The sequence below is a fragment of the Antechinus flavipes genome, chromosome 3 (assembly GCF_016432865.1).
Source record: "Antechinus flavipes isolate AdamAnt ecotype Samford, QLD, Australia chromosome 3, AdamAnt_v2, whole genome shotgun sequence".
Taxonomy (NCBI): Eukaryota; Metazoa; Chordata; class Mammalia; order Dasyuromorphia; family Dasyuridae; genus Antechinus; species Antechinus flavipes.
In genome coordinates this window covers 84,346,774-84,476,866 of record NC_067400.1, presented here as the reverse complement: position 1 = coordinate 84,476,866, position 130,093 = coordinate 84,346,774, and the positions used below count along the sequence as shown (strand labels likewise).

Here is a 130,093-nt window from a genome sequence, read left to right as displayed (position 1 = left end):
TGAAACTGCCTTTTCATATCCTTTGATAATTTATTATTTGGGGAATAACATAAATTTGATTCAGCTCTTTCTATTCCTTGTGTTATGCCACAGTTCTCTTTTATTGTCCTGAATCAATTTCCCTAATTATCCTGACCCAGTCCTGACTCAGTTTCTCTGCTTCAGACTTATCAGAATGCCTCTCCCCATCTCTGGGGAAGCTCACCCCACCCCGTCAGAATCCCATTCCCGCTCTTAGCACCTTGACTCCACCACTGCCTCAGTCTACCCCGAGTCTGAGTCATGTGTGTATAGCTCATTGAGAACTCTCATTGTTTGCTAGATTCTTGGAGACTATAGTCTCATTCAGCCCTGGAACCAAACCATGGATCCATTTGGTCCCAGTAATTCTCTGCATTAAATAAATTATTAAATACTCTCTAATCTCTATCTTGTTTTAGTTTCTCTGGCATTACCTTTTGGAGGCTTCCTACCAAGATGTTAGAAAATGAGCAGGATTAAAAATGAGACCTTAGGGTCTTCCCTTGGGCCTCAGGGCAGCTGGGGATCTGGGTTCTCTGCTTGGAGAGGCTGGCCCTCTGGATTTTTTCCCAGAGCCTCTGAGAAAGAGCAGTTTCCAGCCACAACTGTGCCTGATGGTGGACACCTCCATTTGGCCATGGGAGAATCTGGTCTGAAACCCCTTCAGGGTAAGTTTTCTGTCTGGTTTGATTGCTAGCAAATCTGGTCCCCAGAAAAAGTTGGGCTGGCGAGCCACACAACTCTGGCAAATGCCAGTAGGACACTATGTGGTATTATCTAGTTCTGAGTACCCTTTGGGTACTATCTGGTTTTAATCTGAGCCTTCTCTGTGAAGGCAGAGAAATGCACCAAAATGGGAGGGAAGACTCTGGAGCTGATAACTTCCCTTAGGGCTATCCTTTCCAGATAGCCCCTGGTCTGTGTTAAATGTTTTGTTTTATGATAACTGCTCAGTCAATATCTGTGTGTGACTTGTTTGTCCTGCTCTCAGAGCTCTGCTAAATTAAGAAATTTGGGAATTGGTTATTTCAATGTTGCAATTGTACTTAGTATGAACTTTGCTTGTGATCTTAAACTTTTAAAAACTGGCAACATCTGATTAGAAATTATAGGATGATTTTTAAATTGTGGGAAATAATTTTACTGTTGCCTATGCAGGCTAGATTTAGTTATCTTTGAATGTAAGATCTTAAGAACTTGTTGGAGTGAAGTTCTGTTAACTTACCTGAAAGGGGTCACATTTCTCTAATTAGGTAAAGACAGATCAGACTTTTCTACAGGCTTCAACACTGGTTTAGGAAAAGTCCATTGCGAAGGGTGGCCAGGTGAAATCCTCTCCACCCCCTCCCAAACGCCACCCCACTACTTTCTGCTACTTTAAATGTTGGGTAGAGTAGGAATCTGTTTGTCTTCAAAGATGAAGATTAAACTCACCCCTACAGCAATCTGCTACTTCAGCTATGGATCACCTAGTTAGCCTAGGGTGAAGGTTAGCTCACCTTCCTTCCCCCCTGCCTCTTTGGAGGTGGAGTGGGGGGGGGGGGAGGGCAACCACATGGAATTTCCCCCCCTCTGCAGAAAGAGGCTTGAGCACACTTAGTGTGGGGGGAAATTCTACTTGGCTGTCCTTCCTCTCACTCTAAGTGTGCTCAAGCCTCTTTCTGTAGAGGCTTGGCTTTGGCAGAAGATTTCAAGACACGGGCCTGATTTTAAGTTAATGTATAATTTGATAGGGCTATTTCTAAAAGTTTAAAAGATATTTTAAAGAATCTTTCAGATTCTTTTCTGTAGAATTGGGTTATGCCCATCATTTAAAGGGCTTCTGAAAATAATATTTTTTTGTCTTTTTGAAAATATTTCTGTTATGGACAATATGTAATTTGGAATATTTGTCTATGTATTGGGTATTTTTAAAAGCAAACTGATTTGTATGTATAATGTTCACTTATGGAAACATCTACTTAGATATGAAAGAAGTGAACATACTGAGACAAATTCTTACTGTTATAAATATAAGGTTATGGTAAATATCTGTTTAGAATTTATCTGAAACTTCAGCTAATGGAATTTGTTATTAGAAGTAAAATTCTTTGGGCTTATAATTTAATGCTATTTGGGAGTTTTAAAGCTCCACCCTCTGACAGTTAGTGGGACAATTAACTGTAGTAAAAAATGAATTAAAGCTATTTTATCCTCTTTTGCTGAAAGTTAAGTTTTAACTGCTTATGTTATGGTTGTAACCCTGCATTTTTTCCTCCCACGACTGATTTCTATGATCAGAGCAATGGTCAATAAGAAACTATTAATGCAATTCAATTATGTAATACCTTGCTATTTCCAATCTGGCTATATGTTATATCTTGCTGTTTCCAACCTAGTTATATGTAATCATTATATCCTAAATACTTGGCAAATGAGTATTTACCCTGGTCCTCTATCTGTTACTGAATATTTGTGCCTGTAGATATTCAGGTTTTTAAAGGTTTCTAAGTAATGAGAAAGCAAAAGCCTAATTGCCATTTCATCTATTGGGCCGTTTTATCTATGCTGGCCAATTCATACTGGCCTCTTCATATTTTGTATCAATCTGTTCTAAACTTTGTTAGATTTGTGGTTTTTGTTCTAGATTTTGGCCAAAATTACAGGTATTGACTTGCTTCGGAGACATGGATCAGCCCATCTGAAGTTTTGGTAGCAGGCAGCACAGCCCCGCCCATTCCCTCCATGGACAGAGCATCTCCTCAGTTGGAAGCAGGGGAAGTGGGAAAGTGGTTGAATTATTGTTAAAATTTTAACTGTATCACTGTGTTTAAGATTTGTTAAAACTGCTTAACTATTGCTGTATGTTTGAGGGATTTTTAGGAAAATTACTGTACTAGTCTGGTATGTATAGGAATTTTGATTCACTCTAGGGATTTATATATGGAATGGTCATTTGATAATTCTATTCCATGAGAGAGAAAAAAGGAGGAAGGAAACCAGTTGAAACTGGTCAGGAAATAGGGTAAAACTGATGTATTTTTCTTAGGCACTTCTGCCCTGCCCCCTATTTCATTAGTTCAGATTGGATTGGAAATTATTTAAACAGTCCTTTTCGTTTTTACTCCTTGCTCAAAATTTACTGGACTATAATTTGCTGGTTATGTTTTAACTTTGAAATCCCTTATTCTGCTGGAATTGCCCTGACAAACTCAGTTTTTGGGATTATTTTTTAGAAACAATCAGAAATCAGACACTTGTCCTGGGACTGGCAGTCTCTCTAATCTGTTTCTCCACTCCTGTTAACCCAGTTCCTTAATTAAGCATACTTAAAAGGAATTTAAAGTATTGATATCAGGACTCTAATAGTTCCGGCTTGCCTGCCTTAGTCTAACTGCATAATTTGCTCAGAAATCTGGATCCCAGTAGCAGCTCCTGTTCTATCGAGAGGGGACAAGTGGAGCTACTCCAGGCCCCACTTTTCCCCCTCTTTGGAGTCCCTGACAGAATTGGGATGCCTCTCTTAGGATGGGCAGCAGGACTGTCTTGAGCACTGCTACTCAGCAGAGGCTAAGTTTAATGCACAAATGACCACAGACCTAACTTACAATGAACTGTCCATCCATCTCTCTCTCTCTTTCTCTCTCTCTCTCTCTCTCTCTCTCTCTCTCTCTCTCTCTCTCTTTCTCTCTCTCTCTCTCTTTCTCAGAACTTTTTATTGATAGAACCCATGCCAGGGTAATTTTTTACAGCATTATCTCTTGCACTCACTTCTGTTCCGATTTTTTCCCTCCCTCCCTCCACCCCCTCCCCAGATGGCAAGCACTCCTTTACATGTTCAATAGGTTACAGTATATCCTAGATACAATATATGTGTGCAGAACCGAATGGTTTTCTTGTTTCACAGGGAGAATTGGATTCAGAAGGTATAAATAATCCGGGAAGAAAAACAAAAATGCAAGCAGTTTATATTCATTTTCCAGTGTTCTTTCTTTGGGTGTAGCTGTTTCTATCCATCATTGATCAATTGAAACTGAATTAGCTCTCTTTATCGAAGAGATCCACTTCCATCAGAATACATCTTCAAACAGTATCGTTGTTGAAGTATATAATGATCTCCTGGTTCTGCTTATTTCACTTAGCATGAACTGTCCATCTCAAACTGGATTCTCTGGCTGAGAAGACCCAACTGCAGAGGACCTGCTATATCTGCAACAGGGGGGGCCTGTGTGTCTCTATGAATGAGGAATGTTGTTTGATGCTAATAATTCTGGGGTTATCAGGGAGAAACTGGTCCTTGCCATAAGTGCTTGCATTTTTCTAGTTTTAGTTTGGTTTATTTGGTTTACATGGGGTGATCCAAATTATTGGTGCTAAGACCTTCTAGAGGAAGGTAATTCAATGATTTGAATATTCAGAAGAGAGAGTATGGAATGTTATGCCACAGTTCTGTTTCCATAATTATCCTGATTCAGTTTCCCTGCTTCTCAGTCCTACAAAAGCTGCCCTTCTTCTTTATCAGAATATTTGATAAGGATAAAAGATTTTATATTTTAGAATATCAGAATGCCTCTCTCCATCCCAAGCTGTCAGAATGTCAGACATCGTCTTATCAAAATGCCTCTTCCCATTTTCGGGGAGGCTCACCCCACCCTGTCAGAATCCTGTTCCCATTCTCAGCACCCTCACGCCACCCCTGCCTCAGTCTACCCCAAGTCTGAGCAATATGTATATAGGTTATTGAGAACTTATATTGTTTGCTAGATTCTTGGAGACAGTCTCATTCAGCCCTGGGACCAAATCATGGATCCATTTGGTCTCAGTATATTTCTCCCTTTAAATAAATTATTAAATACTCTCTAATCTCTATCTTGCCTCAGTTTCTCCAGCATTACACTTGGAAATGAGGCTTTTATCAAATAAACTTACTGCAAATACCTTATTTTTTTTACCCTATTAACTATTTCCCTTCTAATCTTCTACATTGGTTTTGTGTAAAAACATTTAAATTTTTTGTATTAAAAATTGTCTATTCTGTGATATTGTGTGATACTTTCAATTTCCTGTTTGATCATCAACTATTTCACTATTCATAGATTAGAAAGTTAATTTCTTCCTTGTTTCTTTAATCTGTCTATAATATTACTGGTTTATATTGAAGTCATATATATTTTTGAAGCTTATGTTGATGTACAAAATAAGATATACAAAGTATTGGTATAAATTTAATTTATGCAAGAACATTGGGCAAGGCTACATCCTAATTTTACTTCTGCATGTTATGAATTTAATCTGTTCCATTTACTTGCCTATATTTTAAGGAGTAGCAAATCATTTTGATGATTACTACTTAAATAGCTTAAGATCTAGGGCTACTATGCCCTTTGTTTTCCCCTTTTTTCATTATATTTTTGACCTTTCTGCTGAAGAAAGGAAGAAATTTTTTTGTTTTTCTAGCTCTAGAAAGTAATCTTCTGGTTGTTATGAATCTAAAGTAAGCTAATTTTAGGATTTTCATTTTTATTATCATAACTAGGCCTAGTCATGACAAATTAATATTTCTCCAATTATTGAGGTTATCTTTATTTCTATAAAAACTGTTTTGTAATTCTATTCATATTATGTGTATATTTGTTGGTAGACTCCCGGGTATTTTGTACATTTTATAATAATTTAAAATTGAATTTCTCTTTTTATCTCTGTTGAGTATGCCTAGTAATATATAGAAATGCTGATAATTCGTGTGGTTTCAGTTTATAATCTGGTAACTTGTTAAAATTATTAATTGTTCCAATTAATTTTTAGTTGATACTATGGTTTTCTAAGTAAACCAACATATCATCTGAAAATAGTTAAAAATCTTTGTGTCTTTTAATATAAGTAGCAGGACTAAGATTTTGTCAAATAAGAGTGGTGATAATGGGCATTCTTGTTTTATGTCTAATTTTATTAGAAAAATAATGAAAATTAAGATAACTCTGAGTATCACTCCTTACCTTTCAGATTGGCTAAGATGACAGGAAAAGAGGGGATGTGGGAAAACTGGGACACGAATACATTGTTGGTAGAGTTGTGAAATGATCCAATTATTTTGGAGAACAATTTGGAACTATGCCCAAAGGTCTATAAAATTGCAAATCCTTTGATCCAAGCAAGTATCACTACTAGGTCTGTATCCCAAAGAGATCATAAAAAAGGGGCCAGGACCCCTATGTGCAAAATTGTTTGTAGCAGTTCTTTTTGTAATGGCAAGAAATTGGAAATTAAGTTTCCATCAGCTGGAAAAAGGCTAAATAATTTATGGAATACGAAGGTAATGGAATATTGTTATTCTATAACAAATGATGAGCAGGCTGATTTCAGAAAAGCCTGAAAAAACCTATGAACTGATGCTGAGTGAAATAAGCAGAACCAGGAGAACATTGTACACATAGTAACAAGAAGATTATATGATGATCAACTGTGATTAACTTGTCTCTTTTCAACAATGAGGTGATTCAAGGCAATTTCAATAGACTTGTGATGGAAAGTGCCATCAACATCCAGAGAGAACAATGGAGACTGAATATGGATCAAAGCATAGTATTTTCACTTTTATGTTGTTTGTTTGCTTGGTTTTTTCCTTTTATCATTTTCCCCCTTTTTGATCTATTTTTCTTGTGCAGCATGACAAATATGGAAATATGTTTAGAATAATTTCACATGTTTAACTTATATTTGGTTGCTTGCTGTCTAGGGGAAGGAAAAGGTGAGAGGGAGGGAGAGAAATCTGGAAAATAAATTTGGAACACAAAGTTGTGTAAAGGTGAATTTTGAAAACTATCTTTGCATGTATTTAAGAAAGTAAAAAGCTATTAAAAAAAAAAAAGTCTCTCATTTTCCCCTGATACATATAACTCTGGATCTTTTCTTGGGAAAGGTACATTTATAGTTTTAAAAATCTATTTATTCCTGTGCTTTTTAATGTTTGAATTTTTAAAAAGTTTATAAATTTAGCATTGTTTGAACCTTAATCTCATTGGATTGTTTTTCTTTTAACATGAGAAATGAGTGCCATATTTTATTGAAAGTTTTTATACATTTTGATAAAATCATGATTTTTAAACTTGTTATTAAAATAACATCTTATTTCAATACTTTTGTTGACATAGAACCAACATGAGTTAGTGAGATAAATACATGGTCAAAATATAAAATCTTTTAAATATTTTGATATAGACTCTTTGCTTATATTTTAATGAAAAGTTTTTGTATCATTCTTTAAAGATATTAGTCTTTAGTTTTCTTTCTCCATCTTGACTTTTTAAATTTTGGTGTTAAAAACAATTTTATTATAAAAGAAATTGAGTAGATCCCATCTTTTCCTATTTTTGTAAGCAATTTATGCAATATTGGAACTAATTTTTCTTGGAACTTTTATAATATTCACTTATAAATCTATTTAATTCTGAGTTTTTTTCCCTTTGGGAATTTATTTATGGCTTATTCAGTTTCTTTTTCTGAGATTGAGTTATTTAAATTCTCTATTTCTTGTGCTATTAACTTGGAAATTGATATTTTTGTCAATATTCATTTAAGTTACTGATTTTATTTGCATTTGTTGTTCAATTGTTTTCAATCATATCTGAATCTTCATGATTCCATATGGAGTTTACTTGGCAGAGATGCTGGCATGTTGTCATTTCCTTTTACAATTCATTTTACAGAGGAGAAAACTAAGAGAAATAAAGTTAAATGACTTGACGAGGTCATATAACTCATGTCTGAAGACTGAATTCAGGAAGATGTCTGTACTACTTAGCTAGCATATCATTGGGCAAAATGGTTTCTAATAACTTATTTTACTTCTACTCTTCTTTCTTGATGAATTTGTCTTTTTTCCTTTTAGATGTTAATAATTTTCCTCTTTTTAAAAAATCAAGTGGTTACTTTTTTTTTTTTTTTGCCCTCTTCCTCTTTGCAATGAAAAAGATGATAAATGGGCTGATAACAACACTAGGAGGAGGATATCCTCCTCTTCTTCTTACCCTTTTTGCCTTTCCTAGTCCTAGATTATTAGATCATTCCTTATCTCTTTTAACACCTTTTTGGTAATCATTCTTCCATAGTTGATATTTGTTTTGTTGCTTCTATTCTCTTCCAACTCTGCCTCTTTTTAAATTCTCTATACACACAGCCTTTGTCTCTTTGGGTGTTCTTTCTTACTTAGTTTATTGTATTTCTGCACTGTGTACATGTTTTTTGTCCAACTTTCTTTTGCTTTTTTAAGATGGGCATCTTTCCTCATAACACCTCTCCATGCTTGTATACCTTCTTCAATTGTGCCACAATTATGAAGAATTATTAAACTTTCCCCTCCTCTGTTTTATTATAATGCAGTTACTACCCCTATATTCTTTTTTTCTTAAGAACAAAACTGCCCCATAATTCAGACATTGCGTTTGTTTTTCTTTGCTATTTTGACCCTTGAAGCAAGTTATATTCTGAATAGTTGTCTCTTCAATTAAGCCAAACACTTAATTACTAGTCCTTTTAAATTAATTGAACAATTTTCTAGGGTTCTCTCATCTCCTGCATTTACATTTTAAAAATTGTACCTAATTGTTTTGTTACCAGGAATGCTTTGATGTCATCTATTCATTAAAGATCCATTTTTTCTCCCTGTAGGATTATATTCCTCTTTGTAAGATTTATTCTTCAGTCTAAATCTTTTTTTCTTGCCTTTTGGTATGTAGTATTTCAAGATTTCCTTTCATTTATTGTAACTGTTGCATAACCTTATGTGATCCTTGTTTTTCCTTGGTGTCTGATTCCTGGCTTCTTACAGCATTTTTTTTTTAACATGAAAATCCTGGAGCTTGACAATCAGAATTCTGAGAGTTAAATTTAAGATTTACCTCAAGCATGATTCACTGTGGATTCACTTTGTCCTGAAGTGCTAATAATTTTGGCCAGTTAAAAAATTAATGCAAAATTTTGTTGATATTCTTTCTTTTCATGCTAATTAAATTTTCTACTAGTTCCCTTTTCTTGCCTCTTCCCAAAAAGTCACCCCTTATAATAAGAATAAAAACTAGAATAAAGAAAAACAAGCCCTGATGAATGAAACAACATATCAAAAAAGTTAGATACTATTTGTAGTGTTCCACACCCAGGTTTGCTCATCTCTGCAGAAAGGAAGTACTTATTTGATCTTAGAGGCAAGCTTGTTCATTATACTTTTGGAACATTCAATTTCAATTTTGTTGTTGTTGTTACTGCTGATATTCTCTATCCATTTACATTGTATCCATATTACATTTAGTCAAATGAATGACACTTCACTCTGCTTCAGTTCATATGTCTTTCTATATTTTCTTATTTTAACCATGTTCATTCTTTTTTTGTGTACTCTTGAAATAGGATATCCAGGTTTGGGTTGTTTTTTTTTTTTTTTTTTTTCCCATTTAGTCTTAAGGGAGTCCAGTGATTCTTAAATCATCTTTCTTCATCCTACTGTCTGGGTCATTTCTTTCTTACAATAGATACCTCATTTTTTGTTTCCAACTTTCCAGTTTTTTAACTTAATTGTAATTTTTTTTATTGTATATTGATTTTCAAGTTGTTTATTCCATTTTTTCTTCCATATGAATTAGTTGAGTAAGATCCACTATCATGTCTTTTTCCAAATCTTTTTTATTTCTTTCTTATTTGAAATAATTCTTTATTTCTTCCTACCCCTCTTGGAGTCCTTGTGTCCAATCCATTAATTTTTTCTGGGGTCCTATTATTGATTAGTGCAAAATAATCTTGTTGGGATCTTATCTGTGTTTCTCTTAACTAGAATGTTTCCTTTGTTAATTTTTGTCTGTTTACTAACATATTCAAACTACAAATTAGGCTTTTGGTAAAAGTCTCCATCCCTTTCAAGAGTCTCTTGGCTCATCAGTTGAATGATCATTTATCAGTTATCTTTCTAGGGGAGCATTTCCTGATTCATACCAGAAAAATCCTTTCAGAAATTTTCTTTGATTTCTGTCTTCTTCAGTAAGTTAATAATCTGTTCTTAAATGATTTTTAAATTTATACATGTGCCATTTGTAACCTATTATATTATAAACTCCTTGGGAAAAAAATTTATTTGCTTTTCTTTTTATCATGAATATTTAGCAAAGTAGCTTTCATATAGCATATTTAATAGATATTTCTTAAAGTTTGTCTTAGCATGTCTACAGTTCTATTATTCCTTTTCTTCCCTTCCTTTCCTCTTCTTCATTTAAAAATATCTACCAATTGGAGTTAATTTAGACTAACTATTATAAAATTTATTTTAATATAATTATTGAATGCAATTTTATATTTTTATTCTTAAGAGAGCTAAGTGATCAAATAATGCAGGTAGTTTTTAAGAAATGTAAGCCATTAGTAACCACATGAAAAAAAGTACTCTAAATGCAACACTGAGATAGTGCTTAAATTCACCAAATTACAAAGAAATACATTTAAAATATTGTAGAATTGGGGCAGCTAGGTGGTGCAGTGGATAGAGCACCAGCCCTGACGTCAGGAGGGCCTGAGTTCAAATCTAATCTCACATGTGACCTGGGCAAGTCACTTAACCCCACTTGCTTCAGAAAAAAAAAAGTTGTAGAATCTGAGAAATTGGCATAGCAATATCTTGTTATTGTGGAGTAGATAGAACATTAACCCTGGAATCAGGAGGACTTGAGTTCAAGTCTAGTCTCAAACACTTATTAACTATATGACCCTGGGCAAATCTCTTAACCCTGATGGCTTAAAAAAACAAACCAAAAAACCAAAAAACAAAACAAAACAAACAAAAAAAAAACTTCCCAAAACTGTCATTGGAAATATGAATTCAAACTATTCTGGAAAATTATTTGAAATTATATTGGAAAAGTTACCAAACAATTCATATTCTTTGATCCAGTCATCCTAGGGTTGGTCTTATACTACAGTGACCACAAAGTCATTGAAAGTAATGTCCTATGTGTACTAAAATGCTCATACAACTTTTGGCACTAGCAGTCCTTACTTCTGCCTATCCTCCCCTACACCCCAAATAAACCAAAATTGGAAACAAATTTTATCTGTTAACTGGAAAATTGCTGAATAAATTGCAGCATATAAATACAGTGGAAATATTGTATTACAAGGAGTGAATATGAAAGATTTAGAGAAATATAGGAAGACTTATTTGAACTGATGCAAAGGGTGAAAGTGGGAAGCAGAACCACAAGTTATCATATGATGATAATGAAGATACACTTAAACAAACATGAAAATTCAAGTTGAATACAAACCACAATTTTAGTTCCAAAAGACTGTTATAGGAGACATGTAAAAGTGAAAGAGGAAAGTAAAGGGAAATGTCATGCATAACAACTTCAATAATGTACATTAAAACAATATTAAGGAGCTGCTAAACTCAAGATTGGCTATTAGTGATCTGAATTCTAGAAAACAAAACATTTGATAGTCTTCCTCATAGTTAAAAGGCAGAGGACTATCTGTGTGAAATATAGTAGAATGTTTAAACTAAGGCTGCTTTGTCATTTGGTTGTGTGTTTCATTCCAAATACCTTTATCCCCTTGACACCACTTCCCAAATCTCTTCCTTTATTCATGTTCCCGATGATGAAAAAGGTCCTTTTAATGAAGGACAACCCCTCTATTTTGATCCCATTCTTTCCTATCTATATTTCCATTTAAAGCTCAGTCTTCTGGATTTATAACTTTTGACATTATCCTGGAATTCTCTCTTCAATTAACTGCTAAATCTTGAAGTTTCTGTTTCTATACGATCTTGGATTCTCCACTTACAGCTGTCACTTTAGTTTGGGTTTTCATTACCTTTTGCTTAAGTTATTGCAAGACTCTTATTTGGTCTGTCTCCAGTCTTTCATCATTCTAGGCCATTTTATACAGTGCTGTCAAAGTAATTTTCTTTTAGGTGCAGTTCTTTTTTTTTTTTTTTTTTTAATATATTTTATTTTATTTTATAATAACTTTATATTGACAGAATCCATGCCAGGGTAATTTTTTTTTTACAACATTATCTCTTGCACTCGCTTCTGTTCCGATTTTCCCCCTCCCTCCCTTCCTCCACCCCCCCTCCCCAGATAGCAAGCAGTCCTATATATGTTAGATATGTTGCAGTATATCCTAGATACAATACATGTTTGCAGAACTGAACAGTTCTCTTGTTGCATAGGGAGAATTGGATTCAGAAGGTAAAAATAACCCGGGAAGAAAAACAAAAATGCAAGCAGTTTACATTCATTTCCCAGTGTTCTTTCTTTGGATGTAGCTGCTTCTGTCCATCATTTATCAATTGAAACTGAGTTAAGTCTCTTTGTCAAAGAAATCCACTTCCATCAGAATACATCCTCATACAATCTCGTTGTCGAAGTGTATAATGATCTCCTGGTTTTGCTCATTTCACTTAGCATCAGTTCATGTAAGTCTCTCCAAGCTTCTCTGCATTTATTTAGGTGCAGTTCTATGAATTTCCTACAGACTCAATTCTGGTGGCTTCTTTTAGCTGCTAGTATAAAATATTTCTTTTTTAAAGACATCACAGAGGGGCAGCTAAATGGCAAAGTGGATAAAGCACAGACCCTTAAGTCAGGAGGACCTGAATTCAAATTCACTAACACCTTTTAGTAGTGTAACTTTGGGCATGTCACTCAACCCTAATTGCCTCACAAACAAAACAAAACCAAAAAAAAAAAAAAAATTCACAAGCTGAATCTAATCCTCTTATTTTTTCAGTTTCAAGGACTACTCCTTCTTGACTCTGACATACAGCCAAATAGACCTTTTTTCTTTTCTCTTCACATTGCACAAGAAAAACTCTGCTTCCTAACTGGTCCCATCAGGGAATATTCTCAGGACCCCTCCATACCACCACACAGAAATCACGTCAGCCCTACAACCTTCCTCTACTTGAGGTTATTCCCTTTGAATGGAAAGTGGAAGGCTTCTAGAATTTCCATTTAAAGAAGATGCATGCCTACTATCTCTCCTCTGCTTTCAGTTTTCTTTTATGTACTGTCTTCCCTATTAAAATATATAAACCCCATTCAGGAAAGTGACTATCTTTCATATTTTAAGTAATTAACAGTGCTGAGAACTATCTATCTCACTGCCTAGACTCTCTCCAAGTTATTCTATCCTACATTAAGCTGTCATTTTTTTAAAATGTAGGTTTAATTATATCATTTCCTAACTAGGGGTTCTCTTATGTAGGTCCTGGAGGGCAAGAAATATTTTTTTCTTTCTATACTGGGTGCTTGGCACAGTGTCTGACACATAGCCTCTTAAAATGCTTATCAAATGTAATGTAATACACCCTCCCTAGGCCTGTTACTGTTAAGACACAGATGAGGAATATGTTTCTATTTGGGATTTCTTGATTGTCTAAACCAAGCATCCTCCTACCTCCCTGAGGAGTCAGGGATGGCATGACCACCTGTGTTCTAAAACAAAAGAAAGCAGAAGATGTAATGGGCTGAAACTCGAGTTGATGCACTGAGGTCCCAAGCATGTGAGGCTAAACAGTAATTGGACCATACTCTATTAATATATCAGCTTGGAGAAAGAATGACCCCTGCCCACTCTTTGTGCAAGTCCTGATATGTATGTATAGGAAATGATGATTTTGATGGGTGAAGGCAGAGAGGCAGAGAGAGAGGCGGAAGAGACTCCTGGCTGATTCCTGTCGCAGCTCCTCACATTGTTAATCCTCCTTCACTTCAAAAAGAATAAAAATTGAAGATTTTCTCTTAACCTGAATTCCTGACTCTGGCCAATTTTAAAATACATGGTCATCACATCCTCCCTCCAAAAATTACTTTGTATTTATACACACACACACACATATACATATATACTATATTCTTTCTTCAATATGACTCGTTTCTATTTTCAAATGTGCCAAGCCTTGATACTCTATCACACCTCAAGCTATTGCCCTATTATTTCTTTCTCAGCCAAACTCTCAGAAATCTAAGTTTACAGGCATTGATTCAACTTCTCCCTTCCCAGTCATTTCAATCTTTTACCACATGGCTTTTGACCCCATCTCTAAAACTGTTTTCTACAAAGTTTAAAAGTGATTTTCCTTAAGTGAAGGTCTGACCACTCATACTCTTCCTACTCAGCCGATAACTCCAAGAACTTCCTGTTGTCGCTAGGATTAAATATACCTATCACTTGGCTTTTAAAACTTTATAATCTGATTCCACTTTACCTTTCCATTCTTCTTAAATATTCCCCTTCTGGACTCTAGTCAAACTGGTCTTTTTGCTATTTCTCACACGTGTCTTTGCATTGCCCTGCATTTTCCCCAGTTCTGAAATGCTTTTCCCACCTTTACTTCAGAGAATGTAACTTTTTCAAGTGTTGTTACATTTAATGAGTTAAACTGAGACACTTCTCTGAGGAAGTTGTAAACCTATTAAAGGGATCTATGGTCTGGCCCTGCTTTTGTCAAAAGACTTGGAAGGAGGGAAGACAGGGCTTCTTAAACCTTAAACCTGCATCTTCTTTCTAATCAGCCTGACAGTGAATTATTTGAACCTCTCCCGGCAAGGGTAAGGCAATCTCAATCGGTGGATACTTTAATGAGATGGGTCAATAGTTCTCAGCTCTTCCCTACTACTTAATGGAAATTTCATTCCTCTCTAACACTTAACGAATGCTAGTTGCTCTATGAGATCCAGCTGCCTCTAGAAACCTTAGCTGGAAAAATCATCCCAATAATCATCTTCCTGGCTTGGTCTCCCACCAGGTCACCCCAACTTTAATGAATGAAAAGCAAGGACCAAAAACGTGGGCCCCTGGAAAGAGCCTACCTCAAGCTGGCTTCAGTTTACAGAGGAATGAGAAGCAAGGGCAAGGGCCCCACTTGAGGCCTGGCAGAAGCTGAGTAATGAATAGATGTCTTGGGGGGGTGTCTAGATGTGATCACATGTTTATTCATGTCCTTCAAAAGTGGGTCCTGACAAAATCAAGGATGTATTAAATAATACAGCATATTTTTTGCCAGTGCAAGTACTACAAAGCCCTTCCTAATTTGCCCAACAGCTAAAGTCCCACATTCCCTAAATTTACCAGTATTTATTTTCTATGTATTTGGTATATACTCATATTTGTGTGCATATGTTTCTCCAGTAAAATAGGAACTTCTTTGAGAACAAGGAGAGTTTCATTTTTCTCTTTATGTCACCCACCTGGTACAGAGCAGACATTTGTTGACACAAGTAATGAGGGTACAGTAGAGGAATTAAGAAAGTTCTAGGATATTTACATAAATAAACTAAGAATATCTTAAGAGGACACAATGAAGATTCAAATATAAGAAATCAACAACATTAATATCTGAAGGGAAGCATTGAGTCCCTTTATATTTTGGGGGAAAAAAAGTACACAGCTCTCCAGAAACACAATATTTATTTAACATTTTTAGATATTCTTTTCTGCTTGGCAGACTGATAATGAATTTTTTACATCTCTATTTACAATGACTTAAAATATTTTTTTAATCTCTGGCAGATATTTACAAGGTCAACAGTAAATATATTTCACATTTCAACAACAGTCAATAGCATTAACCAATTTCAGTAAGACAATTATTAAAATAATGGCTTACATGCACATGATCTTCAATGTGTGTGTCACCCTCAGTTCTAAAAGAATGAAGATTTTTACTGGTCCTAGGTTAAGGAACATCACACAGAAGAGATCTCATTTTTTAGATATTTATCTTGTTTAAACTTTCACCAGCAATAAATCTTAAATAGTTGGGCAGGTTAGTGCAACCATCAATTTAATGCTGGTGAAAAATAAGGTGGTTTTTTTTTTTTTATTTGTTTGTTTTTTAACATGGTCCACAACTTTTCATCTAATAAACTATTTTCAGCAAGGATTTATTTACTGCTTCCTTTTCTATTAAGACAGAGAAGACTATACAATGCCAAAGTCATAAAAGTCCTTCAGAAACCTTAGCTCAGAAGAGCCAAACTAGCATGAGAAACAAGTATGAAAATAATCTTTTAACCATTAAAGATTGTATCTCTTAGCTAGTCAAACTGAATGTAAATCCAGTATAATTTCAAGGATAAGAATCAAAAAGATTCATTGTAAAGTATATGAATTTATTACAAATGTTAAAAAGACCACATGAGGGGCATACTTCTCAGTACAGTTTTCTTAATAAAACTTAAAAAAAAAATACCCTCCTAATGTCTAGAAAACAAACCTATTTATAGCTTCAAAATGGTCTAGTTAAACTTACCAAACCATTAATCATTTTTCTAATTTCTCTGTTAAGGAAAAACATTTTGCAGAAGTGACTTGAGTAAAGCATCTTATTTTCTTGATCACATTTCTTATTTTTAATAAATGACTAGTTAAAATGGCAGATTTAAGAGTAGTAATCCAATCAGCTCACATTATACATAAGTAATTCTTAGCTCAAGATAACTATTAAGAAAAAAAAAATCCTGAGTAATTACTCATATAGATTATAGGTGAAGAAATTACCCATTTTACCAATTACATTCCCCATATGCCACAAACAAATCTAGCAGAAATGTTTGTGAGTGCTAATTTAAAGAGGTCCATTTCTGTGACTTTCCTGTGGCATGTCACATTAATAAGGTGTTTTTTGGTCCACATCTGATTTCATCAGTGTAGTGATGAGGTATGAAGACCTCCTTGAAGGTTGATGATGATAAACTATCGTCTCTAACTTAGTTATAGCAAGTTGTCTGGGGGTATTGATATGCCTAGGGTTACATTGTTCCCTAGTGCTCAAATCCATCCACTCTACCTCTCAATTTGAAAGAAGATGATGTCTAAGCTCTCTCTCTCTCTCTCTTTTTTTATCATGACTTTCAAGAAGACCAATAATTTTAAAATTATTTCTCCTGTATCTATTTTCCAGGTTAGTTATTTTTCAAATGAGATATTTCAATTTTTTGGTTTTACTTTAATGTGCCTTGATTTCTCATAGTCATTAGCTTCCATTTGTTCAATTTAATTTTTTTTCTTCCTTCCTTTTTTTTTGGGGGGGGGAGGGGAGGAACCTGAGGCAATTGGGGTTAAGTGACTTGCCCAGGGTCACACAGCTAGGAAGTGTTAATTATCTGAGGCCAGATTTGAATCAGATCCTCCTAACTTCAGGGCTGGTGCTCTATTCACTGCGCCATCTAGCTGCCCCTCAATTCTATTTTTTAAGAAATTATTTTCCTCAGTGAGCTTTTGTACCTCCTTTAACAAATGGCCAGTTTTTTATGGCATTCTTCTCATTAGCTTTTTCTTTTTCCCCCTAATTTTTCTTCTATCTCTCTTACTTGATTTTCCAAGTTCCTTCTAAGCTCATCCATGGCCTGAGGCCAATTCTTATTTTTCTTGGAGGCTCTACCTCTCAGTTTGAAGATGACTTACTGATTTTTAAATTGTTCTATTCAAAACTGGGATATTGGAGGATCTTTAATCTCCTACATAAACTGGTGCAAAGATATAGAAAAGATGTCACATTACATGTGCCATGAGAAAAGTCTTCAGTAGGCAATAACATATGAATTTATATGTATTTACCTTTTATTGAAAATGGCTTTATCTTCTATATGACTTTCTTATGAAAAATATTTCTAATTCTTACTTTGCTTCATAGACACAATCAGATCTTCTATACATTTTAAGTTAGCTTAAAATTAATAGAAATCACCATTAGAATAAGGACAAAAATCAATTTATTTCAAGTAAAGAAAAAGAATAGAAACCTCTAAGAATTCTACCCAGACTCCCAAGTGTAGTATATCTACAGATAATCTACATTTCAAAGAATCTATTCTGTTTACTTGTTTTCCAAATTAAAAAAAAAAAAAGGGGGGGGGGGGAAATTGTACAAATCCAAGATAATTTAAAAATCATATTTGGTCTGTAAATTTCTTTGGTAAAATAATGAAATCAGGGAAGACAAAAAGGCAACATAGAACTAAAAATCTACAAACAATGCAACCCAGAATGAAATCAGTCTTTTATAGAGCATGAAGTAGTCAATTAAGTTTTTTTTGGGAAAAATGATTTATGACAGTTTCCTACATTGAAACGATTAAAAAAAATTAGGCAATCTCACTGCTATTGTCCAAGTTACACTTATTTCTATATACCATTCTTTTTATAAGTCATATTTCAACATCATAGTAGTGTACCTTCAAGAATTCATTTATATAAAAACTGTAAATGAACCAATATATTTTTTCAAATTAAGAAGCAAAAAAACTTTACTCACATTTCCAGCTCTATACTACTTATTATTTCATACAAATCAGCTTTTCAAACTGTGACAATGCTAGTTTTACAGTTTTTTCCAAGCTAATTTAACTGCTAAACAGTACTGTGGAAGTAGTATCTCTCTAAAATAAAAACACTGTCTAGTTCAAAATAAATTCTCCCAAATAGAGGGGCCAGGGGAAAGGTGGACTCTTTTAATTCTAGTGACTCAGCATGATCATTCATCTGTTAATCATTTTCTTGAACATGCAAATCTATCATCAAAATGATAATTTTGGCAAAGGCTAATTATACCAATTTTGATGACTACTTAAGATTTCATTAGCATCATTAACCCAATTTTACTATTCTGTAATCTGACAAATTCTATGGAGAGTTTGAGTACTTTGTTTTATGAAATAATTTTTTAAGGAACATGTATCTTTAAGGCAAACCATAAATTAATCATTACAAATGCTTGTCAAATGATTTTTTAATACTCTGAAACAATCAATTATCTTGAAAGATGAAAAATAACTTGTATATAGACTGTATAACATGGCCTTAAAATAAAAAAGGCTCTAAAGCTTATATGGAATTTCCTGATTCACTCATTAGCTCTGACTTAGAAAATATACTTTTTCCCTCCAACAAAATGCAGAAATAAAATACTGATCTTCAAATATGCAAAACACACATATTGACATTTTGGGGCAGAATTGGGACAATTCTACTTGCCACTATTCCGCAGAAGGCTACTATCCTGTGATCCTAAAAATTTTTTTTCTATTTACAAATGAAGATGGGAGAGAATTCACTGAAGGAACTGGATTGTTAAACATACTCAAAGTACACATACAAACTTCAAGTGGTGAGGAAAAGAAAATACTATTTCATTCTAATATTCATAAAATAGTGCAAATTAAACAAATTAGAAAATTTTTCATTCTTGTTTTCCTAATGTCATTAATCAGATAATTAATTTTAAAGTTAACAAGTAGAATTTGAGAATTCAGATTAGAAATGTTAAACGTAAGCATCTGAAACTACTGCAACTATAAGACACTTAATAAGGTATTTACTTACTATGATTACTATTACAATAAAGAAGCAGAAGATTTACAATAAATATAACTTTCCATTCATGCCAGGAAATTTAACCTGTATTAATAATGTAATATTAAGTATAATTTCTAAACATTATTTTAAAAAAAAGGACTGGAGCAGAAACTTCAGTTCTTTAATTCTAATTTGAAATATTCAATTAAAATTGTAATTACTATGTTGATATTTCAGTAAAATTTGAATAACAAAAATATTAAGTCATTGCAGTGGGAGTTACTTTGCTTTAAATAAAGCCTCAGAAAAATTATCAAATACGGAAGCATATTAATAAAATGTGGTAGAAATTATGACATAATATATTAATACTACCTTATGTGTACAAAGAAACCTACATTTCCAGCACTTGTATATATGTAGTATCCAACCACTGGAAAAAATGGTTTAACCTACATTTTGCTTGCATATATCTTTTCCTTTAAATGCTGTACCATATAACAGAATAAAGGACTGAAGGGATCAGGGTGCTTAATGCTATATACTATATGTACTGGAAAAGAATGGGAAGTGCCTAGTATAGGCACTATAGAGACAAGAATCCTACATTTAGTCCTAGTTTCCACCAGCTGTGTAGCATTGGAGAAACTACTTTATGTCTCTGAGCTTCAGCTTCCCCATCTATAAAGGGAGAGAGGGGGTTGGACTAAATAATCTTCAAAGTCCTTCTAGCTCCAAAATCCCATGATTCTACAACACACATGTAGAATAGAGTAAGCTAAGAAAAAACAACAGCTTCAAATTAAAATCTCCCTACTACCAACAAAGAGCAGCTTACTTAAATTTTTTTTTTTTATAATTTATCCCCCAAAGGCAACTTTTCATTTTATGCTTTATTTTGCTTCTCATCGAGTTCCTTTTTAGTGAAAGAGCTGTTTTAATCTGGGCTTAAAATAAACTGCTCTAACCCTATAAATATTTCCTATCCCTTCAGGCACTTTGCCAAATCATGATCTAATATGGACAACCATCAATGAAAACCTACTTTATTATAGACAACTGGCATTTCATTCCTTAATAGCTTTACTATAGATTGGCTCAATTCTGATTTGGGTGATACATTTAAGGTTAGGTTTGTTATAATGATCTGTAAGACACTTTATGGAAATTATGAATAGCCTGTCTAAAATGAATTAATTTATATGATAAAAATGCATGAATAAAGATTTCCAAATGCTATATCCCAATTATGGTGTATACAAAAAGGCACTACTTCAAGAAAAAAGTGCCAACAAATAAAACAAACAATCATCCAAAAACCTATACCGGAAGCCATAAGGCATTTTCCTAAACTGACAACTCAATGATAATGCCATTTTATTATTTTTTTAAATTGCTATTAATAACTTGGATATCTATTTTTAACTCAATAAATAATCTAATTGTAGTAAATAAAAGGACATAATGAAAACACAACTGTTTATCAAAATTATGATGTTCTGATGGGTATAATAAGTATGCATGTGTACACTGAGTATAGATATATCTCCAAAGTATAAATAATATTTTTCAAAATCAAGTTTATATATACATCTTGTACTTTGAGCAAGAAAAAAGGGGGACTTTGAAGTTTTGTACTATTTATTATTTCAGACTCCTGTTTATACTTGTAATTTTGTGCTTGAAGACACTTAACAAATGTTTGCAGAATTACTGAATTTTACAAAAGACAAATCTTTTGCTCTTTTAAAATAAATGTCTTCTGCAAAACAGTTATTCATTACTTCCAGTAATTTACAAGTGATCCTCTCCTTTTATACATAAAATTTTAATATGGTCAAAAGTTTGCCTTCTCATTTATTTAAGATTTTTTTTTTTCATTTCTATGGTATTTTTATGGCTCAATTAAAAAAAATATTGTGCCTGTCTGAAATGTGAGATATTTATACACATACATCTATGCATGTACATATGCAAATGTGTATATATAAAATCTCTACCTTACTTCTGGGCTTTGCCAGTGGTATAGGTATCTTTGATTCACTGATCTACATATGAACTGAAAACATGACAGAATATCATCTTGAAATAAGAATCTAATTGTTCTAGTAATTGTTTGAAAGAAAATCTTTCCCATCAAAATTAAAGGATCCTTTTTATTTAAAAAAAGGAAGAATTAAGGGCCTTTTCTGGCATTCATGTTTATCCAATTTCAATATAATTTCAATTTCTAAAATTATTCTTACAACTTTTTTGAATTTTAAGAGAAAAATCTATTTTCTAACAATTCCCCAAAACATTTTTTCCACAATAACAATGAAAAATGCCTAAAAAAAACTGCATAACATTAGCACTGATCTGTGTTATAGGAAGATAACTTATGTAATTCCAAGACAGTAGAGTGACAGACACTGTTCTCTGTGAGCATGTGTACATGTGTTTATTTTCCAAAGGCAGCATATTTCCTTCTATTTTAATTAGCAAAGCCAAAAATCAGGGAAGCTATGTAGTATCTAAAATGATTCTTCAATCAAATCAGAACTTCAAAAGATACATTTTTGTAGCTTCTTACACAATTTCTAAAAGCTAGTCATACATTTAATGTCTAGCTCAATGACATGATTTTAAAATTTTCAAAAGGATGAGGAAAACACTTTCAAATCAATGTAGAACATGTTCACATACTGTAGTAAACTGATGAATAAAAAGGTAGAGTGGTCCTGTTAGCAGAAAACATTTCAATATCCCCTAGTAGGAAATTGTTTTATAAAAATGTATCATACTGAATCTTCAGTGATTCCCCCAAGCAAGTTATCTTATGTACTTCCATGAAGCATATAATTTTAGGATTAGATTTCTTATTCAAAATATGTCTGAAAGGGCTTCACTAATTAACTGGTATCCCTGAAGATGACCTGATAAATTTCTCTGTTTACTTGAAGATACACTTGTTTGAATCAGTCATCAACAACTCATAAACTGTTCATCATGTCTAAGAAATAGGATAACCCGTCTGGATTCTTGGACTTGTTTATTGTATCAAATTTTAACCAATAGACAGAATAACCCTATATGTCCTGGTGGGAAAAAGGGAAGACATTATATTACATTTGGCTATAAAGCCAATAAAAGTGCATTACCATCTGTACAATAAACTTAAGAGTCTTCTCTGTAATGGAGACGATCAAAACTTGGTTTGAATGTTTCAGTGACTAAATGTTTTAACATTTAAGAGTAAAAGAGTTGGGGGAAAAGAGCTATCCTCATTTTAATGAAAAAGTGCAGCAGAGCTAGGAGCACATCTGATCTATTTCCCCCCATCTCCTTTCCCCAAACTTCTTAAAAATTAAAAAAAAAAAAGAAAGAAAGAAACAAAAGATTGCACAAACTCAGAGAAGTCCAAAGTCATAGTAGAATCTCTGAGGCACTCCTGGTTTTGAGGGAAAAAAAACAAACATACAATCCAGTAGTTTTCATAGTTCTGTGCATTGAGAAAACCCGTTTTCTATTTCTTAACAAAGCCAAAGAATCATTTCATAGGGATCACATACACCATTTCCTCTAATGTCTCTGCAGTCTCACAGTGTTGAAATGGGACCGATCAGCCTACGATGAATTGCACATCACCCAAGGAGAAAGGAAGGCATGAAAAAGGCATACATTTTATACTGCTTCACAAACACATTTTTGTGGGGGGAGAGAGGGAGGATTGGGAAATAGAGAGGAAGAACAGGAAGGGAAAGAAAATCTTATTGCTGTTTCAGTACAAAATACAGTATGATGATACCTAAACCAAATCAAATCTGATTACAATGGTCAGTAGTTTCAGACTGTGGGATGAAGTTTCTTCTTGCACAATGAAATGTTTGATTTTAAAAGATAAGCAAAAGAAGAAAGTAGAGCTGTCAAAACTACACCTGTGATATCAGCTGCATATTGAAACTTGGGGAGCGAGACTGCTTAGTTAGGGGGGCTCCCGGACTGAGAAGATCTTTACCTTCCCCAGCTTGACCTAGCCGGTCTTCCTGTAGACTGATAGTTGAAAATCGATTGACATTGCTACCTGCTAAATTAGTAACTCCCTCATTGCCAACCCCAATGCTTGTACTGGCTTGACTGCCGTTCACATAGTCAAATGATTTACTTGAGGAAGCACTGGCCGTCCGGATCAAACTCAAGCTATTAGCTTTTGGCACCACCTGGCCAGCAGGTAAGCTCAGGTGTTTCTTCATCGGGGTCAACTCAATGGAATCTACACTAATATCAGCTGGTTGGTGTGTGTACTGCTTACGAACTACGGACTCTCGAGGGCTCTCGATGCATTTGGTACCAGAAGCTGTTTCTTTATCCTTGGCTGACCGCCCACTTGCTACTTTCCTTAAGCTTCCCCTCTGAGAGGAGGATGATGGTTTGGTCCCAACTGGCTGACTGCTGAGGGAAGCCCCTGATGAAAATCCTTCATCTGCATCATTCAGGTTCACAGACTCCTCTCCTCCATTTACACCCTCAGCACCTAAAAAACAAATCAGATAGACTCAGCACGAGCTAAGTTAATGGAAGGAGCAGTCGTGATTAGCATCACAACAGACCTTATCTGTCATGAAGTTCTGTCTGTTGTCTACTGATGATCTTGGCAAACAATACTCCTGATAAATATCCTATTCCACACTGATTTCCAATATGCCATTATCCTGTTTTCTGTATTATTCTAATGCGCAATAATCCCATTAAGATCCTTCTGCAGATATTTCAACTACCTCTTATTAAAAATAAAGTCAAAAATTGAATGCCACAAGTAAATTTAAGCTCCATGCAACTTTCCTATAGTATAAAACTGTTGACATAACACAATTCAGCACATAAACCTTCAGCTTAAGATAACCTTGCCTTTAGACATTACCTAATGAAGTCAGTAATCTTAGATTTTTTGACAAAAAGATCAAATGTAATGAAAACCCTTCAGAAAACTCTTGTATATGAAATTATTAATAGATTTGAAAAAAATGTTTGCCACCTGAAAAAGATCTAATTCTATTAAATTACATGGAAGCTTTTTCCATGTATCATTTCAATTTTAAATGCCTCTTTTGTGTAAAATATTTTACTTAATCTAAAACCCAGTAGAACATAGAAGTAGTGACATAGGCGAACCTTTTAACATAGAACTATTTAACTTTTCACTTACAAACATAAAATTTCACAATCCTGTCAATAATATCTACTTTTCAAAACAGCTTCCAAAATTTAATTAAAATTCAACAATTCAAAGAAATTAGAACTTAAAGCTAAAAAAATTAAATTTCTCCATAGCTATAAACTATTCAACTAATGAATTCAGTAGCAAGTTTCTCTCTCTTTGATCCCAAGTATCAAAACATATGAAAAAAAAAAATTCTTCAGCTTTATCATGAAGAAAAAAGTAGATTTCATCTTTTTAGAAGCAATTTTTTTTTTTTTAAATCATGATTATTCCAACAACTTTCCCTCTTTCTGGGACTGAAAGGGGAACAGAAAAGGAAGAATTTCAGACAATTCCATTTTTGTTTTTAGAAATATAACCAATATTGTAAAATCATTACTCCAAAGGCAAACCTTTAAAAGGATCTTTCTTTATTATATTTATACATATATACATATTTATTATTATTATTAATATATGCAAGCCTTTTTATTTATTATCTTTCAAGTGCTGGATGTTTTGCTAGGGAGTTATTTTTTATACAGTTCCCCAAACACTAAGAAAATTTAACTTGAATCTATGAAAAATAAATATTTTTACATAAGAAACAATATCCATCAAGACAATTTTTAAACAGTTACATGAAACATATTAAGATAGGTAATTAAATTCTTTTCTTTAATATATTCCTTTTAAAAAAAGCTGAAAAAGAAATGCCTGATTTTCAAAGGTGCTGGGAAAAATGATAATCAAGCTATTCTTAAAACAAAAACATCTTATTTGGCAACTGACTTCTATAGTCATCATGCAAAAGCCTTCTTTATGACAGTGAATATGGAAAAATAGTTGCAACCACTTCCTCTCTCAAACTCTTTCTTCAAAAAAAAAAGTACATAATGTACACTAGAATAAGAATATCAAACTCTATAAATACACATTATATCACATTATAATCATTTAAGAAAAACAGCAAAGTATCCATAGAAAATACTTATAAGTATTGAGTATATAAAGAGTAACAAGGGCACAAAATAACATTAGAAGTATCCATTTAATCAAGAGAGGAAATCAAGATACTTGGTGCTTGCTTTGGATTACCGCTACATGCAGATTAGATGCTCAAGCAGGTCAGCAACATTAAAGATGATGATGGTAGAAAGGTAGTGCATGCAAAAAGGAATCAGTGGATCTCAAATACCCAGAAATGTTAGTTTCAGTATAGTGGAGGAGTAGTGCAGTAGACATTCAGATTCATTTAAGGTATTAATTCTTGCTATACTGATGACCTTCAAAACCCCTTCAAAAGTTAGTTTCTTCAGATTGCCTAGTAAAATTTTTAAATTTGAGCTCCCTGTCATCTTCTCTCTGCTTTTCAACACATAAGCAACACAATTCAAATATCTGAAATCCAATTTCAGTGTCATGATTGAAGTTTCCCCAAAGAGCACTGAATAAAGAAGCAAAAGACGTGGGTGAGTCTGATTTTTTTCTCCCTTCCTTAAGTCATAAAAATATTAACAAACTGAATTAGGGCAAAGAATATATAAAAAGGAGTACTGCTGATTACTGTCATTGTATTTCCCTCTCTAATTTATGCCTCTATTTTTTATTTTAAACTTACAAATATGAGAAGTCTATGAACTAAGAAAAACTATATATTTATGGAAAAAATCCTTTTCCTAGCTATATCCAAAAAAATATAATTATTAATAATTATAGGAAATATGAAAATTAGCCATATATTTCTGATCCTTTTTCAGGAATGTTTTAACTTTTGCTGAATTAAATAAAAGCTTGAATTTCCTAATCTCAAACTTTCTGCATTATTACCTTTCTAATTAATAAGGTACTAATAAACTTAGTATTAAAATAGTAATTGATAGAGAAAGCCAAACAAATTCATCCAACTTTTCTTTTATACCAGAGTGTTAAGAAATAGGGTTTTGTCCACTTTAAGCAAATAATATATTTGACATTTATTTATAGTTTCATTTTCTCTTGCTTATGTAAGATAAATGGCTCCAGGGAATAATGTTAAATTATGTAAGACTTCTGGAATGGGAAGGTTGCATCTTTCATAATCATTTAAGATGGGTCTCAAAAAGTAACAACAACGTCTCCAGATTCTTCAGAGTCATGCACATGCAACACTGAGAAAAATGAAGACCACTTTGGCCAAATGGCTAGGAATTAAAAAGTAGCTTCAGATTTTTACTGAGCATGCTCAAATTCCAGATGCACCAAGGAGCAGGAGTCCTCCTAAAATATACTTCTAAAATGGAAATTAACTGACCCTTACAACTTAAATAACATATTCTAATGTCAATTTATTTTAGTACACCAATGAATCAATGCAGTTTCCACAGTAGCAACACATTAAATGGAAAAGAAACTCTTGAGTTTATTTGTACTCTTCTTCTAGAGAGCAATTACTGGGAGATGACAATATATAAAGAATAGCTAGCAAATTCTTTCCTATTAGGAAGAAGTTGAGTGATCTTCAACAGTGAAAATACCACAGAAACATTCTCAGAGTGAAGGTACAACTACATTAAATAAAAGTTGCTACTTTTATAGCTAACCTCCCAAGAATACATTTTTTCACTTCAGTGCTGAAAGTGAAATACGAAAAAATTAATAAGAAGATGGAAATCTATTTCAATGCATACATGATTCTAAGTTCCAATATAGCTCATGATCCAAACTAGCTTAGTGAGCATTACAAAATCATCCACAGACACTAAAATAAGAATTGCGTTCTGCTTCAGAACTGGAGATTGAATTGAGAATCACATTTATTGAGTAAAATTGGTGGTTAAAGTCATTGGAAGCATGGCAACTTGATCTATTCAAATATTGAAGTGAATCAATATCAATAAAGGTTCTGCAATTAAACTGGGGTAAATCTGTTCTTGGATCAATGAAAGTGGAAACAAATCAGACAATTCCACTTTAGTTCTCTTTTCTGATTAAAGATGATACTGTGTTTTGTAGCAGTCTTCACAAGTTCTTTAAGTATCAATTCCTGAAGATTTGAAACCTAAACAAGTTTAAACTGGCAATCAGGGCTCGTGTTCATTGGATGCATTTCTCCTTAATGTTAAAGTAGACATGCTCAGTAATTAAAACATCCCAAGCTTTTGCACACCTCTTGAAGATGGCTGCTTGCTTTGTTATTAGCCATGCCAAGCTGTTCTTTAACCACACAGGGATGCAAACTCCAGGCCAGCACAGATGATAACAAAGGGTGGTACCTGACCTGGTGCTAGGCATAAAGGGAAGTGTGTGTATTGCAAAGAGAAGCTAATACACCCTGGGAGAGTGGAAACACACACTAGAATGGAAAGATGTTCTGCTTGGGGATAGGGAGCCAGGATCCTTCTCCAGCAACTGCCTCACTGACTTCTGCCTCCTCATCTCTGTCCTACCCTCTGTTGTGGCTGCTGCCAAGGTGGGCTCCGGCGAGCCATGCTCAGGGGTCCTGCGCATCAGCACCTCCCCCTCTTGCACACGTTTGATCCCTAGGTCTGTGGAGCCGTGTTGGATCGGGGAGCCAGGAATACTCGAGTCAGCCTCGTTTGAGAAGTCAAAGCCATCTGGGATTCAACATATAAAGTTTTAGTGCTTTTGTGCTCTTCTATAACTTTCTGAGCATTTTGACCCAGGCAGATTAAAGAAGTTTATGTGGATATGGTATTAAAAAACAAAATACTATCCATATACAATTATATGTGTGTACAATGACATACATACGCAAGAAGGCAGATGAAAAATGTGAGGGCCGGCAAATGAACAGGATAGAGAAGTGAAAAAAAGATCATTAAAATGGCAATAATGAGCTTCTACAACAAGGTTAAGCCAGCTTGATTATACAAGTACTATGTCCATGAGACACTGTTGCAATCAAACTCACAGTAAAATCAAACATAAAAATCTAAAAACAAAACAAATCTTTCTTGGGAAATTGCTTGTTTTATATTTTTGTTTCAACCTGTTATTTTGTTCTGCATTGTTTTGCTTTTTAATTAAAATGTTCATACATGCACAAATTGAAATTACTCAATGAAAATAGGAATATTAAATGAAAACCTTTCCTCTATATTGCTGTTAGAGTTTTTAAATAAGCAAAGATGAAAATTTTAAGTCTTTTGTCTTTCTGTACACTCTATTTTATATTTCATCTTATTTGAAATATTTTCTAAAGAAATACCATCATAAGGAAAATCTAAAAAAACACACTAAAAGAGGTATGGACATTTTAAATCCCATTTCTATCACTAACAGTATCTAATCAAACTTTTTCTGAATTAACTGTACAACATATGCTAACACCATATAGGAGTAATATACATTTTTTATTATAACAGAGCAATAATCTATTTACAATGATGGAATTACTGACTGCTTGCTACACTCTCACCTTCTCGCCTCCATCGATGACGACGAATTGAAGCAGTTGTGATTGCAGTCCGAGAAATTCTTGGCACTGTGGGTGTAACCTCTACTTTAAGTACTTTCTGACCTTCTTGTGAAGAATCAGGAGCATCAAATGGTAATGAATTCTTCATGGCATTAGCAACCTAAAACAACAGCAGGATGATAACAAATTTCATAAGCAATTATCCTATTATATTAATCCTTATATGACACTTCATAACTTTCAACAAGTAGAATGTCAAATTATAAAATGATCAAGATTTACTATTAATATACCCTACCAAAACTGATGTGATTAGGACCAATAAAGCACATATTTTTATTCCCAAATTTCACAGATCAACTAAATCAAACACCTTAATAGAGGCTATAGTTAAGTGAACAAGTTCAAAAGAAGCAGAAAAATTAGGACAAATTTTAGATTATCTTAAAAATATTTTCTGTGAAAAATAACTATTGATAAAAGTAAAGCAAATTAAGACAACTCTGAGGGTACCATTTCATACCTCTCAGATTGGCTAAGATGACAGAAAAAGATAATGATCAATGCTGGAGGGGATGTGGAAAACTGGGACACAGCATTATTGGTTGAGTTGTGAACTGAGCCAACCATTTTGAAGAGCAATTTGAAACTATGCCCAAAGGATTATCAAACTGCGTATATTCTCTGATCCAACAGTGTCTCAAAGGGAAAAGGACACATACGTGCAAAAATGTTTGGGGAATACCTGAATAAGTTATGGTATATGAATGTAATGAAATACTATTATTCTATAACAAATGAAGAGCAAGCAGGCTGATTGCAGAAAAATTTGGAAAGACTTGCATAAACTGATGCTAAGTGAAGTGAGTAGAACCAAGAGAACAGCAACAAGATCATGTGATGATCAACTGTGATGTATTTGACTCTTCAGCAAGGAGGTGGTTCAAGGCAATTCCAATAGACTTGTGATGGAAAGAGTCCTTTCATCCAAAGAGAAAATTATGAAGACTGAATGTGAATTTAGATAGTATTTTCACTTTGTTGTTGTTGTTTGCTTGTTGTTTTTGTTAATCTTTTGATCTGATTTTCTTAAGCAGCATGAAGAATATGGAAATATGTTTAGAAGAATTACAGATGTTTAACCTACATTGGATTGTTTGCTGTCTATGGGAGAGAGGGAGAAAAATTTGAAATACAGTTTTCAACATGCGTGTATTTAGAAAAATAAAAACTGTTAAAAATGTTTTTTTTTTTTTTTTACTAATTTTTATTTTAATATAATCCAAAAGCCTAAAAATGAGTAAAAAGTTAGGCTGTATACTTTATGTAAAGGTATACTGGTGATCAATTACAGATGTAGAAAAGAAACCTTAAAACATATATGTTGGAATCCTAATGTCTCCGAATGTACATAATTGGCAATGGATTTTTGAAGAAAAGGTTTCTAAGGTTCCTCTTAAAGGACCAACTATATTTACAGATGCATCCAAACAAAATATTTGTGCTGCATACTCTCATGATTTAACCATAAAAAGAGTAGTCAGAACTCCTTTTCAGTCCACTCAGCAGAATGAATTATGTGCAATCACGCTAGCTCTCACTTATTACCCAGGAGACATAAATATCTGATTCAGCCTATTCAGTAGGTGTGGTACAAAGAAATGCCACAGCCCAAATAAAATTTGCAGCTTCTAATATATATCAGCTCTTTAAGGAACTTCAAGAGCAAATGAGAAAGCATCCTGGCAAGATTTATATCTTGCATATCCATTCACATAGTGGACTTCTAGCTCCTATTTTTGATGGAAATTCAAAGGCAGATAGCCTTTTAACTATGTTAGCCAGTACACCTTATTTCAGGAGGCCCAGGAATCCCACTCTAAATACCATCAGGCTGCTCGAGCTTTGCGTTTACCATTTGGGATAACGAAAGAGGAAGTTAGGAGCATAGTAAAAAGCTGTACAGCTTGCATTCCTTTCCATCCTCCTACGCTCTCTCTAGGGAAGAACCCTCGTGGTTTGAGACCCAGTGAAATCTGGCAAATGGATGTGACCCAGTATAAATCTTTTGGTTGCCTTTTATCCACATTGTGGTAGACACCTTTTCAGGATTCACTTTTGCAATACCAGCAGCAAAAGAGACAGCCCAAGTGGTCTTTGAATTCCTCATTCAAGCATTCACAATTATGGGTGTAGCACAAGAAATAAAAACAGATAATTGACCTGCATATACTTCCAAACATTTTGAACACTTTTGTGCACAGTATAAGATTTTACACACCACTGACCTCAAGGTCAGGCAACTGTAGAAAGGAGAGAGACATTAAGACGCTTCCAAAAACAAAAGAAAGGGGGAGCCACGGGTAACCCTAGAGAACTTCTAAATTTAGTTCTCTGTACCATTAATTTTTAAATTTTTAGTAAAGATGCACTGGCTCCAGCAGACAGGTTTTATAACCCACCAGAAGAGCAGTGTCCAGTGCGAGCAGCACCACTATCTTTAGATAATCACCAGGTGATGTGGAGAGATACAGAAAGTGGTGAATGGAAGGGATTAGATAGGTTAACTGCTTGGGAAAGAGGGTTTTCTTGTATTTCTACAGATGGAGAAGGAATCAGATGGATGCCAATGAGCTGTATTCGCCTTGTCCATCAGAGAAAAACAGAAAAAGAGAAAAACCTCAAAACAAAAGAGAAGATTTAAGAAACATTTGACATTGAAAGAGCATGACTGACAATGAGACTGTTAAAATAACTTTAAAATCTTCAGGGATCATTGGATTCCCTAATACAAGATGAGACTGTTTCCTTGAGATGAAAAAATTGTTTACTTCAAAGCTTACAGGAATTATTGGATTCCTGGCACATGAACTAATGGACAATGGGTTCCCTTTTGGACTATTTCTAGGACTTATGGACATGTATAAATTCTCATGTTGACTCATGTTATTCATTACATTCCTACTAACCTGTGTTATATTGCGATGTGCTTATGTAATTATGTGTAATGCCTCCCATATTGATGGATTTATGTACACCTTGTTTCATACCTGTTTCAAGTGAGCCCCTTTAGAAACCTGTTAATCTGATTTGATTTTCTATTTCCTTTGGTGTTTTCATCTCCCTTCCTAAGATGTCAGGGAGGGTGTGACCACCTTCTTTTTATGGTGTTTTCACTTCTTTTTTGAGCAGTCAGGGAAAGCATGATCACCTTCTCTTTTGGGAGTTCTTACCCCCTTGAGAAGTCAGGGAGGTTATGACCACCTATGTTCTAAATCAAAAGAAAGGTAGAGATGTTGGAATCTTAGTGTTAACTCAACTTGAAACAAAGTGATAACTCAAGGGAGATGTTAGAATCCTAGTGTTAATTCAATGCAATGGATACAATGCTTGTGTTCACACCTTTAGAGAGCTCATATAATCAAGAAGTATTTAAGTATTAATTGGAGTTCACAAGTATGGGAGATTCACAAAGTTAATTTTGTAACTTTGTGAATTCACACCTCCCTTAATCCATGCCTCCAGAAGGAGTAGTCAACCTTTGGGAGATCATATATATAGAAGCTCTTAGAGCTTCAAGTCAATTCACTTCAGGAACATTGCCAGGGGTAGGAGAGGAGCACTCTGGGAGGAAGTCCACAAGCCCACTCTCGAAGGTGGAGTCAGATTCATTCCAACTTTCCCCTTGGTGCTGGCTGGAGGCTGAAGAAAGCAGAAGCAAAGGACAACTGCAAGAGCTCTTGGAACCAAGCAGAAAAATAGGCCTCTAAGAAAAATTAACTGGGCTATTTTGGAGGAAGCAATAAAAGATCTGAACTTTTAACACCTGGCTGCATTTGTGTGATTATTACTTGTAACTGAAACTAAGGCTGCCTCCAGAAAACCTCCCCGAGAAACCTGCTCTCTCCCAAAGAGAACTAGTATAATAAAGAAGAGAACACCACAACATAAAATAGAATTTATTGGAGAAAATAATGTGCTATATGAAAAGCTTTTTTTTTTTTTAAATTAGAAAATGGACTCAAATGCAAATAAGTTTGGCTGACTTATTTTTTATAGAAACTACTTTTATTGTTTAAATAAAATCCAATGGGGAGGGAGTAATCAATAGAATAAATTACTAAGTTTATCAGGAAACTGAGAAGCAGTTATCCTTCCTAAAACTACTGTCATTAGAGAAATTGTCTCCAGCATGTTGAGTAGAACCCTATGTTGAATTTCTGGAATGAATGATGCACATGATAGGCTACAAGATCACAGACCTACTTAAATATTCAAAACCAGCATGATTTATATATAATATGATTAGAAAGTGAGTTTTAAAAGAAATGTTTTACAACAAATAATTTCTAGAAGGACAAAATTAGATATACAGAGATCAGGAAGAAAACCCATTATGCTGAAATGAAAATATAATTTTTTTTCCCATTCAAGTTCATAGATCCCTTGAAATCTATCCATGGGATCAGTGGACCCCAGGTTATAAATCCATGGTCAAGATGATGAGAATCAAAGTAAACTGACCTGATAAGGCAGAATTCAGGAAAGGAGATTACTAATATCTGGAAATACTTCTCATTTCATCACTCACCTGAAATGGCTTTCTCCAGTTACCAAAAATCTGCCAAATCTGATGAAAGTTTATCAGCCCTGATTCTTCTAGTACTCTCTGCAGCATCTGATGCTCTTGACCACTCTATGCTTTTCTATAACTCTCTCTTCTCTGATATTTTTAATACATATTATTCTCAATTGGTTCATTTTCTTCTTATGTGACTGCTTTTCAGTTTCTATCTCTATCATATGCTTTTACTTGTTGATGTACCCTACGGATTTGAGTGAATTGAACCTTCTTGTTTCCTCTCTCTATATTCTCATTTGATATGAACTCAGTTTTATAACTAGTTAGACATCACCAAGTTGCCCAGTGGACATTTCAAATGGGATACCCCTCTGATATCTCAAACTGAAAACAGATGTCATCTTTCTCCTCAAGTCTAATTACCTATTCCATTTCTTTCTGATAAACTCACCAAAACCAAGTCAAATTTCAGTCTTTCAGGTTTGTATCTTAGTGTAATCATAGATTCCTTACTCCCCTTCACTCCACATATCTAAGCAGGTGCCAAATTTTTGCCATTTTTACCTCCACAATATCTTGCACCATCCCCTTTTCACTACTCACAAAGGTTCAATTACAATACATCCCTACTCAAAAAACTACTACAGTGTTCCCTTTTGTTTGCAGGATTAAATATAAGCTACTCTTGGCTCTTCACAAGTTGGCTCCAATTTAACATTCCACCCCAGATATTACTTCTTACACATAACGTTTCATCTCCGAAAACAAAACAAAACAACATTTCATCTCCTGTATCCAGGCCTTTGTACTGACCCCCAGTCCTAGATTTTTTTTTTTCCATTCTCAAAGAATCCTTTAGTTTCTTTAAGACTCAGTTTAAAAATTATCTTCTAGATGAAGCTTGTCTAGATCTTGTGGTAGGGCTTTTTCTTCCTAAACTGCTTTGTGTTTAATTTGTTTTTCATTAAATGAAAATTTCTTTAAGCCAGGAACTGTTTTATGCCTTTCTTTGTATCTCCAATGCTTAGTTCAATGCCTGGCATGTAATAAATGTTTCCTAATTCTGACCAAATAATAACTTGCAAAATGACTTTCTAATGTCTTTTAGTGCTTTTAGGTATCCAGAGTTGAGATTCAAACCCAGGTCACCTTCTTCAAATCCAGCATGTTATGCACTACATCATTTGTTTCCAATACATTTGATATGTTAGCCTCATGATATTTAAATTACTTCATCTTAAGCACTAATCTAAAAGATCAGGAAAAGCTATTTTGGATAATAATGTTCACTAGAATCAAACATCATAGATAAAAACGTACAGGTCACATGTTGCATATATTGTTGCTTATGAAAAAATTAATGGGTACCATCCAATTTCCATGTCTGTTAATTTCTGCCTTACCAGTAATGGCTGAGAAAAAAGTTCTAGTTGGGCTCTGTAAATAATATCATCCAGTACTTCTTGGCCAAGATCCCACTGTCCATTATATCTAAGGAAACATAAAATATCAATTTTACAATATTACATGAATCTTAAGTAAATTTTTTTAATAGTTTAAGGATCTCAAATTCTTTTGTTCCTAATTTCATTTCAGATTATTAACTTAAGGAAAATACAAAAAGTTAAATGCTAATGCTTCCTTATATAAAGGTTTCTGGTGAAAGAGTATATAAACTGGTGTCTGCATGACATCCATGGTAAACTAGGTAACGATTAATTTTTAGTGCAGGTATATACTAACAATTTCTAATAAGGAGAAACTGCCATTATACAACTGTCAATACTGATTATTAAACAGCTTTTTAGCTACCTTCAAAGCATCCCATAACTAAAAGGATTACTAAAATCAGGAAGACAAGATAATTAATAATGTACTATGAAACAAAGGACAATAAAGACATGTCAATACAAGAAAAGAAAAACATTAAAAATGTCCAAGGATCAGTAAGAATTCATTTAATTTTAAATTCTATCTACTTACATGGCATAATAGACACCTGTCAGAAGCTGCACCATAAATTCAGGATCCAATACTATTCGGCCACAGGGTTCTTTCCAGTGTTTTTCATTTTGCCGTGGAAAACCACTCACGCAAAGCCTAGAAGACAGTGTTTACCTTGTATTACCCCTAGAAGCATTAAAATAGCTACTTAACTTTCTGGCCCATGATTTAAATCTAACATAGTAACTATTTTAGGTACCTTAAAGTGTAATAAAAACTAAATGTGCTATCACCATATTAAATGTTGAAAAACCAAATTGGAAATCTAAGTGATAGATACAAAAGGCAAATCTTAAGAATTTTCAATTTACCTGAAAATGGTATTTCAGGATGTTTTATCACTACAGTTCAGAAAACTTGGGTGAACAATTTCAAATTCTATATATGAAAATCAGTCTTCTGTGCATGACTATTTTGCACAATTACATGAAAATAAACATTAAGTTATAAATAAAATTGAACATTGAGAAAGTTAAAGCTATTTATTTATAAGCAAGATTTTGTTGAATGTTAGGTGAGTCATTTAAAAATGACACATTAAAAATAAGCATTTTTAAATGACCCATTTTTATAAATTGCAAAACAGAAATTTGACTTTATACAGGACTAGTTTTTAGTTATTTTATCTGAGGCATAATCTCAAATGTTACTGTGTAGCAAAAAAAGTAGGATAATAAAGGGTTATTTCTCTTGTGAGCTTCCAAATATGTAAAATATTCTTGAAATTCTACTTAGGATTAGACTAGTTAACTACTTTCCTGAAATATCCCTTTCTAAGAGATATAACTATCATTATCTAAACAAAAACAAAATGTTCTTACATTTCATTTGGAACTTTAACAATACTGATTGCTTTTAAGTATTACTTTTTAAAATTCCTAAAGATTTAAGTAAAAGTACCAAATTAAAATTTGTACTTGTATGTGCAGTTACCAATTTAATCATTTAAATAATCACATACTATTTCTATCAGTTAGAACTATCAGGATTAGCAGCAGACCTTTGTTAAAATCATGATGTTAAACACTCTGTATTTAAACACATTAATTAGAGAAAACCAAATTGCTCACATTTAACATTTGTCTTCTACAGTACTGGATAAACTTCAAATTAAAATTTCTTAGTGTTATAAATATTTAGTTGATTACTTGGAGATGGGCTAAAGTAGCCCAGATACTTTTATCTTAGTGAAAAGGCAAAACAAACAAAATTTATCAAATGTCTACTATATTTCACGGATATAAAAATGTTAGTGATACTGAAAGAGTTCCTCAAAAAGGGCTACTAGTATTAGAATTATGCTGCCAGATGGTGACATAATTATAATTAGTCTCTTCCTAAGCTTAGTTGATAATGACTTTATTCAAATTAAAGTATTGGTAATAAATACTAAAAGCTAAACTTGCTGAAGCAATATACTTTTAAAAAAACAACAGAAAACACTTTTAATTATATTCTGTGAACTTTTTTTTTAAAGAAATATTTAACCTCGGACAATATTTGGGTATGTAAATACCTGTATATCTGGGAGATCATAAAACTTCAAACAAAATAATAAAAAACTGTAACTGTTTGACTGCTTAGCATCTCTCAGTCTTTCCCCTGCTTGACATATTCTCACTCCATGCTGAGAACACAATGTATCAAATTTCAGAATAATGCAGAGAATCAATGTGAAGCAGAGATAGGTTCTCCATATAGAAATGCCTGGCATGTTTCTTCCATAGGCAGGACCTCATTTTAGTTGAAAAGTTGTTTTTTTTCCCCCTTTCATCTTCAGCTAGATAAGAATAAATACAAAGGCAGAATATGAACTCAGATTTTGGGGATATTCAGGCTAACTCTTTATCCACCTGGCCATGGTTGCCATCCTAGCCACAAAAGTATAAATTAGTAAAGTCAGGGGCAATCTTACTAAAAGTTTTGAAAGGGTTAATTTGTTCCTTTGATTACAACAACAGAAAATATCAATATGAAGAAAATTAACATTTAACTGCTAATTTGTTGTTCAACTGCAGAATTTATTAATCTAGAAAACAACAGTAAAGAGTAGGTATACTTTTATAGATGGATGGTGGAATTATTAGATTGTGAGATACATATATAGATCTAAATGTGGGCTGGGAAAACCGTGGTGGTGTAATAGTAAATGGAGTGAACAGGGAATCAAAAAATCACAGACCAAGTTCTGTAAGAAAATTATTTAGGGACATTTTATCCTTTAAACATATTAAAATGTAATATTCTGTTTAAAATCTGTACGAATTTTTTGGCATGCTAAAATAGGTTCTATTTTGATGACATCAAAATATCAAATCATGTCATGTCATTGTTTTGTCAGTCTAAAATTTTGTAGGCTTCATTTAATAGTTTCATTTTAGAATATGTTCCAGATAATATAACAATTATCTTTCTTGGACTGCACTACAAGAGGGCAATGAGGAATTTATCAAAAGATTTATGAGATATTTTAATATATTTTAGCAACACATTTTTATGCTACAATATTATATAATTATGTATTTATATATGCTATGTATCATACACATACACACAAACACACACACACACACACACACACACACACACACATTGTAATATGCTTATATTTTAAGGAAGAAAAATAATTATTTACTATCCAAATCTCCTGAAACAAGTTATACATGGTTTTATAAACTATTATCCATGGAGTGATTTTTGCTGTTGAGTCTTTTCAGACGTGTTCAACTCTTCATGACCTCATTTGGGGTTTTCTTGACAAATATACTGGAGAAATCTGTTATTTCCTTCTCCAGCTCATTTTACAGATGAGAAAATTAAGACAAAAAGGGTTAAGTGACTACGAAGGATCACAAAACTATTAAGTGTCTTGAGGCTGGATTTGAGCATATTAAGATGAGTCTTCTTGATTCCAAGTCTGTGTTCTGTACACTGTGCCACTTAGTTGCCATGAGGCAATTAGGCACATCATTAAATTATCCATAAGAAAGAATTAGATCTCTAACTTTTTAATTTGTTACACAGCTTGGCAACATTTTTGCTTCTTAAATAACTGAAGAAATATTTCTATTACATAAAGGTTAAGGATCAATTTATCCCACAGCTTACCTGGAGCCCATGCGGCACAGTGCCTGATAAGAGGAGGCAGGCATATAAACAATAGCCGAGTTGTAGCAGAGCATGAGAAAACTCAAAACCTCAAACCTAATGAAAATAAAAGAAATATTATGGGAGAAAAAGTTTACAGTATTCTTTTCCTTTTCAAAAATTCTGAACTTAGCACAAAATGAGCATTTCCTTATAAAAAATAGGAAAGAGAATTGTACATGAAATGGTTAATCTCTATTATGATGTATTGACTGCTTTCTCTTTTAAGGATATAATTCAACATGAAGCTTTTAGCATTGTCCAGCATGTCTGCATTTTCTTTTGTCTTTCCTTCTATTTTCTTCTGTGCATTAAAAAATGTTTTAATGACTCTCTCTTGCTTCTGTTTTTGGCAATCCAATCTCTAACTCCCATTAAAGTAACATTCTTAAGAAATTTTTTTTATTAAATAATTTATCCTTGTGCCTACCACCATGATGTGGAAAATAACTTCAAAATTATCTTTTTGTTTCACCATTATTACATCTTCTACATATTTTGGGATTTTTATTTTAATAAAAATAGCAATCAACCTACTAATATTAGTCCGAGTGTATTTCCTCCCACTTTTCATTCATTGGAGACAAATCCTAAATCTCAGACATTATACAAAGACCTCTATATTAATATTATTATATTGAGAGAAAATTTGTGAGGGGAAGTACCTAAGAAGCCATAGCTTCCTCAATATTGAGAGAAAATTTATGAGGAGAAGTACCTAAGAAGCCATAACTTACTCAAGAGAGAACCATTATCAGCAATTGCAGATCCAAAGAGTCAGATGAGAGGGTTGATAATTTGGAAAGCACACAATAGGTATATAACAGATGTTTGTTGAATTTATTGGATTTCACTCACATCTCTCTGAAATGCCAGCTCCCAGTACTCCCAAACTTCACAAACAGACTGTTTTATTATGAATAACAAACAATTTATAGGCTAAATAATGGCAGCTATGGCATAGTGATATTGTACTTTTAGACAAATACATAATAACTTCTTTGTATCTTCCCTTTCCACAAGACTCAGGCTGACAATACCAACTATTCTGTAAGACATATTTAAGTTTTGAGGTCCTTGATATATCAGATTCAACTTTAAATATTCCAGTTCAGTAAATGAAAAATTGTATTAAGTAAAGATTTAGCAGAATAGCTTAAACTATTACCTGTTTTGTGCAGTAAATGTTTCCCTCTGAGGATGAAGATCACTATAAACTACCCTAATGAGGTCATGCTGACACAGTGCTCCCTCTGTCAAGGCCATAGATCCAATAGTTGAGGGCTATAAAAAAAAAAAAAATATGAAGAAAGATTAGGTAAAGGAAGAATAAAAAATGCAAAACAATAGATGGTATCCATAATAATTTGCAAAACACTAACATTACATAACTGTAAAAGGTTTTTCAAAGCATCACTTCTATCCTCTTCCCATTTTCCTTCATATATAAATTCTATAATTCTTCTCTGAAAAGATGTTTCAAAGAATAAAACACCTGCAATTTTAAAAAAATTACACAGCTTCAATTTTTGGAATAAGTCATTACTCTGAAACTTGTTAGAAAAAAGATTTTTAATCTTTTTTTTGTGCCATGGAGATCTTTGGCAATGTGGCAAAACCTATAGACTTCTTGGAATGGTGTTTTTAAACACACACATACACAGAATTACAAAGGTAACCAACTACAGTTACCAAAATATTTTTTTAAGAAAGTTCACAGGTCCCCATGTTAAGAACACTAGTCCTTAGAGCAAGAAAAACTAATAAAACAACCAAAATTGGAATATATCAGTTACAGTTTTGACTCAAAGTAACACTTTTTGAGGTCCAAAATATAAAGAACAATTGTTCAAAGTGAGTATGTCACATAAACACCCTTTAAAAAGAATAGTAGACATACTATCATGTTTCAATACAATATTAAACTATTTAAATGATTTCATATTTCCAGTTATGTATACCTATCATTTATTAATTTATACCTCACTAACCCCATAATTTAATTAAAATCTATTTTTCAGAAATAACTAATTTCTTTTTCCCCCAAAGAGATTTTTTAAATTAAAGCTTATTTTCAAAACATAAACATAACTTTCAACATTCATCCTTGTGTGCAAAAGTTTTTCCTCTCCATTTCCCTCATCCCCTTCTCTAGACATACCTGCTACCTAGTTAATATAAGTTAAATATGTGTAATTTTTCTATACATATTTCCACAATTATCATGCTGCACAAGAAAATTCAGACCAAAAAAGAGAAAAATGAGAAAAAATGGAAACAAACAACAACAAAAAAAAGTGAAAATACTATAGTATGATCCACACTCTCTTGGGGTGTAGAAAAATTCTCTTCATTACAAGACTATTGGAACTGGCCTGAATCATCTTGCTTTTGAAAAGTCATGTCCATCAGAATTGATCATCATATAATAACTGATATTATCAAAAAGAAAGCCACTACTAACAAAATAAATAAATAAATAATTCTTTGATTATGTGTCAAGAACTATTTATTTGAAAGGTTTTTTGGATAGCTCCATGATGAGTTTCTAAGATAAAAAAAAATACAATGTGAAATCACTAGAAAAAAATTTAATCTCTGAATGGTTCAGAATCTGATTCAAAATTTTAGTTTATTAATAATTATTCTTCATATATCATAGAACAGCAAGAACTATTCATGAAAGTATAAATTTCTATTATATATAACCTAATTTTTAAAAACCATGTAAAATAAATTAAAAATAATTTTTAAAGCCATCCTGCTCATCTGTGATTCTTTTGTGGACTTCTTTTTATCTTCTCCATTTCTTTTTTTGAATCCTAAAACAGATTCTTTTAAACTGAAAACCAGCATTTTATAATCACTATTATTTTTCTAAGAAAAAAAAGAAGGGGAAGAAAAGAAAGAAAAGGTAAGAAAAGGGGAAAGAAGGACTATTTGAGAGCTCTTGGGTTATATAAAAACAAAACAAAAGATGCCAATAAAAATTTATTAAAAAAAAAAAATACATTCCCCCCCCCGCCCAAAAAAAAAAAAATTCTCAAAACTGAACTCCTCCCTTCAAACAGAGAGTAACACTGACATTAACCAATATGTAACAATATGTAATAACACCCAAAAGGATGAACCAAAAGAATAAAGAGGAACAAAAATCTAACTGAAAAAAGTTTTATCATTCTCAATTTTCTTACTTTTCTTTTCAATTGCAACATTTTACCTTAAGTTGTTCATCAGCAATATGCAAGCAATAATGCATCTTGTAACAACATACATGTAACAATGCTTCTCTCTTGAACTGAGTGATATTGGTTTTTATTTACTCCTACAAACTAATTATTCTAACTTTTACTCACCTCATGGTATATCGAAGGCTTGGATAAGGAAGGGATAGTAAAAGATAGCACTTTATTGTTTCCATCTTTATCAGCAATTTCCTATGAGATTAAACAAAAGACACATATAACATATCTACATAAGAATCAAGAAAGGAATTATAATTAAAGGAATAATAATAATTTTTTTTATTATGGGGACACTATTATCCAGGTAGAGATTTTCAAAATCTGAGGTAAACTTCCTACCTCCTAATTTCTGATACAAAAAAGATGTTAATTATCCTAGTAGAGTTCTTGTAATCTAAGCTTCATTCGGTGAATGAAATCTCCCAGTAAAATTTAAAAATAGTATATTTCACAGAAGCACATTTTATCCGAAGTCCCGCACTGAATGATCAAATATGGCATGAGACTATGAAAAACTAGCGACAAAAATTTACCAAGTGGCTACTGCTGAATGTTTAGCACTGTTAGGAGTTTGAGAAAGGCACAAAGATTAAAGATAATTTTTGGCCAATAAATTTTGAAGTACTGTAAATGCATACCCAAATAATTACAATGATACATGATATATACATTAGAAATATTATGAAGTATTATAAAGATCTGAGGAGGAAAAGTCCTTACCAAGGGAGAGAGAGATTAGGAAAGGTTGTATGATGTACCTTTGATGGAGCTAGAACATGCAAATATTTTCTCTAAGTTGTAAGTTATCCAGGTTGGTTCAAGGGAAAAACGAGGAGAATTTTATTTAGACATAATAGAACTTTGCTTAAACTTCATTTAGAAGGCAATAAGAAGGCACTGAAAGGTAGAGAGAAGTATTATACAACATCTATATATAATTGGCAGTGTGGTGATTAGATTGGAGCAAGATCTACTAGAAAGCTATTGTAATTATGAAAGAATCAATTCCAGTGATCAAGAAACTAGGTAATGCAGAACTGAGTGGGACTACAAAGGAAGCAGATTCTAGAGATAGCAAATAGGTACAATTTACAATAAGAAGTATGGGAAAGAAAATAGATTTAAATATAATATTGAAGATTTTTAACATGGTAGAATGATGAGTGATGACACCATAGGAAAAAAACTGGTTTGTCAGAAGAGAGGACAGGTATGGGGGAGCTAGGTGTATATGTATGTATGTATATATATATATATATATATATATATATATATATATATATATATATATATATATATATATATATATATACCATCAGATATTCTGGTAGATATGTTCAATAAGTAGCTGGAGGAATGACTCCAGGTTTAAAAAGATATCTAGGCTATTACTATAGATTTGAAAATCATATACACAAATGATAGCTGAATAAAGTGAATAATAAGTATATTTTTAAAAACCTATTCTTATTGATATCTTTCCAACTCTAGTTTTCCCCTTTGTATCTCTCTCTTGACAACTCTAAGAGAGTCATCACTTTTAACAAAGAATATTTTTATAAGAAAAAAAATCAGCAAAATCCCTATATATTTTGGGGAGATGTATCTCCATATCTTTAAGGCTAAGTTTCTATAAGCTGTTAAGCTTCTCTATAATTTTATATCTTCAGTCTCAGTGCTTTATTCTTTATATTTACATTTCTGTAGTCAATATTTTCCTGGCTCTCCATAGTTCATTTTTGAGTTGTTCTAAATCTTTCTTTCTGTGTATCTTGGTATTCATCATGTTTATCATTTCTTACAGCATAGTAAAATTCCAATACTGTTATGTACTATAATTTGTTTAGTCAATTATTAATATACTGGTATATACTTTGTTTCTGATTTTTTGTTGCCACCAATAAATGTTGCTATAAGAATTCTGGTTTGTATAGTTGAATTAGTGATGTCTTTCAAGTATATATATCTAACAATGGAGTACTCTGGGTTAAAAGAAAATAGTCATTTATTTGCATAATTACAAATGTTGTACAGGTTTATAGCTCGATCAATAATGTATCATATCAATGTGCTTATCTTTCCACAATGCATCCAATGTTTATTATCACAGTCGTTTTTTAAAAAATAAATTTTGCCAATTTGCTGGTGATAAAATAAAACTCAAAGTTGCATCTTATTTGCATTTCTATTATTATTATTGATCTGAAACATTATTTCATGTTTTTAATCATTAACAATTCTTTGATAACTATCTGTAACATTTGGCTACTTCTTTATTAGGGAATGGATGTTCATCTTATATATGTGTTCATTTTCTATATATTCTGAATATCAAAGTCTTACTGAAGATGTTTAACACGATTTTTAATCCAGCTGAATGCCTCCCTTTTTATATTAGAAGATTAATTCTGTTTGTGTCAAAGCCCATTAATTTCATGTAATCAAAAGTATCTATTTTAAAGGGACACAGGAGACCATTGGAATTGTCTTGGATCACCTGTATTGATGAAAAGAGCCTAGTCAATCATAGCTGATCATTATACAATATTGCTATTATGGTATACTTGTTTTCCTAGTTCTGCTCATTTCTGTGAGCATCATTTCATGTAAATTTAAACTTTAAGCAACTATTGGCTTATTCAGGGAATCATAGATTTAGAGATGGAAAAAGGCTTAAACGTCTTTATTTTTTAAAGAAGTAAAAGAAGTCAGCAGAATAAATGACAAAAGCAAAGATATAACCAAGTCCTATAACTCTAAATTCAGCACTATTACTACTATTCCAGGCTGAATGTCTGTTACTAATTCTCAAGACCTTTCTAGCTTTAAATCTTCTGATTCACAATGGCAGGATTAAGATCTTAACCACTGTTGTGTCATGGAATCCTTTGGTCATCTAGACAAACTTATGGCCCTTTCCCCAGCCAACTGTATCTGTAGAGGCAAATGTTTTCTGAAAATTAAAGGAACATCATAAAATCTGCTTACAAAAACTGTTAAGACCAAGTTTAATTTTAATGTTTCTTTTCACATACTCTCCAAATCCTAAAAGTTAAAAATTGGTCAAAGTCCAATGATTTTGTATTTGTGAACCATATAGGTAATATAAGATTTCACTCCAAGTATCTCCATCTTTCAAAGCCCTGGATGAAATACTACCTTATGCATAAATCGTAATCTTATCATTTCAGTTGCAAATTACCTTTCCTTATCTCTAAAGGCTACAGAATTTTTAGAAACTATTTTTTTTTTAATAATAAATTTTATTTTATTTAATAATAACTTCGCATTGACAGAATCCATTCCAGGATAATTTCTACACGACATTATCCCTTGCAATCACTTATGTTTCGTTTTTTCCCCTCCCTCCCTCCTCCCCCCCCCCCCCCCCCCAGGATGGCAAGCAGTCCTATATATGCTAAACATGTTGCAGTATATCCTAGATACAATACATATTTGCAGAACCAAACAGTTCTCTTGTTGCACAGGGAGAATTGGATTCAGAAGGTAAAAATAACTCGGGAAGAAAATCAAAAATGCAAATAGTTCACATTCATTTCCCAGTATTCCTTCTTTGGGTGTAGCTGTTTCTGTCCATCATTTCTCCAATGAAACTCAGTTAAGTCTCTTTGTCAGAGAAATCCACTTCCATCAGAATACATCCTCATACAATATCGTTGTCGAAGTGTATAATGATCTCCTGGTTCTGCTCATCTCACTTAGCATCAGTCCATGTAGGTCTCTCCAAGCCTCTCTGTATTCATCCTGCTGGTCATTCCTTACAGAGCAATAATATTCCATAACATTCATATACCACAATTTACCCAGCCATTCTCCAATTGATGGGCATCCATTCATTTTCCAGTTTCTAGCCACTACAAACAGGGCTGCTACAAACATTTTGGCACATACAGGTCCCCTTCCCTTTTTTAGTATCTCTTTGGGGTATAAGCCCAATAGAAACACTGCTGGATCAAAGGGTATGCACAGTTTGATAACTTTTTGGGCATAATTCCAGATCGCTCTCCAGAATGGCTGGATTCGTTCACAACTCCACCAACAATGCATCAATGTCCCCGTTTTCCCGCATCCCCTCCAACATTCATCATTGTTTTTTCCTGTCATCTTAGCCAATCTGACAGGAGTGTAGTGATATCTCAGAGTTGTCTTAATTTGCATTTCTCTGATCAATAGTGATTTGGAACACTCTTTCATGTGAGTGGTAATAGTTTCAATTTCTTCATCTGAAAATTGTCTGTTCATATCCTTTGACCATTTATCAATTGGAGAATGGCTTGATTTTTTATAAATTTGAGTCAGTTCTCTATATATTTTGGAAATGAGGCCTTTATCAGAACCTTTAATTGTAAAGATGTTTTCCCAGTTTGTTACTTCCCTACTAATCTTGTTTGCATTCGTTCTGTTTGTACAAAGGCTTTTTAATTTGATATAATCAAAATTTTCTATTTTGTGATTGGTAATGGTCTCTAGTTCATCTTTGGTCACAAATTTCTTTCTCCTCCACAAGTCTGAGAGATAAACTATCCTATGTTCCTCTAATTTATTTATAATCTCGTTCTTTATGCCTAGGTCATGGACCCATTTTGATCTTATCTTGGTATGTGGTGTTAAGTGTGGGTCCTTGCCTAATTTCTGCCATACTAATTTCCAGTTATCCCAGCAGTTTTTATCAAATAATGAAATCTTATCCCAAAATTTAGAATCTTTGGGTTTGTCAAACACTAGATTGCTATAGTTGACTATTCTGTCTTGTGAACCTAACCTTTTCCACTGATCAACTAATCTATTTCTAAGCCAATACCAGATGGTTTTGGTGACTGCTGCTTTATAATATAATTTTAGATCAGGTACAGCTAGACCACCTTCATTTGATTTTTTTTTCATTAATTCCCTTGAGATTCTCGACTTTTTATTGTTCCATATGAATTTTGTTGTTATTTTTTCTAAATCATTAAAATATTTTCTTGGAAGTCTGATTGGTATAGCACTAAATAAATAGATTAGTTTAGGGAGTATTGTCATCTTTATTATATTTGCTCGGCCTATCCAAGAGCACTTAATATTTTTCCAATTATTTAAGTCTGACTTTATTTGTGTGAAAACTTTTTTGTAATTTTGCTCATATAATTCCTGACTTTCCTTTGGTAGGTAGATTCCCAAATATTTTATGCTATCAACAGTTATTTTGAATGGAATTTCTCTTTGTATCTCTTGCTCTTGGATATTGTTGGTGGTGTATAAGAATGCTGAGGATTTATGGGGATTTATTTTGTATCCTGCTACTTTGCTAAAATTATGAATTATTTCTAATAGCTTTTTAGTAGAATCTCTGGGGTTTTCTAGGTATACCATCATATCATCTGCAAAGAGTGATAGTTTGGTTTCCTCATTGCCTACTCTAATTCCTTTAATCTCTTTCTCGACTCTTATTGCAGAGGCCAGTGTTTCTAATACAATATTGAATAATAATGGTGATAGTGGGCAACCTTGCTTCACTCCAGATCTTACCGGGAAAGGTTCCAGTTTTTCCCCATTGCATATGATGCTTACTGAAGGTTTAAAATATATGCTCCTAACTATTTTAAGGAAAAGTCCTTTTATTCCTATGCTCTCAAGTGTTTTTATTAGGAATGGCTGTTGGATTTTATCAAATGCTTTTTCTGCATCTATTGAAATGATCATATGGTTTTTGTTTGGTTGGTTGTTGATATAGTCAATTATGTTAATAGTTTTCCTAATATTGAACCAGCCCTGCATTCCTGGTATAAATCCTACTTGGTCATAGTGTATTATCCTGGGGATGATTTTCTGTAGTCTTTTTGCTAATATTTTATTTAAGATTTTAGCATCAATATTCATTAGGGAGATTGGTCTATAATTTTCTTTCTCTGTTTTCAGCCTACCTGGTTTAGGTATCAGTACCATATCTGTGTCATAAAAGGAGTTTGGTAGGACTCCTTCAATCCCTACTTCTTCAAATAGTTTATTTAGCATTGGAGTTAATTGATCTTTAAATGTTTGATAGAATTCAGATGTAAATCCATCTGGTCCTGGGGTTTTTTTCTTAGGGAGTTGATTGATAGTTTGTTCTATTTCTTTTTCTGAGATAGGAGTGTTTAGGATATTTACTTCTTCCTCTGTTAGTTTAGGTAAGCTATATTTTTGGAGGTATTCTCCTATTTCATTTAAGTTGTCGAATTTATTGGCGTAAAGTTGGGCAAAGTAACTCCTAATTATTGCTCTAATTTCCTCTTCGTTAGTGGTGAGTTCTCCCTTTTCATTTTTAAGACTAACAATTTGATTTTCCTCTTTCCTTTTTTTAATCAGATTTACTAAGGGTTTGTCTATTTTGTTGGTTTTTTCATAGAACCAACTCTTAGTTTTATTAATCAATTCAATAGTTTTTTTACTTTCAATTTTATTGATCTCTCCTTTTATTTTTTGAATTTCAAGTTTAGTGTTTGATTGGGGGTTTTTAATTTGTTCCTTTTCTAGCATTTTTAGTTGCAAGCCCAATTCATTGACCTTCTCTTTCTCTATTTTATACAAATAGGCCTCTAGAGATATGAGATTTCCCCTTATTACCGCTTTGGCTGCATCCCATACATTTTGGTATGATGTCTCATTATTATCATTTTCTTGGATGAAGTTATTAATTATGTCTATAATTTGCTGTTTCACCCAATCATTCTTTAGTATGAGATTATTTAGTTTCCAATTATTTTTTGGTCTACTTTCCTGTGGCTTTTTATTGAATGTAATTTTCAATGCATCATGGTCTGAAAAGGATGCATTCACTATTTCTGCCTTACTGCATTTGAGTTTGAGGTTTTTATGTCCTAATATATGATCAATTTTTGTATAAGTTCCATGAACTGCTGAAAAGAAGGTGTACTCCTTTCTGTCCCCATTACATTTTCTCCAGAGATCTATCATATCTAATTTTTCTAGTATTCTATTTATCTCTTTGACTTCTTTCTTATTTATTTTGTGGTTTGATTTATCTAATTCTGAGAGTGCAAGGTTGAGATCTCCCACTATTATAGTTTTACTGTCTATTTCTTCTTGCAGCTCTCTTAATTTCTCTTTTAGGAATTTAGATGCTACACTACTTGGTGCATATATATTTAATATAGATACTTCTTCATTATTCATTCTACCCTTTAGCAAGATATAGTGCCCTTCCTTATCTCTTTTGATTAGATCAATTTTTGCTTTAGCTTGATCTGAGATCAGGATGGCTACCCCTGCTTTTTTGGCTTCACCTGAAGCATAGTAGATTTTGCTCCAACCTTTTACCTTTAACCTGCATGTATCACCCCGCTTCAGGTGTGTTTCCTGTATACAACATATTGTAGGATTCTGGCTTTTAATCCATTCTGCTAACCGCTTCCTCTTTATAGAGGAGTTTACCCCGTTCACATTTATGGTTAAAATGACCAATTCTGTATTACTTGCCATCTTGTTAACCCCGGTTTATGCTTTTCTCCCTTCTTACTCCCTTACCCCCTCCCTTACCCCCCTTCCCAGTATTAAGCTTGTGAGCTCCCCTTGCTTCTCACAGCCCTCCCTTTTTCAGTATCCCTCCCCCCCCTTAGAGTTCCCCCCCCCAACTTGCCCCTTTCCCTCCCAGTTACCGTATTCCCTTCCACTTAGCTTATTCCTTCCTTTTTCACTTTTCCCTTCTCACTTTTCAATGAGGTGGGAGAAGTTTCACCATAGATTGAATATGTCTAAAATTCTTCTCTTAATGCCAATTCTGAAAGCAGTAAAATACTCACTATTTTCATTCCTCTCCATTCTTTCTCTCAGATATACTAGGTTTTCTTTGCCTCTTCATGAAATGTAGTACCCCCACTTTCCCTTTTTTCTAGTACAATGTCCTTTCCACAACTAGTTTCTAGAACAAGGTATACATGTATTCTTTATACATCTTTACAGCCGAAATATAGTTCCCAAGATTAATCTTTACCTTTTTAGATTTCTCTTGAGTTCTGTGCTTGTAGATCAAATTTTTTGTTAAGTTCTGGCTTTTTCATCAGAAATAGATGAAATTCGCTTATTTCGTTGAATGTCCATCTTCTTCCCTGGAAAAAGATGCTCAATCTCGCTGGGTAAGTTATTTTTGGTTGCATACCAAGTTCCTTAGCCTTTCGGAATATCATATTCCAGGCCCTTCGATCCTTTAATGTGGATGCTGCCAGATCCTGGGTGATCCTTATTGTGGCTCCTTGATACTTGAATTGGGTTTTTCTAGCCGCTTGCAGTATTTTTTCCTTTGCCTGAGGGTTCTGGCATTTGGCCACTATATTCCTTGGTGTTTTGATTTTAGGATCCCTTTCAGTAGGGGATCGATGAATTCTTTCAATGTCTATTTTACCTTCTGTTTCTATGACTTCTGGGCAGTTCTCTTTGATAATTTCCTGGAAGATAGTGTCCAGGCTTTTTTTTTCATCATACTTTTCTGGAAGTCCGATGATTCTCAGGTTGTCTCTCCTGGATCTGTTTTCCAGGTCTGTTGTCTTCCCCAGAAGGTATTTCACATTCTTTTCCATTGTTTGATTTTTTTGGATTTGCTTGACTGATTCTTCTTGTCTCCTCGAGTCATTCAATTCCAATTGTTCAACCCTGATTTTCAGTGAGGTATTTTCTTCACTCACTTTTTTAAGATCTTTTTCTAATTGTCCAATTGAGTTCTTTTGTTCTGTGGAATTTTTTTCCATTTCGCCAATTTTGTTTTCCAGTTCACCAATCCTATTTTTCAAGGATTTGGTTTCTTTATCCACTCTCTCTTTAACTGATTTCTCCAGGCTCTTTTGCCAAGCCTCCCTCTCCTTTTGCAGAGCCTCCCTCTCCTTTTCCCATTTTTCTTCTAGCTCCCTTGTGAGAGCCTTTTTAATTTCCTCCATGAGATTCATCTGTGCTGAGGGACATAAGGTCTCCTCCTTCGGGGATTCACCTGGGGACTGTTTGTTTTTAGTCTCCTCAGGGTTTGGAGTCTGCTCTTTATCTGTATAAAAGCTGTCCAGGGTTAAATTCTTTTTCAGTTTCTTGCTCATTCTGTCTATTTATCAAAGACAAACTATCAAAGAAACAGAAGGAAAAAAACCCCTTGAATGGAGGCTGCTTTCTTTGGGGGAGGGGCAGGGTATTCGTGAGGCACGGGTCCTACTGTGCTATGGCGCCTGCGCGCTGAGATCCGAGCGCTCTGAGATCCGAGTGGGCTAAGACACTGTGGGGGAGGGGTGGCCAGGTCCCGAGAGACTCCAGCTGTTTGGGATTGTATTCTTCACCCCCGGTGTTTTTAGCTTCTCTGCTGGGCTGCTGACTTGCTCCTATAGCAAAGCTCTCACCGCAGAGACGGCTGCGATCGCGTCCTACCCCCTCTCCGCTCTACCCGATTCTGAGCTGCTATCTGTGCTCTGGTTGCAGCTGCTGCCCGCAGACTGCTTCCAAATACCGTCCCCGCCCTCGCGCAAAAACAGACCTTTCTTGACGAGTCTCAAGGATGGTTTCTCTTGGTAAGTAATTGTATGGTTTTTTTTCAGTCGAGCATTAATTCAGAGGCATGAAATGAAATGAATAGTGAGAGAAAAACACGGAGATTACACAGAAGTGTATTTCCTCTCCGCCATCTTGGCCGGAAGTCTAGAAACTATTTTTAATGATATTTATTATATGTTACTTTGTAGCACAAGTATTTCTGTACATGTCTAATTTAACTACATAATGAACAAATTGAGGTTATGCTCAATCTCTTTTTATTCCTTACTCAATACACATTAGATGAAATAATATTTGAGGACACAAAATGCATTAACATTACACTAAAGTCATGATAATACCATTTAAATTACAAAGTCAAGGCAAAAGAAGATGGAGTAATAAGAGCAGGAAATTGCCTAACTTCTCCCAAATTCCCCTCCTAACGATATTATAGAATGCCTCAAAATGAATTTTGGAGTGGGAAAACCAACAAAAGATGGATGAAACAATTTTTCAGCTTAAGACAATTTAGAAGGTTGGCAGGAATGGTCTGTCTCACTGAAGTGAGAATGGAGTACAAGGCAGGTTTGTTCACCCCCAGTAAGCTACCTGCGAGGCAAAACACCCTAGTACAAGCCAGCAATGAGGCCTAAGCCTTGGCACAAGTCAGTAGGCCTCTGCACTAGAGTAATAGTAGCAGACTATACTCTATGTAACCCAGAAGCAGGGCTTTAGGATTGTTGTATATGCAACAGCAGCCTTCAAAAGTCTCAGCCCACAGATGGTAAGGGAGATGGAAAATTGGTCAGAAGAAAATTATAGATTCTGTGCTGGCACTGGAATCTTTTACATTGCCCAAGCATGGTGGAAGACCATTACCAAGAGCTGGGACCTTGGTCATAGTTGCCCAAAAAAAGTGCTTGTAGTCATTCACAAATCAGAACACAGGCCAAAACAGAAGTGACCACACCTTTCCTTAGATCACACTACCCTGGAAGAACTGAAAACTTACAACTCCAAAGAACTAGTTCTGAACAAAGCAGCACAAAAAAATCTTAAAGCTTGGGATGGTAACCCCTCTCCCAGGAGGGAAGCTTAATTTTCAATAAAGTTAAAAGACTTGTTTTATTTAAGGGTGAGAAAATGAACAAACAAGAAGACAAAAATTCAGAAGAAGACAATGAGATCAAAGCAGCTACATGCAAAGCCTCAAAAAAAAAAAAAATTGATCTCAAGTCAAATCAGTTGGTCAAAAGAACTTGAGGACAAAAGGGATTTTAAAAATCAAATAAGAGAGACAGAAGAAAAAATGGTGAGGAAAATGAAAGTAATGCAAGAAAGGAACAACAGGTTTGATAACTTATACTGAAGAAAATAACACCTTAAAAACCAGAACAGGCCAAATGAGAAAAGAGGCACAAAAATTCACTAAAGAAAATCATTCCTTAAAGATCAGAATTGGCCAAGTAGAAGCTAATGACTGACCAGTTTTCTAATTACCATCTGTGGGCTGAGACGTTTGAAGACTGCTACAGCAGATTCAGTTGCCCCCAAGACTTGCTTCTAGGTTATAGGATACAGACATCAAGGAAATTATCAAAGAAAATTGTCCCAATATTGTAGAACCAGAGAGTAGAATAGAAATCAAAAGAATTTATCTATCATTTCCTAAAAGAGTTCCCAAAACAAAAACTTCCAGGAATATAATAGTGAAATTCCAGAGCTCCAGTCAAGAAGGAAATATTAAAAGCAGCCAGAAAGAAACAATTCAAATATCATGGAGCCATAATCAGATTAATACAAGATTTAGCAGCTCCTACATTAAAGGGTCAGAAAACTTGGAATATGATATTCTGGAAGGCAATGGAGCTAGGATTACAACCAAGATTCACCTATCCAGCAAAACTGACTATAATTCTTCAGAGGAAAAAATAGGCAAAAATAAGCATTCAATGAAATAGACAATTTCCAAGCATTCCTGATGAAAAGACCAGAGCTCAATAGAAAATCTGACATTCAAACACAAGACTTTTAAACTCCTGTTTCAAAAATTAAATAGGAAAAAGAAATCATAAGAGATTCAATAAAATTAAACTGTTTATATCCTTCAAAGGAGGATAACACTTGTTACTCATAAGAACTTTCAAATTATTAGCACAATAAGAATGAGTATACATAGACAGAAGTCACTGATGTGAGTTGAATATGATGGGATATCTTAAAAAAAATAAAATTAAGGGGTGAGAAAAAAGAAATGTACTGGAAGAAGGGAAAAGGGAGAGATTTAATGGGAAAAGTTACCTTACATAAAAGAGGCTTGAAAGAGTTTTTACAATGGAGGGGAAGATGGGTAGGTGAGATGGTAGGCAATGCTTGCATATTACCCTCACTTGCAATAGCGTCAAAGAAAGAACAACTTACAATTAGTTGTGTGTGGAAATCTATCTTATCCTTGAGAGAAAAAAGGGAAAAAACAGATAAGGAACATAGGAGGGCTGATCAGAGGAATCAGCTGATTTTGAGGAGAGACAAGATGAAAGAAAGGAGAAGAAAAAACAGGAGGAAAAAAAATAAGTCTGTGGAAACATTAAAAATTAACTGGAAACTAAATAATTTAATCCTAAGGAATAAGTAGGTCAAAGAACAAATCATGGAAACAATAATTTTACTAAAGAGAAAAAACAACAATAAGACAATGTACAAAAACATATTCATTCATTCACTTATTTATTTACTCATTTAGTCCTATTCACTCATTCGTTTATTTATTCCCTTACTCATTTATTTATTGTTGAGGGTAGCCAGGTGGGATTTATATCAGAAATGCATTTTTCAAACAGTCAGATCTCAACATTTCAAGAAATATTCATCACTCATAGTTAGGCTGAATCGATATAATTAAAGCAAGTGAGGGTATATAATTAAATTTTCTATTTAATCAAACTAACAAAAAATAAGTTTATAGAGCTAAAAACATAATAATAAAATTCATCTGGAAGAACATAAGATCAAGAACATCACAGGAATTAACAAAAAAAAAAAGAAAGAAAGAAAGTTACCTAGCTTTACCTGATCTCAAAGCAGTAATCAAAATAATCTGCTAATGCCATAAACAAATTAGGAGATCATTGAATAGTTTACCTGGAAGATCTATTAAGAAAGGAAGTTTATATGATTAAAAATACTGATCAGAGAGCATTACAAGGCACAAAATGGATGACTTTGATTATTAAATTAAAAAGGTTTTACATAAAACAAAATCATCATCAAGATTAAAAGGAAATTAGAAAGCTAAGAAAAACTTTACAGCAACAATCTTTTATAAAGGCCTCATTACTCAAATACAGAAAAGTGAACCAAATTTAAAAGAATATGAGTAATTTTTCAATTGATAAATGGTCAAAGAATATGAACAGGTAATTTACAGATGAAAAACCAAAACTATGGTTATTTGAAAAAATGCTCTACAAGATGAATAGAGAGAGGCTTGGAGAGACTTACATGAACTGATGCTAAGTGAAATAAGCAGAACCAGGAGATCATTATATAATTCAACAACGATAATATGAGGATGTATTCTGATGGAAACGGATTTCTTCAACAAAGAGAAGATCTAATTCAGTTCCAATTGATCGATGATGGACAGAAGCAGCTATACCCAAAGAAAGAACACTGGGAAATAAATGCAAACTGTTTGCATTTTTGTTTTTCTTCCCAGGTTATTTTTACCTTCTGAATCCAATTCTTCCTGTGCAACAAGAGAACTGTTCAGTTCTGCACACATATATTGTATCTAGGATACACTGTGACATATTTAACATGTATAGGACTGCTTGCCATCTGGGGTTGGGGATAGAGGGAGGGAGGGGAAAAGTGGAACAGAAGTGAGTGCAAGGAATAATGTTGTAAAAAATTACCCAGGCATGGGTTCTGTCAATAAAAAGTTATAATTATTAAAAATAAATTAATTAATTAAAAAAGAAAAAGAAAAAGAAAAAATGCTCTAAATCACTACTGATTAAAGAAATGCAAACTAAAACAACTCTGAGGTACCACCTCATACTTCTCAGATTGGCTACTATGATAGAAAAAGAAAATGATAAAATATTGGCGAGGATGTGGGAAAACTGGGACACTACAGCACTGGTGTTGTAAACTGATCCAAATATTCTGGAGAGTAGTTTAGAATTATGTCCAAAGTGTTATTTAATTGTGCACACCTCCTGACTCAGCAATATCATTAGTAGCTCTATATCCCAAAGATATGAAAAGGAAAAAGAAAAGAAAAAGGGAAAGAACCTATTTGTACAAAAGTATTTATAATAGCTTTCTGAGATGACTAAGAATTGGAAACTGAGGGGAAGTCCATCAAGGGGAAGGGCTAATCAAGTGGTGGTGTACGATTATAATGGAATACTATTGCTCTATTAAGAAATAAATAGACTAGGTATCGACCAACACTTAACACTGTACACCAAGATAAGGTCAAAATGGGTTCATGATCTAGGCATAAAGAATGAGATTATAAATAAATCAGAGGAAGACAGGATAGTTTACCTCTCAGACCTGTGGAAGAGGAAGGAATTTATGACCAAAGAACTAGAGATCATTACTGATCACAAAACAGAAAATTTTGATTATATCAAATTGAAAATTTTTGTACAAATAAAACTAATGCAGACAAGATTAGACGAGAGCAATAAACTGGGAAAACATTTTTACAAGTCAAAGGTTCTGATAAAGGCCTCAGTTCCAAAATATATAGAGAATTGACTCTAATTTACAAGAAATCAAGTCATTCTCCAATAGATAAATGGTCAAAAGATATGAACAGACAAGTCTCAGATGAAGAAACTGAAACTATTTCTAGCCTTCTAGCCATATGAAAAGATGTTCCAAGTCATTATTAATCAGAGAAATGCAAATTAAGACAACTCTGAGATACCACTACACACCTGTCAGATTGGCTAGAATGACAGGAAAAGATAATGCGGAATGTTGGAGGGGATGTGGGAAAACAGGGACACTGATACATTGTTGGTGGAATTGTGAATACATCTAGCCAATTCTGGAGAGCAATTTGGAATTATGCTCAAAAAGTTATCAAACTGTGCATACCCTTTGATCCAGCAGTGTTACTACTGGGCTTATCTCCCAAAGAGATCTTAAAGAAGGGAAAGGTATCTGTATGTACAAGAATATTTGATGGAGTCTAAATGAAGATCAAAGCATATTTCTTTTTTTTTCCTGCCTAACATGATTAACATGGAAATTGTTTTGTATGATATACTGTTTCAAGGAGAGGAAAGAAAAGATGAGAAAGGAGAGAATTTGGAACTCAAAATTTAAAAAAAACACACAAAAAACAAAACATCAAACATTAAAAACTATTTTTACGATATTAGGAAAAAATAAAAAATTACAATTTAAAAAAAAATTCTGTGACATGTATAATAAATATCTAGCACACAAGCAGTTTAAAGTAACTCAATGAAAAAATTTATGATTTTGGTACTTTTCCTTAAGTATATATTTTTTAATCAAAGATATAAAATTATTAGATTATTTTCAGAGCATTTGTTTTAAATTCACTTAAAGCATCCCAACAACTTCTCAAAGTTCCTTTAACTTACCAAATTATAGATCCCTAGTAGCAGTGCTTCTATGCAACCATTACTCTGTCTGTCCCGGCTAACAGTAAGTCGTAAATAAACCCATATCAATTCTGGTAAGAATTGCAGAGTGAATCTCTTGAGCCGAACTTCAGAACTACGATATAGTTCAAAAAGCTGGTGACAGACAGGTTCTAGGAGCTAAAGAAAAAATAAAACAGGATAATTACAACCACCTTTTTTGGTTATAACTACATAGGAGGAAATGAAACAATTATCCACAAAGGAATAGAAAAAAATTCAGTATCTAAATTGTTGTGTAACTTTAATTCATTTCAATCACATAGTAACATCAACCAAATTAGCTCCTGACTCCACTGTAGGAAAAAAAGACTGAATTAGACTAGCATAAGTAACAGGATTTCAACTGATGCAAAAATTTTGTTGTAATTTTATTTTGAAATAAAAATTTTCATTCTCTTTTTTTTACCTTGAGGCTAAAAAAAAATGCCCTTCATTACCTATAGCAGGTTGGTTCTTTGAGGTTTTCTAAAATTCAGATTTTTTTCTAATGTTACTCTTTTTAATAAAAGAGGTCCCTCAAGAAAAGGGTTATAACACATTGGCATATCTTTTAATTATACTATACTAAGGGTTATGAATGGAGCAAGAGCAACTGATCTTTTAACAAATATAGTACAATGATACTTCAAGTTTTCCTTTCCCTTAATTTTTTCTTGCCTCAAAAAGTCTGTTACAAAAAAAAAAGTACCCAAATAATTGGAAATTGAATTTTTAAGTGTCTTTATTCTCTGCCTCATATTTCAAGGAAGATTATAATTAAAGTTATATCATTTCATACTTGAGAACAAAAAGTTGCTAATATAAAAAAATTACTATAATAAAAAGAATTTATAGTTGTGATTTATTTCAAAACTTATCTTTATACCACAACTTTTAAAAGGAAAGAAATGTAGAAATATTGTTTTTCTTTCTTGTGAATTCTAAATTCCCTGTAAAAAACACAGTTTTACTTATTCCGAGGGAAACTCATGGCCTAGAAATGCAAAGTTTTATCAGTAAGATATATTTTGCTGTACTTTTCTGGGAAACATATAGATATATTGGCAATGAATTTCAAATGTAGACCCAACAACTTTCTAAACATGATATGTAATCAACTCTTTGCCTTTTACTAGGATTTAATATCAAAAACTTAAACATGAAAAGCCTGTGGTTTGTATGCCCCATAATTCCATTGAAACTACATGATTCTAATTATCTAGGAATCTGCTTAAATATAACTTGAATCTACCCATTTTTTCCTCATCTTCATCTAAAGAGATGGAGTATCCCTCCTTCTTTGACAAGGCTAAAATTCCACTTGTGTCCTTGGGTCCTATTTTTACAAGTTTCATCTGAAAGTGGACTCTAATGATTCATTCCCTCTCTTTATCTTCAAACTTTCCCTCTCTAATGGATCCTTCTTTTACTGCCTACAAAAGTGCTCTGATCTCCTATATACTTAAAAAAGACAAACAAAACACTAGCCTTAATTCAATATTTTACTCTATATCTGTTTTCTCCTTCTCTAATAAACTTCCAGAAAGTAGATTATACTTGCTCTCTCCTTACCCCCTTGCAATTTAGCTTTATATAATGCTCTCTCAGAAGAGAAATCTAAATCTAATGGCCTTTTCTCAATCCTTACTTCAATTCCCTGATTAACAATTCTAGTGTTGGATTTTTAAAAGTAAATCTGTGAGGACAAAATCTATGTCATCTTTCATCTTTGAAGTCTTAGTGACTAGCACAGTACTGTACAAAGTACATCCTAACAAGTAGTTTATTAAATTAAACTAAATTACAGATTTGTTCTTTTATGGTTCTACCTTTTATCAATCTCTGGAACAAAAATCACAATATTTATATTTTCTAAAATTTTCTAAAATTGGGAATCACTAAATCCTATAACAATTCCACAATTCAGATTGATATAAACTAATAGTGTAACTCTAATATAACCAAAAGGAAAGATAATTAACATGTATAAAATGATAATCTTTGGTCAGACTTAAATATTTCTATAAAGTAAATGATTTTAAATCAGGAACGAAGTTGAGAAGGATAACTCATTAGCAGACATTTTGCTGTTTTAAAAATTAGGAAGATTTAGTAATAAAAAATACTTAAGCAAAAACAAAGAAATGTTAAGGGAAAGTAAAGTGATATGACTGGCTTTTTGTTCCAAAACATATGGTGAATAAATTCTCATTTCTTCTAAGACCTTGAAATTCTCTATGATTTTTCAAGTACTTAGCTTCTGATACTAGTAGTCTTAATTCTGAACTTAGCTCTGAAAATACTCTTTGGTTGGAATTAGAAGAGAATTTAGAAATCATCTAATCTAATTCTTTCATTTTATAGATAAGAATGGAGTTACCTTCCAGAAGGCTCTAAAGAGCCAAGTAATTTCTCAAGGGTCTCAAAGACAAAAATGACAAAATTCAATGTTATTTTTGGAAGTACATTTTGTGAAAACAAATATTAAAGATTAACTTTCCATCCTTAAAAGATAAAGTATGAACAATCATAAGAATTTGATGCAAATTCTGAAAAGTCATTTTAAAGCAATTTATATTGCTGTATGTCTTCACTAATGAAACATTTCCAAAGAATCTGTCTTCACAAAGTTTTATTTGGGAATAGAAAAAATTAGTAGTCAGTCAACAAGCATTTATAATATATGTCAAGCACTGTAGCAACTGCTGGACACATAAAGAGTGGCAAAATCATTATCTCTGTTCTCAAGTAGTTCACATAGTTCTCATTCTAATGTGGGAAACAACATATAATTATGTCTATAAATATCATAAGCAATATGACTAGAAGGCAATCTCAGGGAAGAGGAAAGTAGGAGTGGGAGAAACCAATAAAGGCCTCTTGCACATAGTGATATTTGAGTTGACTCTTGAAGGAAACTAGGAAAGGGAAATGAAGAAGGGCATTTTTGGCCTGTCAACAACCAGTGAAAAAGCACAGAGTTTGGAAATAGAACTATAAAGACAGGTAGAGAAGAATCAGGAAAGAGAAATATTATGAAAACTTGGAGAAGAAAGAACATTCAGGAGTAGATGATTAACAGTGTTAAAGGCTGCAGAAAGATCAAAAAGGACAAAAAATGAGAACATTAGATTTGGGGATTAAGAGTGTCTTGGTAAATTAGAAGGCAGTTTCAGTTGACTGATGAAGTCAGAAGGTAAAGTACAGAGTGTTTAAAGAGGGTGAAAGGTGAGGAAGAAGAGACACTGATTGTCAGAGCACTGCGATTTAGGAAAATAGCTAGGAGACTGAAACTTCTCAAGTAAGAGGGATTATCTGTTAGGGAAGATGAGATGGCATGAGTCAAGAGTTCAAGAAGAGCAGTTTAGTTTGCCTTGTAAAAATTTTTATTTAAGAGGACTTTTTTCTTCTTTTAAAAACAGCTGACCAACTATATTTTAATTAACAATGGAAAAGATACAAGGATTCCCCCTAAAGGAATAGGCTTTTTTGAGGGGGAAAGAAAGGGAAGTATTGACAGAGAATAAGGGGAAGCTTGAGAGCCAGTATCTTTGGAACAGCAAAATAAGACTGGGGCAACTAGGTGGCGCAATGGATAGAGCACCAGCCCTGAAGTCAGGAGGACATGAGTTCAAATTTGGCCTCAGACACTTAACACTTCCTAGCTGTGTGACCCTGGGCAAGTCATTTTACCCCAATTGCCTCAGCAAAAAAAAAAAAAAGTTTAAAGATGATTATGAATCTAAATTATTTAAGTGAGTATGTCCTCTTAAAAGATATTTTGTAATCCAAGAAGACTTTAAAAATTTATCCTTGGCACTGTTAAGAGGCAGCCTGTGTAGTAGCAAACAGAAAGAAGTGGTTTGGGAATTTAGGGCTCAAGTCCCACTCACCTCAGACACTACAGATTGTGTGACTCTGAGCAAGTCACTTTATTTCTCAGTGATCTAAACCATAGTATTGAACTTATATTGAAAAGTTTCCCTAGCAGCAACATGTTGATAACCTCAAAAATTACATTCCCAAATACTTTTTGGTATGGTTTGGCTAAAGAGGAAGAAGACAGCTCTGCTCTTAACAATTCTCAAATACTAAACTGCAGATAAGGTAGTTGATCTGCATTGATGGAAGAAATTTCTCATCATGTAAATGAAATCCTTTTGGGAATTTTCCAGGCTTAACTTTTGTTTTGAGTCTAAATCCTGCTTTAGACACTGACAAGGTGTGTGACCTTCAGCAAGTCAGTTAACCTCTCTTTGCCACAGATGTCTCATTTATAAAGTAGGGACAATAATAGCCACTATCCCCCAGGATTGTTGTGAATATAAAATGAGATATTTGTAAAAAAATATTTTGCAAGTATTTTAAAGTTCTATAAAAATTATTATAATTGATGCTGTTAGCATGTGACAAAAGAAAAAGTGATCCAGTTTTTTTCCTTAACATCTTTGCCCTCAAATTAGTTTTCTACCAATTGAAAAGAAGCTTTAAATCTTGGAAAGTTCCAGAATATTTCATTTTTCACAAGTAAGCATAAGAAAAAAATTTTTAATATTAAAAATTTCCCGTGTTCCAACTATACAACTCTGGTCTATCCCACCAGAAGATTTTCATCACTAGAAAGGACTTTGTTACAAAACCATACTATCAGAAACATCCTTTCCAGTGAAGATCATAATCATTAGTTCCTTCTACAGGGAAGAAATATAAAGATGGTAAAATAACATTTCTACTGAAAATCCATGAAAGCAAATGTTTTATGTAACTAATTAGGTTTTTTTAAGCTACCTTTAAACAATTTAACTCCTAATGCAAACATTTGGAGACTGGTTTTTCATCCACTTGGTTTATCCATCTAGCATATACATGGCATAACGGTAATTTTGAGGAAATTACAAATTTTCACAGGAATGACTGCCCATGAAAAGAATACACCATAAAAAGAGGGAAAGACATAAATTAATTTTTAATACTAAGTAAACTTTAAACATTAAAACAGCACAAAACAACAAGGGATGATGGAAATAGAACTTTTGAGTCTGGGATTCTGAAAACTGTGACTTAGGCAAGTATATATGCTCTAATTACAGTTGGGTAAATTTTGGAAACACTAGAAATATATTGCAAAAAAAAAAAAAAAAAAAAAAAAAAAAGGGACCATTAAGTATAAATGTAATTGCTGCTACCACTTATAAGAAGCACAAGACCAATTCTAAGTCATACCAAGATTAGGTGAGGATTGGAAGAGAGGGAACGAAAAGACTGAAGGTAGCAACAGGTCAGTAAGCAAATTTTTAGTGATATAGGGAAAACAAAGAAGCACTTTTAAGTCAAGCTGCTTGTTAAGAGAAGATTACCTGAAATTCTTCAAACTCACTCCAGTAAACAGCAGAGACATCGAGGAGGCTGTATCTGGGAAAATAAGAAGCTACTTTCCTGTGTGTTCCTTTTATTTTCATTTTAAAGCACACAAGAAACCAGCGGTGATCAAAATTTTCCCGACAACTTGTGTCACATTATATTAGTTTAACATTCAGTAGAAAAGTGATGTGAGTATATTTCCAGGAGATTATAATGAAATTTAAGAAATCTTTCCCTTTCCCTTACTTTATACTCTAAAATTCTGAGTATTAAGAAAATATTACTCTAATTTTATGGTCTTGAGTGATTAGAATTGAAATGTTTCCTTTTTTTTACTTTAATATTTTACCACTTGGGCATTGTAATCTTTGTTAAAAGAAAACCACTAATTTAATTTTACTGATTAATTTGAATAAACTGTAGTTATATGTCATTATAAGTCAATGAATATTAAAGAATGATTATATAAGTTTTAATGAATATGTTGATCTAGGCTTATAGAAAATGAAACATTTTCATTTCTCAAGTCTAAATAGTCTACAGTGAAAACGGGTACTAAAATGGAGAGATTAAAACACAAATGGACACACCTTTTTTCTGATTTTAAATGTATTCCAGAAACTTTAGTTTACTTGCACAGGGAGAAAAAAGCAATTATAAGAATGAGAAAAAAAAGAGAAAGAAAGATTTTCATTCCCCAAAGTAAAAATAGTAATAATAGTACAATAAAAAAAGAAATAAAACCTTCAAAATTTAAACACTTATGCATATATTAACACATGCACTGTCACATATCAAAACTGTATTTTTTATGAACTCTCCTACCTCATTATTTGAGTCTTGAATGACTTTATAGAGAGCAGGTACCAGTGTTTTTTTCCTGTGCAGAGTTGCTGCATAGTTGGTGATTTGAGTTTCAGGTAATGCCTAAAAGAAGATTAAAAAGGAAAGAGAAAGATGAATGTATTAATATTTGGAAAGCCAAAAGTTTCTATACATATTAGCTACTGCAGGAAAAATAATGAAGGCTTTATCATTCAAAAATGAAAACAGTTAACATTAATTAAACTAACTTTGGAGGGTGAGTGAAAAATTTCAAGTTGCAGTATCTGAAAATCTGTGACATGAACAAAATATATTTTCAATCAAAAAAATCAGAATTCACAAATCACATATGAATGTAATCATGAGAATCTATAAATTGACCCAGATTCAAAGAAAATCAATAAGTGATTTTTAATTCTTTAATTTTAACTTTTAGAAACATTTTACTTATTTAGTGCCAATAATTCCCAATTGTTTTTGTTAAGTACTTTTGTAACTGTAAATTTTCTTGTAAAGTTATCTACATAACACATTGAGTATTTAATCTGCCCTTTTAAAATTGGTAACTTAAAAATAAAGTTGAATGCTTGAATTACTTTTAGTCTGAATATTAATGACATACACTCTCAATAACACCTCTCTCCAATCATTTATCCCAATTTACCTTGAATTCTGAAAGCCATTCTTCCACTACACCACGTTCAGATCCCAACATCTTCTTATACCGTTGACTCCTCTTTTATCTGTAGGAAAGAAAAGTCTTATAATTGAAATGAAATACAAAATTTTCACAAGCCACTAAATCCCAACATTTTAAGCCTTAAATTAAAAAGGAAAAATAATTAATCCAATATCTGTGGTAAACATATGAAAGACTTATTAGCAGACTGATTTCCAAAAAGCTTGGAAAGACTTATATGAAATGATATTGAGTTAAGCAAGTAGAACCAAGAAAAAATCCGTACACAATAACAAGATTACATGATGATCAACTGTGATGGATTCGGCTCTTTTCAATCAGGTCATTCCAATAGACTTGTGATGGAAAAGTGCCATCCTTATCCAGAGAGAAAAGCTTTGGGAGACTGAATCAGGGCAGAGTATTTTCACCTTTTTTTTTGTTGTTGTTGTTTGTTTGAGGAAGCAGGGCAGAAAAAAAGAGAGAAAAATTTGGACCGCCAAGTGTAGAGGGCCCGGAACTCTTGAGAAAACTATACATGAAGCAAAGATAGTTACAGCAGGGTATTTACTCAGTGTGACTGATGAGATAATGGTTCTCTAGTTCACAAACTTAGTACTTAGTGTGATATGGTAATATAATGGTAGTTGGCACATGCTAAGTGTGCTGTAGTGATATAATTTAAGGGCTGAGAGGACTTGAAATAAACAGACTCCAATGGGTGTGTGAGCTTGAGCTCAGACTCCAAACTCCAGATTCTATCCCTGACTATCTTTGTGGTGACTCTCCTGCTAAGACTAAGGCCCGTCCAGAGACCCTTGAGAAAGCTAGCCTAGATATTACACACAAGGTTTTGCAAAGATAAATATTGAAAGCTATCTTTGCATGCATTTGGAAAAATAAATAGTATAATAAATTTTTTAAAAAAGAATTGTTCTTATAAATATGAAGGTTTCTACTGAAAAATTCAATAAATACTACTTTCAGGAATAAGCTATATATTTTAATGGTGCTTTCAAAATCTTATCAATTAAGGCTTTCAGGTTATTCTTAGTTACTGTGTCTTAGAATATCAGGGAAAGCTCACTGTATCAAGGTAAAAACAGTAGCACTATGTAAATCAAATAATCCTTGACTCATGTTCTTACCAAATATAATATGAAGAAAAACCAAGTGGAACAAATTAAATATCATGGAACAAAGCAGAAATTATATTTTTAAATATATTACAAAGATTATTAATATTGAACAAGTTTTTTTGTGCTTACATATGTGCATATGCATGTGTACACACAGACACACATGCTCAATGTTCAATCTAAAATATAAGTCACTTTAAAAAAAGATTTTGGGCTTAAAAACATATTGTCCTAATTTTCTCCCAAATTGAACACATTCTTTTATGATTAATTCAGAACACAAATAATGAAGTAAATACCCCATAATGCAAATATAAATCAAAGAGATTTTAACAAGTGAGTTACAGGAAGAAGAAGACGGCAAAACTATTACTGCTGGGGGTCCTCAACCTCCCCCTCTTAGAAAATAAATCTAACTACAAAATAAACAAGAAAAAAGTTAAGGAGATAAATAAAATTTTAGAAGAGTTAAATACAACAGATTTCTGGAGAAAATTGAATAGGAATAGAAAGGAATATACATTTTTCTAGCAGTATTCAAAAACTGATCATGTGTTAGAGCATAAAAATCTTAACAGTCTAATACAGAAAGGCAAAAATATAAAATCCATCCTTTTCGGATCATGATGCAATAAAAGTTACATGTAATAAAGGGCCATGGAAAGAGAAACTAAAAAGTAACTTAAAACCAAATAATCTAATGCTAAAGAATGAGTGAGTCAAACAACAAATAAGAAACAATCAATAATTTTATCCAAGAGAATGACAGCTACGAGGAAAAATACCAAAATTTATGAGATGCAGGCAAAGCAGTTCTTAGGGATAATTTTGAATGTCCTAAATGCTTATATGAATATAACTGAAAAAGAGACCAACAAATCTAAGTATGCAACAACAACAAAAAAAGAAAAAGAACAAATTTAAAATCCTCAATTAAGTTCAAAGAGAAATTCTGAAAATTAAAGGAGACTTTAATAAAATGGAAAGTGAGACAATTATTGAACTATTAAATAATATCTATAGCAGATTTTATGGAAAATAAATAAAATAAACCTTTTGTTAATTAGAAAAAAGAAAACCAAATTATCAGTACCAAAAATGAAAAGGGTGGGGGGCAGTGAGATGGTACAGTGGATAGAACACCAACCCTGAAGTCAGGAGTTCAAATCTGGCCTCAGACACTTAAGACTTTCTAACTGTGTGAACCTGCCCAAGTTACTTAACTCCAAATGCCCCCGGGGGAAAAAAATGAAAATGGTGAATTCAACAATCAATGAGGGAGAAATTAAAGCAATAATCAGGAGTTATTTTGCCCAATTGTATGCCAATAAATCTGACAATCTAAATGAAATGGATGAGTATTTTTAAAATATGTAAATTGCCCAGATTAAGAGAAGAGGAAATAAAACACTTAAATTATCCCATTTTAGAAAAAGAAACTGAACAAGCCATCAATGAGCTAGCTCCTGTTCCCAGGCCAGATGGATTTATAAGTGAAATCTACCAAACATTTAAAGAACACTTAATTCCAATACTATATAAACCATCTGCGAAAATGGCAATGGAGCCCCACAAAATTCCTTTTATGACACAAATATGGTACTGATGTCTAAACAGGAAAGGTTAAAATAGAGAAAGAAAATTATAGACCAAATTTCCTAATGAATATTGAAGTAAAAGTTTTAAATAAAATATTAACTAAAAGATTATAGCAATTTATCACCAGTATAATATACAATGACCAGATGGGATTTATAACAGGAATGCAAGGTTAGTTCAATGTCAGAAAACTATGAGCATGATAATGTGGAAATATCTTTAGAAGAATGGCAGATGTTCAACCTATATTGAATTAGCTGCTATCTAGAAGGGGAGAGATGAGGAGGGAAAGAGAAAAATTTGGAACACAAGGTTTTTCAAGGGTGAATGTTGAAAACTATCTTTGCATGTATTTTGAAAAATAACAATCTATTATTACAAACAGGGGAAAAATAAAACAATGAGCATAATGTACCAAGTCAATAAGAAAACTTTAGATTATTTCAACAAATGTAGAAAAAGCTTTTTGACAAAACACACTATCCATTCCTATTAAAAATACTAGAAAGCTTAATAATAAGTATTGTTTTTCTTAAAATGATAAGCTCTAAAACTATCAGCAAACATCATATATATGGGGATAAACTAACCTTCCCAATAAGATCAGGGATAAAACAAGCATTACCCATTATCACCACTATTATTCAGTATTGTACTAAAAATGTTAACTTTAGCACAAAAGAAAAGAAAAAGAAATTGAAGAAATTAATACAGGCAATAAGGAAACAAAACTATCATTCTTTGCAAATGATATGATAGTATACTTAGATAATAATTTTAAAAACTACTTTGAAACAATTAACTTTGGCAAAGTTACAAGTTATAAAATAAACCCACAAAAATCATCAGCATTTCTATATATTACCAACAAAGCTCAGCAGCATGACCTTTATATTTCATTTAAAATAACTTTAGATAATCAAAAGATACCTGTGAGTCTATCTGCCAAGAAAAATCCAGGAACTATATGAACACAATTACAAAACACTTTTCATACAAATAAAGTCAGATATAAACAAATGGGGAAATGTCAATTGCTAGCAGGTTAAGCAGAGCTAATATAAAAAAAAAATTACAATTCTACCTAAATTTATCTAGTTTCATACCAAGAAAACTAACAAAAAATTATTTTACAGAGATAGAAAACATAACAAAATTCATCTGGAAGAATAAAAAGAACATTATGGGAATTCATGAAAAGAAACTCACAAGGGAAGGTGGTCCCATTGTATCAAATCTAAAATTATACTATAAAACAGTAATCATCTAAACTATTTGGTACCGATTAAGAAACAGAGTGGTGGATCAGTGGAAAAGTTAGGAATACAAGTCACAGTAGTAAATGACTACAGTAATCTACTATTTGATAAACCAAAAGATTCCAATTTCTGTGGTAATTCATTATGTGATTAAAAAATGCTGAGACAACTGGAAAACAATATAGGAGAAACAAGGCATGGACCAACATCTCACTGCATACTAAAATTAAGTCAAAGTGAGTATATGATTAAGCATAAATGGTGATACCATTAGCAAACTAGAAAAGCAAGAAATAGCTTAATTGTCAGATCTATAAGGAACAGAAGAATTTATAACTAAATAAGAAATAGAGAATATTACAAAATGCAAAATAGATCATTTTACTTAAATTAAAATGAGATTATACAAACAAAACCAATGCAACCGAGATTAGAAGGAAAGCAGAAAGCTGGGAAACAAATTTTAAAGTCAACATTCCTGATAAAGTCAAATGTTCCTCATTTCTAAAACAGAGAATTAAAGCAAATTTATAATAGAAGTCATTACCCAACTGATAAATGGTCAAAGAATATGAACAAGGCAGTTTTCAGATGAAGAAATTAAAACTATCTATAGATATATGAAGAAGTGCCTTAAATCACTTTTGATTAGAGAAATGCAAATTAAAAGAGAGCGAGAGTGAGAGTGAGAGAGAGAGAGAGAATCAAGAGACTAAAGGGCAGCTAGGTGGCTCAGTGGATAGAGTCTTCTGAAGTCAGGAGGACCTAAGTTCAAATGGGACCTTAGACACTTAACATTTCCTGGTTGTGTGACTCTGGGCAAGTCACTTAACCCCAATTGCCTAAGCAAAAAAAAAAAAGAAGAAGAAGAAGATGAATGGAGAAATATGAATGAAAACAACTCTGGAGGAGCACCTCACACCTATCATCAGATTGGCTAACGTAGAAAAAAAAAATAATTATAAATATTGAAGAACATGTGAAAAAGTTAGAATACTAATGCATTATCGGTAGAGTTGAGAACTGATCCAACTATTCTGGAGAGCAATTTGGAACTATGCCCAAAGGGCTATAAACTATGCATACCCTTTAATACAGAAATAACACTAGTGAGATCTAAAGAGATCATAAAAAAAGGAAAAGGACACATATATACAAAAGTAATTCAAGTAGCTCTTTTTGTTGTGGTAAAGAATTGTCCATGAATTGGGGTAATTCAAGTAGCTCTTTTTATTGTGGTAAAGAATTGTCCATGAATTGGGGAATTACTGAACAAGTTTTGGTATATGAATGTAATGGAATACCACTGTGTTATAAGAAATGATGAACATACATATTTCACAAAAACCTGAAAAGACTTACGTGAACTTACCCTGAGTGAAGTGAGCAGACATAAGAGAATATTATACAAAGTAACAACAAAATGCAATGCAATAATCCACGATAATTCCAAGGGATGCTAAATGTTGTGATGGAAACTGTTGACTATGGAATCTGAATGAGGATTGAAGCATATTATTTTAAGTTTTTTTGTTGTTTTTCCTTCTTTCTTGTGGTTTTTCTCTTTTGTTCTAAGTCTTCTTTGACAACATGATTAATGCGGAAATATTAATGCAGATTAATGCAGAAATAATTGACATGATTGTACATATATAACATATATCAGATTGCTTGCTGTCTTTTTGGAGGGAGGAACAATGGATAGAAAAATTTAAAGCTCAAAATCTTACAAAGATAAATGTTGAAAATTATCTTTACATATAATTGAGAAAAAATACTAATAAGTAAAAAAAAATTACTCGATATTCTCAAACCTTGCTGCAGCTTTATTAACTAAGTGCATGTAATATTTTTCAATATTCTTGTGTCTGAGGGAACAGAGAAGCCTGAAGATAAGGAGAGAGATCAGGAAATACCCAGTTGGTAGACAAGTCAGAACACACATAACATTTATTAATAAATTCATTCTCTTCTAGGGTGTAGTTTGTGATGCTTCCAAACAATTACAATAGTTATATATCAAAGATCACCATAACACATTTAAAAAAAAATTCAGTATCTGCAAAGCACAGATTGTGCAAAGTACAATAAAATAAGGTATGCCTACATGGCAGTACAAGGACAGCACATTCCACCAGAATGTCTCAATAACTAATCTCTAGCCAAGAAGCACAATTCTTTCACAAGGACTAAAAGTATGGCATCTTTCAAGGAACAATAAATTCACCAGTAACTGGGCATAGTCAGAAAATATATTTGGGCTAAACTTTATCCTAGATAATATACAAGGTTATTACAACAATTTTCAGAGAGTGTTAGTAACAAGGGAGCCCTGAAACTCTCTAAAACTCCTTCAAGGAGAAAGTCTCCTTGAATCCTGCCTCTCTATAGGGGAACCCGCCCAAGGACAAACAGCTTCATTCTGTTATCTAGGTGGGGCTGGTTGAGTCCTGAGCTGGAGAATTCCAATCCTGTTGAATTGAAGAGACACCCATTCATTTCTAAGATTTTCTATTCAATTCAGCTCAAGCTGTACCCAGCCCAATCCAGAACTGCCCCCAGCTTGTAGATAAAAAGAGCCAACTTGGGGCTCAGTCCTTGCAGAGGACCTAATATGCCATGCCAAGGAAAGGCTCTCTCTTCCTGGCATAGGAACAAATCTCTGCCCACTGGATGATATTCTCTTTCAGAACTATCCTCTCTTTATTCTCACCTATTTCCCTAATGAGATTTTATATCTCTGTCAGGATCTCTCTACTAGAAATTTTACTTCTCTATCAGAACTTGCCATTAAGGAATTCAATCTTTCTATTCATGCATAGCCAAGGCTGACTTCCCAATGCCAATAATAAACTTCTTTTTATCAGTCTAGCTTTTCAGGTTTGTAAATTTCTTTACGAAGGACCTCTGCCCCGCCAAAACGGGGGTCCCACAACTCCCTACCTTGTGCAGAATCCAAAAGGCGATTTAGGGGAGCCAAACCTCTTCATTTGGTTCCCTGAACCCCAAATTTGCCGTTAACCCCATCATTTAACTCCCTGACCACCAGGAACCCTAATCTCATCATTTTGGTTCCCTGAATTTAATCTCATCATTAGTATAAATTATAAGAACAAAAACTGGCCAATATGAAATGTGTTTTACATGATCTCACATAATCAATATCAAATTACTTGCTTTCTCAAAGAGGGGGAGTGAGAAGCAAAAAAAACTTAGAACTCAAAATTTTTAAAAACTGATGTTAAATTTTATTTTATGTAATTAGGAAATATTTAATAAAATAAAAGCATTTTTGAAAAAGAACCTTAACATAATCTATGCTAAATATTTGCTTGATTATTCAGATGGATGATATTAACAAAATATTATTATATACTGAATAAGGAGTGGAAATGATAGTTAAGGTTGTTCAAAATCAGCATCAAAGTAAAATGCAAATTGATGCTCATCTGCAATAGAGAGAGTTTCCTCACCTGGAGCTTTTTAGGTCCCAATTAAATAAACCAACTCAATATTATGTACCTTCTGCTGCTTTAAAAAAAAAAATAGCACCTCACATTTGTATATTGTTTTAAGGTTGACAAAATTCTTTCTCCACAACTCTACAAAGTATTGTTAGATTGTTATTTCAAGTAATGAAGTATTATTCTTAAATGGGGGCAGAGAAAGGTTACTGACATGCTCAGAGTTATGTAATATCAAAGTCAAAACCTAGAGGAGTGGTATCCTTATCTAAACATGAATAAAAAAAAAAATATGTATCACTTAACTGCTTTACATGTGTTACCTAACTTGAGCCTCATGACAATTTTGTGTATTGCAGGCACCATTCCTATTTTACAGATAAGGAATGAGGGCAGGAGATATAAAAGTACAGTTAATGAATGTCTGAAGTAAAATTAGAACCAAGTCTTTTTTGACTCTAAATCGAACTCATCTTCTCCTCTACTACACCAAAGGGCACCCCATGAGATAAGAATGTTTCCCCCCATTGTTAAATAACATCTTAGCATATTTAAAAGTGTTTAAACCATTTTCAGCTCCCGGCTATAATAAAACTGATTTCAAAGATTTGGCTTTAAGCTGTAGGTAGCTGACCTACACTTCTTTCAAGGAACAATAAATTCACAAGTAACTGGGCATGGTCAGGAAATATATTTGGACTAAACTTTATCCTAGATAATATACAAGGTTACTACAACACTTTTCATAGAGTGTTAGTACAAATGAGAACTATAACAAGAACTAGCCAAATGGAACAACAGCATAACTATATTAAATTTTATTTTAAATCTTTATAATTTTCCCAAACTTCTTTATAAACTGTGATTTAGAGAAAAATTTTGACATTAAAAACATAAATATGACATTAGAAAAGGAAAAAGTTTCTACCAAGACAAAGCAGTACATCTAAAAAAAGTAAGTAAAGATACAAACTAGGAGAAAAATTTTTCCATCACTTGTTTTTGATAAAGGAATGACATCTAAAAATTAAGAGAAAATTTTATCAGAGTAATAGTCATTCCATAACTAAACGGTAAAAGGATATGAACAGACAATATTTGAAACACAAAATATCAATTTTCACATAAAAATTAATAATCAGAAAATGCAAATTAAAACAAACCAGACTTTAGCTGACCAACGTCAAATGGATGCAATAGGAACTATATCCCCCTGATCTTTTTTTGGAGGGATGGGGGTGGACCTGGGTTGGAAAAACCCCAAAACTCAACCCTTCAGGCCCTTTTGCAGTAACCTCACCCTCTTATTACTAGGGGAAACTCCCATAATAATTCCACCTTCAATTCAATTGGAGATTTCACCTGGGGCATGATTACTACCCTTTATTGATTAGTCTCACAATTTATTTAGGAGAATGCTCCCTACCCCCAGGCCATAGAAACCTAAATATAATCAAGGTTGTGAAATCTGAACCTCAGGAATAGCTCACTAAGGGAAGTTGTTTCTCAGTGTAATAAACCCATTTTTTGCCAAAAACCTCATCTGGAAATCTTGACAGTGAATTCTTTCAGAAAAAACTGCAACACGACCTGAGGACCCTATCACTGTTAGGACATTTCTCACCCCTCAACAAAACTAGTAAAGATAATTCAAGATAACAAAATTTAGTGCTGGGGAGAGGGAAGGAAAAAATATAAAAAGTTTATAGCAGAGAAGAAAAGAAAACATCAAAGGTAGCAAACAAAAGCGATGCAGCTTTGAAAACAATGTATAATATTTATTATGTACGTTTTCTGGAATAGGAAATTTATTGTTTTATACTGGATCCTCTTATGTTTTGCTGTATATATGGAATTTTTGTTTCTTTTTCTTGTTTTGTATTTAAGTTTAAACGAATAAAAAATTTACAAACACATACAAAAAAAAAAAAAAACCCAAAAAATAAAACTCAGTGTTCAAATTCAGGAAGCTATTGAGGCACCAGTACAAACCCCAGAATCCAGACCAATAAGGGACACCAGCCTAGTTAGGACAGATTCCACAAGCTTCTCCAAGGGATTGAAGCATGGAAAATCCCAGAGGGCAATTTTTTTTCCTCTAGTTTTGTAATGCCGGAGAAACTGAGGCAGGAGAGAGATTAGAGAGTTTTTAATATTTTATTAATGGGAGAGTAAGATTGACTGGACAGGACTCTCATCTCAGATTATCCAGTCAGACAGAGATAAGTATACTGGGACCAAGGAATCCATATTGGTCCCAGGGCTGGAGGACCCAAAGAATCCAGCGTCCAGCATACAGCTGCCAGACGCCATTCTCCAGCAATGAATGAAGGAACCCCAACTTCTTAAATATCTTTTTGGAGACAAAGAAGAGAAAGGGAGGGAAAGTTTTTTTATCAGGGAGGGGAAGCCATAAAACCTAAAAATTCCAGAGACAAAGAAGTAAAGATATCATGGGTTGATCTTGGAATATTCTAAAGGATATTGTAAATCCCTAAAAGAGTCAGGAGAGCTACTCTTTTATCTTGCTAATTTACAACCCCAGAGCGAATAATCCTTAGTTTTACTGGGTCAGAGACAGAACAGTTAAGGAAACTGAGAGAGGGAAACTGAGTCAAGACAGTTAAAGAAAACTGTGGCATAACAGTTTTTCTGTAAGTTTCAGGTTCAGGACCTCAGAAGGTTTTAGCTTTTTAGTCATGTAATTTAAGGCTACCTAAAAATACAATAGACTAACTCAAGTTAGCTGATTGAGAGAGAGTGCCAAGCAGCTTAATGATTAGTCTCAAAAAGCCTAGAATCTGTTAAAATGCTTTAGCAGTTGTATAAACTACCAATTATTTCAGCAGACCCAAATTGGCCAGTTCTAGGTCTACAGAAACATCAGGGTTTTTTTTTTTCTTTTTGATGTGGCAGTTAAAAACTTTTCCTGTGTCAGAACTAGTTTTTCCTCTCTCTAGCTAAAAGGTATTTGCATAAGTCCAATTATGCACAAAATAAGTACTTCTAAAACCCAAAGGGCCAGATCTTTTCCTTTGTAACTCATCTGAGAGAAACATAGGACAAAAACACAGGCGTATGGTAAGCTTGTGTGCGCGTGCGTACACACACACACACACACACACACACACACCCTTTTCTAAATTAATCAAGCTCCTGTTCTTAGTCCCTGCTAGGGAGCCACAGCCATAGGAGCTGGCTGCCTGGAAAGCATACAAATTGTCCCACAGTTGGCAACACAAGGCTGCATACTCACTCTAAAGGCTCCTTTGAATTTAAACCTAGCAGGAGGAGGGAGAGAGATCTGTACTTTGGCCAAAAGATAAAATAAAGTATTTAATCATTTTCTTTTTCTCTTTCCCTGTAAATTTTGGTGCTTCATTCCAATGCTTTCTAAAGGGATATATTTCAAGACACTAGATAGATTTGTAGAGGCAGCTACCTTAGATAGTTCCTTTTTCATGCTTTATAATATCTTGTCCTCTGATGGAGGACTTACCTAATCTTACCAAAGGAAAATGGAAGAACTCTAATGAACTCTTAACTGCTTAAAGTCTCCCAATCCCAATCCCAGTTCCAGTCACCAAGAGGCTCACCAGTCCTTGTAAAGAGAAAGTACTCTTATGGACTCTAAACCGCTTAAAGTCTCTCCATCTCTCTTCACCAGTTTCTTGCCCACTTGGATTGTGCACAATTTATCTGACTGATTCCAAACTTCTCCCTCCTGGCTTATCTCTTGAGCTGAATTAATACTTTACCTTTGAATGAGATAAGGTAAGATCTTTCAAGACAGTTGTGAAAATCGAGTAAGGCTTCATCTATTTCAAAGTTTGAGTAGGCCTGAAGGACTTTAAGCATTAAGTCAAGGGCATACTTAACTGTCTCCTCCCTGCCATCCTCCTAATGATATAAAGTCTCCTCTCTGTTATCCTCCTAAGGGCATACTTAAGCCCCCTTCTTATTATCCTCCCTATTTCAGCCAAATATGGGCAATTATATACTTATTGGTCAAGTTCAATTTCTTGGGTAGTTCCCACGTTTAGAATGTAAGATCCTCAGCCAATAAGGATGGGGGTCAGTGGTGGGAGGGGGAATTTGCGTTAGGGATTAAAAACATCGACCCTGTCCCCTACAGTGCTTCCTCCCTTTGATTGTTTGCTCCCTTTGATTGGGTGGATTCCTGATTCTCCCGAGAACATATAATAAACTTTGCTTTGCTTCTAGAGATCTATCCAGTCTTTTTCTATTAATGGTTTCTGACGCACACACTTTCACTAGCCCACTTAGTTCCGTTTTTACTTTTTTCAAGTGTCTCTCTTTGGGAATTTACCCCATTAGAACAGAAGTTTCCAAGCTGAATTCAAAGACCACAGGAAATTCTCTGGAGGGGGACTGCCAAAAGATTTGATACAGGAGAGACCCCCTCATGAATAGGAAATATCCTGGAACAAGCCCCCCAGACTGTGTGGGGACAGCTATGATCCCTACCCAAATTAAATTCAGAGACTCTTAAGGCAGAAAAGCAAAAAAGGATTTATTATGATCTCATGAGAAAGGGCAATTCCCAACAGACAAAGTGTCACCAGTAAAGGAGTGGAAAGCATAAACTACAAAAACAAGATTATATAGACTCTAAAGCAGAAACACCTCTACTTTTCCTGGCCCTTCTTCCCATTGGCTAGGAATCTGGACTCCCAATTTGATAAGAAAATCTGCCTCAGAAACAAAGAATACTAGTCAATAACACACTTTTTACAATATTAAGTATTTAAATTATAATGAAAAGGTGGGGAAAGGGGACAGGGACAGGAGGGGAATGTAAGTTTATCTAAGATAATCAAATGCCTGCAGTTTTTAACTATAGTTCAACTTGTTATTGCAAAGTCTTAAGGCACGATTAGGGCATAGGTCAAGGTCACATTCCTATGTTCATCCCACTATGCAAATATATGCATATCCCTCGATCTACTGATCTATTACAATTTACTATCCTACTAAAGTAGTTATTGACTGGAAAAAAAACAAAATATTACTAGCAGCACTATTTATAATAGAAAAAAATAGAAATAAAGTATTTAATACAGGGCAAATCAATATATATTATGTAATGGATTATTGTACCATAGCAATGATTAAAAATAGTTCAAGGGAATATTCAACAACTCATATCAAGTGATGTAGAATAAAAAAACAAAAAATGAAGAATATAATCAGTAACTTTAACTATACAGTTATTGATAAGGTCTTAAAAAGGTATTGGACAGAGAAAAACTAAAGAATTGATCCCTGAGACAAGTAGGGGAAAGACACTGATAGAGATCAATCAATTTAGTTAAAAGGTATCATCCTCTGGGGAGGTCTTGAGCAGTCTCATGTTGCTATGCTCTGTCAGAATTCCCAGTCATGCCTCTGAGGTTAAATTTTTTCTATAAAATCTACTTATGGGCCATTCCATGACAACTGCCTTCCTTTGGGTCAGTTTGCCATGACACTTTGCATTGTGTAATAGTTCTCCTTACTCCTCCCCTAACTCCACTATTCTTCCCAACCCCACTTCTCCTCCTTTTAGCTAACCAACTTTTTTGGGGTGTGAGTCTCTTTCTAGATTTAGCTTGCTAGGTAAGGGCATTCCCAATCTCAAGGGGTGTTCCCTTTGTACTGGGTAACTGTTGAGTTCTACTTAGTAGCTAGACTTTCATGTGCTCTCCCACTCTTATTTTATATTTACTGTTCCTGGTATCTTATTGTTATTTTACTTTACTGGAATATTTTTCTTCGTTTCTTTTTAATATCCTTGTTTAATATTGGAATATCTATGTTTGTCAACATAAGTCAAAATAAAATTTATACTTAAAAGACATAATAATGAAATACAGGCACTAAAATCTTTTGCTGTTATTACAAGTTGCAAAAGTATCAGAAATAGCTTATAATAGTACCAGAAGTAAACACTCAAATATTACTATGTTCAGTATAAATTAAATAACTGTTCAATATTGAGAATATTGTCTTGAAATGTAAGTTTAGGCAAAAAAAAATTTTTTTAATGAAATGCAACTACTAAAAGGGATGTGTTAAAAAGCATGCTTAAGATTGTTGCTGTTTAGATTACGATGCTATTTTTTGGGTTAGCTCAAGTAAAATTGTTTAATAAGGAACTTCAGATTACAAAAATTTTAACAGTCTTAGATGAGCAGAGTAAGGTATATAAGTACACATATTTAAATATGCATTTTTATTTAACATTAACCTTATATAACTTTACCTTTTGTTTAAGAAGTCAGATTTCTAAAGGAGGTGGTAGTAGAAGAAAACAGCAGATTTCAAGTGTGGAATACATTTGTTGAATTTTTAAAATAGCCAGTCTGTAAAACAAATAAATAAATATGTAAAAACTAAGAAACATTCTTAGGAAAGTTATAACAGTTATAAAGTTTAAAAAAAAAAAGGGTTCAATTTGCAGAACAAAAACAAATTCAAAATTTTAATTAGCAATTCAATTTAAGTGTGTGTTTAAAATTGCCATAAATTTCATTACATCAAAAAAAAGATATAATAATTTTTTTTTTTAGAAATGTATTATGATTTCACGAGTTTTTATATGACAACTGATTTCGGGTCAAAATTCTAGTGCAGATTCTTTAATCTTCCAAATAATCTGTACACAACATATTATTACAATGATAAATAAAATGTTTTAAGTATTTATGTAATTTTTATATTTAATATATGTTTACCATCATGTTAGCATATCAACCTAATCTTTGTTTCTCTTTCTTATAAAATTATCTCCTTGATTCTGCCTCTTTACTAAATTCCTTTGGAGTTAGCCTGCTGTCAAACAGTATAATATCCTCTTATTTTTGTTTTTTTGCTAAATTTCCTTAGAAATTTAGCTTGTGTCACTCGATGTCACAATTATGATAAATCTTTGCCCCTTAACTTGGAGATAAACTGAGTTTGCTAATTCTTTTGCCAAACCCGTAACACCAACCAAGGGGAATCCTAATCTTGTTGTGTTATACCACAGTTCTCTTTGTCCTGACTCAGTTTCCCTTGTCTCAGTTTCCTTAACTGTTCTGTCTCAATCTCTTTAGTTGTAAATCCCCCTCTAACCCAGTAAGACTGAGGACTATTTGTTCAAAGGTTATAAATTAGCAAGATAAACAAGAGAGTAGACCTCCTGACTCTTTTCTGTTCTCAAGGATTTACAATATCCCTCTAAAATATTCCAACATATCTCATTGATATCTTTACTTCAAACATCCTGTCTCTGGGTTTTCTAGGATTTACGGCCTCCCTATCCTCATAGAAGTTTTCCCTCACTTCTTACCCCTTCCTTTGTTTAGAGAAAAGGTATTTAAGAAGTTGGGGTTCCTCCATTTATTGCTGGAGGCTGGCGCTGGCGGCTGTATGCTGGACGCTGGATTCTTTGGGATGACAGTCTCCTCCAGTCCTGGAACCAACATGGATTCCTTGGTCCCAGTATATCTTTATCTCTGTCTGACTGGATAATTTGAGACGCGAGTCCTGTCCAGTCAATCTTACTCTCTCATTAATAAAATATTAAAAACTCTCTAATCTCTCTCCTGCCTCAGTTTCTCTGGCATTATAGTTGGATGTCTTTTCCCTCAATACTGGGAGAGATAAAAAGCTTAGATAAATCAAGAGACACTTGCAATTGCCATATTCTTACAATACAAGGTTAAGTGTATTAGAGAACACAAGTAAAATGCAATGACAGTTTAGGAACTACAAGGATGTATGAGTCAGCTGTTTATGAGAAGGAAAAAAGGAAAAAGTAATCAATGGACATTTATAATTACCTATTAAATGCTAAGCACAGTGCTAGGAGCTGGGAATACAAAAAGAGGTAAGACAGTCCCAGCCCTCAAGGAATTTACAATCTAATGAGACAATATGCAAATACATATATACAAGATAAATAGGAAACATTTAACCAAGAAAAGGCATGGGAAGAGTTTCCAGTAGAAAATGCGATTTTAGTTGGAACTTAAAAGAAAACCACATTACCCAGTAGTCAAAAGCAGAAAAGGTGAATGGGACCAGAAAAAGATTTCTCAAAAAGTCTATGGGACAGCATGGGTCAGACTTTGCGCCTAAGTTTCAGGAAGTCCCATAATCCATATCTCAGAGGGTTGTAAAGCAGAAAAGGTCAAACCCTAGGTTTAAGCTTCAAGAAGTCACATGATCTACAGGAAGTAGACAACATTGTTGACCACTGATCAATAGTAACATCATTTTCAATCTATCCAATGAACCCAAGTCTTTTTACTATACAATTCACTCCCTGTTTTCTGCCATGTGTCAAACATTATGTAGGGCTGCTTGGACCTCTCCTTGCAAGGACCAAATAAATTTTCTCCTATTTGTATCTGAAGATGCTTCTGAGTAGTCAGTTTGGATGAGGGGGGTCTAGCCCCAGTCCACACAGTTTACAGGGACTCATCCGGGATCTATGACTTCCTAGAAATGGCTGGGGTTTTGATATAAGGTGGATGCCAGGTTGGGTTTTCTCTAACCATCCTTGAGATGGGACTCTCAGCCTACCTCTCCATGAGCCTGAAGAGAGCATTCAAATACAAACAGAAATACAAGTTTTCAAAGAAGCAAGGAGACAAGTCAGGTAACTTTTAAGTGCATAATCCAGAGGTAATAGCCACTACCTATGCGCTTGGGCTGTCCTTAGGCTGAATGGGACCTTGGGATCATCAAGAATTGGTGATTCAAGGTTAAGAGGTGGTGCCTAGTAAGCTAGAAGGAAATCCTGATAAATGGCACAGAGCAGGGGTGCTCTGGATGACTGCTGGATGGGGATGACCCCTCTGGACTTGAAGATACAAGTCAAGAGATTGACTCTGTGTATTATAGGATAACAAACCATGAGATTAGAACTGCTTTCCCCAGAAGGGAAAGGGGAAAGAGCAGTCCAAACCAAATCTTCAGAGCAAAAATTTAAAATACCACCAGAGAATGCACTTGATGAAATAAGTGCTGTTTTGTGTGAGTAAAGAATGGACCTCTTCCGTCTAATTTTTGTCTGTATCTGTGTCATGTGTGTTCTGTAAGCTAAATTTTGTTACCTACAAAAATTTAAAATGCTGCCAGCGAGAAGAAAATTTTCTATGCTGCAATTAGAACACTGGGAAAGATTTCTTAACATCCTTGACTCCCACCTTAGAAAGAAAAAAAAAGCCTGACTTTTTCCTGTGGATCCCAGCTCTGGCCAAACTTGGGGCAACAGAAATAAAGTTAGCTAATTTTTGAAAACAATGACTGGGAAATCTGGTAATTGGTCATTTCAAGATTGCCAAAGTGCTTAGTATAAAACAAATGCTTTAAGTTTTAATTTCTTCATTGAAGTTAACTGCTTCATATTCAATAACTTTAGATGGGTTTTTAGATGTTATCAACATACAATGTCAATGTTGAGATAAATGATTTTTCTGTGTGTGTAATTTGGAAGCAAATTCAGCTCAATCCTCCACAAGGAGTATATATAGTGCATAGAGTAAAAATGGTCTCTTTTTCTTTCTTCTTTCTTCTTCCTTTCCCCAGTCCCTAACCAGAGCAGGGACACATGGATGAAGGGGTCAGAGGGAGAGAATGAAAATATACTCACTCAGTTCAGTGAAATTTGTTATTTGAGATATGATAGTAAAAGTAGTTTTATGCAAATTGTAATCTCTTTGCACTGATTGTGTTAACAGAAGATTTAAGTGTTTGGAAATTTTAGGGAAAACAGAAAAGAGCTTGACTGCCTTAAAACCTGGCAGTAAACAGCCTAGGCTGCAAGTTTTTTCTGATTCACAGAGGAAAGAGAAAAACATTTGTATGGACTGGCAAAAACAATCAAAAGGTAATGGTTTCTAAAATTGTAGAACTGAGATTTGTTTTGTATCTTAAAAAAAAAAAAAAAGCCAAATCTTATCTGGATCAGGTTTGCACTTTAAAAGCCTAGACACCTGAGAGTATTCAGCTCTGAATTGTGGGGAGGTAAAAGAGAACAAAGAAAGCAGATGTCAATCAAAAAAAGAAAACAGGAAGGAGTCTTTTTACTTGGAATTCCTCTTAAACTGTAAGTTTGTTAGGCTTCTTAAAACTACCTTGTGATTAAGACTGTTATCCCAGAGAAATAACTTGTTTGAGTTACATAGGTCCCAATGAAGGATGAATTTACAGATAATCTAAAACTTTCTTAAGTAGGAACACTTTCTAATGATTAGCTTTTACACTAGGAAAGTTGAGCTTAAAGGCCATCTTCTTAGATAGCAAGATGAATTGTAAATTTGATATGATGAATCTCTTACTATTGCAATTACATGAGACAATCACTATTAACTGATAGATGCTAGACTTGTGAGTTTATTTACTTTAAGCACAAGATCTTAGAAATTTGTATGCAAATATTGAAATATTACTACTGGAAATTTAAATCTATATTTGATTTGATCTTAAGTTATAAAAATAGGTTATTACAACAAAGTTCTGGTAACTTACCCTAAGAGGTTCACATGTTTGTATCTCTAATTAGATGAAATATTTTGCTTTCTAAAATGTATATTGGGTAATTTGTAAAAATTACGAGCAATGCCTTAAAATTTTGTCAATTCTGTTAGACACTGGTATAAGTTTTACGAAATTTGGTCCATAGTTATTTAGATATTAGCTATACTGTTAATCTTAAGGTTTAAAAAAAGTGATTTAAAAAACAAGGGCCAAGAAAGATTGATTTGTAAAAGCAATTGATAATTTGAATATCACAAGGTAAAGTATTGATTTTTAAAATAACTTTTTAAAATTGATATGTACATTAAAATTGGAAATAACTGTAAATTACCTGAGATTCTTATCCATTTTTGTGATGTTTATTTGGCTATCACATATGAAAATTGTGAAATTGCTAATTAAGTAGGGGTTATTATAATATTGAAACCCAAAACTGCTAAACATTCTTGATGTGACAGGTAGGTAGGTAGGGAGACAGAGGTGTGGGGCAACAGGATGTTTTAGCTGGTACCAAAAGGTGGTTCCGGGACCCGAAAATGGAGGGACAGAATGGACAACAGGTATGAGCTGGGAGAGCATAGAAAGGTATTTTAATAATTAATGAGGGAAAAGAAAGAGGAAATTATTTAATGAACTTATCATTTGCCAGGAGAAAGGAAACACACCATGAGGTTGGGGCATGTCTTTAGCTGGCAGGTTAAATCCTGAAAAGGGCTTAGCACCTTAAAAGAGTTAGCTATAAGGAAGAGAATGAGGTTGAGGAACATAGGGGAGTTAGGAGAGATACTACATTGCATGGGAAGGAGAAAGATCCCATGAGATGGAGTGCCTAGGTACCCTGACTCAAGGTAGGGTAGCGGCCATGGGATAGCCTACGGATAGATTTTGTGAGGAGGATTTGGCCCCAGGGACATGACAAGGATTTCTGGGGTCAGAGAGACAGGGGAAGAAGACTTCAACCCCTTCTTTCTGAACTTGTCAGGTTTGGAAAAAGACTTGGTTCTGGGTGTGGAGTTCTAATCTCTTTACCTTAAGTTTTCTGTAAGTTTTTGATTGGGATTTTTAGTAGTTAATCTAAAATTTAGGATTGAAAATTGTATATTAATTATTTGCATGAAGGCAAGGTTATTTTTGATGCTGAATCAAAGATTCCACTGCTTAGCAATGCAAGAAACTTTAAGAGGATTATTAGAACTCCAAGTCCTCTGAAAAGAGTTATTTCTACCAAGGTCTTCATCTGCCTCCAGCAAATTATTTAATATTTATTTAAGTGCATAATGGTCTCCTTGTTTAATGAATAAGATACCAAATATGATCTATAGCTTTCCTGAAGTACCCAGAGCAGAATTTTATCCTGATATCCCTGCATTAGTTTTGACTGTGTCTTACAAGCATATTTGATAGGTTATACACAATGGTTTGTAAAATTTTTTTGGTCTGTTTTTATAGACCTAAAACCTCTGATTAGTGAAACTTGCTGAGATGAAATCTCTTGGGATTGTAACTAATATTGCTTTGAGTTTCAAATTTGGATATGATTGCCTGATTATTAAGTCAGTAACCCACCATTTCTGAGAAATGCCTTGTTACTCAGAGAGATGCCTTCCTAAACTGTTACAGATGGATGTCTTATCTGGGCAAGAGCTGGGAGGACTACATTAGCCTCTGCATAAGGTGGAATCTTCTGCTTCAGTTTCCCCATTGTTTCCCACCTCATTATTACTGAGTCTGACTATGAGGTAGAATTGTTACTGAATTATTGATCAGAGCTAAGGATGTTTTATCCTGTCATGTAGTGCTCTCAGGCTGTGGCCTGAAGGATCAGTTTTGACTGATTATATTATAACATGTCCCTGCTTCTTCCTCTTGTAGCAAATTTCTGTAATCAGAACAAGTGGTCAGTAGAAGACATGAGCACAATATAAGTATGTAGATGATATCTTGAATTGCAGCCCAGCTCTGGAGGCTTCTCTGGCTGCTGCCATAAAAACCCTTAGCTTTCTGGCTTCCAGTATCTTTATCTGAAGGCTCACTTTCCCCATCAGTCTGTTAAGTATTTGGACTAACTCTCACTTCCCTTTTGCTCACATCTGAGAGGAAGCAGACAGGCCACAGCTTTTCAAGACCTGAAAAACTAAACTGACCTTTCCCCCACCTTAGCCTTACCTAAAGCCTTTTACTTTGTTATGCCGATGAAAGGCAGGGCCAGATCTTAGGGGTCTTGACTCAGTCCCTGAGACCAGATCCTAGACTCCTTGCTTACTTCTCAAAGAAACCTGGTGTGACAAATTAAGTCTGATCTAACCAACTGGAAAAATATTAAATGCTCTTGGATTGGGAGAGCAAATAAAATAAAGATGACAATACTACCTAAATTAGTCTATTTAGCACTATAGCGCTATACCAATCAGACTCCCCCAAAACTACTTTGATGAACTAGAAAAAATAACAACAAAGTTCATATGGAAAAACAAAAGGTCAAGAATTTCAAGGGAATTAATGAAAAAAAAAATCAAATGAAGGTGGCCTAGCTGTACCAGATCTAAAATTATATTATAAAGCAGCAGTTACTAAAACCATCTGGTATTGGCTAAGAAATAGACTAGTTGATCAATGGAATAGATTAGGTTCAAAGGACAAAACAGCCAATAACTTTAAGAATCTAGTGTTTGACAAACCCAAAGACACCAGTTTCTGGGATAAGAATGCATTATTTGACAAAAATTGCTGGGAAAATTGGAAATTAGTATGGCAGAAACTAGGCATTGACCCACACTTAACACCATACACCAAGATAAGATCAAAATGGGTTCATGACCTAGGCATAAAGAATGAGATTATAAATAAATTGGAAGAGCATAGGATAGTTTACCTCGCAGACTTGTGGAAGAGGGAGGAATTTATGACCAAAGAAGGACTAGAGATCACTATTGACCACAAAATAGAAAATTTTGATTATATCAAATTGAAAAGTTTTTGTGCAAACAAAACAAATGCAGACAAGATTAGAAGGGAAACAATAAACTGGGAAAACATTTTTACAATTAAAGGTTGTGATAAAGGCCTCATTTCCAAAATATATAGAGAATTGACTAATTTATAAGAAATCAAGCCATTCTCCAATTGATAAATGGTCAAAGGATATGAACAGACAATTCTCAGACGAAGAAATTGAAACTATTTATAGACATATGAAAATATGCTCCAAATCATTATTAATCAGAGAAATGCAAATTAAGACAACTCTGAGATACCACTACACACCTGTCAGATTGGCTAGAATGACAGGGAAAGATAATGTGGAATGTTGGAGGGGATGTGGGAAAACAGGGACACTGATACATTGTTGGTGGAATTGTGAACACATCCAGCCATTCTGGAGAGCAATTTGGAACTATGCTCAAAAAGTTATCAAACTGTGCATACCCTTTGATCCAGCAGTATTTCTACTGGGCTTATACCCCAAAGAGATAATAAAGAAAGGAAAGGGACCTGTATGTGCCAAAATGTTTGTGGCAGCCCTGTTTGTAGTGGCTAGAAGCTGGAAAATGAAAGGATGCCCATCAATTGGGGACTGGTTGAATAAATTGTGGTATATGAATGTTATGGAATATTATTGTTCTGTAAGGAATGACCAGCAGGATGAATACAGAGAGGACTGGCGAGACTTACATGAACTGATGCTAAGTGAAACGAGCAGAACCAGGAGATCATTATATACCTCAACAACGATACTGTTTGAGGATGTATCCTGATGGAAGTGGATCTCTTCGATAAAGAGAGCTTTAATTGATAAAAGATGGACAGAAGCAGCTACATCCAAAGAAAGAACACTGGGAAATGAATATAAACTGCTTGCATTTTTGTTTTTCTTCCCGGGTTATTTATACCTTCTGAATCCAATTCTCCCTGTGCAACAAAAAAACTGTTCGGTTCTGCACACATATATTGTATCTAGGATATACTGTACCCTATTCAACATGTAAAGGACTGCTTGCCATCTTAGGGGAAGGGGTGGAGGGAGGGAGGGGAAAAATCGGAACAGAAGTGAATGCAAGGGATAATGCTGTAAAAATTTACCCTGGCATGGGTTCTATCAATAAAAAGTTATTTAAAAAAATAGAATTAGAAAGTTAAAAAAAAAAAAGAAAGAAACCTGGTGTGTTTGGGGTGACCCTCCTGCCTTAGAACAATGGCTCCCACAGGTCCTTCTAATTAAAGAAGCCTCTAAAGCCATCCTGAACCAATCATTGGAGATTCTGGCTCCCCTCCAGGTTTGGAGCATTTTTACCCTCATCAAAGCTTTAGAATTGGGGAAAGGAATGAGAATGAGTATCTATGGCCACTCCAAATAAGCCTTTCATGTTTTGCATGTTTCCATATATGGAAAGAAAGGGGATTTTTGCATTAAGTATGCAGGGGAACAAAATTAACTGCAAGCTATCCATGGATCCAGAGCAGTTTCTGTTATGTTTTGTAAAAGACAACAGAAGAGAGGAATTTAGGCCAAGGGAAACAGGCTTGCAGATTCGGCTGCTCATACAACTGCCTGTTTGCCCCTGAGCATAGCATCTTTAATTCCTCAACTCCTGACTCCTACATTCCTTCATATAGCTTCCAGGCAAGTAAATTCTGAAAGAATTTTTTGCTTTTTGGTTTTGTTTTATTTTTTGCTGAGGTGATTAGGGTTAAGTCACTTGCCCAGGGTCACACAGGGCCTCCTGATTTCAGGGCTGGTGCTCTATTCATTGGGCCACCTAGCTGCCCCGGGAAAGGATTGTTTAAAATGGCCTGTGTAGAGGGTCACAGTCAGTGGGGAAACTCTGGATAAGGTATAAGACCCTTTAGCCCAAAGGGAACCTGCTGACAATATCCGATTGGGCTCCCCATCTTCCCTAAGGGTTCTCAGCATTCGGGGACAGTGACAACCTGTGTTGAGATTGAAGCAGAGTGATACAAGGTAGAAAAGTGATACCAGGTGCAAACTACATACAATACCAAGTTGTTTACGTGGTTCCATGTGCACAGTATTATTTTTGTTACATTATAAAAAGGGGAAAGTCCTTGAAACAAAATGACTCTATTTTTCCACCATCCTCAGGAGTACCACCTCATCACTTCTCCACTAGGAAGGTATATTTTAATCACCCTGGCATGGGGGTTCTAGAAAGCAGGACACAACATATCTGAAGGAAGGGTACATACATAGGGGAAGATTGGCAGATAGATTTTGCACACATGCCCTGGAAGGGCCTTTAAACTATTTTTGGTTTTTATTGACACCTGTACTAACTGGGTAAAAGCATTCCTCTATAAGACTGAAAAGGCTCTAAAGTTTTTGCTAAAGGAGATCATACTCACTTAAGGCCATACTATTCCACCTAATGCTATGACTCCTTCGAGAAAACAAAACTAGGAATTTGGGGAGTATGTTCTTTGGTATTTATTCTAGGAAAAGTTATCTGGATTGGAGACATTCGTGATAGCCTCATCTCCTCCCATCCCCCAGTCTTCCTCTGGATGGGATTCCTGGAGTCCCTTAGTAACCTCCGTACTAACGCCACTTTTTTGTGTGTGTGTGTGAGAATTGTTTCTTCCAGACTTCAGGCCATGAAATTCCAACTACTTGGTCAAACTGCAATTATCTGATACCTGATTCTGACATTTTGGGCCCCCAAATGCTGCTGATGCTACAAGTCATTTGTCTCCTCTCCTCAGTCTGGACCCCATTAGGCAGGGCCAACTTATGCCTCTTATCAGCCTGAAACAGCTCCATAAGATAAGACCTTCATCTCTTTGTCCCAGTGAATTTGGGTCTGGACTGCTTGAGGTGGGAATGATGCCTCTGGGTCTGGACAGTGCTGTAGTTCCATGGATAACACTGGCTGCCAGATGCCATTCTGTTGGTCTGTGATGACAGGATTTCCAAGACAGAGAGTGGAAGTTGATGGAAGCAGGATCTCTGATTCTTATCACTTGCTTGCTTATAGCATTAGAATAATTTCAGATTTCTTAGTTTAAAATGGTTCCTGAAAGCTTCCAATGATGTACAGGTATTGATTCTAAATGGTAGAGGGGAGGTTATAGTTAATACTGAAGAGAGGGATGAGCAGAAGGTTTAGATAACAAGAATGTCCTACCTAGTAGAAAATATGTATCAGGATTGGTGTGAGAAAACTTCAAAAGTATGAAATAAAGAGGAGGGACTGAATGGGATTCAAAAAGTCTATGAGATGGAATGGGTCAGATCTTAAACCTAAGTTTCAGGAAGTCACATGATCTCTATTCTCAGAGGTTGTAGGGCAGAAAAGGCCAAACCCTAGGTTTAAATTTCAGGAAATCATGAGACTTCCTTTCCACTTTCAGGAAGTAGACAGCATTGCTGACCATTGGTCAATAATCAGCATTCTTTCCTTTTCAATTCATCCAATGAACCCAAGTCTTTTGGCTAAATAATTCACTCCCTGTTTTCCACTATGTGCCACACACCATGCTGGACTGCTCAGTCGGTTTCCACTCATGCTTGGACTTCTTGCAAGGACTGAAAAAAATGCTTTCTGTTTGTATCTGAAAATGTCTCTAAGTGTTCATTTTGGGTAAGGGGATCCAGCACTTTGTCCCACACAAAGGGAAAGCATTCTGGGGATGGGGGATTTGGTCTTTGAAGAGAAGATGATTTTTTGAAAGGCATTAAAGGACAAACAAACAGAAGGATAAAACAACAAAGAAGTTTCAGATATGTTATGCTGAGGGATCACTGGGTGCAGTTAGCAGAGAGGCTGAAGCCTTAGTAGAATTACCTCCTTGAGGTAGGCGCTGATGGAGATCACTTTTAGCTTCATGGTCTCACCCTCAGTGGAGGCCTCCTCTTCTTTGGGAGGCCCCACTCTGCTAGCTCTGATAAAAAAATCAGAGCTATATCAAACCCTTTAGGTTAAATTGCCCTTATAAATGTGTTCATGGCTCTTGCCACCTTTGCTCCCTCTTTGGGTTATAACCGACCACAGAACTTTGCTTTGAGGTTTTTCTCCTCTCAACTCCCCAACATGACTTATGGCGTCTTTTGTCTTGTGACAGCTAACTCTGAGCATACAAAATCTCTTTTAGGATTTAACCTGCCAGCCAACGGCATGCCCTAAGGTGCTTCCTTTCTACTGGGTAATTGTGAGTTCCACTGAGGAATCTGTCTTTCATTTTTTGTTCCACTCTATTTCATATTTACCATTCCCAGTGTCTCTTGTATCTCTTCATTTTCTCTGTAACCTCTTATCCAAAATAAACCTACCTTTTGCCAAAGAGAATGGCCATTGTGAATTCTTCATATGATCAAACCCCAACATTTGATGCCTTCAATCACATCATGTTATATATAGCATGATCAAAGGCATGGAAGCATGAATATTAAATGCTAAGAGCAACAACTCACAGTTTGGCTGCAATATAGAACAGGTAGAGAACAGCATAAAGTAATGTTGGAGTCAAGAATATAAATGTTTTTGAATGCTTAATCATTAAGTCTACAAAATGACTAGAATCGGTACATCCAATTTTCCTTTCATACTTTTCTTAACCTTCTGCAATGATTTCCAATCTTACCATTCAAATGAAACTTGCTCTTTACAAAGTTACCAAAGATTTTCTAATTTCAAATTAAATAGCCTCTTTTCAATCCTCATTCATCTTGACTTCACTGCTATATTTGACACTTTGGATCACTCTTTTCTAATGCACACTTTCTTAACCACTGCTCAGTCGCTGCTGATTCATCATGTATGTGACTGTTATGTGTGTATCGTAAGGTTCTGGCCTCAAATGATTTCTCTTCAAACTATCTCACTTAGTGATCTCAATTACAATGAATTCAATTCAGATCTGTATATTCAATCAGTCATATTCTGCTTTTAGGACTCCAATTCTGCACGTTATCAAATGCCTGTTGAACATTTCAAACTGAACATCCTATAGGCAGCTCACACTCAACATATCCAAAGCAAAACTCATTTTCTCCCCTGCCTTGTCCTCAAAATCTACATTTCAAAATCCCTTATTACAGTAAAAGGCATGCACCATCATCCTTCCAATTACCTTGGTTATTAACTTCTCACTTTGCCTAAACCTATTTATCAAATCAGATGTCTAATCTTTCCTAGCTTCACACATCATCTCTAATCAGGATTTCTACAGTAGCATTTGACATTTAAACCTTCTTTTGACCTTTTTGGTATTCTTACAATTTCCTTCCTCCTTTGAATTGTACAATTTAACTATCCATAAGGTCTATTCACAGTTACATATTCATGTTCTATATTTATGTCCCATTAACTGTGCCTTTGCTCTAGCTAGTCTCTAGGTCTGGAATCTTTCCTCACTTGGAATTTTTTTTTCCAATTTTTTGGAATTCCTGGTTTCAGATCAATCACTATATTCTTAATGGACCCTTTCTTGGTTCCTATAGCCACCATGTACTTCTATATCAAGACCAGCTTATTTCATGATTTTATTCTCTCTCCCTCTCTCCCCTTCCCTTCCATTCTCCTCCCCACCTTCTCTTTTTTTTCTACCTCCACCCTCCAACATGTAATTGGAGTCTGGACTACAGGAAGAAAAGAACAGGGAAGTTTAAGCGAATTGTGACAATCCTAGAGTACTAGTTCTGAGAAAGTCCCTTCCCACAACAATTTTCTCTATACAGAAGAAAGTATTAAGGATGAGGAAAACGAAGCTATTGAAGGTAAGCATAAAAAAGCAGAAATAGTAAATTTACTTTTTCTAGACAATGCAATAAAAATAGTAAATGTTACAAGACCATAAACAAAATTCACAAACCCAAATAATCAACTAACAGTGAAATCTGAACAATGAATGAGCTTACAAATAAATCATAAAAATAATAATTATGTGAAAGAAAATAATGAAGAAATATGACAATTTCTGGTTTGTAAGTTAAGCAACCTTCAGAAGAAAAACCATGTCCTTAATTAACAAAACAGAAAAAAGATTAATGGATTGAATTACCAAGCCACCTCAGATTGAGTTCATTAACATATCAACATGACTTCAAAGTTATCAGCAACACTGACAGGTCATTAGCATAATGGTTTTGTTGGTTCTTTGCTGGTCTTATTCTGCTCTTACTGTACCTGTCAGGAGCATATCTACAGTTACACAATCTACAGGTTAATTAGTAGCATCTAGGAATCAGTACTTCAGTGTGTAGCTGACTTCTAATTTAGCACAGTCTCAGGAAATGGCTCAAATTAATTTATGATGTGATTGCCAGTGATTCCTATATGCCCCTAATTTATCAGATTTTGAATAGTTACTATGCTTACTTAATTTATGGGATGGTATGTGACTTTTATGCTTCCTTTTGCCATTTTATTTCTTACTATTACCTTATTTTAGCTCTTTATAAACTTACTATATTAATTAGGGCAGCGGTTGGAGGAGAGTAAGGAAGACTAGAACCAGATATAATTTCAAAACAAATGTCACTTTCCAATAACATCAATTGCTCTGATCTTGATATTATTTTTCTATCCTTTTCATCTGGGTTCTCTTCCTGTCTGGCCACTCCTACTTAGTTTTTATTTTTGGTTTTGCTAGATCCTCATGCAAGTTAGGCCTCCTAATCATGTTATCCCCCAAGGCTCTGTTTCAGGCCCTCTTTTCTCTACAGGCCTTCTTTTCACCTTATGATCCATAAGCTTAATGTCTTCAATTTTTAACTCTATCCTGAGGATTCTCAGATCTATTAATCCAGTATTAACTTTTATACTAACCCCTAAATACATATCTCCTTACTAGATATTTTGAACTGGATGTCTATTTCATGTCTAAAACTGTCTAACTGTCTAAAACTGTCAACGTGTCTAAACCAAACTTATAGCTTTTTTGGAATCTTTCAGAACTGATTTGGGAGAAAAGCTAGTGACAGAACTGCTAATAGCTCTTCCAACATTGATCTGACAGGTAAAAGGTGAAAACTTGAAGTTGTCTTAATTTGCATTTCTCTAATTATTAGTAATGTGGAGTATTTTTTCATATGGCTATTGATTGGTTTCTTTGAAAACTGACTTTTTATATCCTCTGACCATCTATCTATTGAGGAATGTTCCTTTTAGATCTTAAGTATAATTTCTTTAGCTAAGAAATCTGCCATAAAGCTATTTTCCTAGTTACTTCTTTTTCCTCTAAATGCCTCAGCAGTTTTACATTCACTGTTCCTATTCTGCTCTCTATAGCAGGCAAAGTTAATCTAAAAAGAGACTTTGTCTCCTCCTATGTCTCCATTTCCAGTCCCTTCAACTAACTTAAATGGTATGGTATCCATTTCCCTTCACTTTCCTGGTCATTCTCAAAATATGATATTGAGAACTTAATAAAACTGAACTAACCAGAGCTGAATATGACAGACTCATTCTCTTCCTGTTTTGGATATCATTCTTCTCTTAATGAAATCTAAGTCACAATTACCAATTCTGGATGAATATGGTAGTGGGGTTGATGGTAAGAAATAGGACCAGTGGAATGTGAAGAAACTCTAAGGAAAGTTAAATAAAGTGGGTCATCTAGTCTAATTTTTGTTCTTACCTATTCATCACTAAGAAGAAAAAGTGAAAGCCACAGGGTAAAAGTGCAAGAATTGAGGGAGTAAAGTCTTACAGGGCAGGAAAGGTCTTTAGAGTTCTGGTAGTCTAGGATGAGCAGATAAAAAGATGGCCAATGTAGAACATGAAGCAAGGTTGGAATGGATTCTATTATTATTATTTATATTAAATATAAAGAAAACTATAGTTAAATATATAGTGCTATATCTCTGGCTTTTTCATTACCAATGTTAGCATTAACCATACTATTTGCCTTTCTTGTCTTCAAGAGAATAATTTAAAAGATGTTGAAAATGACCATGATAAAAATATGAGATAGAAATAGGAATGTTTTTGTACAGAACTCTGGAAATCCTATAGTAGATCTAAAGTAACTATCAGAATTTTTTTTTTTTAAACAAAGTTTAAGGCTTCTTGAGTTGGAGGAACTTCCTGATGGATATATTACCAGGATAGTGTTACATTTAGATATATACATATGTATATGTGTGTGAAAGATAAAGATTTATTGACTAGATATAGCCAAACCACGTTGCTGATTCATAATGAGCTTGAAATTAACTACAATTCTTAGTTCTTTTTCACATGAACATGTTCATATGAACTTTTTCAAATGACCATGACTTTCCATCTCTTTATCAGCTTTCATTGTCTATCCCTTTAACATCTGAACATCTTTAAACAATCCTTAAGATATGAACAATTTTCAGAAGACGAAATTAAGATCACTTATACCTATGAAAACAATGCCTAAACCATTATTGATCAGAGAAATGTAAATTAAGATATCTCTGAGGTACCACTACATACCTCTCAGATTGGATAGGATGATAGAACAAGATAGTGATGAATGTTAGAGCACATGTGGGAAAACTGGGACACTACTACATTGTTGGTGGAATTGTAAACTGAGCCAATCATTCTGGAAAGCAATTTGGAACTATGCCCAAAGGGCTATAAAATTGTGCATACCCTTTGATTCATCAGTCTCACTACTGGGTCTGTATCTCAAAGAGGAGAAAGGACTCATATGTGCAAAACTTTATAGTGGCAAGAAACTGGAAATTAAGTGGATGCCCATCATTTGGGGAATGACCATAAGTTATGCTATAAGAATATAATGAAATGTTATTGTTCTTTAAGAAATGATGAGCAGTTTAATTTCAGAAAATCCTAGAAAGATTTACACAAATTGATGCTGAATGAAATAAGCAGAACCAAGAGAACACTGTAAATAGTATCAGCAAGAGTATATCATGATCAACTGTGATGGACTTGGCTCTTCTCAGCAATGCAGTGTTCAAACCAATTCTAATAGACTTGGGTTGGAAAATGCCATTTACATGCAGAGAGAACTATGGAGTCTGAATGTAGATCGAAACAGACCTTTTTGTTTTTTTCCTTTCTCATGATTTTTTGCCCTTTTGGTCTGCTTTTTCTTGCACAACATGACAAATATGACAATATGTTTAAAAGGATTGCATATCTTTAAAAGGATTGCACAACCTTTATCAGATTGTTTGCTGTCTTGGGGAAGGGCGAGACAAAAGATGGAGGGGAAAAATTTGGAATTGAAAATCTTTACATATATTTGAAAAAAATAAAGTACTACTGAAAATCTTTTTAAAATTAGCACATAAAAAATATATAAGTTTAGTTTAGAGAGAAAAATATATTTCCTTTTACCCTACCCTGAGTCCTTGTATCCAAACAGGAAAAACTGTCCTCTGTACTATTCCCCTGCCTCCTATCTTTCATCTCCTTCATGGGGATGCTTGGTGTACTGCACTTCTCTCAACAGCAAGACTGTTCCTCTACAACTGTTTTCCTTATTCCCACCATAGATAGAATTCTTACTCCTGGGAATGAATCTTTTCAATGTAGTTTGAATCAGAAACAAGGATATAATACCCACAGGACTTTAGAATGGTTAGTAAGATAGAATATGCAGATAGAGGAAAAGAAAGAAGTTACACCTTTTTAGAAAAATGGCTTTAAAATATCCTTCAGATTGGAAAGATCAATCATATCATGTCTATGAAGATGAAACACTTCATGCTTTGAAATTATCTTCATTTTCTGTTTTTGCCATTAAGAAAAGAGTCAAAGCTTTTTTCGAGAGGAAATCCTAAAAAAAAAAAAAAAAAGACTGTGCAAACTTCTTGCAGGAATGAATACAGAGAGGCTTGGAGAAACTTACATGAACTGATGCTAAATGAAATGAGCAGAACCAGGAGATCATGATACATTTCAACAACAATAATATATAAATATCTTCAACATGAGAGGATCCAAATCAGTTCCAATTGATCAGTAATGAACAAAACCAGCTACACCCAGGAAAGAACACTGGGAAATAAGCGTGGACCACAATATAGCATTTACACTCTTTCTGTTATCGTTTGCGTGCATTTTTGTTTTTCTTTGCAGGTTATTTTGTACCTTCTTTCTAAATCCGATTTTTCTTATGTAGCAAGACAACTGTATAAATATGTATACATATATTGTATTTAATATATTTAACATGTATGGAACTACCTGCCATCTAGAGGAAGTGGTGGGGAAGAAGGGGAAAAGTTGGAACAGAAGTTTTTTCAAGAGTCCACGTTGAAAAATTACCTATGCATATGTTTTGTCAATAAAAAGCTATAATTAAAAAAAAAATCAACTGTAATTAATTAAAAAAAAAAAAAACTGCCTGCAGAAGCTTTTGAAAAGCTGCTACCACAAAACCCCAAAGTTCCAGATCAGATAATATTTGTGTTAGACCAGATCTTGGAGTTCACAAGATATTAGGCTGGAAAGGACCTTAAATCATTTAATATTACTCTCTTCTTTTACAGGGAACAGTATCAGAAAGGGCAAGGAGTTTTCCTAAGATAATATATCCAGTAGTACAAAGTCTTCTGACTCTAAATCAATATTATTTCTCTTTCTTTCTTTCTTTCTTTTAAATCAATATTCTTTCTACCATGTTATATTGTTCGCCTAGGCCAACACGCATCTGAAAAATAATTTTCTCTAACAAAGCTGCAAGAAGTAATCATCCAATTTCAGAAAGGCCTGGAGAGACTTACATGAACTGATGCTGAGTGAAATGAGCAGGACCAGGAGATCATTATATACTTCAACAACAATATTATATGATGATCAATTCTGATGGACGTGGCCCTCTTCAACAATGAGATGAGCCAAATTAGTTCTAATAGAGCAGTAATGAATTGAACCAGCTACACCTAGCGAAAGAACTCTGGGAGATGACTATGAACCACTACATAGAATTCCCAATCCCTCTATTTTTGTCTGCCTGCATTTTTGATTTCCTTCACAGGTTAATTGTACACTATTTCAAAGTCCAATTCTTTTTGTACAGCAAAATAACTATATGGACATGTGTACATATATTGTATTTAACTTATACTTTAACATATTTAGCATTTATTGGTCAACCTGCCATCTGGGGGAGGGGGTGGAGGGAAGGAGGGGAAAAATTGGAACAATAGGTTTTGCAATTGTCAATGCTGAAAAATTATCCATACATATATCTTGTAAATAAAAAGCTATATATTAAAAAGAAGAAGAAGAAGAAGTAGTAATCATCTACTCAGTCTATTAAGATTTCCAATGAGGGAGAAGTTGCCAATTTACACATCAGACTAGTCCCCCACTGAATATTAGGAAATTTTTCCTTATTTCAAGTCAAAATCTGTCACTTCCATTCACTGTTTTGAATTCAACCTTCTAGTGCCAAATAAAGCAAAAACGAATCCCTTAAAAATGTACTTTATTGATGCCTTTTGTTTTTATATCCCCTCCCCACACTTTAAAGATGAAGAAAAACAATTTTAAAAAGAAAAGTATTCTACACAATGATAATTTCTAATTAAAAATTCTGTCCTAGTAATCATATAACTTATGAGGAAAAAGATGTTGCATTATCTAGAAAAATTCCAACACTCAGATTTTGCTTCAATTTCCATTTAGCTTGTTGTAGCTTTCATCTTTTTTCCAGGTGACATTGCTTCAGATACTTAAACACAACTCACTTTCTCTTGCCCCTTAAGTTCTCTCTTCTCCAGGCTAGATTTTCCCAATTCTTTTACCCAATGACTTTTAATTCCCTCACCATTCTGGTCATCTTCCTCTGCACATGTTCCAGCTTGTCAATGGTCCAATAATCAATATGATGTTGAGAGAACAGAACAGAATATTCCACATGTGGTCTGACTAAAGATAATAATAAAAATGGACATCCATGTAATATTTTCTCCCATTAAATTTGTAAGCTCACTGAGGACAAGGACTGTCCTTTTTTCTTATTTCTATCTCTAGCTCTTAGCAGAATGCCTTTCACACAGTATATAATTAATATTTACTGAATTGAGAAAGCTTGGTTTAAGATCCGGAATATCCACAGAACATGTATAAATAAAACTGAAAGGAAAACAAGGATCACCATTCTTGCCTTTACAAGATTTCTCAAATTTATCCCCTTCTCTTTATTCACCTTGGCTTAAGGCTCCATCTTCTCCCATCAAAAATTTCTTAAATAGGCTCATTCAAATCTAGCCTCCTCCACATAATTGCCAAAATAATCTTCCTAAAAGCACAACATTTCATGCCAAGTGTCACTATTCCCAGCTCAAGAACATTCAGTGTCTTCTTACTGCTTTGTCTGTAGGGCAAATGCAGAATCAATTTGGAATTTAAAGTCTTTTATATATGATACCAAGCCTCCCTTCCAAGCTTATAGTACATCACAGTCCTTCACATAATCTAATTTCAGACAAACTGGCCTTCCTACTTGCTCTTCCATCTCCTGCCTCAATACTTTTGCACAGACTGGCCAGTAGTAGAATGCACATCCTCTATATCTCTATCTCTAAGAGACAAATTCCTTCAAGTTTGAGGTTGTATATCACTTCCCAAGGGAAATTCTTCCAGATCCTATTAATTGTTATTGCTTTCTTCATCTTTACATTCTCTCTCCCCTGAAAGGAGGAGGAATGGCATTTTATACTTTAAAAAATTACACAAAAGAAAACTGCTAAATTTCTTAGAACTCTAGGGCAATGTACAAAGTGCCACCTTTTGAAAAACCAATCAAATCAAAATTCCCAGGAATATATAACCAAAATCTAGAACTTCCAAGCCAAAGAAAAAGTATACTGTAAGCAGACAAAAAGAAAACCCAAAGGGAGTCATCTTCCTAATCAGACCTCATTTCTTTCTTCTTTATACCTGAAGGGGAAGGGAAACTGTTCCCTTTAAAATTAAATTGTGTCCCTTTTTTGATCTGAGAGATCAGAATCTCCCAGGCTCCAAAGAGTTAGAGAAAGGTCCCATCTTCCCAGAATGAGAGAAGCTCTATTCAAGGGCAAATCAACTCCCACTGATCTTTTTGAAGAATTTTTGAAGAATTTGAAGAATTTTGAAGAATTGAGAATTTTCTAAATTCTCAATTAAAAAATCCTGGTCTGATCAGCTCAGGCTGTCCCAGTCCCACACCAAGCTACCTATATAACAGGTTTCCTTAAACTCACTCCTTGCAGAAAGCCCAAAGTAGCTTGCTCAGCTGCTAGGACCCTGCCCACTGGAAGGCATTCTCTTATTAATATAAGACTCCATTTCCCTAATAGGACTTTGACACTAAAGTCAGTCTCTTAGCAGAACTGGCTTCCTGTCCAACAATAAACTTTCATTTTTGCCAATTAAAAATTCAGGGTTTCGTGAATTTTTTCATGAAGAACCTGTGCTGACTCTCTGACTGCCACTAACCTCATCATTTTGGTTCCCATACCAGGAGTCAAGGGGATCTGAACTACATCATACCCACCATTCTCTATATCCTCTAGCTACACAATTCTTCCTATTCCACCAATTCAGCTTTAGAAGCAAATATCTCTTAAGAAAATATCTTTTATTGATAACATTGTTCTTATGACACTAAAAATCTATTTGAATTATTTTAGGGAAAAAAATAAATGTTGGATGGAATGTGCCTTTTCAATGCCCAAAATTACTTTCTCTATCCACTTCTTATCTGGTTCTAGCTCCAAGAAGCCTCAGCAAGATCTAAAGCAAAACAAAGCCTTTATGACCAACAAGTTTGTTTTTGTTTTTTAACCTCTAAACAACTTGTATAAAATGCAAGGAAAAAAAAGTTAGCAATCCATTAGTCACAAATTACCAACATTTAATCTTGCAGTACTAAAATCATTTAAAGCCCCATTATTTTGTCTAAATTCAAAAGAATACAGATTTTCCTTATATTCGCATTCAAAGAAAAATCCATTTATGTTTAACCTGATTTGACTTAATCTGACTAGATTTCAACATAATGTGATTTTGTTAATAAGTCACTGAGTCATTTCACAGAAGGAGGGCTAATTAATAACAGCCAGCTATCTTAAAAAGCAAAGGAAAGATTTCCAGCCAAGATGGCTGCTTGAATTAGACAGGTTGCTCCCCTACCTTATGCTTTCTTCAGAGGCAAAGAAGCCCATACCTTCCAAGGAGACCAAAGATAAATCAGAGATTATAACTAGAGGGATCCTCTAAAGAGCCAGCAAGAGAAAAGAGTCAACAAGAAAATCCCAGGGTGGTTACAAAAAGGGAAAGTGGCAGGAGCATACTAGAAGTCCCAAAGAGTTGCAGTAGTCAGGATGGCTATGGCAAACAATTATGGTGGTAGTTTGAGCAGTATACCCCATACCTTCAGGGCCCGTAGCAATTGATCCTGAGACACAATGGGAGGCTTATTTTAATATCCAGTACCCAGAACCTCAAATATCCAGGGATTTTAACCCTGGGAAGAAATCAGCACAGGAATCCAACTATGACTGAATAGATTGACCCCAAAAGGGTTAGAGCTTGGTTCTTTTACAAAGCCCTATTTCATGGGCATTTTTGGGATGCATAATATGATAATGAAGAGCAAAATAAACAGAACCAATAATATAAATGATAACAGCAATAATTTTAAGAACAATTTTGAATGACTACATCATCTTAAATATTATGCAAAGAACCTATGAAGGAAGATATTATGTACCTCTAGAGAAAGAACTGACAAGTATTAATATAAATAGAAACATATTATGACATACATGCATCTATCTATATAAAATTGCTACGTGTGTTTCTTGGCAATTACCTGTAAGGTAGAATGGAGAGGGAAGGGAAAAAATATAAAGTCCATAGTAGAGGATAAAAGAAAATTTAGAAGGAAGCACAGAATACAGAGTAGCTTTGAAAATAATGTGTAGCACTTATAGTTTTTTTTAAGTTTGTTTTTTCTTTCTCAATTTTTTTTTTTCCTTTTGGTTGTTTTTTTCTTGTACAACATGACAAATATATTTAAAAGGATTGTACATGTTTAACCTATATCTAATTGCTTGTTGTTTTGGAAGGGAGGAGCTAAGGTAATGAAAGCGAAAAATCTGGACCACAAAATCTTATAAAAATGAATGTTGGAAACTATCTTTATGTAGTATTTGGGAAAATAAAATATTATTGAGGAAAAAAGTAAACAGTGTGAAATGTAAAAAAACCCAAAAATCTCATGAAAAAGCTCATGAATTAAAATGACAAAGAAAAATACCACCCATCTTCAGAGAAATGAACTCTGAAATTGCAGACTGAAGCATATTTTTCTATTTTCTTTATTTCTCGCTTTTGCTTATTATTTTTGCAGCATGGCAAATATGGAAATTATATTTCATATTCACATTTCATGTAACTGTGCATGTATAATTATATTATATGTAACTATAAAATATTAAAGATATATTACTTCTTTTCTCAATGGCTGGGGAACAAGCAGGAAAGAAAGAATATGGAACTGAAAAAAATTGTTTAATGTACTTTAATAAAAATAAAGGAAAAATAACTTTTTTTGGAAAGACTCAAGAACTTTAATTAAAGTATGTCTCTAGAGGATCTATGATAAATTTTATTACCTACCCTAAAATAGAAGTGTTTGATACAAGGTAAAGAGACATGGACATTTTGAAATAGTTATTGTAAATGGATTCATTTTATATAACAGTAAGTATTTATTTGTTATAAAGGATTTATGTACCCCTTTCTGTCTTGGTTAATGGAGTATATAGGTATGGGGACAGGGTAGTGATACCCTACTCAAAAGGGGCCACCAAATATGTTTGAGTACATAGAAGAAAATTAAGAAGGAATCACAGCCAAGCAGAATAGTCTTGAAAAGGAACATTTTAGAATTTGTCATGAACGTGTTAAAAATAAAGTAAAATGAAATGGAGATTCATAGCCCTACACAAAATAACCTTTTAATTTTCTGTTTTATTTTCCATTGTGCTCTTGAGTGTTTTTATATGCCAAAATAAAAAATAACCTAGCCCAACCAAAGCACCCATACATAGCAGTTACTCAAATAAAATTCCCTGACTTGTTTTTCTCATCCTAATGTCCCCATACATTATACACCCATTTCAGCCGTTGGTTCTGTGCCCTATTAGTAGCTGATAAAGTAAGCATTATCCCCATTTTCACTTCTCTATGACAGTATCATAAGATGATCATTCCAGATGGTTTGCAACTCCATTGTTTACTCCCATTCCTAAAACTATCCTCTTCTTAACTTCCTTATTTCTGTTGAGGGCATCATTATTCTTCCAGTCTTCTATATTCCCCTCTCTCCAATTCAACCAAAAAATATTCCCCCTTCAATATAATCAAAGATCTCTTAATTGCTAAAACTGAAGGCTCTTCTTTGAGCCTTATCTTTTTTTTCCCCCCCTATCTTTCTTCCACCTAGATATATAACTCTTATTCCTGGTTTGACATAGACATTTCTTTCTCACTTCTCCCACTAATCTGGCTACTCCTCAATTTCCTTTACTGGTTCTTCATTTACATTATATGCCTTTACTATAACACAAATCTCTTACATTTCTTATATGTGTATACCTCCTTGTTGCGTTATCAGTTCTAATGGATTTAGTTATTATCATCTCTAGACAGGTGACTCTCAAATCTATATATTTAGCTCTAATCTTCTGAACTCCAGGACTACATCACCCTTTTGGACATTTCCTAAAGGCATTTTAAACTATTACATCCAAAACAAAATTCAATCTCTTTCCTTTCAAACCCACCCCCTTCCAAAATTTACTCTTTCAGGAGGGTACCGTTATATTTTTCTAGCTATCCAAGTATGCAATCCTAGCATAATCTTTGACTCTTCACTTTCCCTTCAATTTATATATCTAAGCCATTTGCCAAATATTGTTTCTATTTTAATGATATCTCTTCATTCATCTTTTCTCATAACATTACCTTTCATATGGCCTATTATTGCAATAATTTCCTAAGTGGTCTCTATGGATCAAGTTTTCTCTTCTCAAATTCATCCTCCCAACAGTCATCAATTTTTTTTTTCAAAAAAATGAAATTCTGTTATTTCCCCCTACTCAGTAAATTGCAGTAACTACTTACTGGTGCTAGGATTAAATGTTATTTCACCTTTATCTCATCCTTTTGTATTTTATTTTGTACTTACATAAATTTTAGAGCATAAGTATATATGAAGTCCATGTTTACAATTTACAAGTAAGTAAATATGCTATTGCAGTAATAGTCCAAACCTACACCCTTCCAAAATTTACTCTTTCAACTACTGGAGAGAGTGATCAAAAAAGGTTGGAGACTACTGATCAAGTGGAGGTTAGAGTTGGCTAAGAGTGGCCCTGGCCAGGAATTGAGAAGTGGGTTTTTTAATGATTCTTAGATTATTTTTCTTCGATCTGTTTTCAAGATCAATTGTTTTTGCTAAGAAGTACCATATGTTTTCTTCTATTTTTCCAGTCTTTTCACTTTCTTTTAATATTTTTTGCAGAAGAGTTGCAGGGGACAGAGGAGGAGCTTGCTATAATTTTCTCTTCTGCTCTACTAAAAGAGACTATTATCTTAAGCCCTTCATTTTACATATGAGACACTAAGGATCACAAAAGTACTTGCTCAAGATCACACAACTAGTTAGTCTCAGGTTTTTTGCCTTCTAGTCCAATTCTCTTGTGCTAATATATCTCAAGGCATGTCCATGAAACTGCTGCTGCTAACAGAAATGGATGTATAAAAAAGTATGATAAAAGCAAGAAAGGACGTTATTTTCAATGATTTTCTATTGCCTTAGAAATGTACTAAAATTTGCAATATTTCATAATTTTCAAAACATCAATAAAAGAAAGCAATTTAATAAGTTAACCAAATGTACCCAATTTCATTTTTAATATCACAACCATTTTTCGTATTAATAAAAAATTTTGACATACTACCTTTGTCTATAAAGACTATAAGCAACCATTTCAGTAATTTCAAACCAAATGGACTACTGGCTAATTTAATTTTAATTTTTATCAAAGGAAAGAAAGTTTAATTCAAAATCAATGTTATGCTTCATATATTACATATATTACAGTCAAATTACTGATTGAAAGTGTCAACAATAATCAATCAATAAACAAACATTTATTAAGCACCTAACATGTCAGACACTGCTAAGCATTGGGGATATAAAAAGAGGTAAAAGACAGTTCCTGTTCTCAAAGAATTTACAATTTAATGTGGCAAACATGCAAATAAATATATACAAACCAAGGACAAATGGGAAATAATTAACAGAGGGAAAGCACTGGCATTAAGAGGGGTTGGGGAAGATTTCCCATACAAGAATTTTAGTTAAGACTTAAAGAAATCAGGGAGATTACAGTGAACACGGAGAAGAGAGACCATTCTAGGCATGGGAAATAGAAAGAATGCCCAGGGCTGAGAAATGGAGTGTCTTGTTCATGGAATAGCCAGGGTCACTGGATCAAAAAGTACATATTGGGGAGTAATGTAAGAGACTAAAATGGTAGAAAGGATTAGTTTATGAGGTCTTTGAATGCCAAAAAGAGTACTTATATTTGCTTCTGCAAGAAAAGGAGAACCACTAGAGTTTTGCTAAGTGGGAGTTTACATGATTGTATCTGTATTTTAGAAAAAAATCACTTTAGAGGCCGAATGGTTTAAAGTGGAGAAAGATTTGAGGGAGGTATGTCAATACTCAAAATGTGAGGTGATGAGGGCCTGTACTAGAGAGTAGTAGTAGCCTCTGAGGAGAGGAGGAGTAATATTTGAGAGACACTGCAAAGATGAAATTGACAGACTTTGGCAATTAACTGGATATGAGAGAGTGAAAGATAGTGAGGAGCCATGAGCATGCTGTTGTCCTCTACAATAATGGAGAGGGGTGAGGAGAGGTTTAGGGGACTTTGTTTTGAACATACTGAGTTTAAGATATCTACTGGATATCCAATTCGAGATGTCTAAAAGGCAGTTGGAGATGAGACTGAAGATCATCAGAGAATCTGGGGCAGAATAGATATATTTAAGAATCATCAGCATAAATAATTAGGACTTACTTTGCCCAACTTTACGCCAATAAATTCGACAACTTAAATGAAACAGAATACCTCCAAAAATATAGCTTGCCTAAACTAACAGAGGAAGAAGTAAATATCCTAAACACTCCCATCTCAGAAAAAGAAATAGAACAAACGATCAATCAACTCCCTAAGAAAAAAATCCCCAGGACCAGATGGATTCACATGTGAATTCTATCAAACATTTAAAGATCAATTAACTCCAATGCTAAATAAACTATTTGAAAAAATAGGGATTGAAGGAGTCCTATCAAACTCCTTTTATGACACAGACATGGTTCTGATACCTAAACCAGGTAGGCTGAAAACAGAGAAAGAAAATTATAGACCAATCTCCCTAATGAATATTGATGCTAAAATCTTAAATAAAATATTAGCAAAAAGATTACAGAAAATCATCCTCAGGATAATACACTATGACCAAGTAGGATTTATACCAGGAATGCAGGGCTGGTTCAATATTAGGAAAATTATTAGCATAATTGACTATATCAATAACCAACCAAACAAAAACTATATGATCATCTCAATAAATGCAGAAAAAGCATTTGATAAAATCCAACAGCCATTCCTAATAAAAACACTTGGGAGCATAGGAATAAAAGGACTTTTCCTTAAAATAGTCAGGAGCATATATTTAAAACCTTCAGTAAGCATCATATGCAATGGGGAAAAACTGGAACCTTTCCCAGTAAGATCTGGAGTGAAGCAAGGTTGCCCACTATCACCATTATTATTCAATATTGTATTAGAAACACTAGCCTCTGCAATAAGAATCGAGAAAGAAATTAAAGGAATTAGAGTAGGCAATGAGGAAACCAAACTATCACTCTTTGCAGATGATATGATTGTATACCTAGAGAACCCCAGAGATTCTACTAAAAAGCTATTAGAAATAATTCATAATTTTAGCAAAGTAGCAGGATACAAAATAAATCCCCATAAATCCTCAGCATTTTTATACACCACCAACAAAATCCAAGAGCAAGAGATACAAAGAGAAATTCCATTCAAAATAACTGTTGATAGCATAAAATATTTGGGAATCTACCTACCAAAGGAAAGTCAGGAATTATTTGAGCAAAATTACAAAAAAGTTTCCACACAAATAAAGTCAGACTTAAATAATTGGAAAAATATTAAGTGCTCTTGGATAGGCCGAGCAAATATAATAAAGATGACCATACTCCCTAAACTAATCTATTTATTTAGTGCTATATCAATCAGACTTCCAAGAAAATATTTTAATGATCTAGAAAAAATAACAACAAAATTCATATGGAACAATAAAAAGTCGAGAATCTCAAGGGAATTAATGAAAAAAAAATCAAATGAAGGTGGTCTAACTGTACCTGATCTAAAATTATATTATAAAGCAGCAGTCACCAAAACCATTTGGTATTGGCTAAGAAATAGATTAGTTGATAAGTAGAAAAGGTAGGTTCACAAGACAGAATAGTCAACTATAGCAATCTAGTGTTTGACAACCCCAAAGATTCTAACTTTTGGGATAAGAATTCATTATTTGATAAAAACTGCTGGGATAACTGGAAATTAGTATGGCAGAAATTAGGCAAGCACCCACACTTAACACCATATACCAAGATAAGATCAAAATGGGTCCATGACCTAGGTATAAAGAACGAGATTATAAATAAATTAGAAGAACATAGGATAGCTTATCTCTCAGACTTGTGGAAGAGAAAGAAATTTGTGACCAAAGAGGAACTTGAGATTATTACTGATCACAAAATAGAAAATTTTGATTATATCAAATTAAAAAGCCTTTGTACCAACAGAACGAATGCAAATAAGATTAGAAGGGAAGCAACAAACTGGGAAAACATCTTTACAGTTAAAGGTTCTGATAAAGGCCTCATTTCCAAACTATTTAGAGAACTGACCCTAATTTATAAGAAACCAAGCCATTCTCCAATTGATAAATGGTCAAAGGATATGAACAGACAATTTTCAGATGATGAAATTGAAACTATTACCACTCATATGAAAGAGTGTTCCAAATCACTATTGATCAGAGAAATGCAAATTAAGACAACTCTGAGATGCCACTACACACCTGTCAGATTGGCTAAGATGACAGGAAAAAATAATGATGAATGTTGGAGGGGATGCGGGAAAACTGGGACACTGATGCATTGTTGGTGGAACCCAACCATTCTGGAGAGCAATCTGGAATTATGCCCAAAAAGTTATCAAAATGTGCATATCCCTTGATTTAGCAGTGTTTCTATTGGGCTTATATCCCAAAGAGATACTAAAAAAGGGAAAGGGATCTGTATGTGCCAAAATGTTTGTGGCAGCCTTGTTTGTAGTGGCTAGAAACTGGAAAATGAATGGATGCCCATCAATTGGAGAATGGCTGGGTAAATTGTGGTATATGAATGTTATGGAATATTATTGCTCTGTAAGGAATGACCAGCAGGATGAATAAAGAGAGGCTTGGAGAGACCTACATGAACTGATGCTAAGCGAAATGAGCAGAACCAGGAGATCATTATACACTTCGACAACGACATTGTATGAGGATGTATTCTGATGGAAGTGGATTTCTTTGACAAAGAGACCTGAGTTTCAATGGATAAATGATGGACAGAAACAGCTACACCCAAAGAAAGAACACTGGGAAACGAATATGAACTATTTGCATTTTTGATTTTCTTCCCAAGTTATTTATACCTTCTGAATCCAATTCTCCCTATGCAACAAGAGAACTGTTTGGTTCTGCAAACATATATTGTATCTAGGATATACTGCAACATATCTAACATATATAGGACTGCTTGCCATCTTGGGGAGGGGGTGAAGGGAGGGAGGGGAAAAATCGAAACATAAGCGAGTGCAAGGGATAATGTTGTAAAAAATTACCCTGGCATGGATTCTGTCAATATAAAGTTATTATTAAATAAAATAAAATTTTAAAAAAGTATATAAAAAATGTTAAAAAAAAAAAAAAAAAAGAATCATCAGCATTGAGATTGATTATATACACAGGAGTTGATAAGGCTCTGAAAAAGAAAATTTAAAAATTAGTGGTATCATTTAGATAAAAAGTATGCAGATTTTAGTGTCTTTTTGAGCATAGTTCCAAATTCTTCTTCAGATGGTTGAATCAATTCACAGATTCACCAATACTCTACAATCCTTAATATTTGTCATTTTCTTCTCTTATCTTCTTTGACAGGTTCAAGGTAAAAGCTCAAACTTGCTTTAATTTGAATTTCTCTAATTAGTAGTGATTTAGAACATTTTGTCAGATGATTTTTGATAAGCTCAGATTTCTTCCTTTGAAACTATTTGTTCTTACCTTTTGACCATTTATTCACGAAGGAATGATTCTTAAGTCTTACAAATTAGAATTTTTTCCGTATATATCTTGGAAAGGAGATCTTTATCAGAGAAATTTCTTATAAAAAATTTTTCCAAATCACCCATTTACCACTTTTTAAAATATTATTCTCTAATAATTCCCTACAATTATCACTTAGTTCTTTATTTCCTATCAGCTGCTCTGCTTAGTTTCAACTCCAAGAATATACAGTCTGCCTCAGTTTATTACCTGAAATCTCATCAACATGGGGAATGATTAGCTTTGATAATTCAATACCTCAGCACTCTCAGTTGCCTCTCTCCTCTTATTGAAAAATATAGCAATAAACTCCTCCACTCCTTTATAGTTGGCTCAGAATTTTCTTTATTTCCCATCAGTTGCTCTGCTTGGTGCCCTCCTCCTTTTCATATACTGTCTTCCCTCATTAGACTGTAAACTCTTTAAGGGTGTTGTTTTTTAATTTATATCCCCAGCACTTAGCACAGTATCTGGTACAAAGTGGATACTTAATAAATGTTAATAGAATACTGATTAGATTGAATCTGAATTTTCCTTATCTTATCTATTCAAATTTCTCAGTTCATTGCTCTAACAAGGGCCCTAAATTCTATTTACATTAATCCCTTTAACATTACTTATATAGGCCATCTTTACTCTGACATTGGTACCTTTATGCAATTCTGCCACCTGCAATAGCATCTTTCCATAAAACTAAATTCTACATTTTCTTCAATATAAATATTAATTACTTTTTTGAAAATAGTTTTATTTATTTTTTGTAGGTCTTACTGCCCTACAGGTTTTTATATATATTTTTAATGTTATACATACATATATATGCATATATATGAAATGTTATATTTATATACATTATCAATAATTGCCATAGATATCTAATCATTTCAATTAGACTATAATTTCATCAAAGACAAGAATTATTTCCCTGATATTAACCACACAAGTGGTGCTCAATTTATAGTTGAAAATCATTTAAAAAAAAGTTCAAAGAAAAGAAATTTCTGCTATCTACATAAGGAAAAAAAAACTCAGGCACTAGACTTAATTCTATAGAGGCCTGTATCCTAAAAATAACTTGTCTAAGCTTAAAAGTAACAATGGACAAGTGAAATTAAAATTAAAATTGAAGTAGTAATGTTCTGGCTATACACCTCATTGCTAGAAGATCCATTATCACAGTTACAATATTAAGTAAAAATCTTGGAAATTTTTAATAATTTAAATATTAAAACTGATTAAAATGTCAATAAAACCAGCAAACCTCTTCTGTAAGGCCAAAATTCTTGGTCTAGTATAATTAACAAAGGTCTTCAATGAGATCAGACACCATAGTAATGTTAAGTAGTACAATTTAAGGAGCAATATAGTGATTTGAGTTCAACAAATCTTCCTGTACACAAAGTTATAGGGCTCAAAACCAGATTTACTTTTCAATCTTTTGGGCCAATCCTTCTAGGATATATTAGTCTACACATGACAAATAGGCAGAATGATATTCTGGAAATACAAAAAATACTAGCTAGAAGAAAGGTAGAAGAGAAGACTTGTTAAACAAAAGAAAAATTGGGAAACCATAAACAAAGAATTTTTTAAAGTACATCTGTTCTGGAAGGGGAGGCAATTTAATGACTATATTGTTAGTCACTCTCTTAAAAGTATTATGTGTATACTTCATTGCAGTATTAAGTTTCTTGCTATTTTTTCCATTAAAAAAATCCTCAAGTCAAGCATAAAATTATTTTCAAACTTATGCTTCCAAATTACAAATATCAAAATTTCATATTAAAAGTAAAATTTTCATGACATTAATAAACTTATAAATTAGGTGTGTTTAAAAACAATTGCCAGGTCCATTTTAGATGAATTTTATATTCCTATTGGCATCTCAAACTCATATCCAAAACTAATACCTGCTTTCATCCCAAATCTTGTCTCCCCCCAAAATCTCTATTTTAGATCATTTTAGGCACCCAGATTCAAAACGTCAAAATCCATCATTGATTCTTCCCTCTTAACCCCCCAAAAAACAATTTTGTCTCTGTAGTATTTCTGGCATCTATCTCTTGTTTCTTAAACCTAAAATAGAACCTTTTTATCTATTCAACTAGTCTTCTAATGTTGGTGTCTCTTCTGGCCTGTTGCCTCTCTAATTTATTCTTCATATTGCTGCCAGAATAATTTTCCTAAAGATTTGATACTCCAACTTCAAAATGTGGTTTTAACCTACCATTCCAGTCTTATTTCAGAGTACTAACCATTTGTACAAACTCTCAAATCAAACAAGTTTACTCTTCACACTTTTTAGTTCTTAAAGCTATCTTTTCACAAAAACCCTACAATCACATCTGGAAGAGTTTCTCTTCCCTCTTTCCCCTCTTCCCTCTATGGTCTACCTACAGAAATTATTCTCTATATTCATTTTCAGTTGCTAACTTCTTCTAATGAAGCCTTCCAGCATCTTTAGGCAGAAATAATGTCCCATCAACCAATGTCTCATTTCTATTATACTGTTCCTGTGCTTTAGACATTCAGGCAGCTATGTGGCACTGTGCCTGGAGTCAGGAAGACCAATTCAAATTCGATCTCATAAACTCACTAGTTCTGTGACCCTGAGAGATACATAACTTAAGTTCTGTTTGCCTTAATTTTCTCAAATGTAAAATGTGAAAATAATAGCAACTACCTTAAAGGACTGTTGTGAAGTTCAAATCAGATAATGTTTAGCATAGTACTTTAGCAGAATAGGTGTTATATAAATGCTTATTCCCTTCCCTATCACATGCCATATTTGTTAAATTATAAATTCCTTAAAAGCAAGCTTTATATCTTCTTCTTCTTTTTTTTTTTTTTTTTGCTGAGGCAATTGGAGTTAAGTGACTTGGCCAGGATCACACAGCTAAGGAAGTGTTAAGTGTCTGAGGTCAAATTTGAACTCAGGTTTTCTTAACTTCAGGGCTGGTGCTCTATCCATTCATCTAGCTGCCCCCATTATAACATTTTTCATCTTTGTATCCTCAGATCCTAGCATAGTGCATTCAAAACATGCTGCTTGAAATGAAGACAAGCAAGAAAAATTCTAAAATCTTAATGACTGCTCAATATCCATAACTAATTATCCTCATATTTTTAAATAATCACTAACTTGACTTATTATTCCTCCAGGTATTGGAGTTCACTTCCATATAATGTTCAATCCAATTATATTCTACAATGACACCTGCTGGCCATTCAGAATTAAGTCATTAGCTCTCCAAATAGTCTGGCATTTTGGTTACATAACAGCAAAAAAGAACAACACAGGCATAAATGCAAAAATTACTTTCAGACATCTCGGCATATTTGTAAATAAGATTTAAGCTCACAAGTTTAATAAAAGGAAGGACTGGAAACATGTAAAGACAGACAAGGTTGGTCAAAGGCATATAAAAATATCTAAAATAAAATCACTTTTTTTGATATCTGACATATTTGTTTACTGATTCTCATAGAATCATCTTTTTCCCCACCTGAAATTCAAAATTAGGTGTCAGATTATAATGTTGAAATTACCATGGGGGAGGGGAGAGATAGTATTCGAGGAAGTAATTCTGGCATTGGATACCGGAATATTATAATCCTTAAGAGTAAATTTAAGAAAATAACATACTTGCTAAAACTAATTTTGTCCTTACTTGTTTAAAAATATACAAAATCAAGAATTTTTTAAATAATTTAAATAGTCATATTTCATAATTCTGTTTTCGTTTATAAAATCGAGAATTTTGAATCCTGTGAATCTGTTCTTTCACAATGAATAGTAAGAAGTATCTGCAATTTTGTCGCTATTTACTTCATCTTATTACCAAACTGCCATGTTACCTTTCTAAAGAGAATACTAATCAATTAAGCACAGAATATTTACAACTCGTTACATTTTCAAGAATGCTCCCTGTAACAAGTAAATAAAACACAAGTCTTTTCAACAACCTATAGCAGTGATTATACTTTTGTTTGTAATTTCAGATCTTTTGTCACCACACACTCCCTAAGGTTCCTAATCTCAGCTAATATCCAGTCAACATCAAGTTTCCCATTCATTATATCTCCTCCCAAAGCAAGATCCCAATTTATACCTACCTCCTACTGTTGACAGCCGAAGCTCAAGCGTCTCTTCTTTCCTAAAGGAAGAAAAACATTCAAAGCGGTGCTAACTCCCAGTCTTGATAATTCATGCAAAATAAATCCAGCAGCCACCAAACTTTAAAATCTGTTCCATGACAATTCTCTTCACCCTGAGACCAGACACACATCTGGCACAAACCAGAGTCCCCCGATCACGACAGAATCTGACACATCAGCCCCTCCATCCAGAGGAGAGATGATGACCCGTACGTCGGTCTGTCTCGCCGCCTGGGAGTGTGGAATAGCCCAGGGTTATATAACGAGCACCCACAAAGGGCTCCGAGGATGTGGCTGCCTGGTCTGTGCCGCGGCAGCTTGACTTCCTCGCAGCCCCCGCTTCCCCCCACCTCTATCCCGTCACCTTAGCAAAGAGACCCATTTCCCTCAGGTGCCAGCAAAGCCTCAAGCTCAGAGTGAGAAATTCCCTCCACTGCAAGCTATACCTTCTTTGCTGCCCGCCCCGCAGGCCCCACTTCGAACTCGATCCTCCCGCCTCCTGCGCCGCCCCCGCGAGGGTCTTCCGGAGCTGTCTTCTCACGACTCTCGAGGCGTTTACCTGGGCAGCCAGAGGCTGGGAAGCAGCTGACTGACTGACCAACCCCTGGGGCTCCCCGACCCTCTCCTTCGGTCCAGCCCCTCCAGTGCAGCGCGCTCTCTTCTACTCGGCCACGGAGGGAACCACCCATCCGCGTCGGCCGCGTCTAGTTCCTCGACCGCTCAGCAGGCGCCTACCTGTCACCGCCGCCTTTCCCTTCCTGCTCCAGGAGCCGCCACCGCCTCTCACAGCGGCTGGCCAACTGCAACACAACAACTCGCCCTCCCATTGGGCAGCTCCACGCCCTCAACAACGGACACGCTCATTGGCCGTCGAGCACTCTCCACATTTCCCGCCCCCTACGCCCCCTTTAGGGGCGTGCATCGATTAAAGGATTCCGCGACCTACATCCCCATACCCCTCCGGGCTCCGAGCTTCAGTTTCAGTCGCTTTCTTTTAAGCAGCCAGAATATAAATGGTTCAGCAGTGAAGCAGGCAAGTTAGGACTCTTCCCTGATCCCTAGCACTCTTTCATATTCTGCGTCCCGCTTTCCCTATCTCTCGACTGCCTAGAATACTTCATCTAGCCCCGGATTCCCCCCCCCCTCCCCAAGGTAGTTCCGTCCGATCGACTTCCGCTTCCTCTTGGCTTTCGCTGGGGGGACGTTGGGGGGGCGGTGTTGAGATTCCTGTGTCCCCGAGAGGTCAAGATTTCTGTCAGGTAATTCGGGGAGGAGAGGGGGGCGGGGAAAGGGACTATGCGAGACCTCCAGATATAGAGACCAAAAGATGTGTGTGGGTCGCTTCGGGGGAGCAAAATAAGGTAGCCCTGACCCCTCCAGTTACCGTCCTTGGTGCCCACGGCGTTCAGACCCAGCACGCTGTTTCTCCGCCTGCCCCCGGTTCGGGAGACACTCCCTCTCCTCTGTTTGTTGGAACCACCTCCAAGAGGTCGCTCCCCGAACCTTGGAAAACTGTCGGGTCACTCTGACCTTCCCTATCCTCTTATAACTTGTGCGAGCGTGAGGGTCCTGCTCCGGAACGGCGATTTCAGCCGCGGTAGCTTTGAAGTCCGGGCAATTTTATTTCTCTCTATAGATTACCTTCTATCATACCCTTCAACGACCGTTAAGAACTTGATATTATAATGACCCGGCTCTCCATCTCCCAGCATCCCCGGATCGTTAGCCCCAAGCATTCCCTGCGCTGAGAAGATTGAGACCATCCCCAGGGAGGTCCTTCACCTTCTTCCCCTCCTCGGTCCCCAGAGCTCCCCATCCTTGTCTACTCTCTCCTTAAGTCTAATGTAAAAGACTTGTCCCTAATCGTCACCAGAGCCGATCAGATGGCTCAGAGGCCCAAGAAATGCTTGTTCCTTACCTTCCTAAATTCCTTTTCTTATACTCTGAAATTGTAAACGGGGACTGTCCTTGGCCTTTCTTCTGTATTCACATGCCTAGCACAGATTCACTGTGTCCAGATCCTTGTATATCTCTTCTGCCACTTTTTCATCACTCTCTCCTTCCTATCTGACTCCTGCAGGACCTTAATCTAGCAGTCGTGTCCCCTTATAATCTTTTTATCTTTTTTCGTCACTCAACTTTCCATCTGCCTACAAGATATCTGTGGAGGAGAAAATGTGAAGCTAGTGACTTTGCTAGCCCTCTCTCATTTCAATTCTATTCACTTTCATGGTATAACATCACCTCCCTGATGTCATGGTCTTTTTGGAGAAGGAAGGATTAACAACAAATATGCTGGAATCATTCAATCGAGTCCACTTTTCTTACTACCTGTTTTCCTCTGCTTTTTGTCCTAGATGAAGTTAGGGAATCAAGGAAGTTTGGCTTTGGCTCCCATTATTGTGTTGAAACTGTTCTCTCAAGGCAGTGGTGTTCTAGTTCTCAGATCTAATGACCTTTCTGTATTACTCATTTTCATTGAGCATTTTGCCCTTGGTGCTCTCTCTACTATAATCTTCCTTAGTTTCAATAATATATCTCAGTTGCTTCTCTGCCTTTTGTTAGTAGTTCATCCTCTTTTTAAGCACAGAGCTGCAAGTTCCAGTACACAGATGTGTTACTCTCTTCATGATTTACCTTTAATTTGTCATTCCAGGCTTTTTTCAAGATAATAGGCATGCCATAAGGACCTGTCCTTGGTCCTCTTCTTTCTCTCTCTATTATCCCTTCCTTTTGGTGTCATTCATTACCTTAACTTTCTGCAGATTTACTGTCTTTATGCTGATGACTCCAAATCTTTTATCTCTGGTCCTGCCTTGACTTCTCAGCTCTAAATTCCCATCTCTTAAATACTTATAGGACTTCAATACTTGGTAGCTCACTGACACTTTAAATTGTTCTGATCTAAAACCACTTTTAATAAAAGATTTTAGGTTTGGAAAAAACTTTAGAGCTAATATAATTCAATGACTTTTTATGAATTAAAATATTTGAAGTCTAGCGCTACTAAATGATACATGCAAAATGCGGTATAGAAGTTTTCTGTGAAGATCAAGTGACCTAACATATGTAGAGGGCTTTGCAAACCTTAAAGCACTTTTTAGATAAAACTGTTGTTGCTGTAGTAAATTGAAGGATGAAGGTACTTACTGTGTGATGCTGCATAGTTGTCTGTGTAGGCATCTCTTCTCTCTACTACACTATAAACTCGTTGAAGTCCAAGATTGCCATATATGTCTTTGATGTCTTCCCTTGTATCTAGCACAATACTCTTTAAGGAGAGGGACTGTTATTTTTCATCTTTGTGTCCCTGCCATGCTCCTCAGATATAGTAGGCACTTGAGTCTGGCTGAATTTTAAAAGTAGTAATGTCAGTGGGATCTGGTTCAAATTATTAAAAATTAAGTTCCTGCCCTTTCTCTTAAACAATAAACTGTAAAAGTGTAAAGTAACAGGCTGTTTTTCACAACTTTTTAATTGAAAAGTACTATTGGGAATGAAAGTAATATATCAGAATAATATATTTTTAAAGCCCTCATAAAATCAACAACCTTTTTTTTACAGTGTGTCATTTGGCTTATTTGTGTGACCAGACAAGGCAGCTTGATCTGGTTTCTTCAAATCCTATCGCTGGTTTCTAGGCTCTTCAGTTGTTATGGGAAAACAGCATCTCAATGAGTCTCTAATGCAAGTTGGACTGTGTATGAAAAGCATTTGAATTGGTTCTAATGGGAGGCTAGTCAGCTAGCGTAACAGTTTTTACCTCATACAACACTGAAGAGCAGTATCAAAGCCAGAGTGCAAAATTATTTTATTTCCCTCCCTTATGTGGTGAGGATTCCTTAATTCTTAAACTCTGGTACTTTTATTAACCTAAATAATCAAAGAGAAAAATGAAGAATTTGTACTTCCCAACCTCAGCTACCAAATAACAAATCCCGTGCCTCAAAAATTGTCACTTACAGATGATATTTATATGAAGGGAGAAAAAAATTTTCTGTTATTTTAAAAAGATTTACCTAGATCTTTAGAGCTACTATTTAGCTGCCATTTGGAATCATCACGATTTAAAATTGAACAATCATTTATAAGTGATAAATATATGCTAGACAGTGTGCTAATCCATGGGGATACAAAGAAAAGCAAAAACTTTCTCTGCTGTCTAGGAGTAGATGGGTATTGATATGCAGAATGAAATAAACAGAGCCAGGAGATTATTATATAAATATTACACAATTACAGCAGTGTAAACAGCAAAAACAACTAAAAAAAGCCCATGTGAGACAGAATGCTATATAATAATCAAGCTTGACCCCAGAAAAGAGAGGGGGAAATGTACCTTTCTTAACAAAGAGAACAAGGAAGTAGAACATTATATGTAATGCTGTCTACCTCAGTTCGTTGATTGCTTTTGCTAAATTGACTTTGGGGAAAAAAATGATGTAATAATGTGCTAGTTAGGCATGAGGGAAATGTCTTCAGAAGACAAAGTGATATAAATACAAAAGATAACAAAGTTTATTTTTTTATTTAAATCATTAGCAGATGTCTTGAAGATAGAGCATTTGATTTAAAGTTGGAAGATGTAAGCTCCAGTTCTGGCATCAAATGCTTAATTTCTCTTTTGCAGAATGAATTGGTTAAACAGGAATATCTCAAAAGTGCTTCCCAGTTTTAAATCAGTATCTGATTTTATGATATGGAAATCAAATCAGATGAAGGGCTAAAAAAAGTTATTCCTACCATGGGATCATAACAGAACTCAAAGGGACCATTGTGATCATCTGGTTCAGAGGTGTTCAACACTGTCACAGACAGCCCATCAGGAAACCTGAACTACATTAAGATGTAATTGAGATAAAAGTAGGGGTCATAATCATTGCTCTCATCAGAAAAAGGGAAAAGGACCCACATTGCAAAAATGTCTGTAGCACCCCTGTTTGTAGTGGCAAGGAACTGGAAACTGAGTGGATGCCCATCAGTTGGGGAATAGCTGAATAAGTTATGGTATATGAATGATATGGAATATTATTGTTCTATAAGAAATGATCAGCAGGATGATTTCAGAGAGGCCTGGAGAGACTTACATTAGCTGATGTTGAGTGAAGTTAGTAAAACCAGGAGATCATTATGCATAGGAAGAGATTGTGTGATAATCAACTGTGATGGACTTGGCTCTTTTCAACAATAAGGTAATTCAGGCCAATTCCATAATCTTGTGATGGAAAGAGCCATCTGCATCCAGATTGAGAACTGTGGGGATTGCTATGGATCAAAGCATAGTACTTTCACCTTTTTTGTTGTTTGCTTGCTTGTTTTTTTCATTCTCACTTTTTTCCCTTTTCAACTGATTTTTCTTGTGCAGTGTATTAATATGTTGAGAAAAATTACCCATGTTTAACCTATATTGAATTAACTTGTTGTCTAGAGGAAAGGAGTGGGTAGAAGGGAGGGAGAAAAATTTGGAGCTCAAGTTTTTGCTAGGGTGAATATTGAAAACTATCTTTGCATGTATAATGAAAAATAAAAAGATGTTATAAAGAAAAAATAATTATTGCTCTCAAAGTCAAAATTTTAAAAGATTTGATCAAGAGAGAAATCTGCATTATATGTCAGTCATATTAATATTGTTTTAAGTGTATGTCCTATATATGTGTGTATATGTATGTTTCTAAGGGAGTATCTGCATGTGTATATATGTTATAAATATATCTATGCTTAATTGCAGCTTGCTTGGGAAAGATGGGTGGAAGGAAAAGGGGAAAAAGAATAAAGTAAAAAGTATACAGCAGAAAACAAAAGAAAACCTATAAGCAAGCAAAGATGGGCAATTATGAATACAGTGTCTTCTCTTATTATATATGCTTTCTTGAAGTGGAAAATTTATTGTTACATATTTTGAATCTTTCCCAATGTTCTGCTGGGCACAATTTTTGTTTTTGGTTTTTTTTTCTTTTCTCTGTCTTCTTTTTTCTTTTTTTTTCCCCTTATTTTGCATTTAAATTTTAAATAAGTACATTTTTAAAAGATGTCATTGAGATGTTTAACAAAAAAATACAACATAGATAACATTATTTTATAAGTCAGTATGTGGCTTGCAACTAATCTATCTATGGTTAGTGGTCCCCCTTTCTATTTGAGTTTGACACTACTGATATGGTGTAGTCACTTTATCTTATAGGTAAAGAAACAGGCCCAGGGACAATGTGTCTCATGGTAATAAAAATATCAGATCTGAGAATCAAACCTGAGTCTTCTGATTTCAGATTGGATCTTCTCTACCATTCCATACTTCAAGTGATTCAGATTAATTTAAAATAAAAATTAAGTTATTTTATAAATAGACTGACCTTCTATACCCCATTTTTTCTGTATTACCCTGCATTTTGAATTTCAGTTATGTTCTGTGACAAATGCTATAACGATTAATCCTGTAGTTTTTCAAAAAAAGTTTACCTAACCTTAAACCTTTTTTAATCATCTTTGTAACAATATTTAAAAACCAACTTCAATACTTATTTAATTATCTAATTTTGGAATTGGGGTTATGTGATTAAAAACTATTGATGTGATAAATTTGAAGTGATACCATTTGTTCTACCTCATAGGTTGCAATTTAACAAACATTTTTTAAGCCCTTGCTATTTTCAGGAAACTATTGCTTTGAGGAAAGTAAGGTTTACAAAATAATCTAATAACATAAAAAAATAATAAAATAACATAAGTTATAAATAACATAATATATAAAATAACATATTAGCTAAATGGCACAGGGAATAAAGCACTGACCTTGGAGCCAGGAGCACCTGACTTCTAATCTGGCCTCAGAAAGCTAACACTTAGTAGCTGTGTGACTCTGGGCAAGTCATTTAACACAAATTGTCTTGTCTGTATTTCCTCCCCCACACACATACTTTCTCCCCCAAAAAAGTATAAGTTATCATTGGGAGATAAAGAATTAAGCCCTTACTCTGAACCGAGTACTGTACTAAGCATTGGAGTTACAGATACAAGCAAATAAAAAAGGCCTTACTTAGGATTAACCTCCATGTCTTAGAATCAATTTATTTCTTGTTTATTTTAATTTCTTTCTATAGGCATGGCACATGGACATGAGCATGCACATGGTCATGGAAAAATTGAACTCCCTGACTACAAACAGTGGAAGATAGAAGGAACACCACTACAGCGAGTTCAGGAGAGGTTGGCTAGGCAAGGTCTCAGGGATCCATGGGCTCGGTAAGAGAACTTCAGCAGATTGGACGTAATCCTCCTTTAAAGTCAATTAAATTCTCAGTCTTCATTTCCTATATATATCTTTTCCTGAAGGAAAAAAATTTTTAAAGTTTATGTGATAGTGATTTTTTGTTAGCTCTCCTCTATCTAGCATGCAGCAGGATTCCTGCTCACCTGATGGGTTTTAATAAAAGCTTTTCCACAGATATCACATAATGCAGGGAACAGTGACTCATGACATCTTTTCTGCTCTAGAAAGGAGGTTATCATCTAAATTGATCTTACATATCTATCTAATAATTTAATTTAATGATTTTAGAAAGACTTTTGAGAGATAATCTGTATTTGTCCAGGATAAATGTGTTTGTAGGATAATTATTTGTACCCCTTGTTGTACTAAACATATTGAGCCCGATATCCTTTTTTTTTCTCATTTTTAATTAATATTTTCCCTAATTATATGTAAAGACAATTTTTGACATTCATTTTTAATAGCTTTTAATCTTCAAAATCATGCAAAGATAGTTTTAACATTCGCCTTTGCAAAACTCTGTGTTCCAAGTTTTAACATTTAAAAAAAAAATTTGAATTCCAAATTTTCTCTGATGATGGTAATTCGATATAGGTTATATATGTGCAGTCATGTAAAACATATTTCCATATTAAGTTATGTTATAAAAAAAAAATACCAAAAGAAAAAATAAACAACAGTATGCTTCGATCTACAGTCAGGCTTCTATCAATTCTGTCTCTTGATATGAATAGTACTTTTCTTCATAAGTCATTTGGAGTTGTCTTGAGTCATTGTATTGCTGAGAATAACTAAGTCATTTCCTTATTAATTATCGTGTGATGTTATTGTTACTACGTATAATGTTCTGGTTCTGTTCATTTCATTTTGCATCTGTTTGTTGAAGTCTTTCTAGTCATGAGAAATGAGCAGGCTGATTTCAGAAAATCCCAGAAAAGTTTTTTTCCCCTGAGTTTTTCTGAAGTCAGCTTGCTTGTTATTTCTTATAACATAATAGTTTTCTTTTAGATTCACAACTTGTTCAGCTATTCCCCATTTGTTGCGCATCCCCTTGATTTCCAATTCTTTGCCACCACAAAAAAAGAAAACTAGATATTCTTTCCTAAAGTGCTGTTGGTTCAGTTCACCCTTCTATTTAAAAAGTAGCCAGAAACAAAAATGCCAGATGAAGAAAAAATTTTTGCTTCTCAGTGTAGGTCCCTCTCTCTGAAAACAGTTCTAATTATCTTTAAGTGAATGTAGTCTTATACCTAATGGGACCCAACCCAGAGACTTAGAATTTTCATACATTTTCTTACATAGGATATTAGAAGAAAATGTATTTATATATATAAAAATTATAATAATATATAAATATATATTTATTCCCCATGGACACAGAAGAAGAATGAAGCTGAATAAGTCTTAATTCATAAAATCCAAAGTAACAAAACTATTATGAAATATATGATTGTTCGTTCATTGGTTGTTATTAGGTGCTCTGTATATATCCACCTGAAAGTTAGGAATTAAATATGAAATTTTTGCAACTAGGTAATTATGACTAAGAATTTTTTCCCTGATTTTTTTCTCCCCCTAGCAATGAAGCTTGGAGATACATGGGTCGTTTTGGAAAACAGCCTACTTTGTGGACTGCTTTGACAAGAGGATTCAAATGGGGTTTTGGAGCATTTTTATTAGCTGTTGGAGTGGAATATTACCTAACTGCTCCAAAGAATGAGGAGGAACATGATTCTAACCACTAAAGTTAAGATGTGAAAGAATTATAACTAATTATTTAGAGTGAATGTTTTCTGTTCTGTAATTTGCTTATTTGCCCTGTTAAAGATTAATATTAAAATTTCACTTGGTAAAAGAACCTGTGTACCTGGTTTTGTCATTGTGTCCAATAAAAATATATATTATATACAAATATATATCATTTGGGTCAGAGTCCTAAAAGTGGTAAATACAACTGTGTATGTTCTCAGATATTTTTTGTGAAAGTTCATCGTGATTCTTTGGCCATATTCTGCATAATGCAAGGTTTATAAGTTTTTTATATATATATTCTGCATAATGCAAGGTTTATAAGTTTTATATATATATATTCTGCATAATGCAAGGTTTATAAGTTTTATATATATATGATAAATGCTATTACAAATTCCTCACTGTCTAATCCTATTTGGTAGCTCAAATACCTTTTTCCTTAAGCTATTATTTTCTGCTCTTGAAGTCAAACACTTACTAAATTCTTACAATGTGCTATGCGGACATTTATGTTAAAAGCTAGAATACAAAGATGAAAAATGACAGTTCTTGCCCTTATGGAGTTTGTTTTCTTGTAAAAGATATTGCACATGCTCAAAATAGTTGTAATCCAAGATAAGATGTTCCTGGGATAAAGGAGCAATCCAGAGTTCTAGGAAAATTTGATGAGAGAAATCATTTTTTGGAGTAGGGAGATCAAGAAAGACTTTTATGGCAGAAGAAGCTCCTAGGTTGGACCTTTAATACATAAAAAGAGTAGGGGATTTTGTACCACACATGGAATATAGCATGTCAAGTTCAAGAAAGAACTAGTAGTTTAGTTTGACTGTAGCTTAGAATGTTTGAAAGGGAATAGTGAGAAATAAGACCAGATTCAAATTCCAACTCTGATTCATTCATTACCTTTGTGAACTTGTCAGTTTAATTCTCTGGTCCTCAATTCCTTTGCCTGTATAATGAAGTAGTTAAGATAAGTAATACCTAGTCCAGGGTTCATGGACTTCATTAAATTTCTTAATAGTCTATCCAAATTCCAGGATCTATCTGTAAGCTGTGACCTATTTAGTCAACACATTTTCTGTTCCCTTCTACAGGTGGACACTTGTTTTATAGGTAGATTGGAACTATTAATATTCTATCAGTTACCCTTTCCAGATGGATTATCTGGAATATCCATTCCTGGATATCCATTAGATTGTCTCTAGAACCTTCAAGTACATATTTTATTATAACTTAAAATTTTTTTTTTTTAATTTTGCTGTGGCAATTGGGATTAAGTGACTTGCCGAGGGTCACACAGCTAAGAAATGTTAAGAATCAGATGATATTTGAACTCAGATCCTCCTGACTTCAGGAATGGTGCTCTATCCACTGCACCACCTAGCTGCCCCTGAAGTGCTTATTTTAGAAATAACACCACGTTCGTTTTCATGTTGGAAAACGACTACTATGATTCCAACTTCCAGCAAATAAAAGTATCACAAAATCTATTTCTTCCAAGTACAAATATGATTCAGTAAACAATCTATGAAGCAGCAACACTTTTACGCCATTTTCTTAAGACCCCAATTTGAATTTCATTTTTTATATCAGCATTGACCTTTGATTTTGAATTCATAAGATTTTCCTTTCCCTTACTAACTTCTGATTTTTCAAGTCATTTGTAATATTCTCTATTGTGTCATCTAAAGGACAAGAATATATCACTTTTAATTAGCATCTTTGAAAAGAATTTAAATCGCTGTCAGTTTCTTTACTAAAGGAATACTAAATGCAATACTAAAAGGAAAAAAAATACATATGCTGGGGCCCAGAATTTTACAGAAAATATTTTTAACATTAAAAATGCCAAAAATAATGGCATCCTGTAATGGAGCAATAAGTTTAGTTGATTGTTTCCTGAATTTATTCATTTCCTCCAGTTCAAAGTGGTCTGTGGTCTTATAATTCGATTCTGCCTCTGTTGAATTCACCTTGCTTTTTATATCCACTTAATGCTTAATAAAAAAACATGTTGGAGCCATGTTTTTTTAATTGCTGATCTCTTGGACTTTCTCACCTATTTCTGAGCTCCAAATGAAGATTCACTCTGCTTCACTCGATCAATATCCATAGGCAGTTTCCCAGCCCCCACCTCACTTGCCCTTTTCAGATTAAAGCCTTAATTAGCCTAGGGTTTGAGTCACTTCTCTCAAAAACTTCAATAATTCTTTTTTGGCTACTGAGTAAAGGTTTACACTCTTTGGGATGGTATTCAAGCCACATAAGGTAGAATGCCATCTTACCTTTACAATTTATTATTCCTCTCCAGGTACTCTTCCAGTAAGACAAATCTTCACTCTACCCCCAAATACAAATTTCACCTCTATACCTGATTTTCTTTGTTCAGACTACTTAATCACAACCTAAAACAAATGAAGTTACCACCTTCCAGCTAAAAAGATTAGATAATTTGGCTGGATTACAAGATGTAGGAGGGAAATTTATGTACAATAAGACTGAAAAGATAGATCCAAGTCAGATTGTGGCTTTAAAATCTAAACAGAACAATTTATAATTGATACTACAGACAATAAGGAGATTTAGTTAAATAGAGGAGTAACCTGGTCAGATGTTCCCTTAAGGAAAATCACATTGATAATATGTGTGAGATAGACAGAAGTACGGAGAGTCTTAAGGGCAGGATTAATAATTAAGACATTGAAGTAATCAGAATGAGGAGTGATGAAGATTTTCTCCACAATGTCTCAAATGAAACTTTTCTCCCCAACCCTACCCTTATTCCTGTTAAAAATGCCAGTTATTTCAGTGTCTTGGGTTTTTAACCTTGAGGTTAGCTTCAATTCCTCACTCTTCATATGTATAACCAGTGGCCAAATTTTGCCATTCCTATATCCACATGTCTCAAATCTGATTTATCTCCACTCACTCAAATACCACCTTGCTCAGGCTTTCATCACCTCTCATTCTGATTACTTCAATGTCTTAATTATTATTAGCACATAACTTTTTAATCAGGGTTATGTGCTAAAAATCCCAACATTATTTAGAGAATGCCCAATTTTGGTTGTCATTTCAGTCATCCCTGACTCTTGATAATGCTGGTTATAATTTTCTTGACTAATTTTTTCCAGCTCATTTTATAAGGAAATTGAGGCAAACAAGATAAGGTTGCTTGCCCAAGATCACACAGCTAGTAAATACCTGAGGCAGGATTTCAACTGAGTTTTCCTGACTCTGAGTCTGGAACTTGATCCACTGCAACATCTAGTTGCCCTAAAATACCAAATAGAAATCTTAAACAATACAGTATCGGAGAAGGAAATGGAACTAGCTTTAAAGGAGCTGCCAAAATAAACAAACCTCTGTCTCAGAGAGATTTATAATATTAACTCTATTAAGTTAAAAATATATATATTATTCTCAAAAATTGAGGCAGAAAACACTTTGCCATATATGCCTGATATCTAGAATAGGGAACGATAAAGTAAAGAGAATATTATTAACTAATATTTATCTAGCGCTTAAAAGTTTGCACAACACTTTACATATGTAACCAGCAGATAGTGCTGTGGGGCAGAATTTGGATGAAAAAGTACCATCACTCCCCCCACCAATACCATCACCTTTTTGGAATTTTTGAGTTTTGCTGCAACATGTCTACTCTTCTCAGACCACACTCTCCTCCTCCCACTAGACTCTCCCAGGGAAGACTTTAAAGTTTTGGTTTTTTTTTATATACTTCTCTATTCTGTCTCTAAAGAGGCCAAAAGTTTCACTAAAAGCCTGCCACTCTAAAACACAGGAATCTTGTGATTGGTTTAAACATGATCTCATAGGAGCAGTTAGGTGGCACAGTGGATAAAGCACTAGGAGGACCTGAATTCAAATCTAGTCTCAGACACTTAACACTTCCTAGCTCTGTGACCTTGAACAAGTCACTTAACCCCAATTGCTTCAGAAAAAAAGCAAAAAAAAAAAAAAAAAAAAAAAAAACATGATCTCATAGCCAAAGGATAAAGCAAAATTTATTTGTCTCATGTGTTTCAGACTCCAGTAAGGAGATAAAAGAATAACCAGTCAACGGTATTTTTTTTTTGACATTTAGTTTTTTGATTCTTTTATCTGTATCACAATCCATTTCCTGGTTTCCTCCATTACAGTTCTTCTTTTATACAATTAATATATAGGCACACATCACAGAAAAGTTTTGTTTTAATCATTGTTTTATATGAAACAAACTCAGGTTTTTCCTTCTCCAAATCTAGTACTCTGTCCACTATAGATATTAACCGATATTAATATTGATTCTAAAATTTAAATTTAAATTCTGGCAAAAAAGACAATAGCAATTTATGCAAAAAAGTAATTCACTATGATTAAGTTGGATGACATGCAAGAATGGTTCAATATTAAGAAAATAATTTATTTTATCATTAAAATACCCCAAATCACACAATTATATCAATACATCGAGAAAAAGCCTTACTGAAATCCCTACAAAGCATAGACATAGGACCTTTTTCTTAATATGTTAAAAACTATCATCCTATGGAATGGAGAACTCTAGAAACTTTCCCAGTATATACAGGAGTAAACCAAGAGTGCCCTTTTTCTCTAATGCTAATTTATAAATAGTCTTAGAAATATAAGCAATAGCAATAAGATTAAAAAAAAAAAAAAGCAAGAATTAAAAGCATAAAATAGCCAAAGAGAAAACAAAGTGATCTTTATTTGCTAATCACATGATAGCTCACTTAGAAAAATCCAGGGGAATATCAAAGGAAAGAATTGAAATAATGGCTTCAGTAAAGTAGCATAATACCAAAAACTTCAAAAGAAGGCTGAAAGGAAAAAATGCCATCTGTGTTCTCCTGACATCTGTATTAGTCCTGTAGAGTCTTCAGGGGAAGCAAGGAGCTGGGAAAAAAATTGTCCAGGAAAAAAACTTTTGACATAGGGAAATGACCTTATGTTTGGCATTAGCAGATAGATGATAAATAAGTGCTACACTACATTGAAAATTATAGATGACATTCTGATGGGTTAATCATTAACTTCTTGATCTCCTGCATCTCTACAGGTGATTGTCTAAAGTGATGTTTTGATCAGGGAGCCACAAATCTGGACTTTGCCACTTACTATATAATCTTGAGCAAGTCAATTAAAACTTCTTGGAGTCTGTTTCCTCATCTATAAAATGAGGAGATTGGACTAGTTGAAATCTGATCTTTCTTCTAGCTCTAAATCTATGATGTATCTGCAACTAGAAATAAATTTGCCTTTTTTTTTTTTTTTGGAATGCATGGTCCCTAATTTATTTTTTTTGTCTAGATGAATTCCTACTGCTCTATCAGATAATAATGGTGGACAGGTATCTCCTTGCTTCAGTCTATATAATGTTAGTGTTTGTTCTAAAGTGAACAATTTTGATCATATTAAGGGGATGTTTTTCCCATTCCTATAGGATTGTTTTTTGGTGGGTTTTTTTTCTGTACCTATTAACAATCATGATTTTGTTATTTTTGTTTCTAATATAATTTATTACATTATTTGTTTTCCTAATATTGAATTGTTCTTATACTCCTAATATAAATCCAGCTTGATCATAATTCATGCTTTGGAAATATGTTGGTATACTACACACCTGTCAGATTGGCTAGAATGACAGGGAAAGATAATGTGGAATGTTGGAGGGGATGTGGGAAAACAGGGACACTGATACATTTTGTTGGTGGAATTGTGAACACATCCAGCCATTCTGGAGAGCAATTTGGAACTATGCTCAAAAAGTTATCAAACTGTGCATATCCTTTGATCCAGCAGTGTTTCTACTGGGCTTATACCCCAAAGAGATACTAAAGAAAGGAAAGGGACCTGTATGTGCCAAAATGTTTGTGGCAGCCCTGTTTGTAGTGGCCAGAAACTGGAAAATGAAAGGATGCCCATCAATTGGAGAATGGTTGAGTAAATTGTGGTATATGAATGTTATGGAATATTATTGTTCTGTAAGGAATGACCAGCAGGATGAATACAGAGAGGACTGGCGAGACTTACATGAACTGATGCTGAGTGAAATGAGCAGAACCAAGAGATCATTATATACCTCAACAACGATACTGTTTGAGGATGTATTCTGATGGAAGTGGATCTCTTCGATAAAGAGAGCTTTAATTGATCAAAGATGGACAGAAACAGCTACACCCAGAGAAAGTACACTGGGAAAAGAATATAAACTGCTTGCATTTTTGTTTTTCTTCCTGGGTTATTTATACCTTCTGAATCCAATTCTCCCTGTGCAACAAGAAAATTGTTCGGTTCTGCACACATATATCTAGGATATACTGTAACCCATTCAACATGTAAAGGACTGCTTGCCATCTGGGGGAAGGGGTGGAGGGAGAGAGGGGGAAAATTGGAACAGAAGTGAATGCAAGGGATAATGCTGTAAAAAAAATTACCCTGGCATGCGTTCTATCAATAAAAAGTTATTAAAAAAAAAAAAAGGAAATATATTGGTATATAGTCTCTTTCCTGGTACTTTACTGTTTTTGCAGCAATGTTCAATAGTAATAGGCATTTGTAGTTTTCTTTCTCTATTTTATCTCCCCTCTCCCTCAGTCTTATTTTATAGAAGATGTTTGAGTGCCTTTGTTCCCAGTTTTTCAAAATAGCTAGTCGGTCAATAAACATTTATTAAGTTCCCACTATGTGACAGGCATTGTGTCACTGGATCAAAGAACATGTGGTAGAAAGAAAAAGGTATCAGAAGAATAGCAAGATAAGAAAGGGATGGATTATGAAGAGCTTTGAATACCAAATAAAGCATTTTGTATTTGATCCTAGAAGTAATAGGGAACTATTGGAATTTATTGAATGGGGAGAAAGGAAGTGATATGGACAGATCTGTGCTTTAAGAAAAAACACTTTGGTGGCTGAATGGAAGATAGATTAGAGGAAGGGAGGCCTGAAGCAAAATCCAGGCGTAAGATGATGAGAGCCTGGGCCAGAATGTTGGCAATATCAGAGAAAGGAACATATTTAGGAGATACTGCAAAGGCAAAATCAGTAGGCTTTGGCAATAGATTAGATATGGAGGATGAAAGATAATAAGGAATCCAGGATGACTCCTAGAGTGTAAGCCTGAGGGACAGGGAGGATGGTGTTGCCTTCAACAGTAATCGCAAAGGTTTGAGAAGAGGAGAGAGTAAGGGGAAAGATAAGAATTTTGGACATCTTAAGTTTAAGATGTCGATTGGATATACAGCTTGAGATATCTGAAAGATAGAGATAAGAGGTTGGATGCAGCAGAAAGTTTGGGGCAGGATAGATAGAAAACAGTATCGGGTTTCTTTAATATCTCATATCTTCTATGATGACATCTAAGAGTCTTTTTTTCTCTATGGAAGTTCATTTTATACTCCCTCATTTTCTCTTTCTAAAATCACATTATTTAGATTATCTAATTCTTGTTTTGTTAATTTGGGAATTTTTTATTTTTGTAGCTATGCATCCATTTAATTTAAATTTTCATTCTTGTTGCCATGTAACTTCACTTGGTAATAAATGCTTGTTCACTGATTATAGTAATTTTTTGCAATTATCTTTATTTCTTCTCTATTTATATCATTCCCCCATTCGCTTTTTTTTTTTTTGATAATAAGATTTTACTTTATTTTTAATCAACTCTTTGTTGACCTTTTTAATCTTTTTTTTAACCAGATTTTTTATTTAAATTTTATTTTTATTTTCATCTTTCATTTCATTTTCAAATTATCCTCTTTTATGCTTTCTGGGGTATTATCAGTTTTCTAGTTTTTAAAAAAACATATACTCAATTCATTAGTTCTCTTTTTAGCTTCTGTTAATATAATCAATAGACAGACATTTACTAAACATTCATTACATTCCAGACACTGTGCTAAGCATGAAGTTACAAGTAGCATAAATAAAACAATTCTTGCTCCCAAGATACTTGCATTCCAATAGAAGAAATAATAAGTATACATAAGTAAATTCAGAAGTTTAGTAAGCACATAAGAACTAAGGGGTAGGACTGTGAAGAACAAAATATGTATAAGAGGCAGAAATGAAAATATATAGCAACCGATTACACATGTGGGGTGAAGGAGAGTGAGAGTGAAGTCAAAGATTAAAAAAAAAGTAAGATTTTTTTATTAAAACGTGGGAGACAGCTAAAACTCTCTCTGCTTACTGAGGACATGTTAGTTTACTTAGAAAATCCTAAGGAATCAGTAAAAACACTACATAAGACAATCAATAGCTTCAGCAAAGTTACAGACTACAAAAATTAACCCACAGAAATCAATTATATAAATTATATGTTATGTAATAATAAATTTTATATATCATATATCAAATATATAATTATATAATGTATTATATAAATATAAATATATGGTATAATATATTATAATAATTTAATAAATGTTATTTATTTATAAATATATAATAAAATGTATATAATAAATATATTATAAAATTTAATAAATAAATATTTATATTTATATAATAAATTTTATACATACAATAATATAATAAAATTTAAGACAGTAATATAAAAAAAATTTTAATCAAAATAACTACAAAATCTATGAGATAACTGGGAATAAATCTAACAAAATACATATAATATTTGCATAAATTCAGTTACTTTACTAGATTCATAGCTTTAATAAAATAAAGAACTACACAAATAACTGGAAGAAATCAGACAGCTAGGTGGCATCATTGTGCTTACAGCATTGGGTCTGGGAGACCTGAGTTCAAAATAGATTTTAGAACACTTATTAGCTGTGTTATCTTGGGCAAATCACAACCTCTATGTACTTTAGTTGCCTCGGCTATAAAATGGGATATAATAATACATTCCAGGGCTATTGTGAGGATCAAAAGAGATATTATTTGTAAAGTACTTATCATAGGGCCTCACACTTGGTAGATGTTTAACAAATGTTTATTTCCTTCCTTCAGGACTGGACTGTTCCAATATAATAAAAATGACAATACTATCAAAGCTACCCAGTCCTAATGCTACCCATTAGCATTTTCAAAGGGAGACTTTTCATAACATGATGAAATAATCATAGAATTGATTTGGAAAAACAGAAGATCTAGAACATCAAGAGAAATAATGAAGGAAAAAAATACTGTTGAAGGGAAAATTGTAATGGGCTGAGGGCTGAGGCTCAAGTTGATGCACTGAAGTCCCAAGCACATGAGGCTAAATAGTAATTGGCCCATACTCTATTTATATATAAGCTTGGAGAAAGAATGGCCCCCGCCCACTCTTTGTGCAAGTCCTGATGTGTTGTATAGGAAATGACGATTTTGGTGGGTGGAGACAGGGGAATGGAAAGGAAAGCAGAAAGAGAGACTGCTGGCTGGCGTCTTAATACAACTGCTCGCATTGCTATTGTGACCGCCCTTCACCTCCGATCCCCCTCTGCTAGTGGGCTTCCTCTCGCAGCTGCCCATATTGTTATCGCAATCCTTCT

At 34.1% G+C, this 130,093-nt stretch overlaps 2 protein-coding genes across 8 annotated transcripts; one reads left to right on the top strand and one right to left on the bottom strand.

Annotated features, from left to right (window-relative positions):
* Nucleotides 1-15,377: 15,377 nt before the first annotated feature.
* HYCC2 (hyccin PI4KA lipid kinase complex subunit 2) lies at nucleotides 15,378-112,388 on the bottom strand. 5 transcript variants are annotated; one of them, XM_051983801.1, is made up of 14 exons: nucleotides 112,292-112,388; nucleotides 111,515-111,555; nucleotides 77,695-77,794; nucleotides 63,954-64,032; nucleotides 63,290-63,391; nucleotides 57,062-57,241; nucleotides 42,033-42,113; nucleotides 39,845-39,960; nucleotides 38,638-38,733; nucleotides 35,509-35,625; nucleotides 34,929-35,016; nucleotides 28,944-29,103; nucleotides 27,952-28,119; nucleotides 15,378-23,857 (listed from the first exon to the last, which is right to left on the bottom strand). In XM_051983801.1, exons 4-14 carry the CDS (start codon nucleotides 64,002-64,004, stop codon nucleotides 23,256-23,258), a joined length of 1,761 nt encoding a protein of 586 aa, XP_051839761.1. In that variant the 5' UTR covers nucleotides 64,005-64,032; nucleotides 77,695-77,794; nucleotides 111,515-111,555; nucleotides 112,292-112,388; the 3' UTR covers nucleotides 15,378-23,255. The 5 variants fall into 5 exon arrangements, with proteins under 5 accessions (XP_051839761.1, XP_051839759.1, XP_051839760.1 ...); XM_051983799.1 differs by having other exon boundaries at nucleotides 112,003-112,380; XM_051983800.1 differs by having other exon boundaries at nucleotides 112,116-112,380.
* Nucleotides 112,389-112,496: 108 nt separating this feature from the next.
* NDUFB3 (NADH:ubiquinone oxidoreductase subunit B3) lies at nucleotides 112,497-120,681 on the top strand. Of its 3 annotated transcripts, none has more exons than XM_051983805.1 (3): nucleotides 112,497-112,589; nucleotides 118,654-118,795; nucleotides 120,403-120,681. In XM_051983805.1, exons 2-3 carry the CDS (start codon nucleotides 118,656-118,658, stop codon nucleotides 120,566-120,568), a joined length of 306 nt encoding a protein of 101 aa, XP_051839765.1. In that variant the 5' UTR covers nucleotides 112,497-112,589; nucleotides 118,654-118,655; the 3' UTR covers nucleotides 120,569-120,681. The 3 variants fall into 3 exon arrangements, with proteins under 3 accessions (XP_051839765.1, XP_051839764.1, XP_051839767.1); XM_051983804.1 differs by lacking the exon at nucleotides 112,497-112,589 and adding an exon at nucleotides 112,723-112,815; XM_051983807.1 differs by lacking the exon at nucleotides 112,497-112,589 and adding an exon at nucleotides 112,894-112,917.
* Nucleotides 120,682-130,093: the final 9,412 nt, after the last annotated feature.

What these genes read in the sequence shown, in the direction of transcription:
- HYCC2 (XM_051983801.1), bottom strand. Translation starts at nt 64,004, where the DNA reads ATGTTGGGATCTGAACGTGGTGTAGTGGAAGAATGGCTTTCAGAATTC. An exon ending in ACATTTACTGCACAAAACAG is followed by an intron (nt 38,734 to 39,844) that starts GTAATAGTTTAA and finishes TATTTTCATTAG; the next exon opens with GTTTGAGGTTTTGAGTTTTC. An exon ending in TTTTTTCTCAGCCATTACTG is followed by an intron (nt 29,104 to 34,928) that starts GTAAGGCAGAAA and finishes CTGTTGTTTTAG; the next exon opens with GTTGCTAATGCCATGAAGAA.
- NDUFB3 (XM_051983805.1), top strand. Translation starts at nt 118,656, where the DNA reads ATGGCACATGGACATGAGCATGCACATGGTCATGGAAAAATTGAACTC. An exon ending in CTCAGGGATCCATGGGCTCG is followed by an intron (nt 118,796 to 120,402) that starts GTAAGAGAACTT and finishes TTCTCCCCCTAG; the next exon opens with CAATGAAGCTTGGAGATACA.